This window comes from Gadus macrocephalus, chromosome 20 (genome assembly GCF_031168955.1).
Source record: "Gadus macrocephalus chromosome 20, ASM3116895v1".
Lineage (NCBI taxonomy): Eukaryota > Metazoa > Chordata > Actinopteri > Gadiformes > Gadidae > Gadus > Gadus macrocephalus.
The window spans coordinates 7,872,969-8,017,147 of NC_082401.1; the positions used below are offsets into that span (position 1 = coordinate 7,872,969).

The 144,179-nt window shown below is 42.2% G+C and overlaps 3 protein-coding genes across 9 annotated transcripts in view; 2 read left to right on the forward strand and 1 right to left on the reverse strand.

The window, feature by feature from the left end:
- Positions 1-4,372: 4,372 nt before the first annotated feature.
- LOC132448770 (PTB domain-containing engulfment adapter protein 1) lies at positions 4,373-70,310 on the forward strand. Of its 6 annotated transcripts, XM_060040288.1 has the most exons (13): positions 4,373-4,531; positions 28,478-28,552; positions 44,202-44,278; positions 53,335-53,396; positions 59,294-59,365; positions 61,624-61,722; positions 61,956-62,093; positions 62,366-62,482; positions 62,806-62,892; positions 64,302-64,532; positions 65,147-65,285; positions 66,919-67,013; positions 67,866-70,310. In XM_060040288.1, the coding sequence occupies exons 3-13, from the start codon at positions 44,251-44,253 to the stop codon at positions 67,935-67,937; spliced, it is 1,140 nt and encodes a 379-aa protein (XP_059896271.1). In that variant the 5' UTR covers positions 4,373-4,531; positions 28,478-28,552; positions 44,202-44,250; the 3' UTR covers positions 67,938-70,310. The 6 variants fall into 6 exon arrangements, with proteins under 6 accessions (XP_059896271.1, XP_059896276.1, XP_059896274.1 ...); XM_060040293.1 differs by lacking the exon at positions 64,302-64,532; XM_060040291.1 differs by lacking the exon at positions 28,478-28,552 and having other exon boundaries at positions 4,403-4,531.
- Positions 69,907-109,387, reverse strand: LOC132448769 (collagen alpha-2(V) chain-like). Its single transcript, XM_060040287.1, has 54 exons — positions 109,014-109,387; positions 90,054-90,296; positions 89,930-89,949; positions 89,804-89,836; positions 89,657-89,689; positions 89,289-89,342; positions 88,623-88,715; positions 87,991-88,059; positions 87,696-87,740; positions 87,422-87,475; positions 87,192-87,245; positions 86,825-86,878; positions 86,655-86,708; positions 86,421-86,474; positions 86,172-86,216; positions 85,791-85,844; positions 85,564-85,608; positions 85,161-85,214; positions 84,898-84,996; positions 84,515-84,559; positions 83,797-83,895; positions 83,488-83,541; positions 83,000-83,107; positions 82,699-82,752; positions 82,453-82,551; positions 82,307-82,360; positions 82,054-82,152; positions 81,733-81,786; positions 81,560-81,613; positions 81,375-81,428; positions 81,217-81,270; positions 80,819-80,863; positions 80,607-80,705; positions 80,119-80,226; positions 79,667-79,720; positions 79,144-79,197; positions 78,623-78,676; positions 78,428-78,481; positions 77,895-78,002; positions 77,398-77,451; positions 77,195-77,248; positions 76,763-76,924; positions 76,058-76,165; positions 75,623-75,730; positions 75,171-75,224; positions 74,975-75,082; positions 74,670-74,723; positions 74,444-74,551; positions 74,274-74,327; positions 74,053-74,160; positions 73,624-73,936; positions 72,409-72,590; positions 71,802-72,044; positions 69,907-70,742 (listed from the first exon to the last, which is right to left on the reverse strand). The coding sequence occupies exons 1-54, from the start codon at positions 109,087-109,089 to the stop codon at positions 70,596-70,598; spliced, it is 4,494 nt and encodes a 1,497-aa protein (XP_059896270.1). The 5' UTR covers positions 109,090-109,387; the 3' UTR covers positions 69,907-70,595.
- A 29,936-nt stretch (positions 109,388-139,323) lies between these two features.
- The window catches only part of slc4a3 (solute carrier family 4 member 3), a 46,023-nt gene continuing 41,167 nt past the window's right edge, over positions 139,324-144,179 (forward strand). Inside the window, exon 1 of one of the 2 annotated variants that reach the window (XM_060040733.1) lies at positions 139,324-139,710. The gene's annotated coding sequence lies outside the window, so the exon portion shown is untranslated. Of the gene's footprint in view, positions 139,711-141,387; positions 141,522-144,179 lie in introns of those variants that run through there. The other variant, XM_060040734.1, reaches the window with a different exon arrangement.

Genomic DNA, 144,179 nt, shown 5'->3' on the forward strand with positions numbered 1-144,179 from the left:
TGGGGGGGAAGCATTTCATACAGGCAGGTCAGGGGGTTTTGTTTTCCTTTAAAGAGAAGATTCCCTTATGAAATTGGTTGTAAAAAAGCCTCTGAGAGAAGGGCTGTATAGTCAAAAATGGTTTAGTTTGTTTAGCCTTTTTAATATATATATTTTGGATGGGTTCATTGAGCTTATCTTGTGCACTTCATCAAATCTATCCACCAAACATATTCAAAACGATTTTTAGGAATACATGTATTAATATGTTACGTCAGTAATATTCCCTATGTATGCAAAATTATTTGTCAATAAATCACATTGTTTCATTTGGATTATGAAAACAAAGTAATCTACATGAACAGGGGATAACTGGAGATAAATATATAAAAACTGAACCCGAGCAATCTATTGTTCCTCTCATTCAGACTCAGTCCAGATGAGCGGAAGGAAGAAGAGACGCAGCCTGAAGGACAAACACAGGCCCCTGGTCACAACGCCACGATCCGAGAAGCCATCAGTGACACCGCCGGTCAAGCCGAAAATCCCAGGGAAAACTTTAATTTGGAGGCAAGGATCGCTCCCTTTGATTTTTAAATTGAAGTCAGATAGGGTCACTCACCCTGTCAGCTTCTGGAAGCAAAACAGACACTGTTTGGTTTGGAGAAACATGTTTGGTCTTCAGCGATGACTAAACATCTCCCAGGATAGCAGGGGGGGCTCAAGCAGCACGGAGGAATCAATCTGATTTATTCTTTATTCTTAGAGTGATGCTGCTATTTGTTCTATTATTTTTGCCATCACTCTCTAATGCTAACCAATATTGTCATCTTCTTGGGGGTGAATGTAATTATTTTTTGGTTTACAGAGTTGAAAAGAAAAACCCCATTGAGGTTTGAATTGAAAATGGTAATAGTGCAGATAATGGTTTTTGTTTTTTATTTTACAGCATCTTACGTAAGCTTGTGCTGCTGGTGCCTTGGACTGGAAATGAAACAGCAAATATCCACGAGCAATTTCGTCCAAAGCTCGTAACAAAACAGTGAATGTTTTGTAATATGGCAGTGTTAATGTCATGCTCTACTGCAAATAACTTTTATAAACCGTAAAAAACGATAATCATATCAAATAACGGATGATATTTCAACAAAGGACACAATGCCATGTGTCTAATGGGACCTAAATAGAGCAAATGAGCATATCTGTTGAATTAGCATACGCATAAGTCAAATAAAAAAATCATAACATAGTTCGGAAAATTATTAGTGTTTTTAGGGGGACTTATTAAAATCTTTACTTTTACCCTACCTTACTTGATTTTTATTTTCCAAGTCCTGTGCATCAATATAATGTGCTGTTTAGACCTTGGGTGGGCAGCAATTGATTTCCCGATGACCAAGGGCTTACAATGTTAGAAACACTGCTCTCTTTACTATATTGGGACCAACAAAAACATTGCAGCAAAAGCATTTATACTTATTAATTGTCCGATCAGTAGGAATATTGATCAAACGACGGCTCTATGAGGAGTGCTGCTGCCAGACGGCTTCACCTGGGGGCACCGTACCCTCGGCAGGTACACACCCCTGGAGGGACGGGACTCAGACCGTTGATCACCTCTTTAGACCCCCGTGTCAGATCAACGTTTCAACTTTGACCCGCCACGGAGCATGAGGTCACTCACCAATCAATAGATTTGCAGTATACTCCAATAAACCAACAGATTTTGCTGTGTTTTAAACTTTAAGCTGCTTCCATGCACTTTTCTGTTCACCTTTTAACATAAAATATTACTCTTATAAAATAACTATTTTGATGGCCAAACTTTCCGTGGGCAACGGCATTCTTTTGTTAATTTGGCAGAACTCCTAGCTTGCCATGAACCGAGACTCCCTGAGTCAAGCGATGATTGGCCACAGCATCTCTTCATTTTTGGAAGAGGCTTTCAACGGGATCAAGACTGATCTGCAGATTGAAACAGAATGTGAACTCGCGAGAATGGGATCTTCTCCCAAGGCTAGCGAGGCATGCCGTTCTAACTAATAGACCTACGACCGGATGAGGCTGGATGCTTGGCGTGTGCATAGAGCACCACAAAGCAATCATAACACTTTTTGATTTACAATATTTTCCATCCCAAGCAACAAACAACTCTCACTTCTTGTTAAATGTTGGTGTTACTTCGCTTCATGGTTTTGATACCAATCCTTTCGTGGTCGAGGTAGACCCAATTTCGATATTCTTGTATGTACACATCTCAGTAATAACGGGTGCGTAGCTGTTTCAAGTTGACAAACAAAAAACCGAATGCACTTTGAAGCTGTGAGAAATAGCATCTGCACAGGGCTAGTAAGCTGTGGGATATATCCGGGATATATCACACTTTATGAACAACAGGGAGCCCATGCACAGACTCCGGATATAAACAAACACACACAGCCATTTGTAAGACAGACAGACTGATTGTTTGTCCATATGTCTGTCTCAGGACGGATATAGACAGAGAGAGAGACGGATCAGATATAGAACAATTTGATTTGGCTGGACAAAAAGAAAGAATCTTTGTTTGGACCCCAATGTCTGCAGTACCGGTTATATAAGAAGCCTCGCCCCTACTTGGAAATAATTAAATCACTGTTTGATGCATTTTTCTGTCCGTAGTAGACAGACAGAGCTAAAGATGATTGGTGTATTTTTAAATTGAAAGGAAACTGTTGACGAATGAGTACAGTGAGTAAGCAAACCGTATTCAGACATTGGTTATACAGCCTTTCACGGCTCCTATTCCTCCTCATCTGTTCCGTCTGAAATGTTTTGGGTTGGGCGAGAAATGCGATTTTAAAAAGCATGGAAGGCAATAACCTGGCAACGCACCTGTTACTATATGTGTGCTTGTGCTGTGTTGTGTTTTTCATTTCACCATAGATCTGCTGATCTGCAAGATTGTTGTGATTGTGATGGTGGTGATGATGATGATGAAAATGATGGTGAGGATGAGGATGACTATGATGATGATGATGATGAAGGAAAGGTTATGTCTACCTATGTCTTAGCTGAGTTCTGATGTGGGGGCCTCATTTTCACCAGATGAAAACAAATGGATGTTGGTCTCCTCTGAGATGGACATCTGACAGCAGAACAGGGATGTTATGGATAACAACATGGAGCATACTGACAGCCAACTGGAAAAGCTATGTAGAAAAAACTGAAACATAAAGTCATTTTAGAAAAATAATCATCGTGGTTTTGATGCAATTAAGTTGCTGCCAAATAACAATTTTTTTGTTTTTCTTCTTAATGGTGTAGAATACATCCTTGCCAATTTTAAAATCAAATTTTTGATAGATGGGGTTTTATAGGCCTTCCTTCCTACATCATATCCAGAAACACACACACACACACACACACACACACACACACACACACACACACACACACACACACACACACACACACACACACACACACACACACACACACACACACACACAACTTAACTCAAACACACACAGTGGAAGAAAATTTTGAAACACAATGTTGGCGACTGAAACTAGAGCATAATTTGCATATTTTGATACTTTAGCTTTGAGGAAACAAATAAACTAAACCTCTTAATTTATATGTAGCCAAGCTACCCACTGCTACGTTGCCCAGCTGCTCCTGAGTCCTGGCCCATCCACGATATAGGAGGAATGGAACAGTGTACATTGACGCCTATTGGGTTTCTTGACCAGCTTGATCAAACGGGGGAGGCCAGTTAGGGCCCAATGGAGGAAGTTGACAAATCCCATTTGATCCTTTAAGTCAAATGTTAGTCTACCATGAAATAGGGTGGGTTATACCATGCCCGTTTGATGGATTTCAAAACACTTCTTAATTCTCCTTCCTTTCCATTGTCGATACTAGTGCGTGTTCGATCTATATGTAGGCCTACCCCTTTTTCGCTCAGTTTTGTTCCCTTCTTCTTCTTTAGCTGCTTCTCACATGCACTGTGTGACCAATTCAATTCAATTCAATAAAGAAAAGACAAATTGGCATGAGAAGCAAAAATGCAGGGGAACAATAAGAAAGTCAAAATATAAAACGTTCAATACAACATATATATATCAGATATTACACTATTAAATACTCAATTTATATTAAAAGTAAGATGTGGGATATTATAAAAATTCCAGTATCTCTTATAAATAGATCTATATTAAAGATACACTACACACACACACACACACACACACACACACACACACACACACACACACACACACACACACACACACACACACACACACACACACACACAGTATATACAATGGAGGACGTGTGCATTTCGCTCGGCGACCCGGAGCACGCTGACGTCACCAAACTTATAGCAGCGGCCGCGGCGAGATGTGAGGAGGAGCGTGTGTATGTGTGTGTGTGTGTGTGTGCGCGCCCGAGGAGAGGAGTGTGTGGTTTCTTCTCCTTCTTGGTGGTGGTGGTGGTGGTGGAGCTTACTGGACTGGACCGATTTTTTTACTCCAGCGGGACAGTTTGGGCTTCATCTTGCTCCAAGGTAGGCGCAAACATTCACTTTTTTTGGCTTTTACGTTTGTGAATTGGATCTCCACTCTCAGGAGATATTTATTTGAGAGCGTCTAGTTGTAGTCGCTTCGCACACTCTGGTCCCACCACGGGCGACGTTTTCTCTCAGTCTCGACCGAGGTGCGGAGTGTAATTCCACTGAAATATGTTTTCCCTTTCCATTGGTGCAAGTGCACTTTTGTAGCATCGTGGTCATTATGCTAGGAGAAACTTTGTTTTGCAAATTAGTTTTTAAGAGTTCTTCGATAGTGCAAGGTGGATTTGGAAGATATTCGCCTAGCTTGTCCCCTCCACTTTGCCTGTTCTTATACTTTACATTATGAGAGAGGGAAATAGTCTCCACATTGAAGACCCTAATGCTCTTTTGGACCGATTGAAGACTGATTTGCAGACACCGCTGCTGTCGGACTAGTAACAGTATTCTACTGTATGGTTAACATGCCAGATCGAAAAAAAACACGTTTTTTCCACAAGATCCGCTCATTGGAACCGCAACCTCTGTGCAAACGCAGCGCATAATGTCTGCTAACTAACTGGAACTTGAAATTATTCCGATTTCTCAAATTCTACTCGCACTTAAGTAAAAAATCAGTAAAAGAAAAAGGAAAACGAATTGGGAGAAAGAAGAGGAAGGTGTCGCAGAGACGACAGACGTGAGGTCGTGCGGAGAACTGTGCAGAAGTTGTCGCTCCTCAGATAACGGCGCAGATTATAGACCCCCAACCTAGATCCTTTTGCTTTTCTTATACAGAGAGGTTCCCTCACGCCACTACACATTCGTCTGGATGAAAGTACCCCGTCGAAACGGGTCAAAAGTCCTGTGCAGTGTGAGCTTGTCATGAAAGGCTATACAAACATGCGGTGACGTGCGGAGGTCTTTGGGAGTTCTGTGATTGTCCAAATGCATTGTCAAGATGCAAGTCCAGAGTTCCTGTTTTTCTTTGGTCTATGTCTGCGTCTATTATTGGACGAGGAAGCAAGACTTTTGAGCATTTCCTGACATTGTGATGATACAGATCTCAAGCATTGTTAGAAATTATTGGACAGATTTCACAGTTCACTATATTACTAAAGTGACATAATTTTTCTGATTGGCTACTTTGCTTCATGGTGGGCCTGCATCTGTAGATGGATTATTTTCTTTGGAAACATGTGTCACCTGACCATAATCATTCTGTATTCTATGGATACACCACGCAAGCCTCTTGTTTTCTTCAGAATCAGCAAAAACAGGAGTTTGCCCTGAGCCTTCATCAGCATATTAATTGTATAGAATTTTCCTGAGATTCCTGGTTGAAACGGCCCCATGTGTTATGTGAATCAGTTATATGTCAGCAGAACTCCACCCCCTCGCCCCAAGATTATGGAGGTTTATCGTTGAGCGATATCCACTTACAGCCCAATGCAGTGTGCTGTTTCTGCAATCACATGACTTGTGGACATTCTCCAAACCACAAGCTAAAGAAAAATTTGTTTGACTACTGTTATGTTTTTTGAATGAGATAAGTTGGTGCTTGTCATGACCTTTACTGCTAATGGTAAACGTCGATGGATTTTTACAGTTAAAAAACAACAGTGTGTTTTGGTATCTCAAACTTGACCTATCGTAGGTTTTGTAGCCTTCCTCCCTGAATGCATAAATGCACTGCAAAGTTAACACTACACCTAAAAAAGACAACCATGTAGAACTTGGGCTTCATTATTTTCCAAATAATACTTTGATTATCATCTTAGCAACACTATATTCAAGGTATCAGCATCAGATTGATCTATGAGTTTACTCCTATCAATTCATGCATTCATATAATGGTAAATGACCTCATTCCTGTTGAAATGATTGCATTCATTTGTCATGCATCTATCTGATGAAGCATTAACTCTGAATTATTTGACCAACCAATGAATTTATTTAGGCCTCCGCTATTTGATTAAATCATGCATTCACTGACGAATCGTTGCACTTTGATGAATGTATGTATTCCCCTCTCGAACTCTCAAACAGTCTTCATGCATTCACTCTTTGTTGAATTCATGCACTCACTATCTGAATCATTCTTGCATTCACTCTTTGATGAATCCATGCATTCCCTGTGCCGATGACTCCATGCATTCATTCACTCTCTAATTAATGCATTCAATCTCTGAATTCATGCTTTCACTATCTGATTGTTTCATGCGTTCACTGGGCTGATGAATCAATGCATTTACACTCTGATCAACGCGTTTGCTCTCTGAATTCATGCATTCATTCCCTCTGTGGTGAACGCGTGCATTCTATGCTCGCCACACCTTTAACAGAATCAACCAGCGACTCACTACTCCCTCCACACGCACTTCATCTGTCGCCGCCAGATCCCAGCGTGACTGATAACATCATTACTCTAGTACCCATACGCATATTCCTCACTGTCAACCACAACTCTCTCCAACAAGTTCATCATTGGCCCTGCAGCAATGCGTCGTCAGTCAGTCACAAACGCTGATGCCACTTTGACCTAATTCTTAAATCCATCAATTAACTATGTTTAATCAGCAGTCATTGTATATTTGAAGGTGGTAGGACGGAGGTAGATAGGTTGGAGAGAAATACTTAATGCTATCTTATTCCTATCAAAATGGCAGAAGAATACGGTAATCACACCGAAAACTTAGCAGTTGGTCAAGTTCATTGTATTTATTTTTTTCCTGGGCTTTCGGGGGTGGGATGTTGACTCACTCAAACAAATGTCAAAGCTTCGGGGGGTTTCTTCATCTCTGATTGAATTGATCCTCTCTGCACTTAATCATTACAGATTTTAATGAATCACTGAGCTTTAACAAGCGACGGATAAAGGCATCTCAAGTCTGTGGTTGCATAACTGCCGGTACTGTGCATTTCTCAAACTGTTTCCTGTTCCTGTTCAGGTATTCCATAATATATTTGTAGACGTTTTTATGTTCCTTCAACTTGCCCATTCGGTTGTTCATATGATATGAGTCTCAACGCAAGTATTGAGGGACACACACACGCAGACTAAAAGCTAGTAATAGTCCAATAAAAAAACGATGTACAATGCACCGGCCCACTATTAAGATGTAGCCTTTGAATTCAGTGCTTTGAAGTTACAATTGAAAATGGCGCCTGTGTACAGCCCATTATGTGCATAAATCACTTTTATAGAGCCACCAGGCTTGCCAATGGCTTGCATAATACAAGGAGAAAAAAAACATAGTATAAAAACAATGGTTCACTGTCTATCCCAAGTCAATTTAAATTATTGGAAATAAAATGTTAATGCCGTCAAGTGCATGTGATCTCACATTAACTGTAGATTAGTGATAATAATAAGGATTGGATTATGATTGGTTGGTTAGGCTAGCATTGTAAATTGGCCTAGATTCCAGGAGGAACTTTAGCACTAACCAAAAACAAGCAGCAATAGTATACTTACCCACACACCATTTGATTACGAAGCGCTCAAACTCAAAACTTTTGCTATCCAAAGAAGAAGACATTTAGGAGAACCTTTTACAAGAAAAACTTAAATCTCCCAATACCTTTTGTGTAGTGGTTCTTGGGTGCATCAGCCCCAAAAACCAAATGGGAACAAGTGAATAAATCTGCCAAAGGGACGAGGAATGGGCCAGCAGATCTTTTTAATGAGAACTCCCATCATGATAAATAGTCCATCTTGGCCCGGTTCTCTGGATGGCAGGGCCCAGACCAGCGTGGGAACCTTCTCCCAGAACAAGGACACCAAGGGCTACCAGACACGCAGGACCTGACACTACCAATATTTGTTTCCATTCATTACAAACTGGCGCTGTTTGCTCCATCTCAACCAATGGCAATGCTTTATTAAGATTATAAGAGAGAGGGAGCGAGAGAGAATTCCAAGGTATTAATGAAAGATTGGCCAGATTTTGGCAGGACTCAAGGTCATCCAAACCTGACCCTCCTCTGTCCTGTTAGTGCTGGACCGTTCAGCCTTTTCTCTCAGGCTGCATGAGACTATCAACAGAATGACTTGCATCAGTAAAATTGACTTGCATCAGTACCCCTCCCCCGGGAAAACACACTGATTTAATCCAGAGTATATTTCAAGGTTACCTTGTGCAACAATTTCCAACTTTGATTTGTTATTCCACATTTTAAAGTGGTTATTTTACATGAGACTTTGTCTGTGTTTTGACGATTTTCCCTTTTTGTTTGTTAAATAGGTGCTAAACTTGAACTATGATTTAACTATTCAGTTACAATGAATTTGTTCCTTACCCCAGGAGAAACAAAATAATCAGGATTTTGATTAGAGACGCAAGAGCAGGTCCATTGGTTTTCTGAAAATGCCTTAAGCTATTTGGAGATTTCATAAACTGGCTATAAAATAACTAAGACCCAAGGTGAGAAACACCCTTTTAAATGAAATGACAAAATTGTCCCATGGGTTCCTTCTCTCATTTAGCAATATTGGATCATGAGCTCAATATGATCATTAGTTTGACAAATTGTCTGCCCTCTAGTGGTCACAATTAAATTAGTAGAGCCTTATGTAGCCCTCTATTTGTTTGTGACAAATACAAATACACACACACACACACACACACACACACACACACACACACACACACACACACACACACACACACACACACACACACACACACACACACACACACACACACACACACACACACCTGCTTTTGGCTCATGAATCTCCTAAGTAACCACTTTATCTGGAATACGAAAAGGTGCTTGTAACCTTTTAAGAACTATTATTGAGTGTAATTTGTTAGAAATTATAGCCAACTGTCATCCATTTGTGAGAGAAATGCTGTTGGAATATTTTTTGAGGACAGCAGCTTTAAATGTACCTCTAATCTTAAGTAAATGATAGTATAGTGCATCTACCACTGTAGCAACCATTGTATGTGTCTGTAATGTAGTAAATACATCTTAGAGTACAGTTATTCATAATTCATTCATCCAGGGTGGTCAAAAAATCAGCAGGTATCATGTTCATTGCCTTTTTGCCTTTGTCTTTTAAATGATGTCTATTTTTCGTCTTGTTCCATTTTGCAATGGTAAAAGAAATGAGCCTGATTGTTGGTTAAGAGCACTTTTATCACAGATGCAGTCTCAAGGGGCTTCAAAGGCCCTCAAAAGACAAGAAAACAAGACCTTCAATTAACCCACAATACTGAACTTACTGATTATTGTGCCAAAAAATCGGGCATGTTGCTTGCCGTTTTGTGCACCATTTTCTGTCTGTGTCTGTCTGTCTCTGTCTGTCTGTCTGTCTGTCTGTCTGTCTGTCTGTCTGTCTGTCTGTCTGTCTGTCTGTCTGTCTGTCTGTCTGTCTGTCTGTCTGTCTGTCATTATGTCTGTCTGTCTGTCATTATGTCCGTCCGTCATTATGTCTGTCTGTCTAACTGTCTGTCTGTCTAACTGTCTGTCTGTCTGTCTGTCTGTCATTATGTCTAACTGTCTGTCATTATGTCTAACTGTCTGTATTTTAATAAGATCGGACCGATGTTGACACTGATGTAGGCATACGTTTCGGTCATTCTCTATTGTCTGATAATCAACCTTTGACCTCAGGGTTCTTAGTAGTGTCATGGCCGTGCAGAACCTGGTCCAATATTAATAACATTATCCTCCTCACCCTACCGGCTTATTCACATTGATTAATGAGATTGTGTTTGCACAGTGTAATTCCTTGATAAATGCTCCTCTCACCTATTGTACAAGACGAGTGAAAACGGGACAAGAAACGTGGAATTTCAGAGTTAACTTGTCTTCGCTGTAGAGAGCTTGATAGTAATGGTTCCTATATTAAGTGCATTGCAGAGACATACATGGTCCAGATCTAGCAGGTCCGGATTCCAGGAAATCCATGCCCTCCCCTGTCTCACATTCTCTACCGAGACACTATGTTTGGGAAAGAGAATAGTTTCTTCTGCTTTGGGAAAAACATTGGAGACAAATCTTCCATGGCCTTGCACATTTTTGGTTATAACTGAGTTTGATCATTCAGTTTTGTTTTGGGTTTCACTAGGGCTGCAAATTTTCATAGTTGATTAATCCATCGATTATTTTTAGTATCATCTATTATATAATTAGATTTTTCGCAATCTCAGAATTCCGCCAACCCCTCTGTTGCCCCATCATGAGCTTGCTCCTCCAGGATCCAACAGAAGAAGTGATCCAGCATGTCATGAAAGTTTCAAATGACTTCCCCCCCCCAAGACAAAACTACTGAAAAAAACACTTTGGTCACTCAGACCAAAGGGGACGAGCAATTGTGTCACAATTTGACAGAATAACCCGTTAAATCCGGTTGCTCTGCAACACTAACTCTTCGCTGAGAGAACCGAGCAAATTATTGCTGTCAATTTGTCTCAGCCAAACCTCTGTTCATCTGAAAACGTAAAACTTTGTTGTTTTCTGCCCTTTCATGTCTTGCCTTCTTTTCGTCTGTATGTCTCCTGATTTACTGACACAGAAATGGATTAATCATCCCCGCCAACTGCAGGGGGGAAGGGTGCACATCTGTCTTGTCAAACTGTGAGGGAGTCTGCCTTGGGTCCATAGGAGTCTTCGCAAAACATCCTGCACTACTTCTGTGAGCTCTGCTTGACTGATCCGGCCCCCGTTGCCCTCCTTCACTTCATGAGGAGACGTTATGGAGCATGGCTAAATGGAAATAGCAACTTCCACACGTGTGTTCGAAGAAAACTAGCCGGTGAAAACTGGGCAGCTATAAGGGATCCTTTGTTTATGGATTCGTAAAATTGACTTTAATGGGAAGTCGCATTAAACATTATAATTTATCAACCTCTAATGACAACTTTGACGGCATTGTCCATCTTCTGGTAATGAAGTGGTGTGAGTTATCTGCTTTGTGGCTTTCATAGGCGCTTCAGGGAAATGCTGGATTCCCCCCCCCCCCCCCCCCACACTTCCTTAATGCCCGGTGTGACGGCATATCTCTGTGTAGCAGGCCTCAAACGTTTATGTGTTGTTGCTCTTTTTTGGCCAACACTGCATTCTGAAATGCATGCTCTGTGGAGTAGATAATTCATTAGTTGTTCTTTTGTGTTTTTCTTTGCCCCATCCGCCTGGAAGTCGTATTCTCTGAGTTGTTAATTACCATTTCTAGATAAATTAGAATTATTTTGGTGGACCATTATGGGCATGAATGTACCGGTAATTATTTTGGAACTAGTGGTGTTGTTGGTAAAATTTGGGAGTTAGGGTTAGTTAATGTTCGGAATAGAATAAATCAACAATCATTTACTGTTTCATGTCTACCAGGGACAGGAAAGTGAAGGCCAGTGGTAATGTTTTTTGCCCCACTAGCAGAAGGTTAAGTGTACCCCTAAGCATCCTTCCTCCAAAAGCCCTAACCCCTATCTGCTTCTTAATGACATGTATGAAAATAATATATGTTTGCTTTGGATAATGGCTTCTGATAAATAATAAAAACAATCTTTGAAATTGTTATTTATCCGAGCAATTCAAAGTTTTGACCTGTAAACATGTGAAGTTTTGAACGGTTCTAAATTGGCATGACAACTTCATCCTCCCAGTGCAAGGATTTGTCATGTGCTGATGAGCTCTGAGCTCCAGTGAGTCACTGCCCTCCCGTGGGCTTCGTTCCAGCACACATCTGACCTTGACTGGAGCTGCTCCATCTAATGCCATCTCTGCAAAATGCCGCATTTAATGATCAACAGCAAACTGCTTCATTAACACAAAAACAAAAATATATATATTTTAATTGGATGTTGATATTATCATCATTATCATCATCGTCATCATCATCATCATCATCATCATCATCATCATCATCATCATCATCATCATCATCATCATCATCATCATCATCATCATCATCATCATCATCCACATAATTTTGCATCATCACATTCTGCCCAAACAAACCCAAACATGTTTTCATGAAGGAGCAGAACAACTTAAGTGTATGGAGTGTGTATACATTAAAAGCATATCTAAAGAGAATATAAATAGTCTGGAAACAGGCAATTGGTTTTATCTTCGAATAGCCTACATAAAATCCAACCACCTATCTTCAATCTTTCCCTAGCTTTAGTTCTTCTCAGGGACCCATTGTGAACTGTGACTAATTACATTTAAAATCTAGCAGGCAGGTATTCGGTCGACTTTCTGGTTTGCCTTTCGATTCCGTCTCGATTGCTTTTGCCTGTCCTTGGCATGCCCCGCTACTTCTGTTTGAATTTCAATGGCTCGAATTTTCTGGACTGTATTTTGACCACTTGAATATGAAGTAATGAATATTGTATTTCCAATATCTGGAACTTACATTTTTGTATCTGAATTAGTGAACATTGAAAAAATTATATTTGAATTTAACAACTTGAAGTGCCATATACACATTCAGATGGCCTTGTTTTCAAAATAAAATATTTCAATGTTATTAATTCAATGGTGTTTACATCTCTTCAATACCATATGTAAGTTATTTGCCTCCATACAATAGGAGCATTGTTTTCAACACTAAAGTCCCAACCGTCTAAACTCTGTTCCCTGTGTCCCCTTGTGATTGTCTCCATTTTAAACTCTCTTAATTGGTCACTCTTTACGGCCTGTTCAGTTACTAACACAGCAGGGGGGGTCTCTGCGCAGAACAAGCAGTGTTTAATTAAGAGGCGTTGATGCGCCCTGCGGGGCATCTATAGTTACCATGGACAACATTAATGTGTTGTACCCATGCAACTAAATTGGTTATGATTTGCAAACCGAGCCTGTACTAAAGTATCGATGCAACTGTAGTTGCTCGATTTTATTACAGTTTTGTTAAGGCTTTTTAGCCACGATCATAAAAACACTTACAGTATATACCGGTAGCTAAATTGTGTATTAACTCTCATTATGTCAACACACAAAAAAATTGTAATGCTGTGTTTTACAACTTGAGAGAACATTCAGATATTCGTTCATTTGGTCAGCCTAGGTATTTTAATTTTCAATTCAGGACTCCAATGCTTCATATTTATATTTTTGGCAGATCGATGGACACATAATACCTCTTTTAGATTACATGTTTGGACAACAGAACAATGTCACACTTTGTTGAGCATTGAACATTAGATGTTGAATGCAGTCCCCCCTATTCCGGTCACAGCCCAACCCCTTCATAGTAGACTTGTTGTGCGTATATGAGCGATATGGGCATCAATCCTCCTAGTTATTTTGATGATAAAATGTATCAATGCACTTTAATAAGCTTTATGGGAGGGGCTGGGTAGATGGAAAGATTTGGCAGATGACGTCACTTACATCTGAAGCCTTCTGCACAGATTACAGTTAAAACGTAACTCGCATTAATGGGTAAACATTCCCGTATCCTTATGTTATTCCTAAAAAATAATGGATATCCGATATCCAAGGTTCAAATGGCCAACTGTTGTTTAGCCCAATACAGGATATTATAGCCAACGTGTATTCGATGGACGCATGTATCTATTATAGAGAATGTACCGGCATAAAATAACATTGTATAACGACTCCTTTCTGCCCTCTTAAAGACTTAGATCCAATACCATCTTGTTTTTAATAAAGATGGTGAACCCCTTGATATGTATAATGTTTCTATCCCTGCCTTTTGTGATTAGCAAGTTAACGGCACAACAAATGTTGTTGATTATTTGACGGTTGTCCATCAGTTGCTGATGCTTTCTGCACCCTGGTTGTGCGTGCCTATCTGCTGTGTTGTTGCCTAGAAACCGGTCTATATTATATATTTGAATGTTTACCACTATCATTACCATTAACACCATTTGACATTATTGAGTAGGTAGGAATTGAGGCATCTTACTCAATTATGTTTACAGGGAGACTGCTGACTTAAGGTTTCAAACCCTGAAGCGTTTTGCAAACACCGCTAGAACATGCAGCTCCATTTAATAATTGAATGTCATTGTTTTGTATAGCCAAGCTATTATACAATGGTGATTTGCCTATCGAGAAAAAATATTGCAGTGATTGATGTCTAGTCTAGTAAAGAAAATATTTGTTGCTATTGGAAGTCTATATTAATAAAATCGGTTTCCGTAATTTATTCATAATGTTTCACTTATTCATGCCAATATGTTCTAGAAAGATGACATGTGTCACTGTGCATATTATACAGGTCGGTCCAGCTAAGAGGAAGGTCTGAGCCGTCTCTGCTAGGGGCTGAGGTACAGCCTTCCTTGGCGCATGTCTCTGTGCTAGGCACTGAGGTACAGCCATGGAGCATGTCTCTGTGCTAGGCACTGAGGTACAGTGATGTAGCATGTCTCTCTGCTAGGGGCTGAGGTACAGCCATGTAGCATGTCTCTCTGCTAGGGGCTGAGGTACAGTGATGTAGCATGTCTCTCTGCTAGGCACTGAGGTACAGTGATGTAGCATGTCTCTCTGCTAGGGGCTGAGGTACAGTGATGTAGCATGTCTCTCTGCTAGGGGCTGAGGTACAGTGATGTAGCATGTCTCTCTGCTAGGGGCTGAGGTACAGCCATGTAGCATGTCTCTCTGCTAGGGGCTGAGGTAGAGCCATGGAGCATGTCTTTGTGCTAGTCGCTGAGGTACAGCAAGAGCATGTCTCTGTGCTAGGGGCTGAGGTACAGCCATGGAGCATGTCTCTGTGGTAAAGCTCTGAGGTAAAGCCAGAGCCATGGATTATGTCTCTGCTGGAGGCTAGGTATTCAGCCTTAGTCACAGAGGAGTTCTCCTGCTCCACTGTGTCTGGATGATGCCTGGCCCTGACACCCTCTCCGTGGCACAATGCCATGCCTGCCAGGATACCTATCCCCAAGAGAGGAATTATAGAAGAAAATAGCTACTGAATTATATCCCACTCAACCCCAGCTTTCCACAGATTAAGTAGGTCTACGCTTCAGTTCGGTCGCTTTCTATTCTCTCCATTTGTCTCTCGCTCTATCGCTGCCTCTCTCTCTCTCTACCTCTCTTGCACATTTCTATTATCTCTGCCTGTCATTTTTATAATATAACATAATTCAACACATTTGGTCTGTCGATGGCCATAAACAGAATGGAGGAAAAGAGGGGGAATAGCACTTTGTGGAAATCATTATTTAAATTGAGTGCCTTCCTTATTCACCCAAGCTCAACCGCGATGGGATCGTATGAATATCCTTGCAGTGACATGCCCTTGTTGAGGACGCCATTAAATGACTGTCAGACTATTTTTGAATGTTTACCTGTACAAATTCACATGTGCACTGGACCATAACAACAACCACCGGAGTGTTGCAGAGATTGGCATTAATAACAGGGCCTGTCCATAACGCATAGATACACAAAAACAAGAAGGTTATACACAGGTGGAAAATTGATCTCAAAGGGGAAAAAATGTAGTATGTGCCTGTAGGCATCCTAGTGCTAGATACACTTACCCCTATCTGCACCGTAATGACCTGTATCCAAATTCACTAAGTCACTTTGGAACGGTGTGTGTGCCCTTAATAGAAAGCCAAAATGACTGTTGCAGGTGGACATATGCAAGGTCCATTCAACAGGTGGCCTGCAAATCATTTTGATCTGGGCCCCAGGTTATATATTAGAATATGTCCAATCCGAGGCAATTTTCACCAAAAAAAAGGCGGTTTCTCTGTAAGATTGAGCGACAGTTTAATTATCTCAATAGGAAACTGACCTGCTTTGACCTGCGCTGACGACCTGCCCATTACCCTGCAGGCTTTCTGTGCGAGCGCCGAAATCTTTCTCTGCTATGGCAAAGAACTTTGATATCTAAAATATCGTTCGGCACATTGAAAAGGAAAAAGGTAGACACCAACGAGGTGTTTGGACTATGAAATGGCTATTTAGTAATGTGGGACCAAAGCCTATGTTTATGATCTGCAACTAGGCGGCTACCGCAGTAACCCAATCTGAGAAGACGGCATCACATATCACTCCAACCTTAATGGAACATACCTGATGTGTTCGGATGCTCGTCTCTCTGCATCACCAACAGAGGGTCGCTGTAATGGCCCGGTGCTATTCACAACATCAGAGTACCATACCGTGTACCAATGCATACCTCTCTGTGCGGCATGGATAGTTGGAACTCTTCAAAGATTCTGGAAAAGTGAAAGACTGCATGCCAGTTGCCTTGAGATGATGACGTTAAAAAATAAGCAGAGGTGATGTTGCTGGCTGGGGACGAGTCCACAGACCACAGTGATGTAGCAGAGTTGTACATGTACAACTCTGCTACGTTCTTGAGTAGCGCTGCTTTATTTGACATGATGCTATTTCATGTGTCTGCTGGAACTCCTCGTAGCAACAGCTGCATCCACCATGTTTCCCTAGATCTCTACCAACTCCATCTCTGCTAACTGGTTTCCTGACATGTGCCATTAGCTTCACCAAGGAACCCTCAGGACTCTCATTTGCCTTGGTAGACTCTCTCTGCCCTTCCCCATTTATCTTGGTTGTCTCTCTTTATTTTTCTCTTTTGCCCTCTCTTTCTTTCTTTCTCCTCCTTTTGGCCCCCGATGGATGCTAATCAATTTGATCTGCTCCTTACACCTTCTTCCAGCACCAAGTCCCCATCACCCACCCATCCATCCCCCACTAACATACACCGAGCGCAACCTGGCTTCCCCGTATTCTGCAGTACTGTTAATACCTTAACCGCTTCTCATTTTTCTTCCACCCTCCCCGCTAGCTGACACATCGTAGCACTTTATGATTGGAACGGTGATCATTAAAATACGTCCAGGTTCGGGGTTCAACATGCTGCACTCTTCAGCTGGTCTTATCGGTCTTCCTTCATTAAGAACGCCTTTTGAAACAAGTTGCACATCTTCAGTTTGGTCGGGATATAATAGGTGGATTTCGACTACCAGCTATAATCATACTTGAGCAAGATGCCCTTACCTCAAGTAGATGACTTTCAGCAAAACAAACCCCCCCCCCCACCCCCACACACTCACTGCCACTGAAACATCCCAAAAAAAGGCTACATCCAGTGCAAGCTCAGCGCGCTAAGCTTCTGAACCACCAATTGTGCCATGCCATATTCAGCACATCATTAGTATGCTTCCCTTAAATAATGCTAGGGAGATACTTTGGTTACAAAAGCTCTGCCAGAATGTCAACATTATTATTATTTCAAGACCTTGCGTTTTTACGATTGATGTGGACACCGCAGATGAGCTTCAGAGACGGAGGCTGCACAACATCTGTTCCGCAGAGGGGTTTCGCCTTGCTTGACATGGTGTTCCCTGGGGCTCGATCTCTGTTGCTTGCGAGTTGCGACCCTTTCAAATCGGCAGGGTCTAGCGACCCCCTTGTTCCCTCTGACCTACTTACACACACACACACGCACGCACAAGACACACACACACGCACACGCGCACACACACGCACGCACAAGACACACACACACACACACACACACACACACTTCTATGTTTCTTCATCTACAAAGCACAGGCACCTAGCACAAGAAAGTTAGCAGTATCACCCCCACATGGTGGGATGCAACACTATAAGACCCCGGGTGCGTTACTATGGTAATGCATTTTGAAAACTGTATCCATTAAGCAGAGACCGTATGGACTTCGGGGACATAGAACCTATTTCTGGTGGATTTAATGAGATAACATTTGTTTTTGCTATTATTTAAAAAATAGATTCTTTTTGGAGGCATCGTTTTTAAATCCTCTCACTACCCGGATTTCGAGAATCACTGCCCTAGGTTGTGATGTGCTTACTGTCAGGCTGAAAGAATCATTATTTCTGTCTGCATTGAAAACTGCTGCCTTATTCTAATGCAATGGGCACGTCAAGTCTATTGCATAGAATTCAGTTTCATTTCAAGGGTTTAAATTTTATGTTAAAATCCCAGGTTAATTTTTGACATTCTCTTTGTGCAGATTAGGGATGTCCGATATTGGCTTTTTTGCCGATATCCGATATGCGATATTGTCCAACTCTAAATTTTCGATTCCGATATCAGCCGATACCGATGTCGATATTTGGGTTATTTTTCCTCAAACCTAATTTAGGTAACATTACATATCTCCTGTTGTGGAATTAACACAACATGCTTAATGTTATTGTGATGCCCCACTGGATGCATTCTTGAATGCAACAAGGCTTTCCAAATGTTAACATTGTCTGTGCAAAATAAGAAAAATACTTCAACTTAATTTAAGGGAAAAGTGCCATGTTTATTTATTTATTTTTAATGGTATCAGACAACAGTTTGGATTACACTCTCCCTGAGATAATCTTGACAATGCCCACAACAAATAGGGCAAACTTGACTTCACAAATGATAAAACATTGTACCTGAACAACTATGTGCAACATAGCAGTATGTTTCTTTAACTAAAACTCAATAACCTTAATTGAATAAATGCACAAATATGAGTCAATTACAATGTGCACTGTACTGCACAATTTTGAAAACATGTATTTGAGCTAGAAATATAAAAAACAAAAAAAATAAATAATAATTGATCGGTTTTAAGGCAAAAAAAATCCGATACCGATATTGACCGATATTACATTTTTATGCTAATATCGGGCCGATAATATCGGTGGGCCGATAATATCGGACATCTCTAGTGCAGATGTATATCAGTCGTGAGATGTTTGTGCAGATGTATATCATTTTTGTTCAACTCGACTCCTCTCGCTGTGTAGAAACGTTCCAAAATTGGGTAGATGACCATCAGTTGATAACCATTATAATCCAAAAAAGTGTTTAGCAGCTCCCAGAGCTGTCTCTTTATTTTTTCCAACCCAGGTAAGCACACACAAATTGCCCTGGCTAAGTAGTTTTCTACAATATTGGCCACAAACAAATAAAGCATAAAGTTTGGATTCTGCATTTACACACCAATGCGCATGCTCACAGACCTAGAGACTGAGACAGCATGTGCTGTTCTGTGTAAACACAGAATGCTTATGCTCCTGCTAAGGCTGCGTTCAATTTAGTTAAAAAGACACAGCGTCCCGTCCTACACTTACCTAGCCACATAGCATTTCTGAGAATAGTAAAGTACTCACAATTTGGCAAGGAACCATAACTTATTCACTCTGAAGCTAGGGAACAAGGCAGTTGCTAATCAAACTGGCTGATTAAGACTGATTAAAGAAATATGCAATTAAGTCTAATCGCTTTGTAGCTCAAGGTTAACTAAAAAGGACACCTTATATTCACGAGAAATAATGTTTTTTGTTAGACTAAAAACCTAGGGCGCTTTGCGACTAAATAAACACGATGCACATTCAAACCAAATTAAAGTTATAGTTGAAGAATGAGCACATCAAGCTTCAACTTGGTTGAAGAGGGGTGTTTTTGACCTAGTCCTTGTCCATGGATGTGGAGATGAATGCCTTACGGCGACGTCTATTGCCCGGTGTCAGGGATGATAACCAATGAGTGATGTGCGGTGACCTGCATGGGCAGCCATTGGGCTGTTCTAGGGACACCCTGTACCGAAAGTTCCCTAACTTCTTATTTTGTAATTTATCCATTGCTTTCTCTGTGGCCAAATGAGGTGTATTAATCTCAACCCGACAGGGAGAATGAAACGTATAGTTTTTTTCAAGTGTTGCAGGAGGTTTAGTATAAAGTTGGCTTGAGAAAAGTCATTTTGGCCTTTTCTAGCACCTTTTTACTGTATAAATGGATGCCAACATCAGCAGTAAAGCTACTCCTTGTGCGACGAGGTGGAATAATTCATACCGTTTTGAAGGGTGTTGAAAACTGCTCAAGAAGGGTGGTTAATCGAATAGCTCGTGGCATTTTAATTCATAGAAACAACACATTCTGCATTTTTATGAATTGTATTATACATTTCTCAATAAAGGAACATTACATTGTTATTACAATTCTATGTGGTTGTAGGAATAAGCGTTCAAAAGTTGTTCAATCAATTGCAGTAATTTCTGCTGATCCTTGCCCAGCCACTATTAAATGTAGTGGTTCACATGGGAAAAAGCTAATCTAATGTGGCTTTGCGATTCAGTATTGATCCAGTCTGTGCCAATCACCCCTGAAGTTGGAGGCTGAACATGTACACACAAACATTGAAGAAAAATACACACTGATGTGATATAATTGAATCTTTCTACGTTATTACTATTATTTAAACTCATTTGTTCCGCTCATGGTAATGAACAATTCGAGAAAAAAAGAAAAAAAAGTGATTCACAACACATTCAATAATAGAAAAGGGGTTTGAATCCATCTTCGTGTTCAAACCACTGATCACTGGTAAAATAGCTTATAACAGTATAGAATATGTTTCGGATTGACAAGGGCAGATATATTTACCATATATTTTCTGTTGTGTTTTTGTCGCAATCTGACGTGTCGTTTAGAAGTGACCATGTCAAGGTTATCGGGAGTGTGATGAATGCACTTGTGTGCGATGAGGGACCCGACAGAATAATTCTGAGCGGTGTCACCTTGACCCCTTCTTGTGCTTGTGCTAGTCCACAAACTGCAATCTTTGAGCCAAAGATACACATATTTATTTATATTTCTTCATCGGAGTTGGGTTGATTTATACTCAGCTTTTCTGCAATGCCTTTATTATTTTATTCATAGTCTAGTCGGCTCTTCTTTTCAAGCTTTGTAGAACTAGTCGTGGATCCCGACCCCAGAGACAAACCACTAAATCAAGACCTTCCAGAGGTGCCCTAGTGGTGTGCGTGTGTGTGCGTGTAGCGTCTGCTTAGTAAGCCCCCAGGCTATCTCCTTTCCCTGGGTTCCCTCTGACTGAGGGCACTGGGGAGATACGCAGGGATGTTTGAGTTGTCCAGCCCACACGGTGAACTTTAGAAACTTAACACTGTCTGGGAGTGGAGTTCCATGTTAAGTTGAAGTTTGAAGAATAACCTTTTGAGCTAAGTCCCGACCTTTTGGCGCAATTAGCGAGGTGTGTGTGTGTGTGTGTGTTTGTCTGTGTGTTCTTGAACATCTTGTTCAGTTGATTGACGTGTTTTCCCCTGCGCTATCCATTCACTCTTGTATTTATCACTTGTTATAAGGGAGTGCTCTACATATTCCACTTGTAAGACCCAACTCAAACAATAACTCAAGGCAAACCATAACTGTACTTGTCCTTAAATATATGGATCATTTAGATAAGCATTTTTCGCTAATCCGGGATGTTGTAATCTTCAGTGTAATGCTTTTCTTTATATCATATGAGGAAAATAAAGAATTCTTTGCGTAAAATTAAAAATATGAACCAAACTAGACACCATTTTAAGACAGAGAGAGGGATCAGGGGGGCAGCATTTGTTTAATGCATTTTATGCTAACAATCCTTTTCTAAATGTTAAACTTCCACATTTCAAAATATTTAGAAGGTCACTTATCCCCAAATAGATTCAACCCATTGTAAACATAATGAACTTCTGGCTCTTTGCCCAGGAGATGCTATTTTAATACAAATGGCAGATTTCCATTTATCTTGATAACCTTATCCCAGTGGATAGCCCCTCTCCCCACCTTGGCAACGTGCTGACTCCAGTGACTTGAGTGAAAAAGTCAAACCTGTACTGATATTTTTGGTCATCTGGGCTTTTTCCGTGATCACTGAAAACACTTTGACTTGGTTAATAACCCACATGTAGGTATGCACACATTACTCAAGCCCCACGTTGTTCATGCAAATTTCAATTTAGCTAAAAGCTTTTCTTTTTTTTCTTTATTGCAGGCATAATCCTTTGACTCCTTTGCTTCAGTATGTAATACTTCATGTGTCGCTGTGCTACACATTTGAATAATTGTCATATTCATCAAACTGGTGTAGGCCTATATAAAAAAAGATGATATGGTTTCATATACCATGACTATCAAGTTCTAAAATAGATCATACAGTCTGTCCTTGCATGAAAACATTACTAATTGATATATTTTTCTCATGCTACAATAGATTTGTTGTGCAACCTTTATTCACACGCAATCATGCAGTCGCCAAGTGAATAAGAACACGCGATGATCATACACTTAGTAGAACCAGCTGTAGCGGAAGTGATGTGGGAGTAGTCGTCTTAAGTACATCTGTCACTCGCATCATATTGAAGGAATTCAGCCCACCTCCTCCCCCGCTTCACCTCTGTTTGAGCTTATTTCCTTACTGTGAAATAACCTACAACAGCTATGGGCGCTTCGGGAATCTAACCTACTACTACTTTTTGGCTTGGATGCCATAACCCTCAACACTATTGCCTTCTATCCTTCAATCTCCCCCCCCCCCCCCCCGCCCCGAAGAACTGCTTGTGTGTTTGGAGATTGTAGTCCTGTGTAGCAACTTTGTAGTATCCCATTTCAGTCCAAGCCCTAGCTGTGCCAACTCAGGCCAACGTTTACTTTAATGAATTAAAAAAATGAAGGAGTGTACAGGGTTTACTCCATGCTGTTTAGCCTCATGACCTTTGCCAGCTGTTGCAACAATAATTATTTCAGAGATTATTGCCTAATTATTATTTAACTACATAATTATGTTCATGGTGGCTGGGTTATTGAGGTCAGTGATCCCCCTGATGACAAATCAACCAAGTGTTCAACACGGTCAATGGTGTCTGGCGCAGATGACATTATGAATTCATGCAGTTTTTCATTCAGGGCAATGGGAGGGGGGGGGGGGTGGAGAATGCCACCTATATTAATCATACAGCTTGCTTCCATTGTTTATTTAATATAAAACCCAAAGTAGGAACACGCCAACATTTTCTCATGCATCCTTTCCATTATTCATTAAAAAAATGAATCCTTCCGCAGATCAATTCCTGTCTCACCTCCAGCATACAATAGGTACATGCAGTAGAAAAGCTGCAGCGCAGAATTACCGATGCGTCAACATTAGGTGACTTGTTCTGCTGAGGAGTCAGCCATGCGTTTTAACCCAGACGTGATCATAGATCCGATTCATATTGTTTGCTCTCAGAATCAACACACTAGAGAACTCACTCGAGCTCGGCTGGGGGGGGGGGGGGGGGGGGGATGCAGGAGTAGGCTTTCAATGTTTCCCGAGACTCGTGAGCAAATAATACTGTGTGTACCGAGGTGTGCTGTCGACCTCTGTGTGAGAACTTGTTATGCTAAGGCGTCTTGACCGAGTCCACACTGTGTTCTAGTGGCCAAGTTTTTACATCAATACGACAGTTTTGAACACATTGTCCATCTGCACTAAAAGGTTGTTTTAACCCATATCAGCCCCCTCTCTCGTGTGTGGTTTCCCCCAGCTACTTTTAAATGCAAGACTGACTAATTACAAATCCATTCAGTTGACTTCAAAGGAAAAAATAAGCCTTTTCCAATGTGTCCCCATTCATTGTTGGGGGCGATGCCGAGAACTGTCAATACTTGAACCAGAACCGTCTCTTCCAGACCCTTTAACAAATGTGAAATGAATGGAGGTAATGTTTTTTATCAATAATACAGGCGGGCCTGCTGTTTTGCTTGCTTGTGAGGCTACGGTCTCTCGGGGAACATGTTCAAGGAGTGGAAATTCAGAAATTCAGTTCTGACCAGCTTGACGCCTTTGTTAACATGGAAAATCAATTTTCGTTAAAAGTGGGATAAGTCACACACCGATAAAAGTATTTTTTTCACCTTGATGACTTTCTTTTCTTAATGTATTCATAGTCGCAGTTCTATAAATGTGTGTCTGTCTGTCTGTGTGTGTGTGTGTGTGTGAGTGTGCGTGTGCGGATTGTCTGGGATTTTGTGTAGTGTTGCAATAAAAATAAACATGGTCTACACTACAGTTATTGGAGGAGTTGTATGATGCGTGTTTGATTTCCACAAAAACTAATAATTGTGTCATACTGATTTATCAGAATCATTTACCTTATGGACTGCTTATCAGCTGAGGGGCTGGTGTTCTTTCTTTATATTCGGCTCAGTGCACTTTCACATCCAGAAATATCACCTCTGTCTTCTGGAGGAAGTGAGGTGGTTGGGGTACAATCTGTGTGTCACCTGCCTCCTCGTCCAAAAAATCGGACTCTCGATTAATATGACTGATGGCTGGCTCAAATGACTAGCTGAAAGCTGGGAGAACTAGTGTTTCAATTTCTTTCGCTTCTTTCGACCTATCTTGTTGCTGGAGGTGGGGAGCTTTAAGCACACAAACATGGCCAGCAGTTTAAAAGTGTCTGTAAAGGTATCCAATGGTCAGTGTTGAAATACACTTGCTAAAATCCCCTTCTGAGAGCCTCATCCACTTGCGCAAATGAGTTTTATTCTGTCAAATGTCTCTGTTATCAAACAGAAGACGAGGCGTAACTCTTGCAGGGTGCTGGTTTTCCGGCCCAGGCTCCGCGCCCTCCCCCCTATAGTTCTGCTATGACAATTGGCCCGCTCAATCCCACATCATAGCGGCCTCCTACCTAGCATAGGTTCCCAACATATAGGCCTTGATTATATCCCAACTGTACATTTCATACTTATACAATCAGACCTAGGTTAGATTTGATACATTCCTTATAGTTCAAATCTATATAGAAAATCATGGAAATACTCTCAGTTTCAAGATCCCTCAACTCACAATTGTTAAATTGTTATTGTCTAATGATAAAGCGTAAATTAATTATGCTGGATGGGTTTAACGAGAAATTAAAATTGCTATCTTATTTCCTTTTTTGTCATTTTACAGAATGATGACAGAAAATGCATATTATTCTCGTAAACAGTAAAAAAGGTTTTATGGTTTATTTGTTTTATAACACTTACATGCTGATTTATATATATCATTTTTTTTGGTTCCATCTGTTAGTAATGATTAGTTGTGTGGAAAATAACCATTGTGAGACCATCTATTAACCAATACGTCCAAATCTATTTATTCCAAATGTGTTTATGTAGTCAACCCTATACATAAGCTATATGTTCTAAAATCTATTTATCCCAGTATGCTTAACACTTGGACCCAAACATGTGGTAACAGTGTTTAACCAAACACATCATGACAAGCCACCCATACAATTTTCTCTGCTATGTTTTGACCCTATTTAAAAGATTTGCACAATACAGCAAAAGCAACAGGACTTTTTAAAACTACAATTTCTTTCTGAGAGTCAAGATTGAAAGGCATTTAACAACTTCCTTTGTCAAGCGTCTCTCCATGATGTTTCTGAGTCATTCCATCTAGGGTTTTGTTTCCTGTGCTGTTGACATTGGGCCACAGGAATTAATCAGCCTCCTCCGCTCTGTTAATTCAGCCCTCAATGGAACTGAAATCCCTGCTAGGTGCTTTCAGACTTTTGCTACTTCCTTTCTCATTCAAGATTAAGCCTTGATGTCGCCTGCCAACAGGGAACCGGGGGTAGAGCGACTGACTGTGCTTTGGGAATGTCACATTAACAGTGCTATCCCACTGGTTGGCCAGCTCATTGATCATCAGACATCATGACTTTGCCACCCCGGTTGACCTGTGAGAAGCGGGCAATTCTTCAGGTGTGCTGACCTTCGTTTTGCCTCATGGATTGCTTTAGTGAATCTCAGTTGGTGATTAGTTTGAGGCCCCTGCAACCCTATTTGGAGTGATTGGCTATATATTATGTAAGGAATGTACCATGGTGCCGTGTCCTGTGATTGGAAAATATTGTACGACGGGGTTGGTGATGCAGCCGAGGCTAAGCCAAGGTTTGCTTACCAACTTCCAAAACGTTGTTTTACTCCATACCACAATTCAGATTTCAACAATGATTAGATAGCCATTTTGTCACTTTCATCTGTAACATCTGCTGCTGTGCTTTGAGAATGTATATATTTCTGGATGCTTGTATACCATTGTTTTGAATGTTGGATTTGTACCGCATTTATTCAGAACAGTTAAAAGGCAGAGGTGTCCTGTCACTTAAAAATAATGTACAACCTTGGAAGTTTATTGAACAATCAGGATCAACTAACCAACGCTGTGGTATAAAGTGCAGGGTAGTCTAGTGGTTAGGATGGTCGTCTCAAATCTGAAATGTACTGGGTTCATACCCCAATGTCGGATATCTTCCTAAGGCATCCAAGCAAGATTATCAAACTCCTTTCCTGCTCATTCATGACGTCTTAAAAACATAAAATAACAATCTCTTATTCATATTCCTTATGCTGTGTTGACAGTTGGATTAAACATGTCTACTCAACGTAATGCAATTAAACCACTGAACATTTCCCCGAATAAAATAACTTAACAATCTATCATGGTTATGTTTTGTTATAGAGTCTGGCCAGTTTTCACATTAATTGAAACGAAACGGAAGGCCTGCTCAGAGAGGCCTTGGGTGGCTGCATGGATCCTCCAGACTTGCTTCTTTTCACTATCAATTAACAAACTATTCTACTGCTAATTTTTTATTCAAATGAACACATATAAACCAATACAATTCTACTTGGCCTTAAAGTTAAACGTTACTTTAAATATATAAATATGTTTTAATGGGGCCTCGTTAATAGTCAATCTTCCAGTCTCACCATTAAATGTGATTCATCGAATAAAAGGAATAGGATGAGCAGAAGTGATCAACGTATCAGATATGTACAGTGGCCGAGAAGACCCTCAGTACTGTGTATTGTGCAAAACAAAAGTGTTGATGGTATATCACCTTTAATTTTGGATTGATGTTAATTATTTTCAAACATTGATTGAGTGGGTCTGAAGGGATTTTCCGTTTGTTTCCTGAAAGGAAGCATTGGGGTTTTGACAAAGCATTTGGGAAACCATATCCCGATCCACGGTTAACTGGGGCAAATAATTATGTTACCTGCAATTCAAGTACAGACCACCAGGTGCTTTGTAAAAACCAAACTCCTTCATGACAGTTGCTCTTGTCTTTTCTAAATCACGCCTCTGTGTATCTTCCTCTTAGACATCTGCTCAATCAGATATATAGACAGCGACGAATATATCTGTTTCATGTTTAGTGTTGAGAGATTGAAAAGTGGTTGTGTTTTGCTTGGTTCTTCCTAGATTGAAACAAGGGTTTGAGTTATCGGGTTGGAACGTTTTGTTTTCTCTCGTTATACTATCCGCTTGTTTATATTTAGTTTTCTCTTCCAAGCTCAGGCCACAAACGGTCTCTAAGTTGTATTATACATTTTTTCTTAGATGTATTGAATTAAAATATTTATTTTAGCTGAGCCACATGACTCTGTTGCGCTATAACTTAATACCTCAAAGGGCACTAAACCTATGAGTTCCAGGAAACACTAAGCTGAACAGCCGAAAACAGACACAGATTATTGTTCTGCTCCTTTTTTCCTGGTCCAAACTCAGAAATGGTTCCAGCTTCCAGAAGGGAGATATAACCACATCTGGCATTGTTTAAACGCATCATCGCTAGGCTATGCAAGAGAGCCAAAGAGGGACAACAATGAAACATGTTTGGTCAACATATTCAGCCTTTGACTCATATGGGGGAAGGTAACATTGTAGTTGGTTTGACACACGGCCTAAAGTTATTGGGTTTGATTACCAAGGTCTGCATTCTCCCTTAAGTTATCATTGAGCACGATTTGCAACCCCTACCTTCTCCTAATTTACACAAATCTAGAACCCATTTTAATTGATCTTCTTGTTTCATTTGCACAGTTCTTTAGTCAATGTAACATATGAGATTGTGTGTATGCGTGTGCGTGTGCGTTTGCATGCTTTGCACAAACAACGTTTCAACGTTTGTGCACACACACTTTGCGCTGTATTGTTTGCTTTGAATTCTGTGAACTGCTTTGTGTTGCTAAGAAGATAACCATGGTCTACGTTCATTTACATTTGCATGGATGCTTTGCAGGCATTTGGTGTGTTCTATCACAAAGTGAACCACCATTCACGATAGTCTCTACAATCCCCAATGGGCTACAAGTCTCCAAGAAGACTTCCTACTCCCCTCAGCTTATCTCCTGTTCTTTCTCTACATTAGGACGCAGCACCCATGAGACTCCACCAGCCCTTACACCAGTGAGACGCAACACAAGAGCATCAGCAAGCGCCATCGGTAAGACCCGCCCTTATCTAACATCTCACTTCTTACACGCTCAGATATCGATCGTCTGCTGACTTCAAATGCAGTTTGATTCCATAGCACGCCTGTGTGTGTGTGTGTGTGTGTGTGTGTGTGTGTGTGTGTGTGTGTGTGTGTGTGTGTGTGTGTGTGTGTGTGTGTGTGTGTGTGTGTGTGTGTGTGTGTGTGTGTGTGTTCTTCCTCTCATCTCACAACTCACAACAAAGCTCTACATAATTACATTATAAGATCAGAAGATTATATTCACAACACAGACACACACACACACACACACACACACACACACACACACACACACACACACACACACACACACACACACACACACACACGCCTTGAGGCAACCCTAAGTGGGGTACCGACCCTGTAGTGGGAACCCTGTATCAAACAGTATGTATCAAGGTGCAAGCACTTCACTCTGGTTTATTGTGCCTAGCATTGAGTTCATGTATTCTTGGCCATCGTAGCTATTCTATATTCCTGTAGGCCTACTGGGTGTTGAGGTGTTATTTTAATATAGTTCGGTGTTACATATACAAACACTGTGCTCTGTTTTTCTTGTCATCGTCAGTGTTTTTCACCAATACTGGACCATATCTGTAACAGTGTAAATAAATGTGCTAGTGTTCATGGACACATTAGGATGCCTGGAAGCCACAGACAAAATGTTACACGCAATAATTTATGTACGTTTGTAACTCATTTATGTAAGTTTGTATCGGATTTCAATATATTTTGTTGAAAGTTATTATACATATGTGGGATAGTAAGTAATGTACCTTGCCTCTTCTGTGGATAATTCCACTGATGAACTACACCTACACTAGCACTTAGCAACTGTGAGGCCGAATATGGAAACTTATTTATCTGAAAAAATGAATTGCATTAAACAAAAGAGCTCTGATCAAGATCACGTCAATGCGTGTAGGTTGAGGGAATACATATGATTAAATATTGTCATGAAAATAAACGTGGGATACAAATGGACCAAAGGCCGTCGTTCAGAAAGGTTTAGTGATATCTATAAGTCATCGTCTTCCTCATCGTTCAACATTGGACACGACGTTCAGAGATGAATTCGATTCATTAGGTTTTAGATTTGGTTTTGTTGCAATAACTTTTTTTCCCAAACTTCAACAAGGTACTGACTACAAATCAATCCGGCACCAGAACGATCTTGTTTACCTTTGAACTTTGTTTTTCTACCTTGCGTTTACGGTCCAGTATTAAGTAGAACCCAAAGGACAGGCACAGTGAGATACGAGCGATTGATGTTGCTTTGGTCACACCCCATATTATATTTTTTTCTATAAAAAAGTTCTATATCTAAAGGTCTCTCATACATAACCAAATATTCAGCACCCAACCTTGCTTTGAAAGATCTATTCCAATATGCACGTCCCCCGGGCTGCTCGATGTGGCCAACATATATAAACCAGGCTGTGTCTGTAAAATATATAGGTTGGTGTAAATTACCTCAGACAGCTTTTATGCCTGGACTGGGGGAAGCGTCTTATCATGCGGAAACAGGGATGTAGATTAGAAACAAATTATTAGGGTAGTTTTGGACCATAAACGCTCCATAGAAATCCCTCTTGGAGATTTACGAGCGCTGTCGCACGAGCGTCGGGTTTAGCCCTCCGTGAAAACCCACCTGTAGTCAAGATGATACTGCAGAAGCAAACCGGTCCCAGCGCTGCTCTCCTCCCCGTAGACCGCCTTCACATTCAATGAACGTGAACACTTTTCAGTTTGTGTTGTCAAGATTCAAGACTAGGTTTATTGTCCCGCAAAGTGGTTGATTTGGTTTGGGCTCTCAGCCATGCTGCTGCCGCAAAACACAAGACATTCCACTTACAAAGATGTTTGTTAATAAATATATATATATATATATAGCAAGGTTCCTATCAGAGCCTGTAGGCAAACAGAAAAAAACAGCACCAAATCTGCATTAATCCCTGCAATAAAGACAAAGAACCTACATTGTCCCTCATGGCCTTGTTCTTTTTTTTATCTGGCGCCTTTAAACGTTTTGCAGAAGAGGAACCACTACCTCGAGGTCAGTAGCTGATACTGTGTGTGATATGGGACGGGTTCACAAATATCCTATTGGCTTTCCTCAGGGTAGCCTTCCTGAGAGGTCTCAAGACTCGCGCTATGCAAGAATTGTTACATATTCTGTTAAAACTGTGACTATCGACTGCTTTGAAGATGTATTGAGATTTGCACAGGCGTTGTTAATTATTTGTCATATTAGCAGACAAATTTAATTTCATACTGCCCAATGCTGATTTGGGGATTAAAATGATGACCATTATATTTATTTTCAGCCTAATCTTATTCACCAATTCCCACAACACAAGACATCTGTGTTTGTTTCAGCTGGCTTTCTTCTCATTAGAAGAGAGATGTCTTACAAATTCTTTCTGACAAGGTGTAAAGATTTAGAATTGATCTGGATGAATGATTCTTCCAGACAATAGATTAATCACATTATGCAGCAAAACAAGCCGAATTAAATATTAAACTGATGAAGAAACTGAATTAAACTGATAACATTGTGAATAAACAAACCCCCTACAAATAAGGTGACCATAGGGCATCTTTTATGATGTTAATACATTTTAACTTATAGACAGTTTCATGAGAATACCAGAGGACTCAATACCAATACCACCATTCACGTAGCCTCCACAGTCTTTGTCTCCTACTGTCCTCATCGCCGGAGCACTTTTACTATTCATTCTTTACAAATCACTTATTTAGCAGACAGTTTTATCCCATAGCGACTCTGCACTCTGTCACTTAACTTGCAGAAATGTGCTTGGGCAGCACTTGGGAATTGTGTGTGGTTATTCCAATATTGATTGTGTGCTTATATTGTTCTCACTCAGCCTCACTTGTATGTCGCTCTGGATAAAAGCGTCAGCCAAATAAATCAATGTGATTTAATCCAAAGCCAATTAAAGTGATTTCAGTGACGTCATGAGGGAGTCAAACAACCTAACCGCTACCATCTCATGCCTAAATCCCTCATTTAAGGAAAACCAAACAACCTTTTTAAAATGGTACCCGCCCACTATTTCCATTTATATTATATTAGGCACTTTCTATTTGGTTTGGGGGTTGGGCCGTTGGCTGATCAGGCTCTAACAATCTGACAGGGGAAGGGGACGGGGGACAAGGGGACGGGCAGTCTGACATTTGATTGAAGACTTAGTGCATCTAAGTCTAAAGTTGGACCAGGATCAATCCATATCAATACTATGTCACCCACTACATCTCTTCATCTAAGGGGTCTATATTTCACCCTAAGACACCCTTAGTTGTCTTCGGGTTTGGCTTTCCTCAACAGACTTGAGTCCTTAAAAGTTCTCAACCCCAGGATGGCTTGTGACCCTCAACTCCCACTTTATTCAGACAAGCAGCGAGCGATCCTGAGGGCCACTGAGGGTAGGCCTCCCACGCAGCACCCTATTGCAGGTGGCTCCCGGTTTTCTTCGCTGGCTTGAATCCAAGTGTAATGATTGAATTATGAGCAGTATGCCAATACTCTGATTCTGATGTACTGCGATGTTAAACCTGCACTTTGTAAGTTTCCAATTAGCGGCCAGCTTCTATTGGCTTGAGTTGTAGCTGCAGTTATTGCTATATAATTGTAGTTATTTACAGTTATAGCTATATACTGTCATCTGAGATTTACCCATGAGAGGGGGATAGTTAGAATTGAAACAATTTCTAAAGAAAAAATCCCTGGATGGATGGACTCGTGGACAGGCGTGTTCATACTTGAGACGCTTTCTATTTTTGGAGTTAATGGCTGCAGTAGAAACGTTAAATAGTACAGGTTTAACTTTAATGGTTTAGGTTAAATAAATTATTATTAAGTGCATTCATTAAGGATGGCTTTTTCATCGACGTGATGGAGATGTGTAGGATGGAACATATGTTTGCTTAAAACTGGAATCATAAAAGGGAACCTATTCAAGCGACCGGATAATTAAGTTGATAGGGTATTCAATTTTCTCTGTTAGAACCCAGATGTCACACTCTACCCATTTCATGTATCCTTGAGCAAGATCCCTAACCTGCTCTTAAATTACATGATTCTGAATTATTGCGGTCGCTCGTGATTAAAGTGACAGAATGTTAAACGGTTTGCACCCAAGTAGGATTGGTTGTTGTTACTAATCAGGATGTTGGTGACAAAGTTGATTTTGATGCAGCATGCAGCATCTTTTGCCCTGTACTTTGGCAAGGACTAAGCTAAGTGCAGCCTTAAATCACCACACGTAGGTTGTTAGAGTTTTTAGCGGCAGTGGCAAAAAGTCAAACTTCGCTAATTTTAGAGAACACAATTTATGTAGCGCCGACATTTGAAGGAATAATTGGCAAACCCTTGAATGTTTGCCGTTGACCTTGCTTGGAGGGTTAGGCCCTTCAAGCATTGGAAAGAAAATGCAGGTTGGAATTGGATGAGAAAATTAACATTCAAAGGTGATCTATTGATTATATGACGAGAGGAATCTGAACTTTATTTATCAGGCTTCCGCAAACCACACTTCATCTACTAATCCTATTTTAGAGAGGAAGGACCTTGTTTAAAACTTATTATGCTAGCGGGTAACTTTACACACACACACACACACACAAAGGTGTTTTCTGTTTATTTTTCACTTTTATTTTTCCAAGAACTAATTAATTATTATTTTCCTACCTCAATCAAACCAATTTTATATATAAAGCCCTTCAAAGACCCTCGTGTTAACTTTATCCACAAATACCATTATTTTAAATCCCAATTTAGACTTAAGGAATAATACGTTCCAAGAAAAAGTTTTCACAAAACCGTTAATTATTTTTAAAGTGCCCCCTTCTTTTTAGCATAACAAAGTGGTACTTCACCCCTGAGGCAATGCAATTAAAAGAGTCATGGTCTGGGTTTGAATCTTCTACCTCAGCGAAATCTTAGTGAGATAATCCTTGAAACATATTACAACCGACTCGCCAAAACGTATTTCTACACACACACGTAAGTACGTACACATTTGTGCTCAAAGTGCTTCAAAGACACAGAGATACGGAGACATAGAAAAAGGCTGTGATACGCTGGCATTTCATCTGAGGTGTGGGAGAGAAACTTATTTGTGCTAGAGTCTTGAGAGTCCTAATAAGAAGCAATTTGTCTCCGCTCCCAGATGGTAGTCTTTGACAGAGCGGTATCATCTCTATCCAAACAGGCCCACTTCCCGGCCGTTACCCCCTCCGTTCAGACGCTGCTTGGTCAGCTGTATGCGCTCTGCCAGAAATCAGTTGACCCAGACCCAAAATAACTAGCTCGCCTCATCGCAGCAGTTATTACAGTTATTACAGTTATTAAAGATACATTATTGAAGAAGAATCTCCCATTAGGTTATTATGCTCCTTTTTTTTTCAGGCTGAACAATTCAGAGTTATGGACAAGATAACAAACACAAGGATGATGCAAGAAACTTTATATTTTGACATTGTAGGTTAGCAGTATTGCACTATGCCATCAAAGTAATTCACATTGGTACAAGAAAACCTCCAAGGATGCTGTAGTTTATAGAAAGGTAGTTTTCTTTACGCCGATTGTCTGTAATACGAGAGGCAAAAAATAGTTTTTCTAGGTACAATACATCGGTACAGTACAATACATAACAGAGAGAGGGAAAGCTGTAAATGTGGCTAGAACTGTTCTTGTACATGTATTATTTGTACCCCTGTGTCCAAATAGACGAATGAACCAATACACATTAGGGAAGCTGGTGTCCTTGTTTGTGTACTCTGTTGCTCCCATTTCAGGGCTTTTACAAAAACAGCAAACATCTACCGGTACTTCTATGCGCCACCACCCGCTGATTCAATCCTTCATAAATAAAACAAATATTTGGTGCTCTGCTTGTGCCATGTTCTTATTGTGTTCTGGTTAAGGAATGTAACTTTTGATATTGAACCAGCGGCCTTATGATGTTGTTAATAAGCCTATAGAGACTATAACATGAGACTATAACATGGTTAAATTAATAAATTAATTTTAAGCATAGAAATGGCCCCATTTCAAGTTTTAACATCTCCTCACAGACTGAATCCTGGCACTGGCCGAATGTAAGCCCTCATCAAATACCAGCTACCTGGACGCAACAGCAAGGCTCTCCATGAGCTACTCATACTATGCATTGAATGTATATGCAGAACTGGCAGCATTCTGCATTAGCAGCAACACAGTCAGAACCACTCTTGGTCGAGATAATGACCAATTAGGTTTCCGTTCACATTCCTTCATTGATTTCCCCCCACCGTTTCTTGGGGAGCCTCCATCTGACCGCTCTACACGTTTTGCATCAGTAAATGGGCAAATGTACCAGTCCATTACAATTAACAATCCCATTACTACTAAAGCAAAACAGGTTTGAATACTTTTGGGGGGCTACATCCTGAGATAAATGTACAAAGTAAAAATATATTTGTTTGGCTGATGCTTTTGTTTAAAGAGACTTGCAGTGAATTCAGATGCATTCATTAAGGGAGAGATGGAGGCCGGGCATTATGCTCAAGGACAGCCTCTAAGTAGACTATTGGAATGGAGTTCAGAGACTTTCCACCTTCTAACACCAGCCTCATAAAAATACAGTAATTATGCACACAAAATGGTTATTTCATGGTTCATGTTTCACATTCAGTTCAAGTCTTTGAAAACCCAAAATATGCTCTTTATATCCCGGCAGATACATACCACAGGTTTCTCACTTTGTGATTAGGACCTGAAATCAATTCTAATGTTAACTTTAAAGAGATTCAAATGGATCATTAATGATCCATCATCTCATAACTTGATTGAGGAGAAATGCGTGTAGATGGAATCGACAGAAATTTCAAGTTTCCTGTGTCTTCTAGCTATGGTTCTGTAAATGGAAACTATCCTCCATCTGCACAAATCTAACTTTAATATAGAAGACTGGTCTGAGACTTTCACTATCAGCAAAATCACATGAAGATATTTACTGTTTGTACTCAAGGATATCTTCCTGTCTGGTTTGGCCTAGAATAGCAGTAATATACCAGTAATATACCTTTAATATTGAACAAGTGCATATCTTATATTATGTGTCAATATCTTAAGTAAGTATGAAGTACATGTAGTGACATATTATTTCATGCAAAGAAAGAAGATTCAATACAACTTTCTTTACCGTTATTTTGGACAGTCTCTGAACTAGGAGTTGTTATTTTTTCAAGACAGTTGTATCACGACCTGACCGCACATCTCCCCACCCTTACTTCCTACCCTTTAGTCGGCCATATGCCAACCGGAGGGGCCTTGAACCTTATTGTGGACTTTGCAGTTCCTGTGATCTTTGTTTTGCCTTAGGTAAACGGGGGAAAGGAACTGAAAATGGAGATTCAGCAGGCCCTTAATTCCCCTTCCTTGTGGTTACAATCGTGGTAGGAATCTAAATGGAATCTTCCTTTTTTTCTATTATCCCCCAAAATCATTTTTTTTTATTTCTTACAATGTACCCTCTCTTTGTGACAGTTGTGACAACACTTATTTTCTTTTGGACTAGAAATTCCTCTTGGATTTGATCAGGCTGAACATCCGTGTTCACACGGCTTCAGCTCGTTTGTAAAGTTGAGAAAAGGCTTTTTTATTATTATTTCCTTTGCATTTCCCTGATGTGTCCGTTGTAAGGCCAAGCACGAAGCCTGGCCTTTAGGGCAGACAGGAGCCAGTCAACCTGTGTCTATTTGTTTGGTAAACATACCCTGTAGGGATGCTCTGGGGTTCAACTTCTTGGCCCTCGGATGTCTCCGCCTCACTCTCTCAATTAGCCCAGCAGCGCCTGGTGGAATTGTGGATGACCTGTCAAGGTTTTCCTGTCATACTGTGTGTGTGTGTGTGTGTGTGTGTGTGTGTGTGTGTGTGTGTGTGTGTGTGTGTGTGTGTGTGTGTGTGTGTGTGTGTGTGTGTGTGTGTGTGTGTGTTTGGTTTAACAGCTCTATTGATGTGATGTGTAACATCCCAAATACCCCTGATGTTGTGTTTTTAAACAGAGACAGAAAGGAAGTGCTCTTACTTGAGATAGGCTGTGTATTTGATCTGTACATGGAAATGGCTTTCAACGATAAAATCCTTAAATACCAGCCCATTCTGGAAATTCTAAGGGACCTAGGCTACCAATGCAAGCTAATAGTGTTTATTTTTGGAAGCTTGGGGCATGCCCACAACCGTGTTTTCAGTGGGTTAAGGCTGGCTGGGCTCTCCAGCAGAAAATCTAAACAATTAGCAAAGTTCTGCTCCATATCAGCAGTGATAGGCAGCCTGGCAGTGTGGCGCAGGAGATGTTTTTTGTACCCTTGAACAATGACTTATCTTATCTCTGAACTATTTGAATCTTGTCTCTTGTAATGTGATTGGTGGATTCAAATAAAGAATTAAATGTATGTGTATGGTGGAATACATTTTAATTGAAACAGATGTTAATGTTTTATTGCGATCTTCAGGGGTCATACTATTTTCATCCAGAAGGGCTTTAGTGCTTATGAATAACGTGAACGTTTTTGTGGTAATCCATAAGCGGTAATCTAATAAGTGTGTGTTTGCTTTTGCTCTAACTAGAATTTTGGACTGGGCCCTGATCATCGTATTTTATAGCATAATTGCACAGAATTAGTAGTGCAACATAAGGGTCATTCTGAGACACACTTTGTATGCCATGTTTGTCCTCTGCAGTGTTATGGCTAGTGCGTGCGGGCTCCTAAAATATGTCAGTAGAAGGCTGCAAATGTGGACATATTTTTAGAGTAGAATTCGACGTATGGGTGTGGTAGGACTGGTGAAAATTTTGACATTCCTTCCTATGCATTTTTCGCCCTCAAATGGTCCCCCCCCCCCCCCCCCCCCCCCCCCCCCCACTAGCCAGGGCTGTTTAATGTCTGAGCCAGCTACAGCTGCCCATACACAAGCTGGGGAGTTTAAATTATGCTGGGCAAGGCATGGGGAGGGAAAAAACATAGAAAAATAAAGTAAAACAGAAGAACCTAGAATTTCAAACAGGCTGGTCCCCGCCCTGTTTTACATGGCCCCCAAACGGCAGAGGCAGGCAGATTCTACCTCCTATGCGCTCATTCCAGCTTAATCACCCAGCCGGAAACCCTTTGAGGAATCACATATACTCTTGATTTTCTGGAAGGTGGTTTGCATCATCTGTCTGTCCATTTAGCCATCTGTCTATCCCTCCACCCAGCCCGCTTTCTGTTCAGCTCTCTAGGTAGCTGTCAAGCGGGCCGGATTTTTCATGCTTTTTGAATGAGTTCCAACCGAAAGTGAATATGTCGAGGGCGCTAGAAACACATTGAATAGTCTCTCTCTCTCTCTCTCTCTCTCTCTCTCTCTCTCTCTCTCTCTCTCTCTACGTCTCAGTCTCTCTATGTATTTTATTCTATCAGCATACACAGCTTTTACATGGCCTTATTTCCCCTGCTCTCTATGGTTGAGCAAATCTCTGGCCAGGTCATCTGAAAGTGTCACATTTCAAGAAGGGAAGAATCCATGGTCTTATTGCGACAATAGTTCTGCAGGCTGTGATCACACACACACATTTCTTTTGGGGATCTGAGTATAATGTGGAGTCAATCGACCTGAACAGGATGTGTTGTCTTCTCGAGAACATAAGGACAGGACTTGTTGAAAAGTCCAGTGCATTTGTCTGAGAATGTGCAGGTCGGCTGAGTCAGGCTGGAACGAGACGGGGCGTTATGGCAGGCAGAGGGGTTATGTGGGCTTTCAGAAGTCATCTTTGGTATGCGCCCAGTGCTTCTGCAATAAACCCTTAACCTTGTTTTGAAAGAGATGTCTTTTCCACAAACAAGGGCCACTCCCTCGGGTTAAAATAAGGTCAGTATGTGAGCAGGGAAATGTGCTTGCATACAAAAAACAATGTATACTACACAAACATAAATGAGTTTAAAAAGAAAGTTACAATACAGACCACTTGAGAACAAACGTTGAACTAAAGAAAACTTGAATAAACAGTTAGGGTTTTCAAGGTTGTATTCTAAAACCCTGACAGATTGTTATGTCCTCAGTTCCTCTTGGCAGACGGTTCCAGAATGTCAGGTATGGAGCGTTTCCTTGAATACAACTTCTTGTTGAGTATGCAAAAACGCTAAACCCACCATCATTCTTCCTCCGCCTCCTCCCCCTTTTCTCCTCCTCTTCCTCCTACTTGCTGTGGTCCTGAGTGCATCACCATCTGGCCCACAGCTGAAAACTATTAGACCCTGCAGAAACATCCTCCGCTCACTTTTCAACAAGACCCGTTTCACAAGGCAAGCGAGTGAGCCTTTCTCCCAGCAGAGCTATTTTTTGAAGTTTTTCTACCGTTTCCCCGGGTCATGCAACTTTTATCGTAAGCAAGGATTTCTTCTAATCTGTGATATCAGAAGGTGCTTGGTGTTCTGTTTTTTTGTTTTCATCACGCGAGTGTGAGTGAGGGGGAGAGTGAGCGAGAGAACGGCTGTTTCAACTTTGGGGCACCGTTGTTGTTCCAGCGGAGAGAGGAGCTGAATGCATGCGGAGGGGTTGTTGCTCTGATGTCCGGTGGGCTGTGTGTGCCGAGTGTGCAGGATTCCAGAGGCTCCATTATGCCAGAGAAATGCAGGAAAACAAAAAGAATCATTGTTGCGTTCGCTGCACTGGGTTTTATGTTGCGGCCGGGTTGCACGTCTTTATCGCGTGTCAAAAATTGGCTACCTGTTTAGCACATATGGGTCGCATTAGACACGGCTTGACAGGCTGTTTCTTTTTTAACAGGAGACGTGTACTTTCCCCAAACGTATTTCAGTGCACAGTGATTATTTTCTTTGCACAGTGATTCTCTAATTCCATTCTTTTGCTGAGTTTTGGGATCAAGGGAAGACGTCCAAGTGTCAAAGTAGGTTCAACTTTGTTTGCAGAACGTTTGTTTCCAGAGTTAAATTCCAATTGATTGAGTCACTGAACTTTGCCAAATCTTGGGCACAGTTTTCTTTTTCTCTGTTTTTCCTGGACAGAGATACAAACTTTCCATAACTTGCTTGTGAAGGAAGATAATGCATTTCCTCAATGTTAACTATGGACACAAGGCAAAATGTTTGGGCTTGTGACTGTTGTTTTCGGAGATATCTTCGACCTATGGTGATAGATGCTGGGTGCTGTATACATTCGGGTATTGGTTTTCATGGTTTATTTGCCATTGGCAGGAGCTCAAACACAAATCCACCTGGTCATGTCATGTATCGGTACTTAGAGAGGAAACCTCAAATTTGCTGAAGTATTGGCATGTGTCCAATCTTAGTTGGATTCTTAAACCTGATAAAGTTTGTCCGGTGTGTTGTGGTGTCCCAGGGATAGATGGGCTGTGTGTCTACAGATGCTATCGCTAACATGAGGATACTGTAAACCACCTATGGTGCTTGGTTCATCCTTTCAGAGCTGTTTATACACACACAAACACACACACACACACACACACACACACACACACACACACACACACACACACACACACACACACACACACACACACACACTTACTAAACTACCCGTAGGAAGTCACTACCTGACTTGGTACTTTAGGCTATAGCTGGTAAACACAGACGGAGGGGGTTTGAGACCTAACAACCAAGTGTTAAAAGTACTGTGTGTGTGCATGTGCGTGTGCCTGTTTGTGCATTCGTGCACAATCGCAAATTGGGGGTGGGGGAGCTGTGCTGCTCCTGGATGAATGCGGATGACTCTGTTGGCGGAGAGTTCTTAAAAGGAGGCCAGAATGCCTGCAAAAATGTCAATCAAGATGAATGACATCACAGCCAGACATCACTGGCGTGCGACAGGCCCAGCTTTACATCGAGGCACAATGACTCCTTCACAATAAAAGCCTCCCCCACGATAAAGGCACTCTATCAGCGACTGCAGGCATCATCCCTGTGTGCTGATCGAAGAGAGGCCTATACAGATAGAGAGGCATTTCTGTGTGTGTGTGTGTGTGTGTGTGTGTGTGTGTGTGTGTGTGTGTGTGTGTGTGTGTGTGTGTGTGTGTGTGTGTGTGTGTGTGTGTGTGTGTGTGTGTGTGTGTGTGTGTGTGTGTGTGTGTGTGTGTGTTGAATATGTTTATGGTGTGTGTGTGTGTGTATGTGTTGAATATGTGTATGGTTTTCTGGGTGTCGGCACAAAGTGTTTCACTGTGTGTGAGTATATGTATGAATAATTTTCTAATTAATACTTTTTAGGTTTTTCATGGATTTAAATATGTTCAATTGAATAAATCACTGACAGTGCTGCATTGTTCAGTCACTATTTGTAATACATTAGCATTTTCTCTACTAGATGAGCTTCTAGCAGCAGACTGGCCCACTTTGGAAGACTTGTCTGTCTGGTAACCGCACTATGAAACATGGATAACCACATTCTTATAATTACAGTGGGTGATGACCTTGAAACTAACCAGAGCATATATTCTTTACGCTCAGTTCATTCATTCCCACTCCATTCATTCGGTTGAAACCTGAATCATTCAGTCTCATTTCTCCATTCATTGTATAGGTCAGACCCGGATAATGGCCTTTAAGCTAGCTTTACAGTGATCTTATGAATCAAGGGAAGTGGAATAAGACGCTGGATTTCATAGGAGTTATGCCAGCCGGCCAGCTAAACATTACCAGTGCCATGATGAACTCAACCACACTGACCGGACTTCAACTTGGATCGATTGCACAAAGTGCGCACTATAGCTTGGTTCATCTGATCATGGGGCACAAACTGTGTATTGTACATTAGCCAATCAGATGTCATTGCCTAAGCCCTGAAACTAGGGATGCACCGAATATTCGGCCACCGAAAATGTTCGGCCGAAAATGGCCCAAAACATAATGTTCGGTTTCGGCCGAAGGAGTAAAAAGGCCGAAAATAATACACCGAGCATTATTTATTTTTTGATAAAAAAATATATAATAATAATAATTTTACTCATTTATTTAAAGTTATATTGCTCTTAAATTCTTGCTCTAAGGTCTGCTGGAATGTTAGAAAACGTTCAGTATTAAATAAATATTTTGTATCAAATTTGTAATTGATTTTTTGTATTGAAAAGCAAGACAAAAAAGTATATAAAGGACATTTAATTGTTTGATTTACGCAATGGTGAAAAATTAAAGCAAAATGAATGAAAAACAGCAAAAGCCACATTCGGTATTCGCTTTCGGCTTTCGGCAAACTGTTTGAGGACTGGGCTGCATTCTTTTTTCTGTTCGCTGAATGAGAAACAGCAGAAGTATATATTTCTGTTTTCCCCTGTAGCTCAGTGATGCTGCCTGGCAGACTCTGCAATGTACCAATATTCACTCTGTAGCATTTAAGTCTTACACAACCCTGCGGAAGCACACTGTAGCTCAAACAGAATAATATATTGATCCCGGGCCTTTGACTTGGATGTACGGGGCAATCTGCTGTTCCTGTCTTTTCTCACATGGAGATGCATTTGTTGTTTCAAACGGTATATGTTGGCCCTTCTTTTATTCATTATTGTTATCGCTTGGGATGTGATTGCAATCGCACATTATGTAATAGGGGCCAACAGAATTAGGAGGAAAGAAAGGTGTTTAGTGTAAACATTTTCTCAAACCCTTTCTGTAAAGGTTAAGGCCGTAGCCAACTAATCTGTTTGCCTCATCATCCCATACAAATAGGCTGAGACCCTTTATAACCTTTAGTGCTACTTCAGCCACCACTGAGGCGACATCTCTTTATACACACACACACACTGCCTAACGTTGAGCCATTAGTCACCGCACAGTCTTTCACTGATAAACCTCTTTTGTGCGCAGAGTCGCTTACAAGGAGCTCATGATTGGTGGGCATGTAGAGCACCTCATCCATTGACTCCTCCTCCTCTTCCTTCTGCACCACTGCCTGGTCCACGTCAAGCAAACACGAACACATTAAGGTTTTAAAGCCCATGAGAGAGCATGGTGCCTCTTGGCACCCCACCCAACAGAGCTTTTAGACCTGGGGTTGTGCAGGCTTCGCTGGTTAGTGTTGTGGTTTGTGGTCCATTATGTTTGTAGCGTATGGAGGTTTCTTTGAATGGTTACAACGGAGAAGTGTCCGCAGGGAACGCAGTATAGAAATGCACTCGCTTCATCTATTTCCGTCTACAATGTATTTATATATTCATTCCTTTGAGCCATTTTATTATTTGTAGTTATTTTATTTTATACCTGAGATCCAATCCTTGTACATTTTGTGCTGTGGTGAGGAAATAAAAGTTCTGGAAAAGCTTTTCTAAGTCTTCACAAACTGAGCATTATATAGGTTATGATGCGGTTATATTCCGTTTTCAAGTTTACTCTCTGGAATTTGTCAAAGGGAATTGTATTCAATCCTGAATGAGGTAAAGGTGTCAGACTTGGTGCCACAGGTTAAAAACATTCTGGCATGTTTTTCTTTTCCGTTCCTGTTAACCTATTTTACTGCAGCCCACCCCCACTCTTTACAGAGTTTAAGGTTTGATTTTAGTTCTAGCTATCATAGGATAGCATATAGCATATAAATGGGTCGACATCTGGAAGTTTGTCGGTAAATTATGAAAAAAGGCTCTACCACTTTGTGCTTGATCAATATGAAGTGGTGGTGTCTTGTTTTCAAACGCTTAATTTAACTAAATAATTCATAAATCTTCTTTTACTGAAACAGGGCTTATTTGGGGACAGGTAATCAACAAATTGAAAAAATAAACTTTGAGGATGCACCGGCGCTACTGGTGCAATACATTTACAAATATGCATACATTACCGTATCTTGTGTTTATATTTATTTATTTTAAAGTTTTTATTGGATGTGTATTTTCTGAAAATGTTTTATATATTTGTAAAGTTTTCTCGTAATGACTACTCTACGAAGCCAAATAACACTTATTTTTTGTAGTTTATGAGACACAGCAAGTAAAACCTATTATTATGACCCCCCTCAAATCAGTAAGTAAACTGATGTGAATTAAGCATAAACGCATGTATGGCAGATGGCGTGTTTTTTAGTGGTGTGCTTGATTTGACTGCTAGACACTTCATAAACATTACCTCACACTGGAAGGGTTGGGTGGTTGGGTGGGTGTGGGGGGGTGTGGGTGTGTGTGTTTGAAGGGTGGAACGTACTTGTGTGTGTGGGGGGGGGGTAGCACTGTGTGTGTGTGTGTGTGTGTGTGTGTGTGTGTGTGTGTGTGTGTGTGTGTGTGTGTGTGTGTGTGTGTGTGTGTGTAGGGGGGGTAGTACAGTGTGTGTGTGTGTGGATGTTTGAAGGTTGGAACGTACTTGCGTGTGTGTGGGGGGGGTAGTACTGAGGGTGTGTGTTGGAAGGCTGGAACATAAGTGTGTGTGTGTGTGTGTGTGTGTGTGTGTGTGTGTGTGTGTGTGTGTGTGTGTGTGTGTGTGTGTGTGTGTGTGTGTGTGTGTGTGTGTGTGTGTGTGTGTGTGTGTGTTTGTGATGGAAGGGTGGGACGTTTTAAGTGTCAAAGGCTGAGGTGGATTCCATTGTTGAATTTCATTTTCCTGCATTCCTTCCCAGGTGAGCCATCAGCACATCAAGAAGGACCACACCAAGGAACAATTCCAATATGAACCGGGCATTCAACAGGAAAAAAGGTACATGCCGTTGCCTCCTCCTCCTCCTCCTCCTCCTCCTCCTCCTCCTCCTCCTCCTCCTCCTCCTCCTCCTCCTATTATGTAACCTGCTTATTTCCACCAGGGTAGCATACTTACGATGATGCTTCATCTACCATTCTTCTTTTCCCACCAAATTGACAATGCAGGAGGCGGGTCTTCTGCGCTGGATGATTGTACAATTGGTCTAGGATGAAGCATTGTCAGACACCAATGCCCCGTTTTCATTGGCGGGTCCATCCAAACTCATATCTGTTGTCGACACGCGTGCCCCTGACAGTAAGACAGTACTGCTTTGCCAGGATGGCCGAAAGGCAAACCTCATCTGACCTGGTAGTGAGGGAGCTGTGGTGAATCCTTTTAACAGGCTTAACCATAGCTTAAAGCAACGCCTTCTACTACACTGCCCACAGTAATAAAAATACACACACGCACACACACACACACACACACACACACACACACACACACACACACACACACACACACACACACACACACACACACACACACACACACACACACACACACACACACACACACACAGTGTACTGTGTACTGGCACTTTCATTTACACAGCTGCAAGTAAACTGTTCAGAGTGCGATATTGAAACTTCAGCCATGTTTGCCCTTGGCTGTCAAAGCGTGTGTGTGTGAATATGATAGGGTTTTTGTGTGTGGATGTCAAAGAATATTTGTGTGGTCACATACGATCTCCTACACGAACGTATGGAACAGCTTGTGCACGCAGGGCGCTTACCGCTGATTGGCTAATCTAGCTCAATATACTTTCTCAACTGGCGTCCAGCAAGGTATGAGTAAAAGTCCTACAGAGGACTACGGTTTGCAGTACAGCCCGATGGTGACTCTGCCAGCTGTCTCCCCCTACCAGCAGCATCAATCAGCCAGGGATATCACTCGGGGGAGGGGTAGTGCTGTCCATAACCCAGGTGGCGCTCAGCGATTTAATGATATTAGGCTGTCGTGATTCACTCCGGTGTCCTCGATGGCGCCTGTGTTTTTTGGGAGCTGCTGATCACCAGGAGGACACGACGGCGTGCATCTCTTCAGTTTAGAGGAAGGCAGGAGTGTGTAACGGCGGCGGCGACAGGACGTTCCACATGTGTGACTGCACGATGAAGCGTGAATCGTATCCCCCTTGTGTATTTGGTGGCGGGTGTGTGGGGGGAGAGGGGGAATATTCATCCGGCAGGGACCTGTGGATTTATTTCCCCACAGACGAGACCTTCTCTGTAATATAAAGACGAGCCCAGACACTATTTGCCATTCTCTTTACTGTGTCGTTTAGCGGACGCTTTTTATTCAGTGCGATTTAAAGGGAAGGTTGTCTTTGAGGAGCAGCTAGGTGTGAGTCATCTGTCTCAAGGAGCCCCTCGGACAATGGAGAGCAATGCTGTACCTTTTTGTATGTGTTACATTTTCACAAAAAAGAGAACTGCCGCTATCGTTATCGAACTCCATACTCACACTCATGGTTCATATATTTAAGTTTGCTATTTAAATTTTTTTTAGCATAGGACGAAGGAAATAACAATAAAGTCAGTAGGAATACAATATAAAAGAAACAAGATGGAAGCGATAACAGTGACATGAATGTCAAAAGAACCCTTCAGCTGGGAGTCATACATCTCGGCACTACTCACTACCCACACTCTCCATGTGCGTGCCTTTAACTGACTTGAAGCTACATTGGACTGGAGATTTTTGACAGAAATCAGCCCTCTCCACCTCTTAGAGGACAGACCTCAGTCCTCTTATTCTATGATGTACAGACCTAAGTCCTTTTTACGATTGGACAGACCTCCCTCCTCTCCTGCTCTGATTGGACAGACCTCAGTCCCCTCCTATAATTGGACAGACCTCAACCCCCTCCTCTGATTGGACAGACCTCAGTCCCCTCCTCTGATTGGACAGACCTCAGTCCCCTCCTCTGATTGGACAGACCTCATTCCCCTCCTCTGATTAGACAGACCTCAGTTCCCTCCTCCTCTGATTGGACAGACCTCAGTCCCCTCCTTTGATTGAACAGACCTCAGTCCCCTCCTCTGATTGGACGGACGTCAGTCCCCTCCTCTGATTGGACAGACATCACTTCTCGCCTTCTCTGATTGTACAAACTAACAGTGGGTGCTTCCTCGTTGCCAGCTGGCATAAGGGAACAGTCACGGAATATGGAGTGTTATGCCTCAGAGGGAATGGTCTTAAGTTATCGAGCTAAGATGGCTTCCTGTTGAGGGCTTTCTGTACAGAGGTGAAGGGAATCTTCGTCTCATTTCACAGAAGGCCAGTGTTCGCAGTTAACATTTACGTCATTCAATTCCAACGTCTGTCCCTCGTCAGCGGTGCCTCAAGGATCTCATTGGCTGTGATGTAGCGCTATTTTAAAGCAAGCAGTTGGTGATTTAATATCTTCTGATCCTCTGGCTTTTCTTCTTCTCTGAAGAAAAATTGAATGCACCCCTTTTCTTTGTTCAAAATTGCTAACCCTCATAAGGTGTTCGGGTCTGTGGGACCCGTTTTCAGTTTTTAGCTTTATAAAAGTGATACAAATAATTATTATTTTGAACTAAGATTCATTGGCTTTGGCTCATTTTCTGTGAGGAACATGAATCAGAAAACATTTTCAATGACCCCCCCCCTGTATACCCCCCCATCACATTTATATTACACACAGGGTGTTCGGGTCCAGTGGACCCGGAGCTAGTTTAAGTGTGGAAATCATAGGTTCTGTGCATTTCCCTTCTTCCTCTCTGTGTGTGTGTGTGTGTGTGTGTGTGTGTGTGTGTGTGTGTGTGTGTGTGTGTGTGTGTGTGTGTGTGTGTGTGTGTGTGTGTGTGTGTGTGTGTGTGAGAGAGAGAGAGAGAGAGAGAGGGGGAAAGAGTAAAGCAGGTGAATGGGCCCTTGGTGTGAGCACCCACAGTGTGCACCCACTGTTCCCACACAAGGTTGCAAAATTGGAGCACCCAACACAATCAAGCTTGGGGACCTGACACTATAAAAAAGCTCTGTCAGCGTGGTTCAATACCACAACTGATCAAGATGGCAAAGCAATTCTCTGTTCAGACTGCCTTACAGCTGATATTTGAAGAGACAGAGGGTTTTGATGGTGATGCAGAGGAAATAGTTTCGGAAAGCGAGGATAACATTTCAGAGTTTGAAGAGGAGGATGAGCATCAGCCAGCTCCGAAACGTAAAAGAGCCTCAGGACTAGCCCTTCAGCAGCCAGGACAAGCCTGCGAGCAGCAAGCCCCAGGACCATCCCGTGAGCCGGCAGGACCAGCCCGCAAGCAGCCAGCCCCAGGACCATCCCGTGGGCAGCCAGGACCAGCCCGCGAGCAGCCAACCCCAGGACCAACCCGCGAGCAGCCAACCCCAGGACCAACCCGCAAGCAGCCAGCCCCAGGAACAACCCGCAAGCAGCCAGCCCCAGGACCATCCCGTGAGCAGCCAGGACCAGCCCGCGAGCAGCCAACCCCAGGACCAACCCGCGAGCAGCCAACCCCAGGACCAACCCGCAAGCAGCCAGCCCCAGGACCAACCCGCAAGCAGCCAGCCCCAGGAACAACCCGCGAGCAGCCAGCCCCAGGAACAACCCGCGAGCAGCCAGCCCCAGGAACAAGCCGCGAGCAGCCAGGCCCAGGAACAACCCGCAAGCAGCCAGCCCCAGGAACAACCCGCAAGCAGCGGACCAGCCCGTCAGCCAAAAAGAAACGCTGTGAAATGTGTGGACCCATGATGGACAGAAAAACACAATATACATGCAACCAGTGCAAAAAATACATATGCAATACACACACAGTGAGACTCTGCCCCTCATGTGTGGTATAGTCTGATATACGTATAATGGCCGTGTTCAAAGGCTTTAATGTGTTGTTCAGACAGATGTTATTGAGTATGTTTCAATTTCTAATGATGTTGATTATTTCCCAGTTATGCCTGTTTTATGAGGCATTTCCTTATTTTGTTGCATTTTAATGCAAAAAGAAACAAAAACGAGTGGCACCTCTATTCATAAATGTGATTTAACAAAGGTAAAGTGAACAAATTTAAAATATGTGTTGTTTATATTACTTGCAATTGGGATGAAGTAACCATCTGGTGAGTATTTAAAAAAAAAAGCTTGAGTATGTTGAATTAAAAGGCAATGGGTCCACCAGACCCAGCAGAACCTCCTGTGTAACAAAAACACGAACACCCTATGAGGGTTAAAATTGGGATTCCTTTTATTAATGCTAAATAAGAATGCATAATAATTTTTACAATTGTATGATTTTCTATTTTATCTTGGCATATATACTTCCACTATCCCCGTGTCACAAAATTACATGAAGGCAGTGAAAAATGGATTATTGGGATTATTTTTATCAAAAAACCGGCAAAATCATATATTTGGCTCTAATAAGAAACAACAAATAAGACCGCAACCGGCCTGTTGGCTCCAATGGAAAACCCTATTCTCAACAGTTCCCATTAGGGGAGTTGATGTCGCTTATGTCTCTTCTTAAATTCATTTTGTACATAAAGAAAAAAAAAACATTTGGGTTAAAGTAGTGATATTGCTTTTGTGTTGCGAGTCCTTTGGGCACATGAGAAAAAGGCAGGCACTGGGCACATTTTCAAACAATTCTGGTCATTGTTCTCATATTTTGTTACATTGACTACAGTGTTTTTTTGTAGTTGTGGTTAGTGAGGTCCCCCCTTCACTGTAAAGCGTCTGAGTGTCTAGAAAAGCGCTATATAAATTCAATCCATTATTATTATTAGTTGATATATACAAGATATTGCATCAAAGTGGCTAGTGATTAAACTGCAAAACCCTTTGATGTTTTTCTTTTATTCTGAGCTGCAGAAACCTGATATCTTGCGGTCCAACTTCTAAAAATAGCTTCATGTCCCCAATTGCAAATTATAAACCTTTAATCAGCAGTGCCTCTGGCATAGGCCCTCTCGACGCGTATACGAATACAATAGAGACTCAAATGTATCTCTCTCACCACAGAGCAGCAAACCTTGTTTTTAATCTGGTTGCGAAAACACAGTTATGATGCGTCTGTATCGCTTTGACACAACGAGCACAGACTGAATACGCCGGCCTCCGGCTGTGTGATTGTGACTTTTCTTGTCCAAGCAAGTTATTTCCACACCAGAATGTATGCCAAGATTGGAACACCTCCCTGAGTTTAGTTTTTTTTCTTTTCATCTGGTTGGTTTCAGCCTCATTATTGAATAATAAATCAGCGTGGGTTGTCTGGCAATGTTCTCAGATAGCACATTTACTCGTTTTATCACCAGGGCGAGGGTTGTAGGTTCGGGTTGCCTGTGGCAACCATATTTGGAGCATTTTTCTCCATGGTTGGCATTCCACCTAATCCCATGAACACCAGGGTTTGTTGGTTGGCAAGGGTTACAGTGGAACCCCCCTCACTGTTAGAAAATAGCAGTAGGATCACTATCTTTCTAAAACACAGCAACATGTTGGCACAGGAACTGGCCCCTAGTACATCATAGTAGCTGGCTAGGACAGGGGTAGAGGTTTGGGACTGAGTGTTGTTCTTTATTCATTCTTAATTGTTTGGCTAGGAGGATAAAAAATTCCTGCAATAAAAAATGTATGCCTGATTTACCTCCCTGCTTGTCCTGGTGTCTGTCTTTCCACAACTTGAATTGATTATCTTTGGTGAGTCTTTGCTCTACACAGACACTACAAAGCATAGTTTTAATAATACATGCTGCCTTTGTTTATATTACTTATAATGAGAATCTAATTTATACCATGCCAGAGGCATTCAATGCCAAAACTTGAATTTAACAAAGCAAGTGGTTATCAGAACGAGAGACACAAAATAAAGCATGATACTATAACAGCAGCCTTGGCAAGGATAAAAAAGACTGCCGGATATGCTGAGTATTCAACATTGGTAATCAATCATTAACATTACATCAACAGAAGGCGTCCACATAGAAAATTTGTTGCAGAGGTTAATTTGGCTTTTTAATTTGCTCTGAGCTATCTTTGCTGACCATTTCAACTCACTGAACAAACCCCACACCAGGTTTGTTCAATGTTAAATTAACCCTGAAATATAACCATTAAATAACTATTTCTGAACAGTTTGATCGTTCCTCATTGGACATTGCCAGTGAATTAGGCATTTCTATGTGTATATATTTAAAACATTCACTGTAAAAGAAAACGCCAAGTCGAGTTGCTTGATAAACTCGGTCTTATACCTACCTCTTTCTAAAGCTTTCATGTCAAATTCACAACTTCTCAATGAATGTATCCTCCATAGAAACTATGAAGCTACTACAGCATGGAATTATACTGATACCCAAATCCATCAACCGCCATACAAAAATAATGCTCTGGTCATTCTCGGCATAGAGGAGATGCTCTTCATAAAAGCTTTTTTAGTTTCCTTTTTCTTTTAAATATAGTGATTAATTGTGCATAATTTGAATTGAATCTCTAAGGGGCCAATGCTAAACAACTTTGTCTCTGGAGAATGGGAATCTGTATAGCATTCAAGCCCAAGTGCTGGTGGCACAGTGCTAGCAGTGGTTCAGTATTCATAGTCTTCCCTCTCTTGAGCAGCCCCCCCGTTGGTTTCAATGTGTCTATCTGCGGTGCCAGCCAGACGCACATAAGTTAGGAGGTCTGCTTGAGACCCGGCCGAAATGCAAGATCGAGGAGCATGCGTGGCCAATGAATCCCCAACGCGAGCCACTGATTGAACATCGTAGGGAACCAGACCACCGCCTGCCCACGCCGTTCCATCCCTACAAGAAGAATAAATTAGAAGCAAACGATTTACTTCCTTTTCTTAGAAATATGGCAGCACTCATTTCTTTTCAATTTGAGGGCAAGGCAGAATTCATTCCTCTACTCGACGCCCATTATAGGCAGGCGTCTGTCATTTCAAACACAACTCTAATTATTTGACAAACTTCTGAGCATTCCATGTGGATTCCTTTTGCTTGGATCAGGGATTCATTCAATCATCGTTTTGCTGCTTCCTTGTCATCATTGTCATTGGTTTGCTTTTCAACCCGTTCAGAATGGGTAGAAATCCATCCTACAAATTATTGCGCGTTGATGACGATGAAGGCATACTTGCGCTCAGCGGCTCTGCAGCAACAAAGGATGTTGCCGGTTACTCCCTAGTGGGAACACAATGATTCCCAAAAGAAAGCATTTCTCTGCCGCAGGATGTGATTTTGGAATGATTTGTGTAATCAGAAGGTGGCCTCTGCGCCTTTGTCTGTGTATGTTTGCATTGCTGAGGTATTAGCCTCGATTAGCAGGTAATCCATTGTTTCTCGTTAGCCAACACTTAGCCATTAATATCCGTCTACTCTGCTTAATTAGCAAATATGGCGAGAGTGCCTTGACATACAAGCAGTCATTTATAGTCAGCAGATGTATCCTTGCCATGTAGAATCATTATTCTTTTATAATCTGTGTGAGGGACCGAACCAAGGACCACCTAGTCTCTTGTAGCTTCCATAAATAACAGGGTTTTAGTCATCCAAAGTCCATGGATCTAGCAGTCTCATTGAAAGATTAACTCAAATGATAGTCCGGGTAATTTAATGAAATGCTTTGGCACAAATGACCATTGGTTCACCTCAGGTCACCATGCACTTATCACAATCCGGCAGAGTTTGTTTGTGTTTTGGATTGTGTTAGGTACATAAAAAAGAGATCTCATAAATCCTCATTATTGTTCTTTTGTCTAGCTGGGCTTAATTAAGAGGGTGTTCATTTTAATAGACATCGACATGTGAATAAAAGTTCTCCAGAATCTTAATAGGGTAAGGTAGTCCAAGTTCAAGCTTAGAATGTAAGAATAATAATTTCACATCATTGAAACTGAAAACCGGAGAACGTCACAAACCCCCAACGGGACACCATGCTGCGGTGTGAGGTCAGTGTCTGCTTGGCAGCATGCTAAAACCAACATCACACCAACCTGCAGAGCCATGCAGCGGCCTTGTGTTCACCTTCTGGCCCTCTTCCTCTGCCTTCCTACCGCCCACTCAAGTGTGACCGCCACAGTGGTGAGACCTCAAGCGCTGTCATCCAAATCCACCATCACTCCTCATACAACCTCTCCAGCTGTCACCACCCAAGGAACCCCCCCACCACCCCCACCGCCCTCCATCACACACATTGGGGACAACCTTTGTATATGCACTCATTCTTACTTGCAGCCAAGAGTTTGATTTCCCTCGACGGATAACCCCAATGGCCCAATGTGCTGCCCCTTTTTTAGCTTTTTTTTCTACCCCATTTTATTGGCTATTTTATGTCATGAAGCTGGAAAACACTGTGTCCCTGCACTTTACAGTATGTCACACTATATCGGCATTGTTAGATACTGGGGCCCAACCTTTCCGCCTGCGAGCCCAAAATGTAGAAAATTAGAATTTACAGTTTCTCTGCACCCACTAAAAGTTGTGGGGGTCGGGACAGTGACAGGGACAGACACAGGGGGACGAAAACCATTCCTTATCAACCACGTTGGAGCAATTTGATTAGAGGTCGGATCTGTTCTCTGAGAGGATTTGGTTGTCGACTGGGTGGCTGACATTGCGTTGCTGCCAGTTGGACAACCCCAAGAACAAGATGGGCATTGGCAGGAGGTCAGGAGATCTGAGAGGAAGACTAAAAACATGGAACAGGAAGATGAGCTGGAGAATTGCAATTTGTCTGCTGCATCCGTACAAACGCACTCAAAGAAATCAATCGACCCCGGGTTCCTCTTCCCTTTCTCTATCTGAATTGAATTAGCTCTCCGATATGACAGAGAAGTCATTATGACCTCCCTGCCAAGTGAACAGCGTGCTAATTGATTCAGACAATAGATAAACAAACCCACAACACACTCAAGGATTCATATTTCTTCATCACTCCACTATTAGTTTGATTGTTAAAGGTTGTGTGTGATGGTTTTGTCGGGAAACGTCTCTTTTTTTTAACATGTTATTGTCCTTGTTGTTGTGTTTTGTTTCAGATAAATCATGGATGCACACTCCGGAGGCTCTGGCCAAGCATTACATCCCCTACAATGCCAAGGTGTGTACTGCAATCTCATTTACATCTCATTACAAAGGGTCTGAATCGGGGGGTTGCATGTGCCGCTGAAGGCCCCACTCCGGACATGCGTCCCTAAAAAGTGATTGACCACCTGAACTTCTACCCCTGATAAATTGGTCAGATTGATCAAATATGAAATTGTGCGAACTATTCATTGTCTGCAACTTTAAACAATGGGGTGGTTGTTGTGGTCTGATGCCCTCCCCACACCCTCCTCCCTCCCTCCATTGTTATTCCCCCCCCCCCCCCCCCCCCCCCACCCCCCCAAGTAATTTATTCTGTGCATGACATTGGTCTGAATGGTTCAACGGGTTCAGTGATTGAATAGTTCTCACCCACCACATGCTCCCTAAAGATCCAGACGACTGCTTGGGGTTGTTTTGGCATGAAAATATAATTAGAAAACAGCACTAAAATACGCAAGAGCTGTGTTTCTTGTTTTATAAGCCTCTCTTTTTGTTTGGCTTGGATTGCTCGTTGCCCTGAGCCCTGTTTCAGGTAGCTGGTTTTGAGGCAACCCCGAGTTTGTTCGCTCTGAGTTAGTGGAAACTCTGGGTTTTCCGTTTCAGGTAGCAGGTTCAGCGCAACCGAGAGTTGCTGCGGCAACATACGCCGTGGGTCTAACCTGAGGCCTGTTTCAGGTAGCTGGTTTTGAGGCAACCCCGAGTTTGTTCGCTCCGAGTTAGTGGAAACTCTGGGTTTTCCGTTTCAGGTAGCAGGTTCAGCGCAACCGAGAGTTAGTTGCTGCGGCAACATACGCCGTGGACCTAACCTGCTCGGGAGGTGGTTAGACCTACTCTGAGTTTGTTGTCTATAGGCTGAAGGCAGCTCTCCGACAGAAGGAAGTGTTAGAAATGGCATGTCCTTTTCTACGAGAGCCTGTGGACGTAGAGGCTGCGATCCTCAGAAGGAATCTCCGTGAGGAACGATTATTAAGACCCCGGTTGGATATAATTTATTTTCCTGATAATTTTCTTCTCTTCTGTCAAACGCACCGGGGGCATGCTTTAAGTTTAAGTTTTGTTTTTTTATCGCAATTAACGCATGTGCAGAATGATCCGCCCCGTGCATCCCACCCGCTCTGTACTACAGTCACTTCAACGTTGTGGTTTCCCATCATCAGAGTAGCTGACTAACCACGGACCTATAACTGCTGCATGTCAAGAAACTCATTTTAAGAATGCAAGGCAGAAAAGACCCTGGTACTGCTTTTACCCAGATGCTGTTCTTCTCTACATGCACATGCTCAGCATAATCGTCTGCATTGTTCACTGAAATAAAACCCTTTGAGTAAACTGTTCAACAAAATAACTTGTCCCACCACAGCCCGTGTTCTAATAAAGACAATCTACTTATTATGAGGATTCCTTTATTTCCTGAAAGCACAAAAAAAATTAAGTAATTTATATTGGGTATAAAGCAGGGAACAGTATCCCAGTTTGCACCTCCCCCACATTTAACTTATGTTCCAAAATTTGGATCTCCAAAGCATCCTTTTGCATCTTTTGAATTGTTACAATTGCATGGAAGTTGGTGAGGGCATCTGGTTCAAGTAGGGCGATGACGCCATCAGATGATTAGATTATTACTTGAGCCAGAATATTGCCCCATCTAATTTGCAACGCGCTGGGTTGCGTGTACATATTTAATTATTTTGAATAACCAACCTCTTATAAAGGCACTTCTATCCTGGGGGGTGGGGGGATCAGAGGAGCTCCCCCCAGGGATGCCCTCAGCCACAGGACGCATACTCTGTTGGCTGAGGGCCATCTCCTCAGCCTCTGAGGGCTGCAGAGGTGGACCCCCTCCAGTCTGCCGGGCCTCTGCTTTTTTTCGATTTGCTAACATGGAGGAAAATGTTACCCTAATATTCAGTAAGCGCTATTTTGAAGACATATATATATATATATATATAATGCATTTTGCCTAGGTGTAGCCTTCTAATATATCTAAATCCTATTAAATATTGGCAGTGTTGGGGTGGCTGGGAAATGTACTACTTACATTTACTGCTTAAATATAGGCCCATCACATGTTGAATATAGCTGTTAAATTAGGTAGAGCAGGCAAAACAGCACAATTGATTTGATTTCAATTAAACATTAGTTTACCTGTTTAAACTATATTTTTGTACTTCATCTTCATTTGCTGCCAAGTCCTCGTGGGGCAACTCGGGTTGCGTAAATTGACACACACACACACACACACACACACACACACACACACACACACACACACACACACACACACACACACACACACACACACACACACACACACACACACACACACACACACACACACAATTTACATATTGAATAAGTGGAAGATATTAAACTTTCCTCTTATTTTATTTTATTTTATTAATTGATTTTACTCACGCATTGACTTGTTCAGCTATTTACTGCCAAGCTCTCTCTCGCGCTCTCGCTGCGGAATTGCTTTTTTTTGTTAAAACTGTTCGGCATACGCGTTCATTAGAATTTCCAATTCCGTGGGGGAAAAGTAAGTGGATCTACGCTTTTGTTCCATGTTTGATCATGTTATCAGAGATCCATTGATGATGGCTCTTTATAGTCAACAGGCACGCCCTCAACCCAGAGTGAACATACTCAGAGTTGATTAACCCAACGCTGATCACCTGTTCTGAAACCGAAAAAACCCAGAGTTGCTTTTCAACCCTGAACTCTGAGTCAACCAACTCAGAGCGCAGGATTAAACTCAGAGTATGTTAAACCAGCTACCTGAAACAGGCCTCTGGTCCTGCGCTCTGTGACCCTCCATTATGGCAGTAGATAGGTAGAGGGCCAGCGCCGCTGAGATGGAGATGGCATCTGTGACAGCCAGCCTCTCACTTGGAGCCCTGGTGAGGGGTGGGCTCAGGGAACCTAAACTCTAGAACAGGTGCACAGCCTTACGGCAAACCGGCTATCAGCGCAATTGCCTTAATCTCCTATCGCATGCAGTCTGCTGTCTATGTTTGAGTTGCTTTGTTTTTGTTTTGTTTCTCATGCTCCAACGAAGCTTAGATTCGGGTTATCGAACTCGATGTTGGCAGTGAGGATTTGCATTTTTGTTGCTACACACTTCAGAGGCGCATCTGTGATGTCTGGGCCTCTCAATTGTAACAACCCCCGCCAAGACCGCCTTCGCCCCAGTGTGAGCACCTCTGTGAATATCATCTCCAATACTGGATGTTTTCGTTTCGACAGGCATGGGGGGGAAAAAGTACCTTCTGGAAAAGGGAAGCTAAACTCAGCTGTAAGTGCGATCGACTCGTCTTGGTACAAAACAACCGATACAGTTAGTGTTCTTCTACAGCGAACAGAGACTTATTTGTAAAAAGAGTTGAATCTCGTCTGGAAGATCTTTTGTGTCGGACTTGATTTCCCGCTGACTATTCCCACCGGCTGCTCCTCTGTGCGGAGAGAGGAGGAGATGCTGTCAGCTCACATCCATCACCTCGTACCTCATGTTATTGTCGAGCAGAAGCAGAACTCCGGGAAACCGCCCTAGCTCCGGTGCTGCATTGCCAAACGGCAACGAGCTGGCGAATTGACAATTTCAGTTTTTTCCTCCCTTTTTTGATTTCTTTCTAAATCAAAGCATTTGTACTTCCTTAGCTCCCCAACTGTTCTGATGAGTTCCTCCTTCCTGAATTGGTGCCGATCTGACCCATCTTTTACGGAAGCAGAGAGTTTTGGAGAGGCTCTGAGAGTTTCTTAACTGTGTTCCTGTTACTTTACTTCAGTGGTTTAAAGCGTGTGCTACTGGTCCTCACCTCATTACCCTAACCCTTGGCTCCACCCGAACTTAGCGGCGCCGCATCTAAAGAGCACTCTGTCAACTTTTCCCAGTTGTCTGGAAAGCACTGGCTTAATAATCAATAAAAGTTGTGTCCGATGGCGCGACTTTAAAAAGCATACATAAAACACAGAGCTTCAGTTGTCAGCGGCGAGCGCTTGCGTCACTTATACTCCATGCCATCCGTCTTTGTACATTGATTGTTTTCTATGTACAAAGAATCGGTTTGTGACGCTCCCTGTGGCGCACATACGACTGATGGCGTGGCGCCTCCATCAGGCGCCACGCAGTATTTTGAGTTGATGCCTGGGGTTTAGTCTTTCTAACTCCAGAGATCCATCCTGTTTTTTTCTGTGCTGATAGAGAGAGAGCGGGCAATGTCTTTTTTTAAGGTGGAATGGGTGAAACCATCACCATATGGACGTCGACATAGAGGAGGGGAGTGGGGAGGGAGCTGACCCCTTGTTTCGGGTCACTGGAGCTGATGATGGATGAGGCTCCTGGGCATGGCTAACCTGCTGAGACCTGACGCCCCCCCTCTTTGGGATAGAAGACTGTAGTTGTCAGGGACAAGTTGTTGCTCTGCTGGGTCTCAGCCATCCATCACTGTCAGGGAGTTATTCTTAGAGGTGTCCTTAAGTCCTAATGGAGATCGTTTGTTGCCGGGCGTGTACTTGTTTTGACAGCTCGGTTAATGTTCGAAAAAATAAGGTATTGTACACTATCGCACAATAGTGTACCATATCAGGGTGTTGACGATACGATTCGTAAAGGAAAATCACACAACTAAAGATGTTTCTGTTCTATATTAAATACTTGCAGCAAACTGAGGATGTCGCCCGTGGTTGCTTGTCACTGAATATCATTTGAAGTGAGCCTTTAAAGATATTCTTGGTTCGACCATTTGTAATATAAACTAAGTCCAGTTTGAGGGTTCACTGACCTGCATATAGTGCTGTTTCAAGTTAAAGTACAGAGAATCAGTTAAGGTTGTGAGAGGAAATGCAGTCGTCATCCATGAAAGCTATTTGTTATTATTCTTGTTGATTTAATATTGTTATGGCAAAAAAAATGTCCTTGTTTTTACAATAGGCTTTGTGGGAAACAACCATGGAGAACACAGTTTGCCGTGGGCTCATCTTTCTGGTGGAGAAGGGGAAAGAATGCCCTTTGTCCACCGTGAGGGTGCCCAGTGTCGGTTTATTTGCCAGGTGGGCCATCTTGGAAGTGGCCCAAGCAACCCCCTCAAAAACGGCCAATCAACAGCAGTCTCCAAACCTTACAGAGCCAATGTCTGAGTGGAACTATTATGATAGGGTTCAGCCAGCTGAGGAGCCATTTGCCCATCTCTCGCCCCCATGCTCAGGCCTTAGGGTTAATAGCACCATCTGTTGGTGGACTGCTGTAGTGACGCTTGAGCAATGCGATTTAGATTAGATTACTCTTTTTTTTTTGTCATTGACGCAGTACAAGTACAATACTGAACAAAATGCCATGTGCATCGAACCAGGACGTGCAAGGCAGCATAAACCACACTCCCTTCATTGCAGAAAGGGGAGTGCTATGATCAAATGAGGGATTAAGTCAGGGTAAAAGGTAAGTCAATGAATATAACCTATTGCTTGTGACTGGGTCAGTTTGGTTAATGTTTCTGTCCCAAAAAGCATGTGGTGTTTCCCAAAAAGCCATGTGCATCTTTGCACATGGTGTGTGGTGATTGTTATTTACTCTGTGACAATGTGATTTTTCACTCAGATGTTGGTTGCTCTAAAGTGCAGACATAAAACAATGGATGGTTGCGTTGTCACCTTGGCTGGTATAAAAAAAAGAAGATCAGTGGATGAGACAGGTCTGTCAATCGCTATCTGCCTTTGGGGCTCGTCAAGATACGGTGGCAGGATACGATTGAGATTGTCCCTCATCTCAAGTGCTATTCTTGAGCAAAGCACAAACGGCGATATCACATTCAGCTGCCTTTTCCAAGTCGAAGAACCATCAGGCCCGTTTTGGGGTATTATTCCTTATTCCACGTGCGCTTAAATAACGCCATTCATCTTCTTTTCTTTTGACAGTTTCTGGGAAACACCGAGGTTGAGGCGCCCAAAGGCACTGAAGTTGTGAAGGATGCGGTGAGAAAGCTGAAGGTAAGATATGCCAAACCCCTGTCGGCTGTCTGTCCAGCCCGGGTTTGAGTCGCAAAGCGGTTCCACAGCAGCAGGAACACAAACTGCTCCTTAATACCTGGCTTGGCACGCATGAAACACCTGCTCGGATACGTACGCCTCCTCAATGCCAAACAGCGTTGGCTAAGTCACTGGTTGTGTGGATCATGCGACATCATCTGCCCACTGACATACATGTTTAACCGACCAAAGTGTTCCTTACTAATAGACCAATATACTCACTTTGGATAAAGGTGTCTAATGAGCCGATTATGGAAGGTTTTTAGGTATACAGAGAGCAGGCTAACCTTCAAAAGGGAACAAAACTATAAAGGTGCCTTTTTTCAGACCTACTGCAAAGGACATTTGAGTCGTTCAAAGAAAGGTACAAAAATGTGTGAGGGTCCAGAGGGATTACGGCAGTGCATTACCAAACATAAGTTATTATGTACTGTGCGTGTACACTATTTCCCTACATGACTATATATATATATATATATATATATATATATATATGTGCATACTGTGAGAATATATTCGTAAGGCAGCAGTGTTTTTGTTGGAAGTTTGCCAGGGCAGGAGTAGTCACATCACATCAAGTATAAAGCTGACTGTATTCTGGAAAGCTGCCTTTGAAGACCTTTTTCTCACTGGGCTTTGAGTTTACTTTTTCCATTTTCACATATCACTTTTGTGTAGGATCTCAGTATATCTAAAATGTAGCATCAATTAAGAAACCCTTTCATTAACCGTGACCAGGTAATGGAGCAGTAAAAGTTGAGTTTTTGCTGTCTGATAATAACATTAATAATTATCTGGTTCAGGCATCTCAAAACCTCAGTGCTGTACTTTAGAGGGGTCTTCTTTTTACATTAGGGTGATAAGGACCCGGTTCAATTATTTTAATAGCATTTCCAAAATTGGCAATTCCAAGGCAACACTTTAAAGAAGCCCAGAGTATTAGTGTCAATTTTGACCATGACACCAACCTCAGCGTTTAATTAACCAAATTAGATCAGCGATCCTCTTGCAAAATATATGGAAAAACTTCTGCTTCTTCAAACTGTACGGATGGAAACACAGTGGTATTCAGAATCAGTAACCCAAGATCATTTGAATTATTATTAGAATGAGACTATGAGAGATTTGTGACAACTTTGACTTTAGACACTCGTTTCTCAATTACTATTGAGTCATTTAGTAAATGGATTTATTCAAAGCATCTTACATTGATTTCAGATGATTTGATTGAGTAGCAAGAAGGGAAGTCTTGATCTTAGATGCCTACAGGTAGACTGCAGACAATTAGGGTTTAACCTAGTACCTTTTGGCTAAGAGTCAAACGCTCAAGCTCAACATCAATGTCTTCTATCAACTCCCGTGGTTCTGACCTTGGTAAGATTGTATTTATTGTATTATTTATATTATGTTTGAGTAAAGGTTGGATGCCTGTGTGTTTATTTTATTTTTTGATAATCACGATTTCCATTCTAGAGGTTTTCCATTGGCGAGAAATGCAATCCTGATGTCCTTCAAGTGTGCGTTCCTGCCGACATCTGTGATCGATTGTTGCTTGATAGATTACTGGCGAACGGAGGCCATTAATAACTCAAACCCAGTTTCTCTATGTTAATTTTTCTCTTGATTTGATTGCTCCTGGTGATATTACTTGTTAATATTACGTTTTGTCCCTAAAATATTTGATGGTGAAGTGATGGACTCGGGCACAAACTAAAACACCCAATTTTTGTTTTTCGCCTAAGGAAGTTTTTAGTTATGACTGGGTACGATGAAAGTGTCATCAACCGTGTAGTCTTAAAATCCATCCTATCGAATAAGTAATCTCGCTGCAAGCTCTTTCCTTATTGGATGTCAAATCTGATGCATGTTCTATCCAGGCACAGCCCATGCCCATAAACATAATGTATTCCCATATAAATTTAGTGGTTTTGAGTCCATTTCACATTGAGTGTTTACGAGTTTACCTTTCCTTTTGAGCCTTGGCCACAAACGCAGTCATTTGTCAATCAAATGTGTTTTCTAATGTCAATCAAATGCATGGCCGAAAACTCGACGTCAACACTTTTCCCTCTTTCACGCGGCTCTATACTCGGTTTTCTGTACACAATGTGCCCTGTGGCTTTGTCAATGTCAATGGGTATCATTGCTTATGTTACGTAGTAACTGTAAAAGCCTAAACTGAATGTCAATATTAAATGTCAACCACCTTCCTTTAACAGTTTCAAAGGCACATCAAGAAGTCAGAGGGACAGAAGATTCCCAAAGTGGAATTACAGATCTCCATTTATGGAGTGAAGATACTCGACCCAAAGACAAAAGTGAAATATATCTCTCTTTCTTTCTGTCTGCCTGTGTCTCTCCTTCTGTCTCTGTGTCTTTCCGTCTGTCTTCATATTTCTCTTTCCCTGTCTGTCTTACCCAGTCTCTCACTCTCTCTCTCCCACTTACTCATGAACTCACTACCTCTCTCACACATTTTACAAGACTTCCTTCATTTACATTTTAAATATGTCATAGCCATGTCTTAACGTTACTTATTTTCTGGTGTCAGGACGTGCAGTATAACTGCCAGTTGCACAGGATATCCTTCTGTGCGGACGACAAGACGGACAAAAGGATATTCACGTTCATCTGCAAGGACTCTGAGTCCAACAAGCACTTGTGCTATGTGTTTGACAGCGAGAAATGTGTAGGTATCTCGTCTTTTCAACTGTTTTTTTTTTGTTAGAGTAAAAATAAATAATTCTCAAAAGCACCAATGTTAATTGAATATATACATTTGTTTATAACCTATGGTTATCAAGTGGATTAATTAAACATTCATTATACTTTTTGAAATTCAGCTTTTTTCTTCTTTTAATACATACTGGGAAGTTTATCTGCCTAAGGAAAAACAAATATTGTTTTAGATATCCGCTCCTCCACTAGGGCATTTTGTTCAGTATATGTATTCTTTGCCAGGCAGAAGAGATAACTCTCACCATCGGCCAGGCCTTCGACCTGGCCTACAAGAAGTTCCTGGAGTCTGGCGGAAAAGACGTGGAAACACGGAAACAGATCGGAACCCTGCAGAAGAGGGTATGTTGCAAAGCTTCCAGTAAAACTGACCCTTTTTCATCCACATTACACAGGTTAACTATCTCTGCATCACGTGGAGGGACACCCTCCACGCTGTCTGATGTTGTTAACCTTGTTAGCTGTCGATTTTTAACGGTTATTTGAAAAATTCAGCAAGGTAAATTCTTCTTTCCAAAACTCAGCAGCCATAAATGAATAATTTCTACCGTTTCTCACCATGGCTGTGTTCAGAGAGTACAAGGTTGCAGTACCAGTGAGAGGCTAAAACCTTTAAAGTATTTTTTAGTGAATGCGTTAAGGAGCGTTTTGATTGTGTTCTGCAGATTCAAGAGCTGGAATCTGAGAACTCTGAGCTGAAGAAACAACTGCTAGACCTTGAGGACCAGCTGATGATCGCTCACGTACCTCCAGTAAGCCTTCAGCACTTTTGATCTCCCCACCGCCTACACATAGAGATTAAACTCTAACAAAAAGAAGTCACAGAAGCCTGAAAACAGGTGCAGCTCATTAAAGGAGACATATTATGGTGTTTTCCTAACAAGTAAACATAGTATTTGAGTTCTAGAAAACATGTTTTTGAAGCTGTTTGCTGGAAATAGCTTTTAGGAAAAACAATCGCCTGCCACTATTCCCCTCTCTTTCATTCAAGCTATATGCGCCTCGGATGCTATTATGAATCATAAGGACTGCGTCTGACGTCTCTGGCACTTCCACAACAAGTAAAGATGCATAGTGGGGGAAAGGAACTTTGGCCTTGACTCTCTGAAGTCCATGAGCCGCGACATGGAGGCGAAAGGGATTGTGCTCCGGGAGCTGAGCTGCTGGACTTGCCGCCGAGACCTACCCCCGCTTCGGCCGCAGTTACACCCGCCGGAGCAGTTCAGCTCCCGGAGTACACCACTGGACTGCCGGTGGCCTGACTGCCGGCAGTCCGGCTGGGGTAGCTCGTTGGGAGTCCGGCAGCTCAGCTCCGGGAGTACAATCCCTTTCTCCTCCATGCCTCCTCCTCTGGACTGCCGCCGAATCTTCGGCGGCAGTCCGGCAGAGAAACGGATTGTACTCCCGGAGCTTAGCTGTGCAGGGCTGCCGCCGAGTTCCGTCTGCCGGAGCTGCTCGTCTGCTGGTTGACAAAATCTTAGCTATGCTCTGATTGGAGGGGAGTAGGGAAGTGGGAGGTAATATTCAACTGTGCCCCCTTCCCACGTAGGAGGGGGCGCCGAAACTGACTCGCTCGTTTGGTAACTGTAGGCGGTGTACTTTCAGAAATGCATATCTCACTCAAAAAATCATGTACAGACTTTTTTCAAAGTTTGTATGCGTGTGGGAGCACCAGAGACCCAAAACAAAACAACCCAAATCTAGGAAAAGTGTTGTTTTCATAATATGTCCCCTTTAAGTTAACCAGGGCTCTGTTGTTGTGTGCAAATGAAATGTCCTGAGATACACCTGTGTTCACCCCTACTAATTCACCAATGGATTAAGGGTACAGCTCCGTGATAAAGGCCTATTCATTGTATGTTTTATTTTTTACCTTTCACTGACTCATCCCCAAAGTGACAGTGATTTTCTCCATTGGCGAATAAAAATAAAACATTAACCTTATAAGGTTAAATTTCCAGACGTTTCAGTGCCGAGATATTTCTTAACAGGTTGGGTATGATATGTTGCACATGAAATATTCATATATCTCTCCATCTGTTTTACAAACGTGTTGCTACTAAAATTATTGGTGTGTGACGGTTGACCCACTAACTCTGTGGTTGTCTCTCTCTCTCTCTCTCTCTCTCCTCACACCTGTCTGTCTGTGATCTTTTCTCAGCTGCTGCACATTAACTCCTCTAACGAGGCCTATATGCTCCAGAGGCCCTCCTCTCTCTTCTGGTGTCAAAACTTCCAGTCGCTTTCCTGCCTGGAGATCTCCTCCATCACGCTCACCCCCATGAGCTCGCCCGAGTCCAACTTCTCCACGGGTCTACTAACTCCTCCCCCCTCCAAACCCGCCCTGCCGCCTGCTAAGAGCAGCGAGGGCTTCAGCATCCCGCGACCTCGCGTAAAGCTCTCCTCTTTCCTACTTTACTGCGTTCCTTCTCCTCCTCTCCCCTTTTACTCTATTCTCATCGCCTCCTTTCCAATGATCTCTGTTACACATGCTTAATACCTCCTCCTTTCTATTTTTCCTCCGCCACACTCTTTGATTTTCCTCTTTTTCCTCCTTTTGTCATCTACTGTTTCCTTCCTACTTCTCCTCTCCTCTCACCTCCTCCTGCCATATCATCTTTCATCTTCCACTTCTCTTCTCTGCCTCCCCCTTTATTCTTCCTCATTCCGCCTCACCTCTGTCCTCATTTATTTCCTCTGGTCTTGTTCCACCTCTCCTCCCCTCTTTGGTCCCTCCTCCTCTCATCATTCCTCCAAGCTGGGGGGGAGAGAGAGCTTCAGGGACCCCCTGCTGTGCCCTCGTCTCCAGCCTTTCCTCTTATTTATTATTCTATTCATCCCTCTTTGAGATCCGCACGGATCGACTAGCATTACATTCTCCGCCACACCACGAACCCAGACGTACACGTCCTGCGCTCATAAATAACGTACCACATTCAGCACGTAAATCCTCCCCCCGCTGGCTCTCACCACCTGACCTGACCCGTTTCTCCACACGTTACGCAGGCAGGAAGTGGCTCCATGAAGCCCCTGTCGACGGATGTCTTCGACATGGTTCCCTTCTCCCCCGTGACGCCTCTGGTCCCCCTGCCGCCCAGCAACGGATGCCCGCCCCCACCCCCTGCAACACTACCACCGGATTATAGTAAGGATATCCTAGCACCTAGATCTGATTCAGGGTCTAGTAGCACCACCTAGATATGAGTCAGGGTCTAGTAGCACCACCTAGATATGAGTCAGGGTCTAGTGACACCATCTAGATATGAGTCAGGGTCTAGCGACACCATCTGGATATGAGTCAGGGTCTAGCAACACCACCTAGATATGAGTCAGGGTCTGGTAACACCACCTAGATATGAGTCAGTGTCTAGGGACACCATCTAGATATGAGTCAGGATCTAGTGACACCATCTAGATATGAGTCAGGGTCTAGTGACACCATCTAGATATGAGTCAGGATCTAGTGACACCATCTAGATATGAGTCAGGGTCTAGTGACACCATCTGGATATGAGTCAGGGTCTAGCAACACCACCTAGATATGAGTCAGGGTCTAGCAACACCACCTAGATATGAGTCAGGGTCTAGCAGCACCACCTAGATATGAGTCAGGGTCTAGTAGCACCACCTAGATATGAGTCAGGGTCTAGTAGCACCACCTAGATATGAGTCAGGGTCTAGTGACACCATCTAGATATGAGTCAGGGTCTAGCGACACCATCTGGATATGAGTCAGGGTCTAGCAACACCACCTAGATATGAGTCAGGGTCTACCAGCACCACCTAGATATGAGTCAGGGTCTAGTGACACCATCTAGATATGAGTCAGGGTCTAGCGACACCACCTAGATATGAGTCAGGGTCTAGCGACACCACCTAGATATGAGTCAGGGTCTAGCAACACCACCTAGATATGAGTCAGGATCTAGTGACACCATCTAGATATGAGTCAGGGTCTAGCAACACCACCTAGATATGAGTCAGGGTCTAGCAACACCACCTAGATATGAGTCAGGGTCTAGTGACACCATCTAGATATCAGTCAGGGTCTAGCAACTGGTAGCCGAGTATGGATCTAGTAACACAACCTTGATATTAGTAAGGATATAGGAATACCCCTCTAGATATATGTGACTAAATATATTTTAAACTCTGATCAGATATAAGTATGATACTGACAATACCATCTGATAAAAGTATGATTCTAGTAATACCTTGATTTAAGTATTTGTTTTTATGATACACTCAGGTATAAGTACATATCGGATGAAACCACCATAGGTACGATTCCAATACGACCAGCAGCCTCGACGACCCTAGTCTTAGTGCCATTGATGAACAAAATGGTTCCTATTCCAACATGCTGGGTATTGTACTGTTGCCGGATAATATACAAAATGTGTTTTGGTATCATAGCAATCTTATTGCGCTTCCCTCAGTACTACAGACTACATTTACTCTATCAAACATTTTAATAAATGGCAAAGGGTTGTGGTTGTGTACACTTTAAATACAGTTTAGATAATTTATGAAATTTTGTGAAACCATATATCCTGGATGTATTCTATTTAACCGTAACCAGTAGTCCCCCAGTTAAAATGTGATGCATCTTATACAACTCACAAACATTACATTCATGTTGGCCTGACATATATTGATATAATGTCCTCTGTATATTTTATGTTCCATAAATATTTTTGTTATGCTATCTCTGTACCTCAAGAGAGCCTGCAAAACGTGTGTGTGTGTGTGTGTTTGTGTGTGTGATTTCTCTCCAGGGAAGGACCTGTTTGGCGCGGAGCCTTTCGATCCCTTTACCTGCGGCTCTGCTGATTTCCCCCCGGATATTCAGTCCAAGCTGGACGAGATGCAGGTGAGCAGAATGAATGTGTTCTCGAGGCTCCTGCCCATATCATGTCAGAGTGAAACTGTCTGGGGAAATGGACATCTGTTTTAGCAGACAGTTTTTTGGTTGACCTTTTTTCTCCTCAAGTTGTCATATCCATCAAACTGTGTATGCCCTGACAAAATGGGGTTTAAAAGTGATTTTTCATTGAGAATGTCGATGAAAATGTATAAAACAGTTACATGCAATGTATACATAGGCAATTCTGAGCCATTGAAATCTATTGAGTTGTCTTGAGTTGAACAGCATATTATTGCCAGTAGGTGGCATGATTTCACAAGTACTTTAATAATAATTTTTATATTATCACTATCTAATTCCCACTGGTCAATTTTATCCTCTATTTTTTTCACATTTTTCGCTACAGCGACAGAGATGGTTGGTATTCTTTTACTGTCTTCTTAAACGCCACCCAACCTATATATATATTCATATATATGTGTGTATCTGTTTGTGTGTGTGTGTGTTTTTGTTCAATACTAGTTTTGGTACTGCATGTTTTCTGTGGTCCTGCTGGTATGTGTACCGTCTGTATTCATTATTTTATTTATTTAATTTTGCTCTATTTTTGTGGTGATTCTATGATTCTATTTTTTTCTTCTGAAGGCATTCAATACTTTTCTTGTTTGCTTTTTGAAAGCTTATTGAAAGCCTATTGACTCTTTCTGTTCCAATTAAAGTTAAAAAGGGCTCTCCAAACATACTGGGTAATCAAAGTCACTGGGTATTGATGTGTTTTTTTCCTTTCTTTTGGAGTATGGTTGGGCTGTGGATTCCAGGAGTGTTTACTCAGCTCTGCTATCCCTGCCTATCTTTCAGGAGGGGTTCAAAATGGGACTAACACTAGAGGGCGCTGTGTTTTCTCTGGACCCACTGGATAGCCGTTGCTGATGAAGCCACGAAGGAAGATACTTGTCGTTATTCCCATCATTTTAAACTCATTTGTACGAAGAAGAAGAAGAAGACGAAGAAGTGCCAAATCCTTTCAACACCGTCCAGTCAAGATGTCACACTTTTTCCGTCTTGGAGTTTCTATGTATTTGCATTACTAGATTTGGGTTTTTCCGATATTTCAAGGAAGTTTCCGATATGTTATAGAAATATTTTTGTAAAGAAACGCTTGTGGGATGAGAAGGTTTGAGGACCCCTTGCGTACCCACAGACGATGCAGGTTGTAAATAAAAAGAGTATATCTCATTTTAATATGGTACAAGTTCTGTGTAGACTCTCCCATTGGATATAAATGTGCAGCAGCGTTTTTGGTTTTGCATTGACACGTTCCTGTTTGTATGCCCGAGACATTCATTTAAGACAAGTAAATGTAGTCGTCTCTGTGACATGTATAATGCCAAATGTTCCGCTTGTCATTGTTTATACACGACTTGCACCTTTTGTTTTTGTACTTTTTACACCAGTTGTACTTCAATGTAACACGCTTAATTCTTGTCAATTTATCATTTGTATAATTTCACTTAGTTTCAATCAGTAGTAAAAAATAATGTTTTTAATGTTTTTTATGTTTTGATGTCCTTTTAACCCACTACATTGCCATTCCAGTATTTTATTTCATGGTTTATCATTAACTCACTAACTTTGTTGTTAGCATCATCTCTTGCACCGGAAAGCACTTTTAAATACCTTTGTCCATATAGTAGCATACTATTGACATTATTTTACATTTTATGCAGAATGACTTTGTCGTTACGATTATTAAAGAAAGTCTTACCAGATTAGATCGCTTGATTCATACTTCTAATATTGGTATTTCTTTATTATCCGTAAGGATGTTGTGAGGTAAAGGGTCCAACTTGAACTGAGTTCAATATTTAATTTGATAGCCTGCTTATTAATTCGGAGATTAATTCGGCGGTGCAACAGGTGTGATATTTGTGATCATCTGTGATCATCGTGGTCCCAAACTGAGAATACGTTCTTGTACTTTGAATCAGACAACTCAGCCCGTGACCAAATATTATTTTCAATAAGGAGCATGCAGAGATTTTCAAATATTTGAAGAATTTATTTCTGAGGAAGGTCCCCCTCCTTCTCCCCCTCACCCACCCCCCCCCCCACCTCTTTTGCTGGTGGGTTAGAAGGCTCATGAAGGAAATATGATCATGTTCAAAGTTCATGTTCATGATCATATTCATGTTCTTTTTAAGATTCAGAAATAAATAGCATTGAACCCAGTCGTACTGCCTCAAACAAAAAGAGGTGCTCCACACAATAGCAGAATACATAATACATGCAGGGAGGGGACAAAAAGCTTAGTCACCCTGACTTTAAATACAAAACTAGTTCAGATGCAGAAACGCAACTAATTTCCCTATGCCATCAATACGTCCACAGAAAATATCACCGCAATCGGGAAGAAAGAGAAGCTTGTGGATTTACCTATTAAACTTAGATTAATATGACAAAGCGTTGTGGGGATAAACAAGCATTGTTTTTAATTTGTTGCATAGCAAGCAGTACATGAAGCAAACAAGCACTCCACCTTTTATAAAAGGACTTCAAGGGCATATAAAAAGATACTAAAAAGGGGGGAAATTGACATGCATAAAGGAGAAATCTGTGCAAAGTAATTGAAATAGTAAAGAGGGGTGGGGGGGTATATATATATATATATGTTTATATAAATCATCACCATTCAGACAACTCCAATTACACCTCTCCATCATCGACAGAAAGGACTTTTATTTGGCAACCCCAATCCCTTCCCGTCTGCCTGTGCTGGAATAAAAGTGCACAAGGCTCACTACTACTTACAAAACAGCACCTGTGGGGGGAAAAGTATGATTTACAAGCCATCTCATCGCATCCCGGTTTCTGGAGACGAGGTAGCTACGACTGAGGAATGAACAGTCTCAATGGATCTTTAATGTTCTATGGTCAGCACAGAGACACAATAAACTGGATACAAAAATGAGGCTTTCTTTATCAAAAACCGTCTCAAGGAGAAATACAGACGTGCTATATTTATTGTCCTTGATTAGCACCAACATTTTCATTTTGTATTCAAAATGTGCTATTAAAATAAAATAAAATAATACATAAATCTATCAAACCTATAAGCAGTTCATAGTGGTTGGCAAGAAAATCAATCACTGGCATGGGACGATGTCGTCAAGCCACCAACAGCAGTACAAACTAACAAGGAAGAAAGCAGTTGGTTTTCAGCTAAACAGTATTTAGCTCAGTAAACACATGCCATTAGTGGATAACATCTTTTAAACCAAGTAGGATTACAAGGGTGCGTCCTAACTTGGGGGGGAAAAAAATCAAGTCAAACTTTAAAAAGAAGACAAAGGAATTATTCTGAAAGGTATTAAATTTGTTTTTATGTAAATTTCTCTCAAACATTCATCTGACTTACAAATCATGTTGGATGTAAGGAGGTCTTGGTATTGTTTGAAAGGCACAATAAATATCTTGCCACAGGGCCAGAATAGTCCGCAGTACTGGTATGTACAATGTGGCTGAGCTTCTCAGCTGTCAGTTCAATAGTTTTGGGGGTCCTCCTGGACAACTCCCCCCCCTGTTGTTACTCTACAAGAAGCACACGGGCCCGATGTCAATACCGAACTCTTGGTTAGGGCCACCAATGTCCACAGGAGCCACATCCACAATGGGAAGTCTGGCGGTTTTCTGTGTCCTGTATTCAAACACTGTCTTGCCCCAGTTTCCGTTGGCTTGCTGTGAAAAAAGAGAGGAAAAAAGTGTATGAAGATATTTACTCAAGTAATTTTAGTAGATACTTAGAGTGAAATCAGGATGTTATTAATAAGCGGAGATTTGCTATCTGCTCAAAGATGCCTATGAAATCCAGTAACTTCCAGTAACCAGCAACCTAACCCCTATGGTATCCTGCACTTGTATGAAAGGATATAATACCACAATCACACTTATAAAGAGTCACTTTGAGCAGCCCCATATGATGAAGAGAGTAGAGTGGCAGTTTTGTTCAGTGTTTTAGAGTTAAGTGTATCCTTGATGAATTACAATTCAGGGCAGGGCCCCTTGTGGCCTGGCTCCGCCCGCCTAAGTACTTCCGCTCAATTTTAAAAGAAAGAAAGAAAGAAAGAAAGAAAGAAAGAAAGAAAGAAAGAAAGAAAGAAAGAAAGAAAGAAAGAAAGAAAGAAAGAAAGAAAGAAAGAAAGAAAGAGAGAGAGAGAGAGAGAGAGAGAGAGAGAGAGAGAGAGAGAGAGAGAGAGAGAGAGAGAGAGAGAGAGAGAGAGTCTAGTAGGACCAGGCTAGGCCCCTTAGGTCTTTATACCTTAAAAGCATCTTAGTTTATATTTACCTCCTGCCTTGAATATTCTTAATCATTAGAAACCAATTCTACCTTGAAACAAAGCGGGGGAGAGTCTAGTAGGACCAGGCTCCTTAGGTCTTTATACCTTAAAAGCATCTTAGTTTATATTTACCTCCTGCCTTGAATATTCTGAATCATTAGAAACCAATTCTACCTTGAAACAAAGCGGGGAATCTCAGTTCTGGATAATAAATTAAAATCTAGACCACTCAATGACTCGACTCGTTACTACACTAACCAATTAGGCATATGCCTTGTCGCGACCCAGGGTTGATTTGGATGGGTCTTTTCTTCATATTCCCTTTCCTTATCAACTTACTTGTTATAAATGGTTCTATCCTCATAGGAGATAAATGAAATGAAGAAGTGTCAAAGCTTTTTTTTTTCATGTAACTCAGTGATGTGACTAAGAATGCGCTCTTAAATGTGTGAATGCCTACCGTGCATTTGTCTTCCACCACGGTGTATCTAAAGCGGTTGTTGCCCTCTGCCTTCAGCTCCAGGTCGTTGGATCCCTTGAGGATCAGAGCCTTCTTCAGGTTGTCGGTCTTGGCATCCTTGTAGGCCACAGAGTTCTTGCAGTGGTAGGTAATGGTCTGGGACGCCTCCTTAGACAGCAGACGGATGAAGGTCATCTGGACCGTGACAGAGTTGGCCGACTGGTCTTTGTTGCCGTAGGTGAACTAGATGGAAAAGAGGGCGTGTTCAGAACATTGTCTTCAGAAATCAGGTTACAATTTCCATAGAGAAGCTGTGGACGTTTATTTCAAACAGCGATGGAACGTTAAACATTGCTCAACGACATTGAAAATAAGTAACCGTTGAATAATATTGAAACAGATCTCTATGATGAAATGATCAGAACGATACATTTTAAATTGTTGTCGCAAAAATATATATTTTAACCAGCGATAAAAGTCAGCGATGGCCTCTTGCTCAAGGATGCCGAAAGCTACACTGTAGACATTAAGGTCAAAACCTCAGTACCTCTCTGGCCGGAAGTTGTACACCCTAACCATTGTGAAACAACTTCATAGAGGTACTTACTTGTGATCCTCGGTTCATGTCGGCTCCGAACCACACAGGCTTGTTCCTGGCAGTGTTCCACCATGACTTCCGGGGGATGTTGGCGGGGTTGGCTGCGATGCAGGTCTCTCCGGTCTCCATGTTGCAGTGCACCATGATGGCGTCCTCAGCGCTGCCCTGGTTAGGATCCACCCAGAATTCTCCTAAACAAGTAATGAGAAAGAAATGTGGGTTTATGAACACACAGCGTATAGGATTTCAAACAAGATGGATCTGAAAGCGTTATAATGCCAGAAATGTTTGTTCCCTATCGCAGGAACTGAAATCTATAACTTGTGGAACTTGATTGATATCTGAAAGTTGAAAGCTGCGCTATATAGTCATTTAACAGATGCTTTAATCCAAAGCAAGTGCATACATGGGTTAGGGTTGAAAAACGCCCATTGCCCCTGCAACAGTAACCTATAAATGTCACCTTTACCTCACTCCAGAAGTATTAGATGCAGTGAATATGCCGTCAGCTTGATATAACAGCAAAGAACGCTGTTGCAACTTTGCAGAAGTTTTCCCAACAGCTAGTTTGTTCATCAAGTTCCCAATACACTGTGTGATGCTACACATCATTCTCTCAGTGCAACCGTCCATATAGCAGGCAAAGATGCCACTCAGATAGTATTATTCACAAAATAAAACAAATGACAAAAGTATCTTACTTTTGTAAGGTACTAAGGTTAGGTATTCCATGAGATCACCCACCAATGACAATGATAATAATAATAATAATAATTCATTGAATTTATATAGCGCTTCTATTTTCTAGAAACTATTTTCTAGAAACAGAAAAAGGGGGGGAACATCACTAACCACCAACAGTGTGTCACCCACTTGGGTGATGCACGGCAGGCAATCAGTGCCAGAACGCTCACCACACACCAGCTTGAGGTGGAAAGTGAGGGAATTAATGAATAAGCCAATTATACAGGGGGATGATTAGGGGGCCAGATTCAATGAGCCCGGTTGGGCAGTTTTAGCCAGGTCACCGGGGAATCCCCTGCTCTTTGCAATAAATGCCCTGGGATCTTTCATGACCTCAGTGAGTCAGGACCTCGGTTTTACGTCTCTTCCAAAGGACGGCACCTTCCACAGCACAGTGTCCCCGTCACTGCACTGGGGCATTGGGGATTGATGCTTTTGGCCTCCCTTATGTGAGCGGATTACAGATCCACCAGGACTCACCGCTCTTCTTGGCAGGGTAACACTGTTTCAGATCTTCACAGGTCCTGGCCGGGTGCTTCTTGCTGCCATCGGGGCTCTTCATGCTCTTGATCTGGCTGCTGAGAGCCTTCAGGGTAGCCTGTACCCCGGGGTCGACCGGCACGATGGTGGAGCCGTTGCTGACGGGCATGGCCTCGTCCTCGCTGAACTCAGGAGGAGGAGGGGGGCCGGAGTCGGAGTCGTAGTCGTGACCTCCGAACATGTCTTCCATGGCGGCGGTGGGGGGTCCAGGTGGGCCAGGGAGTCCCGGTGGGCCGTCTTCTCCTGGTGGTCCCTGTTATTCAAGAGAGGCAGTTGAGAAAGGATTTTCCATTTTTGACTTTTGTTTGACTTTTTGACAGGGAAAATGGAGGGAACATATTCATTTATCTTGGTTCACTTTGGCCTCACCTCAGGTCCGATCTCTCCACTGATTCCACGTGTTCCTGGAGGTCCCATTGGTCCTGGCTGTCCAAGGTATCCTTCCTTTCCTGGTGGCCCAATGGGTCCGGGAGGTCCCTGTAAACACGCAACAAAAAGGTTTCTATACAGGTATGGTTCTGTGTCTTCTGAACGTCTGTATTTGGTATCAAATCTTTGAAACCGTTTTAAATATACAAAGTTGAATTTACCCTTTGGCCACTTGGTCCGATGATACCAGTGGTTCCCTGTTCACCAGTTGTACCCTATACTCCGGTGGGGGGAAGATTGCAATTAAAGACTAGAACAACACAGATATATTTCTGTGAGATTATTATGGCTGTAGGGTAGGGTTGGATAATGAAGTGTACAGTCAACTTACGGGAGGTCCGGGCAGACCCTGCAAACCAGTGAATCCACGGTGTCCCTTCTGACCTCTCTCTCCATGATCTCCAAGGTCACCCTTATCTCCTCTTGGTCCTTGTGGTCCCTGAGTCATAAGATATTACAAAGCAACAGATTTCATAGAATGTCATATGTAATAATACAACATCTCTGGGGTTAGTAGATCCAGAAGCTTGGAATTGGACAGTTGATCAGAGACTCACCGTCAATCCCCTCTTTCCAGCAGAGCCAGGGGGTCCCACGGGTCCTCTAGAGCCCTGCAAGAGATTCCAGATATAAGAAATAGTGTCGCTTTATTCTGTTTTCCTGTCTGGCTTTTTCCACACAATGATTTGACCTATGATGAACTGGTAGAATCCGTGTTTTCAGTATACATCAGTTCTCAAAATGTTTCAGTTTGTGGGAAACAATGTAGAAGATTCTAAAATAGTTCTCAAGTAGCATTAAATGGCTGTGTGGTACTAAGGCAGGCTATGTCTTGGACCGATGAGACCACTGCAGTTCTTACAGCGTCTCCTCTCCTTCCTGCCCCACCGGTTGCCCCCACAGGACCTGGGGTACCAGGAAGCCCCGAAGATCCCAGAAGCCCCTCAGGACCGGGGTCGCCTCTGGCGCCCTGGAGAGAGAGGAACAAATGACCACAGTGAAACAGACCACAGACCACGACTAAAGGATTTGGAGTGGCTAATGGGATGTTCTCCTACCCTTTGTCCCAAAACACCGTCCTTGCCCGGTGGGCCGTCAGATCCAGCAGGCCCCTGAAGAAAATAGAAAAAGACAGAGTTGGTTTACACTTGACCCAACACTGTGTTATTTTTTTGTATAGACCATAATGTTAGAATACAATACCCAAAGTATTCATACCACGTCCTGCTAAAACTGAATAAAAAGTCAAAATACTGCTGAGGTATTTAGCAAACACTTTTTATCCAAAGCAACTTAAAGTTCATTCAGATACAAGCCATTAAGGAGCAGGTTTGGGCCACTCACTTTGGAATCAAACTCACTGTCTTACATTTCTAATGTCTAGAAATAGGATATAATTGTAGCACTTTGCATGACTAACCAATATGATCCTTAAGGGTCTAAGCTGGGAGTTAAACTCCCTAGCCAATACACCATCCTCCCCATCCCACCACATATCATGGCTACGTACATCAGGACCTGGATCGCCACGGGGTCCATTGAGACCGGGAACACCCAAAGGTCCAGAGGGTCCTTTGTCTCCAGTTGTACCCGCTGCTCCCTGCTTTCCTGGTGGACCCTGCAGAGAAATATCACACCTTAGATCGGAGTACATGGGAGTCCAATATTAAAATGATATATATAAATTCAAGTAATTTTATCTTCATATTTTGGGTAATGGACAGATACACTAAAATAATAAAGCTCATTCAAACCCTCCTGATCACACTAGCAGTCAAATATACAATAAAGTCAGTCAGCGTTTTCCAGCCAATTCGATTTCAGGGTTCATCAACACTGTACAATCTGCCAAGACAACCTAACAGAGGTTTGCAGGAGCTTTGGGAAACACAAAATGGATGTAGATGACCTGGAATATAGAGAAGGAACAAGTCCTGATACATACAGCAGCTCCTGGAAGTCCAGGCATGCCACGTTCTCCTCTCTGCCCGGGAAGTCCCACGATGCCTCTCTGTCCTGTAGTTCCAGCTGGACCAGGAGGGCCATCGGGGCCCTAGGAAGGAGCGCAAGCCACATGTTGAGAACCATATTCCATTGCTGGAGTTTATATGTCTTGAGAAATGTGTTATATCATTATTTATAGCTATTTTTTTAATCCAAAGTACCCATGAATCTACCTATCATCAATAAAGTATATATATATATATATATATATATATATATATATATATATATATATATATATATATATGTAGCTATGTGTCTATGTATCTATCTATGTATCTATCTATCTATCTATCTATCTATCTATCTATCTATCTATCTATCTATCTATCTATCTATGTAGCTATGTGTCTATGTATCTATCCATCTATCTATCTATCTATCTATCTATCTATCTATCTATCTATCTATCTATCTATCTATCTATCTATCTATCTATCTATCTATCTATCTATCTATCTATCTATCTATCTATCTATCTATCTATCTATCTATCTATCTAATGTATCTATCTATCTATCATTTATATCGATACCCATGCCACTTGCTGAGTGCCTGCATCTCTTAGCCTAGGGTGGACCCAGGCTGAGAATGGAACCCCCAGCCCCTTTGTGTTCTAAAACCAGGAGAACCCTGTTCTGCTGACCGTGGGTCCATCCTCTCCAGAGTCTCCCTTGTCTCCTGAGCTGCCGCCGGGTCCTGCGGGGCCCCTCTCGCCCTGTCTTCCTGGGGCTCCGTTGTCTCCACGCAGACCGGCTGGACCCTCTTTACCTGGGGCACCCAGTGGGCCAGCCTCACCGATGGGACCCTGGAAACAAAACATGGATGATAAAATTCCGATTCCGATTCAGAGAGGAGGGATTTATCTTGGTGCGATGGAAATCCAATGGAAAACAAATACAAATATATCAATAATAATAAAGAAGCTAAAATAATGCATGTATGAATAAATTGGACTGATGGTTTTGGCAGTAGTTACATTGTACATGAATATGATGAGATGGTGCTTGATTACAAAAGTTCAGATGAAGCTAGTTTATTGTAATTTCAGATTGTGGTGTAAAATGTATTTACTTACGTTGGGACCTGGTGGGCCAACTTTTCCTGCTGATCCAGGGAATCCAGTTGGACCCTATGACAGAAAAGGCAGATTAACAGATTTTGTAACCTTCTTAATTCAATTCTGATAAAAATAGCAAATAATAGGTCAAGACTTCAATTTTGTTTTCCTTACATATATACGTGTTACATATAAACAATATTTTGTAAACGTTGCCTTACTGGTGCACCCTGAGTTCCTCTTCCTCCTTTAAGTCCAGCAACACCAGAGGGCCCCTACAAAATAAACAGCTCAGTCAATCAGTCAATCAAATCAATACAGGACTTCATCACAAAGCACCAACGAAAAAGGGGTGAAAAAACGGTACGTCATTCTTTTTTTACGGCGTTTCAGGTATGTGCATAATGCAGCGAAATATTTTCAAAAGCCAAAAAGGCTTCCGTTCCTTATCAAGTTTCCCATCTGCTTTGTAAATACTCTCCATCCCGCTAATATAATATTCCTATGGTCCATCTCTTGATGGATGGCTCCTTCAACATTTTTGTTATTCAAATTTATTCAATCATCAATTCAGACACTTGGGAGGGCATCTTTCAAACTCTCAGTTCTTGGTAGACCCAAAGTGGGCCACACAAAAAAAAAAAATTGTGTTGCAGGTCCAATAGTATAAATGTTATGTGATAATAATCCTAATGTCCTGAGGGCAGGTCGGACTCACTGGAGGTCCGTGAGCTCCAGACAATCCCTGGGGTCCTGGGGATCCAGCATCTCCCTTCTGACCTGGCTCTCCAGGCTCTCCTTTCACTCCAGGCTGGCCGTCAGGGCCCTGCAATGGATTTGGTGAGCATTAGCATTGTTATTATATTAGCAATAACCGAACAATGTTGTCTATTTCTGTCTCAAGAGAAAGGATATCTCGGGTCATACTGATTCCGATGCCTCAGGGACATAGTTTTTGTTATTTGCTCCTCACAAGATAAAAGTAGATAATAATAATACATTATAATAATGAAAAAGATATAAAGGTAATGTGTCTATTGAGAAGGGTCACATTCTCTACAAATTCAATTCATCTTTAACTTTTACACAAGATGAAAAAGACATAAACTGATACAAGTTAGCAATTTTACGACCTTTTTCGTAACATTTGACTTTTACAACTCTTCATGGACAAATTATAATAACGATATGATGGACAACGTTATCAAAATTCAGACATCGGATGAAAAATTAAAGATCAAAACAACTTACGGGTGGTCCGGCGAATCCCACCGCTCCGGTCGGTCCAGGGTCACCTCTGGCTCCCTGGAATTAAAGAGATAAGCTCATCAGCAATGTGTTTATCAATCTGCTGCCACTTACTCACTGCAACAGAATCACATTAGGGAAATAAGGTTAATAACGCGTATAAAATGGTGACACTATCCAAAATGACTTATTACTCACGTGGACTCCTCGGGAACCGTAGGGCCCTGCTGGGCCTTTGGGTCCGGGCTCCCCCTGCGAGCAACATCAAGGAAAAATGAATTACAAAATCGAATCTTTACTGCCAATCATCACCTCAGTGTCCAGACTGCACCCCAAAGATGTCTGGTCTTTTTGTAATGCCTTTAACAAACATGTACAAATTCAACGCGGTCAACCAACAAGCCGGGTAATGGAATCTATAAGAATGCTAACAATAATAATGCTACAACTTTATTGCAAAAGCACCGTTTATTATTTTCCCTAGCCACACTTAATTTTAACAACCAGACACAGAGGAAACAGTATTATACAAGTCTGGCAGGTTTATAACTTCAGGGAACTGTTAAGTGCTGTTGTCAAGCAGTATTGTGTGCATCTCGGGCAATGATGATTTAAAGAGCATAACGTGTTGTGAGCCTGGTTAAATATAACAGTGCGATAAGAATGACATGTAAAATAACACCAAAAGGTCAGCACTCAGAAGGAAAAATAAGGTTTACCTTTTCACCGCTAGGGCCTGAGGGTCCCAGTGGGCCAACAGCTCCGGGAGCACCCTGTTCAAAGTGAATAAATGCATTAATGAATGGATGATTGAATAAATACACAAACCAACCACATTAGGAACAGCTCTGCTTTGTTGTGACCAGCCACACATGGACTCAATGGAAAATGAAAAACACGATTCTCATAAAGAGAAACAAATATGCCCATGGATGAAACAAAATATTTAGGAAATCATTGGACCATTGTAACCAGCATCATGTGCATTTAATGAAACTCCAATAAAAAAATGTGATTCTCATGGACCTGCTGTGAAATTGCATTATACATTAATAACGCATCCATTGTGTGGTTTCTTTTTGCCCTCATTTGAATCCTGAATTTCATTTCCTGATTCGTGGCTTGAACGGTACACCCCGGGGCTTTCCTTAGACACCCAATGAAAAGAAACGAAAACCAATATAATACAGAACCAAATAATCATACGAAAAATATATATGTTTATCAAAAAAAGGGGCTTACCCTAGCACCATCATTTCCAGGTGTACCTTCAGATCCTTTTTCCCCGATATTACCCTGTGATAGAAGGAAAGGTAGACTATATAATTTTCTCTATACCAGGAGAGAAGGAAAGGCAGACTATGTCATGTTCTCTATAACAGGAGAGAAGGGGAGGTAGGCTATGTAATGTTCTCTATACCAGGAGAGAAGGAAAGGTAGACCTAATGATCATAGTTCATTTGTTTCACTTCCAACTTAACATATGTGTCATGATGATAAAGTTTATGTTAAATTATGTACCAAACATGATATTAGGCTGGATTTAATTTGTTTCGATTAGATTAGATAATAGATTAGATTAGAAGTATTGCAGACACAGATTATAGATTGTGAATGAATATGATGTACGTTAAACATGGATTGATATTTTAAGAATAACAGGAGACGGATGGCAGGACGATGTCTAAACCCACTCTGTCGCCTTTGGGCCCCGGTGATCCAGAGATACCCCTCTCTCCAGACTGTCCCTGCAGACCAGGGGGTCCTGCGTCTCCCAGGGTCCCGGTGGGTCCAGGACTACCCTGTGGAAATCAAGCAGAGCGTTGTTAAAGGGTATCTTCATTGCACTTTGTGGTGGAAACTCCCAGCTTTTGTAAAGGATCCTCCAAACACAATGACTGTAAAAGCAAGTATTTGGCCTGTACATTCATGTCTACATGTATCCTACTGCTCAGAAAGAAGCAGCTTATCTTAATCCTTTGTGTCATTAACACAGATCGCACATGTTAACTCTTAGTTCGGTCTGTAATATAAATTGCCAATATACAGGACAAATCAGGTTTGACATAACTGTTGAACACTGGTTTGTTCCTGTGTGTAGTATGGTTTATGGGTATGTGACCTGGACTGAGGTATATCTTGTGCTATGCATCCTGACACCCGTTTACTCTCCTGTCCGTACCTTGGGTCCATCTGGACCAATGGATCCGGGGATTCCTTTGGGTCCTTGAAGACCGGTTGAACCGAGTTCTCCTCTTTCACCAGGAACTCCGCGCTCTCCCTATGGTGTATGGTGGAGACAATGTCAGTACCTAGATTTGACCGTTCAAGTCTCAATGTAATGCAGTCTCATTGTTTGACAGACGCTATTGAGATGTGTTGGATGGGACGTACCCTTGGTCCAATCTGTCCCACTGCTCCCAACTCTCCGGGAATACCCTTGAAAAGACACAACACAGACATTGAAACCACAGTTGTATATCAAGCGTCAGTATATATCAAGCAGCATCAATCTGATTTCGGTTGATAATGATATCAACTGATGGGTAGTCAACTATGATTGACCAGTGAGGTTCAAAAACAAAGAAAATCCAGCGGGGTAAAATATTGAGGTGAACTCCTCAATATCTGAACCCGCTTGATTTTCTAATAAGCTAGCATTACAACTGGGTGGAAAATCAAACCTCAATTGGTCCACTTATGGAAAACCACCCCTTGAATTGCGTTGGCATTTTTTGTGTACAATTAAAAAGAATGTTATAAATAAATGATCATTTTTAGCATTTGCTTACCAGGTCACCTGGTTTCCCAGATTCTCCCGGTGGTCCTTGGTTTCCAGGCAAGCCCTAATAACACAAAGGCATCCACATAAACATTTCAGTTCTATCTTCACATTTATAATATTAATCAATTAATCTAACAATAACAAAAGCACTAATAAATAACCCACCTGGAATCCATTGACACCTGGTGGTCCTTGCTCTCCTCTGTCTCCTGCAACACCCTATGGAGGAAGAGAAAACATTAGAAATCAAATTCTTATTACCAAATATTAAAATATTTGGTATATTAATTAAACATTGACTTAATATAAGTCAATGTTTTTTGTTTGTGGATTAAAATTAATCTCCTTACAGACGGGCCTGGGGGGCCAGCTGGTCCGACCTCTCCGTCTTTCCCTGGAGGACCCTGCAAGGTTAAAGAGTTAGTCAAAGGTCAACTCAACTTTTTAACAGGTGACAGGAACTGAGAGTATTTTGAGTATTTTGTTTTACAGTACTACAATAAAGTTTCCAAACAGCACTCACCCTCTGACCTGCTACTCCTGCAGAGCCTTGTTCCCCTGTCTTTCCTGGGTCACCCTTGGAGGTTTAACACAGGGTTATTAAGATATATATATATAAGGTAGAAACAATATAAACAACAGATATATGTGGTCATTCCATCCTCTTGGTTACTATGGGCTATATAGTCATTTAGCGATATCCAACGCATGTAAATCATTAAGTAACTCAATAAGAAAACAGGTAGACTACAGACATTGGGGGCTTAGAACCAAGAACCTTCCAGCTGTATGTCAAACACCCTAACCACTAAATCCCTCATCTAGGTCGAATCCAGAGCCTTACATTGAAGCCTTTGGGTCCTGGCAGTCCCATAGTTCCAGCTGGACCTCTGTTCCCGATGGATCCTGCAGGTCCAGGGCGTCCATCCTCACCGGCGGCGCCCTAAAAGATTGAAATGCCTCATGAATGCTAATGGTTAGGTGCAAATGCAGGGTATGATTGATTTATTTTAGCTCAAAACACTGCATTATCGGTCAGTGCAGAGTGTTGGCTTATATGGTTCATGTTCCGATTTGCTTGGCATCATTGAACTTACCAGAGGTCCTGGCTTTCCCTCAGCTCCTTGGACTCCAGGAGTGCCAGTCAGACCCTGCAGAGGAATGCCCGCGGTCATTGTGAGATAATGCTTGGTTATTAATATTCCCAAAGAGCAGTGGACTGGAGCAGTGGGGTTCCTCATACCCTGGCACCTGGCAGACCAGGTTCTCCACCACGACCAAGGTCACCAAACGCTCCTTTGGGGCCAGATACACCAGATGTTCCACGATCTCCAAGGGCACCCTAAGGAGAAGATAACAGTATTTTAACACTATAAAGATACAATTGAACAGACACTGTCCAATTTGTCTGTAATATGAAGTTAAGATTTATAGATTATGCGATTGGTTTGTTGAGTTAATCGTAAAAACGATGAAACCAATGGTGTACCTTAGGTCCCGGTAATCCATCAGCACCAGGGAATCCTCTGTTTCCAGGAGATCCCTAAGAAAAGCACAATACATGTAGTACTTATGTTTAGGTACAATGCATGTCAAAGCTGAATGGCCTCTGTCTTAAAATTGTGTAAACTTCTCTTGCATTGCAAGATGAATTGCATATTGCATTGTATACAACAGCAATACAGTGTCACTTGGTATGAACCTTTCACTAACATATCTCTCTTGATTGAGAACTTGTGAGGTTCATAATGAAACAAATGGAATATTTGAGGTTAAGGTTTGGAACTCACCCTCTCACCAACGGGACCAATAGGTCCAAGAGAACCGGAATCTCCCCTGGGTCCGCGTTTACCCTCCTCACCCTGGGGTCCGATCACCCCCTGAGATCCAGAAGGACCCTAGAGCCAGAACAGAACCCATAATATCATTGATTTCTGATTGATATTTGTTAAATTCAAGTATGTGCTCTTGCACGCTTGCAAACCATCCATTGGTATATGTTTTGCTATGGAATCTATGGACTCCTCATCATTCCTATGAAACTGTGTTTTTCTAGTTTAAATAACATAGAGTAAGAATTTTTTGGGACAAAACATAGAAAAATATGAACTATCCAAAAGTACTGTATATGTTTAGCCAATGCATAGGAATGGAAATGCACGCCATCAATGTGTATGTATTTAGATATAGAATCAATGTTCTCCTCATGTATATTCCGTATGTATGCCTAACATAGTCCACATGTATAACATAGGTATCTCTGGCAATGGAAACTTACAGATTCACCCTTAGGCCCGGCTTCTCCTTTAAATCCTCCTACACCCAGATCACCCTAGCAAACAAGACATAAACATCAATGAGTTACACAATTCATACACAGGACCACTGAAAAAGTGTGTGTGCTGCGTACTATTTTATCATTTTGTAGGCCTAGACACCTTTATCCAAGGCCATTTACATCCTTTAACATGTCATGCATGTTATTAGGGTGCAGTTACACTCTGGTCATTGGGGTTTGAACCAAGAAACCTTTGTCTCGAAGTCAAGCACCCTAGCCACTAGCCAATAGGTATGGAGCCTATCTCACCAGCTGGCCCTTGATTCCTGGCTGACCAGTGCTTCCCTGGGGCCCAGGGGGTCCGGAGGGTCCAAGATGGCCACCGGGACCCCCGGTACCAACATTGCCCTGTGAAAGAAAACAGTTGGTTTAAAATATGACATTTTGAAGAAATGTTTATATTTAGTCTTGAAGCGACTGTTTGTGGTTGTTGATTGATGACATTAATAAGCAGGTAGGGGTTAGGGCATCCTTGAGGTAGGCTGTGACTATTGGGGTTGGAACCCAGATCCCTTTGGGCTGGGAATAAACCATCCAAACCACTACAATATCTTGTTGCTTTCGGGGTTATACTGTGTGTATGATATTTTCTTTGGTAGTGACATATACTTTGTGTGTTTGCTTACATACACAAAAAGGTGTATATATCTTCACATGCACATCTTCCTGATTAGTAACCTTTTAAACGGATGGGTCTTGGCTGCATAGCTAATGAAACAGCCTTCAGCTGAATATGCTCATTTGATAGAATATAAGTTTGTCATTACCTAGCTGTCAACGATAATCCTCTATTCTAAACACTTCTGCTGGTACAGTTCTATGGTATTGAGGATTCTTCTGTGCACAGTTTCTGTGTGCAGTTTGTCCAACATGAAAGGCTATTCTGACTGTACTACATCATGGGGTTGAGTTTCTCATCGTCTGATAAACGGCAGGGATAATGAGATTAAAGTTCTTGTGTACACACCACTGGGCCTTTAGCTCCCGGGCCTCCGTCAGTTCCCATGGGTCCCTTTGAAATTAAGAACACAAATGGTGAGGTTTCATATAAGTTATGTCAAAGTTTCAGGCTATATCAACGAGGTGCAGCAGTGCTTAGTAGGTGTAGATGTTCAATTAGGTTTTGCTGTGTTGCAGTCATGAAGTCATGGTTAAAAAATATATTTTTTTAGTACATGTGCAGTCGAACAAAATACAATTGTAACAAACAAAACATGCCCACAGGCAAGACAAGCAGTTATTCCCAGTATGCATCTTTTGGCGCTTTAGTCAAAGTGCTGTACATTACAGTTAACCGTATCTATGTTGTGAACTCATGGAGCATCAGTCCAATTAGCATTTAGGACCTACTCTGAGACCAATTGGTCCTGCTCTTCCCAGGTGACCGGTCTCTCCTCTTTGTCCCTGGGGGCCTTCAGGACCACGCACACCTGTGGGGCCAGCTTGACCCTGTGGAGAAAGGTTAATGCACAATTAAAAGACTGTGTGTGAAACCCCTGGGGAATAGTATACATTTAAAGGGACAACATCTTCTATTAAAAACATCCATCATGCACAGAATTTTTGTGCGCTAGTATCAGGGGAATAGGAATACTAATATAAACTGTACTTGCCTTCATTCCTGGGGTTCCTGGATAACCAGGAGGTCCATTAATGCCCAATGGACCCTGCAGAGGTACAGTACAGTCTTTGGTTCATTGTAATAGCACATTGACAATAGCATGCTTTGTCTTAACCAGGTAGCGTAATGTTTTTTGTTTGCATGAAATTGTTGTTTTGAACTCATTTGACTTCATGTTGTGTTTTTTGCCTTGCACTTTGTGTTGCGGTGCAGTGTAAAGAAATTGTGAGTGACTGGTATGAGATACGTTGAATCAGTTTCCAGCTAGCTTGTGTTGTAGCTTGGTAGATGTCATGTTCTTCTTGTTTTAAGGAGCATGTTTTACCACTCAGCTAAATCTATTAAAGCAATACTATGATAGGTAATAAGCAATTTAGATTCATATGTTCTCTCACCAGGGGGCCCGGTTTCCCAAGCATACCGGATGGACCTTTCGTCCCCTAAAGGACCAGAAAAATTAATAAAACTGAATTAGGAATATCATTTTTTCATTTTTTGATCAGAAAATACTTTTGTATTACCGTCCTGTGGTTAAAGGCCATTCCCACAGAGTTCAAATAGAATTCTAAAAATATGAATGAATACATAAAATTAACGGAGGAAAAGGGATGCAAATGCTCACCGCGGCACCTCCAGGTCCGGGTCTTCCTCTCTCGCCCGGCATTCCTGCTGGACCCTGAGAATCAAAGTAGAAGAAAGATGCAGATTATGAAAGGATGAAAAAATGGGTGACTGGAAGAATGGATGTTGAATGCGTCGATGGATGGATGGATGACGGGTAATTATGGAATCTAATGCATAAATCAGCAGTTGTTTTAAAATTAATACAATGATCTAGTAATAAATAAGGCAATGAATAATTGTACGGGCGAATGAATCAATGATTGCATGAATCTGTAAATAATGCATCGGTGAGTTCATGTAGGATTATCAGAAAGATTTAGTAAATGATGGAGGGCCAGGTGTAGGGCCCTGGGGGGTCTGGGCTGTGAGGTTGACTCACCATGGGGCCCGGAGCTCCCAACTGACCAGTGGGGCCAGTAGCTCCCTAGGAACAGAAAGTGGTCAAAATCATTTGCTTTCTCTTCTGTGTTTTAATGTCACATTAACAACAACAACAACAACCACAACAACAACAACAACAACAACAACAACAACAACAACAACAACATTTTAGGATGAACCAAGAAATTATAGTCCAGAGATCATATTGCAGTATTGTAGATTAATGGCATTTCAGTGTTATTGTTACCTTTGATCCAACTGTTCCTGTTTCACCCTTCTGGCCAATGATACCACCATGGCCCTGATGAAGTTGAAGAAGAAGATATTAGATTAACATAATGTCATGATTGTATATAATATAATATATAATATAATTAGTTGGTAAACACAGACAAACAAGCACCTCATCACAAATACATTATTTCTGTTCAATTTATAGATATTTAGTAAGGTCAACTGTCAAAAAAATTTAGATACGCACTCTATGTCCTTTCAATCCCGGAGGTCCAGGTGTCCCTGGAAATCCTCTTGGTCCCTGTTAAACATGATATTAATACAGTTAAAAAACCATAACACATGTCCCACACCAATGCAGTACAGTCATCTGTATGACTTTTAGATTGGTGTCTTTTGAAAGGTTGAGAAGCTTACAGCTGAGCCAGGGAATCCCATCTCTCCAGAGTTTCCAGACTTCCCTGCTTCACCCTGTGAGAGGATGACATGATTTTATAACAATCAGTGACATGTTGTTCATGCAATTATGGATGGTAAATATTTTGCCATGCATAACCTTCCCATTCATAGGAGCCACTACTTTAAAACAAAGTTGTTCTGAAATAACTTTAACAACAAGCAATGTATGAATTGAATGCATCTTTAAATAAATGTCTTTAGATGTGTAATAAAATAGCATCATCCCAGTATGTATATGGGGGTGTATATACATACTAGGATGTGTTGAGATTAAGTGTACATCCAAACACATTGATTCAGCAGAAGGGGACCAGAAGAGACTTACGTCTTCACCTGGTTTCCCTGGTGGACCTTCGGGGCCCCTCTGGCCTGGTGGCCCCTAAAATACAGTTAATCATCGTTATTAAGACACGCAAAGTGTGACAGACGGGTACACATATAGTATATTATTATTAATGTTTTAATATTATTAATATTGTTAATAATAATAATATTATTATTATCATGATCTATTCAAATGCAATCGAATGAAAGTGGTCTGAACTGTGGTCGTACCATGTGTCCTGGGTCACCAACATCTCCAGAAGATCCCTGGGGTCCAGATGCACCCTGAAAGCCAGAACAACAACAAAGGCATTAGTGACAGAAACAGAGAGCACCCAACAGAGTGATGATCAAGATGAGGCTCATCGTCCAGATAATATCAAAGTTCCCTTATGATTAACATACGGTTAACATAACAGACCAGAATGGAGCAGAAGACAACATAACTGCTGATTAAAACATACTACCACGTAACATAACATTACACATATAGGGATTGACTAACCGGAGAACCAGCTGGTCCTGGGGGTCCTCTTGTTCCCGCCTCTCCCTAGAACGCATACAACACACCATGATCGTTATTAGAGACACACACACCTCATACCAATTCTCTCTGTGATATAGGATATCCCAGTCGTGTGTGACTGTGAATGTAGATGCACTTGATGAGGGAGCACAAACATAAAAACCATGGATTCCTTGTGTCCATACGGACGCATGATGCTGTGTCACTTGGCATTATGAGAGGGTAACTATTATGAGGGTGAGGTACTTGGGAGTGAGGCGAGTGTTTGTCTCACCCTGGAGCCAGGTATCATGGCGTGCTGACCAGCGGACTTTGAGTCTCCGGCCATATGAGCCCCGAGCCCCTGTAAAGAAAAACATCATGACGCTCTTAATCCTCCATTAGCTGTTATTTAATGCAGACTGATGTGATTGCTGATCATTACCCGGTTTTAATAAGCTGTTAATTAAAAGGGGAAAGATGATCCTGTGGCACAAATATAATCAGTCAGAAAACACTTAGTCAGTAGGTATGTTTTGAGACTTTGATGATAATATCATGATGTGGCAACATTTTCACCTGGCTTTGCTTTGTTTCTGTACCAGATGATTGAAATGTGTTTGGTGTGTGTCATCATGTGCATTTGATAGTATGCATGCAATTATGTGTGTGTGTGTGTGTGTGTGTGTGTGTGTGTGTGTGTGTGTGTGTGTGTGTGTGTGTGTGTGTGTGTGTGTGTGTGTGTGTGTCTCTGTGTGTACGTTTGATAGTGTGTATGTGTGTGTATGGATTTATGTGTGTGGGTGTGTGTGTGCGTCTATGCATACATGTGTGTGGCCGTGCGTTTGCTCATGGCCACACATAAGAGTCTGGCGTGCGGTGTCTTACTGTTCATCACGTCCCACTGTTTGCATGGCAACCACCTACCCCAGGGTGCTGTTGGGGTCCTGGTGGTCCCGGCTCTCCAGGCTGTCCCGGGATTCCTGGCTCTCCATCAAAACCTGACGGTCCTCTCAAGCCCTACACAATCAAAAGTATAACACAGAGACACACACACATACACACACAAACACATACACACACACACACACACACACACACACACACACACACACACAGTGTCACACCTCCGAACGCTGGCAGGCCCGCATCGTTTTTCTTGGCTCAGAAACATGTTTGATTGCTTCATCCGCGATTCCATAAGAGCAGGTAGTGTCTTGCTTGTTTCCTTTGATTGGCCTTTAAGTCAGTTGTTTAGAATAGGCCACTTTTGGTGGCATATGAGGATGTTAAACATAAACCAAATCCAAAATGATGCGGTGCATAACCACAACAAACACTTCATATTTTAGTAGGTTTTGTTATAGTCCCAATTACATTTCTTTATTTCTCTACTAAGCATCAAATGTAACTAATAAACTGCAACATTATGGGGATACAACTATTTTTCAGATGCCTCTATGTGGAATTTTAGAATAATAATTTGTTGAATTTGTTTTAATCTGATCCTAATCTAATCCTACTGCATTGACAGAGGAACGAATAACAGACAAATGTGAAAAAATAAAAATATCATTTTTAAGTGTTACGTACAGGCCTTCCTTTGTGGCCCCGGTCTCCTCTGAATCCTGAGGCTCCTGGGGGACCCTGTAGCACAACAAAAAAACAAATGCAGTTGTGTTAAGGGCTTATAAACATCAGCCTGCATCGCAGCGAGACATGCACAGGTGTGGAGGGGTTTTACATTTAACTCAAAAATCGGTTTAAATATAGAGGATGTTTGAGTTTTCTTTGCTAGGTGAAGTAGTGAAGTGAAGGTGGCTGGGCTCTTATGCCATCTAGTGTCATAATGTTGAACAGTCACACTGTAGAAACGTAACCGCATCATCTTCTGTAGGCCTACAATTCAAAGCAAATTGAAAGTAGGAAAACTAAGTTGGAAGGGCAGAAGGGGAGCTCACCATTGGTCCAGGGCGTCCTCTGATTCCTGTCACCTGCAATGGAAAACATTAAATGAGCATTTAGATAGGTAAAACGTTGAATTGCTTGTGTTGATTTCCTATTATCTTGCGTTGCTAGTGTACTTCTTTCTTTTCTCATTAACTTACGATTGGCACATCTCCAGGCTCTCCTTTCGGACCCTGTGAAATAGCAAAAAACACAAAATTAAGAGTAAAAACTTTTTAAAATGTGTGGTTTAATTCTCAGGTTCCGATTTCAATGTCAATACGTACCCTGGTCACCGTGCCGTAATCTAAAAGCAAAAGAAAGACAAAAGACACAGATGATCAGCACATGACGTTCCATCATCCTTTCATTCATGGTCTTAACTACTAAGGAGCGTCTTTGTATGCTCACCAACGCTACCCTGCCCGGTGGAGCCACCGCCGGTGTTGGTGCCGCTGGAGCCACCGGTCTCACAGATGGGGCAGCACTCCCCGTCGGGGATGCTGAAGCGCTGGCACTCCCCGAGGTCTTCACACTGGATCTCGTCGCAGAGCACCTGTCCATTGTCGCACACGCAGATCCGACATGGCTCCGGCTTCCAGATGTCCCTGTTGGTGTACGTCTGGCCGTCCGCCGTGCAGCTCTGGTCGTCACCTGACAGACAGACAGACAAACTGTTAGAGTACTGCTCTTATCCCCTGGACAGACAGACTATTCTTGCGCTGTTCTCATGCCCTGCTTGACCCGTTGGGAGACAGACAGATACAGATAGAGAGATAGTCAGAAAGACAGACGCACAGACAGGAAGACAGACATACAGACAGACACAAAGATAAACTGTCCTCAGGACATCTCTCATCCCTTGCAACCGACAGAAAGAAACACACACGCACAAAAAAAGTTTGACAAACTTTAGCAGAGCCAAGTTTGAAGGGGACATTTTGGATGCAATATCTTTATCCAATTGATTTATAGTTCATAGCATTTTATTTTGCGAAAAGTATGGTTGGAATAGGAGGTGAATAATTTGTGTTCTTCCCTTCCCTAAGATTTCACAAGACAAAAAAACAGTCTTTGCTTATAAAGAGGCCACACCAACTGACTTGGATTTACTGATTCTTTACCTTCAAACAAATGAATGTCATCTGCAAATAATGACGTGCTCTGGGCCCTAATGAGCTGAATGATGTTGGTATTTTTTGTTTCACATCAAGATGTCTGACAAACCCTTGGCAGGCAGCAGAGAGATAATTTTTTTTGGAGTTGGAGGCAAAATCAAAAAAAATAGTTTTGGAACAAATGACCCTGGGTAGTATAGTCTCAAGCTGTCAGACATGAGCTCATTTCCTGTGGAGGCAGCAGCACCTCGACCTGACTCAGGTTCAAATGGGAAGAGCCAAAAGGTTCCTATGAAAGCTTTCAGCTAAAAGGACATCATGTATCCCAGCTTCAATGTTATGCCAAAAAAACCTTCCCTCAAACTCCACCTTTTTTCTACCTGTTCTGCCTTTTTCCTAAAATACTTCCTCAACGTGCAGCAATTAGGAAATAACCTTTCTAGAATAATGAGGAAAAACTGTTTGTACAGGACAAGCCTGAAAATGGTAATTCAGTTGCATGTAACCAACAATGCAGCCATGAAATAATGCCGTATTTTTCCACACCTTAATTCATCCTCACTCACTGAAAAAGCATGACATTGCAAATGTTGATTTGTCTGTCCTTAAAGGTAATGTTTCAGTTTCTACTATCACAACATTTCAATGTAGTCAGACATGGAGGGAGATGCATATACCAGGCCGCATGCCTGGATTATTTACTTTCCAACTGTAATCTGATTAATAGTCTCTCTCACAAAGTTGTCTGGTATTATCAAGATAATGAGATAACAAACATTCTACCTGTTCCTGCTGTCAACAGCAGGGGGCAGCTCTGAGCTTGCGTCTACAGGTATAACACAGGTTGGAGAGGATACGCAGAAAGCAGCCCAAAACCCACTGACGAGAATTCCCTTGTATTTTACTGGTGTCTTGCCAGACAAGCCGAGAATGAAGTGTTACAAGCTCTGGTCTGCGGATTCCATTTGTTTATGTATTCTCTCCCTCTCCTTGTGCATTCACAACTGTGCTAAAGCCATTTGGGATGACGACGAAGGGCAAACGAATCATGCTGATGGAAAAAATAGTTCAGTGTAAGTCGTAAATTAAAAAAACCCAGTCAGATGTTTTTTCCTCCTTGTTTTCTTACCCTCCTTGTTCCTCCGTTTCCTGTTTTCAAACAGGTCCTCAAGCATTAACTTTGTGAATGTTCTGTAATCAGTCCTCAGTGCCACGCCCTGGCCTACAGATTCTACTGCTATTTCCTACAATATCTTTGCCAAAGTACCCTCACCAGTGCTGCACCGGCATTAGGTGTGGAAAGGCCTGCAGGGCAAACAACGCTATGCGGGCAGTTTACACCGCCAACTGCAATCCCCTCAAGAACCGTGTTTCACCATCTGTGAAAACGAACTAGGGTCAAACACACAGCTGTGATAACGTCTCAACACTGTAGCTGCAACTCTTTTCAGAGCACAAGGTGAGGAATAAATAGCTGTGGATCAGAAAGGGTAAAGGCAGGGGTGACGGTAGACGTGTATTGGTTTTCTTGTGGAATATGAGGCAATACCATTCGGACCTCCCCATTTGGCCCATTTGCCACTGCGATAAGTTCTGTTTTCCATTCTCGTCTCGATCATCTGCTAATAAAAAGCAGTTTCATTGAGCTTTCATGAAGCGCAATGTATTTCAAGTAGAATGAGATGAAAGGGAGCAAGATGCATGTGTTTCTCCCAGAGTAGATCAAACATACCGGGGCATGGAACATAGATTAGCCTAGGCACATGCGTGTGAGTATAAGGGAAATACATAGCTTAAGGGGAGAATTTAAGAAAACATTACTGTACCTGAACTTGCCTTTACGAGGCACTGTGGGGGCTATAGATAGCTTTAATTATGTTAAATTGCATTTAATTAAAGGAACAGGAGAGATTACACATGTTGCTACATAACCAGCGGTCGATTCAAGTCACCCGCAAGGGTATCAGGTAGTTCACAATAATTTGCTTCATATAATGCACACACATATGCACACAGAAACCAACCTTTTGTGTATTAAACAACAGAATACTTTGTGTCCACATGTATCTTTTTAACTTAGGCTCGAAGCCATCGTGACTAGAAAGCCTAACCTTTTGGTCGGCCTCATGGAGATAATAGAAAGTTACCTATTATCTAACAACAGCCGTCAGCCACTGTTGGACATTCCTGAAGGCCACTTGTTTCCTGAACAGCTGTGTCACCTGGGGCCTTCTTTATCTGTTCACTGGTTAGTGAACAGATAAAGAAGATAAAGATGCACTGGTGTACATGGGGACTGATATATCTGAGGACAAGAAGCCATATAGGGATTGACGGAATAGCATGTATGGGAAAAAGCAGCTTATGAATGGGAACTGGTAAATATGAGGGACTAGTATCCTCTATATGGGGACTGACCTATTGGGACTAGTTGCCTATATATAGGGATTTATATATGGGGAGAAGCAGCCTATATATGGGGACTGGTTTACATGCGGACTGATCTTGATCTCGCTGATAGCATAAATAGGAACGCAACCCAATAGGAATGTACACTTCCACACCCTTAAATGTTTAACCAACCTGAAGGTAATTAATAAGGTAAAAAAACAAGATGTTCTGCATGAAGATGTTCCTGGCATAGAGTTCAGTAATATCCCCTATCTTAAGCCAGCTCCAGCCATCTAAAATCATCTCCAGCCATATCTAAATTAGAACCACAATGAGAACTGAAGGACACATTGTATCAATACCTCTTGTGGAAAGAAAGGAAATTGCACGTTTTAAGGCTTGGCCAGTGCCAATTGATTTAGTCCCTTAATATGCAAGCCCCTCTTGAATGGAATGGAATGTTCTCACTTTGTTTCTGTATCAAATACAAATGCATTTATATCAAAAGCAGTAGGTTGAATGCTGGTAGGTTAAATCTTATCCAAGCATCTAAACATCCTCCCTGCCTGAGGCAAACTTATACTTGCAGCATATATTTGCACTGTTAGACCCGCCAATGCCGGAAAAAAAACATTGAAGCAGGAATATGTAAAACTATCCCTTCACTGGGGGCCCAGAAAGAGGTTTTCTTATTGCTGATGTTTGAGAAAATGTACAGTTATAGCAGACCCTGAGTAAAAAAATTCACATTTAATAGAGCAGAGATGTGGTTTACATAGCAGGAAGGCGGTGGGGAGGGGGCTATCGTATTTAAGAGGGGCCGGGGAAGAGATGTTCACTTTTTCCCCTCCTCTAAGCTTAATTTGTAGCAGGGTATCGGTTCTTTTTCCGCAGACACTGTAAAAAAAGGGGGAAGGGGTGGCTTATCCTGACATCGATCAAAAGGCATGTGCCCCTTCTGGTGGCATGGATGGTGGGGGGGATGGTGGTGCTGACGGCTAGCTCTGGAGTTTTCCACGAGTCAGCGCAGCGGGCAGACGGTCTAGAATTATGGAGTCTGAGATGCTCGTGGGAGACCCTCTCCCGTTTCAGACCTATTCCCAAACGTCCCGCGTCATGGATGAGACAGCAGCGAAGCCCCTGGACGGAGCCCCGTGTCTAAATCGTCCCAGCTCAGGTCTATGCGTCCTCAAACCTTGTGGTCAATCTCTGGAAAAACCGAACCCCGTATGGTATTGTGTCTCAGATGTAATATATTGCACAGATGTGGAAAGAAAAAATAAAAGTTTATGGATTTTCCCCCGGCTCAAATGGAAATACACACAGCACAGTGTGTTTGGGGAATAACTCTGGCAGTTAGAAGTCGAGAGGTTAGAAAATGACCCGATGGAAACAATGACTCATTTGAACTGAATCCCTCTCCCATTTCCTACAACAAGCACACAAAGATTGCTTTTCTCAAATGCAAATCCTCAAATTGCTTTTGAGACCAAACATAACACTGTACATTCAGCGGTGCCCACATGAGGTTTATGCCACATCGCCAACTTCTTTTGTTTCCAAGCTCATTGGCAGCAATTCTTTGTTTTTTTTCAATCCAGTGAGAGCAACATAGCCAACCTGTATAGCACCATAGGGGATATGCTGCGGTTTTCTGGTGGGCAGATGGCCTACAGTTGCTAAAAGGAGCTAAAAAATAAAAACCTTTGTTTCAAAGTCAGACATAAATCTTTCTGCTCGGCCACTGACCTCTGAGCCAACATGTATTTGGCCCGCTGATAAACATCATGATGCAAGGAAGAGATTGCTTTTGAATCATCGACTAATAGTCAAGGCCTTTGCCATTTCAAACTGGCATGGTTGGAGTTTCCAGAATATTACCGAAACAAACAGCATAAACATCCCTGTACAGCTACCTGAAAGCATTGCGTAGCTCTTCAAAGTGAATCAACAACCTGTGATTAACTGTAAATGCTGTTTTTTAATTATTGCCCCTCTCCAGAATAACCTCTCTCTCTCTCTCTCTCTCTCTCTCTCTCTCTCTCTCTCTCTCTCTCTCTCTCTCTCTCTCTCTCTCTCTCTCACCAACTGCTGTCTCTTCAACATCTTTGAGTCGTCAAGAAAAGAGTCACGGCTCAGTAGAAGAGAGAGAAGAAAAACAACCTAAAGTAAAGAAAGAAGACAGAGTGAAAAAACACAGGAGGAGAGAGCCAGGGAATGGTTCCGGTTGGGACATGCTCAGCACCTCGGCTTCTCCAAACACAAAGCGCTGTATCTCCAGAGGAAGGGTATAAGGAAGCCCCGGACAGGAAAGTTTGAGGGAATGAATAAGTGGGATCGCTGATTGTATGTCTGGGCTTTTGGTTCCAGCGGAGCCTGTCTCCAGTGGAGCTTCTTCCACAGGAACCACCACAGTCATGCACTGCGCACTCTTGCTGCCTTGTGGGGGTACTGTGGTTGTCTTGGATCGCCCGAGGCCCACTCCCCCCACCCGCATCCCCTCCACCTCCTCCATTCCTTCATGCTGACTCCAGTTTGAAGTAGAATTCATTTTATAATGGAAAATACTAATGTCTATTTCTACCATAGGGGAGGAGCCCAATATGACGTCATTGGCTACAGAGAAATGGCTATTCCTAAAGCTTTGGTTGGCATATGAGTTAATAAAATTGCATCGTCTGCATCAGAGTCTACATGTGTGGTTTCAGGCTATGTCAAGCTAATCAATCAAATGAAACCTTTTTTTTATGGTAATGTTTTTTTTCTTTAGGGATTCACAAAACTGGTTTGAGGCAGATTCGGGTTGATTTAAGGATTGCAGCTTCAAATGGTCTCTGCACGCCCCCATTGGGGCAGACCTGAGACCTGACCTTGGTTGGCCTCGAGATGGGTTCATACTTCAAAGCACAGCCACCGGAACTGATCCCTGACATAGCTGCTGCTCCACATATGTAACTTGTTGAAGGAGAGCGAGCGGTAGGGGGAGAGATAGAGAGACGGAGGGTAAGATTCAGCAACAGAAATCTGAAGAGTTAAAGATAGCAATTATTCTTCATGTTTAGACATTTATCAGATCCCAGATTACAGCCTTCCACGAGTAAAACAATGGTGTCTCTGGTGTGTAACACATCATTTACGGTATCACAACAAGCTATCACTAAGAACACATAAGATAAAAGATACAACTTTTCTACCTTGAAAATGATGATACTGCTTTGAGCTTTGCCTATAATATAATGTCCTAAAGTCTTTTTTCTCTTCATAAAATCAAGATAAACAGAGAAAGAAGGGTCAATCCATGTAGTGTTTACTTTTAATACTGTAATTGATACTCTCATGGGAAAAACAATTGAAGTGTAGTGCAAAACTGCAAAGTCAACTTAAAGTAAAAAAGAAAAAGAGAAAATAATGAATGAAATGGAGATCTTGTCAAGGTGCAGCTGTTTCATCTTCTGTCGTCTCAGAAACAGGTCGAGTGTGACTGCCAGACATGTGGTGTCCATCTCCTCACCGGTTAGATCCAGCAACACAACGATCAAACCCAGCGCACCCCATCCACACCACAGGATAAATTAGGCCAATAGACAGAACGGCAAGTTCTGGAACTTTCTTCACCCATATTTGCACACACAATGACCTCAAAAAGTGTACACGGTACACTGCAATAAAAAGTACAGTAAACTGCAATAAAAGTGCAATAGAATCTCAGCCTGGCCGAGCGTCAGCGAGAGAGACACACAAACAAACTTAAAATTAATAACCCTATGCATCACAATTTTAGACTATTGTACTTCGTTTCAGTTTGTCAAAATCCTTGTGGTTATTTGGGAGGAAAATATTCAACATCAAGTAATCTGGTAGATCACCAACACAATACAACATTTCTGTTCCATTTTTTTAAATCCAAACAGACGTTTATAGCGTGCACAAGAGGAGACACTTGCGCATGTGGAGCTAGGTAGGAGGTGACGTAAGACATTCCTGTTGAGCAGCGCTGAGCGTTAACATATACAAGGGGTCATGGTGCCCCGCTGGCTCACATCAACAGATCGCACAACCAGATGGAGACACACACACACGCACACACACACACGCACACACACATACATGGCGACCGAGACGAGAATCTTTGCTGAGGCTAGCTTTGAGCTAGGCTATCGAGAAGGAACATTGAGAGAGAAAGGAAAAAACAAAGGAAGAAAAAAAGGATGGATTGAAGAAAGGAAGGAAGCAAGATTTTTTTCCCCTTCTTCCGTCCTCGAACTGCTAGGAATATATATAAGCTAGGAAATTTAGCTTATGCCAATACCTAATTATTTAAATATGTAGATTCTTAGACTGGAAATTTCCCCACTGGGTCCCATGGGTCCCATGCTGATACACTAAAGGTATTGTCATAGTATATTTTTAATTAGAACTGTAAAACTTATTATTTAACCATCCATGTGCTTATTCCCCTATAATACAAGCCCCGGTGTGCCTTGCTGTGCTTTGTGTGAATAGAATAGGACATGGTAGCTTAGCAGTATTTAATCATGGTGACATGGGCAGTGTGTATTGGCCTGGGACAGGACATGTAGAGGAGAGAGGTGGTGGTCGGATCAATGTGTTCCTGCTTGTTCCATCACCTCTCTTACATTCCTGGCCTGGCGCCAACACATGCAATAGGAAACATTTGGGCCATCAACTATGAACAACAATGATGTTCAGTTGTATCCATGAAGAGGTAACAATTTTGGTTTAATTCACGTTCTTAAAAATGTACTCTTCCAATTGAAGCTTTTCCGTAGAAGGAGATTCCCCAAAAAAACTTAAAAGTGGGTTTGATCTAAAAATGGAAAAACACAGACTAGGCAAGAACTCGATCATGTAGGGACAGGCCTCCTACCTGCCAACATTTCAAAGAGAGAGCTTTGCTGATAACGTCTTAACCTAATGCATCAACGACTCTCTTTACCTCTGTTACCCAAACGCTTTAGAGTTAGCAGCATCAGTCCACACACACACATCCAGATGGACTTCATGTGTTCCCCCACACTCCTCAGTATAACGCACACAATGACAGGGGAGAGTTATTGTCTGCAGTTAAACTTGACCAAATAAACACAAGAAAAAACTTTACAATTTAATGAAACACAATCATAATGAAGACAGAGAATCAAAAACCAAACCACTGCTGGGATTTGATGGATTACAATGCTGGAAAACATGTACTAGCATTCTGCTTTTACATAGAACCCATAGTAAACTACACAATCAAAATAGATTGTTTATAAATAAAATCATTTCCCAGAAACAAAACTCCGAAAGCCACCGGGAAGAGTATGCATGTTAGAATCAAATGAGTCACTGGTCGGTAGCTGAAGGTAACAGGCGGGAGGATATGTGAGGGAGGGGATATGTTAGAACACATTTCACTTGACCTCTCTCAAAAGGCTTCACAGGCTTTCTCATGTAACCAATGGTAGGGTAAGCTGAGCAAAAATAGAAAAAAAACGTTTATCTTAATTCACATTTTTCTCCAGTGCATTCCTTTGCTTCTTTCGTCTCTCTGTATATCCTTATCGCTGTACTTCTATTCACTTCCTATCGCCCTTCCTCATCCCTAAAGTACTTGAGTAAATCTATTTCTCTCTCTATCTCTCTCTCTCTCTCCTTTTCGCACCCTCTCTGTGTCTCTCTCTGATTCTCTCACATCCTCAGTCTCCTGGACATGCTGTCTAAGTTTCTCTCTCTCCCATCGAGTCCTTTGCTGATTATTGCTCCTTATCTCTCTATCTCTCCCTCCCTCAGTCCCTTTATGTTTCTCTCTCCCACTTTCTCTCTTTCTCACTCCCTCAGTTGTTTACTTCTTTCTCCCTCTCTCTGTTTCATGCTGTTTATCTATAAGTCTCTCTTTCTCTCTCACTCTACCCTTCCCCTCTGTTTGATTACATTTAAGGCCTTGAAGCAGCTGCGAGGTGGGCCACCACCTAACTCTGACTCCAAGAGCCCCGAGTTCAGTTTCTCAGGCCAAAACAAAGGAACGGCATCATAAATATTTACATCTGCAGATTAATGTACATCATGGTGCCGCAAGGAACGGGAAATTATTAAACATTTACATTTGATTCAGGACATTCGTCCAACACACTTTAGCGTGGGTCTGCACTGCAATAATAAAAAAAAATGTTATACAAGGTGTTTGGATTGATTGACTGCACAAATTGAAAGTATTGATGAAAAAGTAGAGTCGTTTTCATTACGTAGGAAAATAGTGTAAGGCTGCCAATCTTTTGTGTTTATGTGTGGAAGAGGTAGTCCGCGGAGGCCTACCCTTGTTCAAACTTCCTGGGGCAAGGTTTGACTTACAGCGCTGCTGTTGTACAAGCGGGTTGAGGTCCAACAATATCAGAAACAAAGCCAGTGAATTCTCTGTCTGAATCGCTTGTTATGAAGATAATATATCCTGCAGAGGAGGAGACCTGCCTCATATTAAAGACCTTCAGGAGAACTGCTCAATAACATGGCAAGTTCTTCTTAAGACGATGTGAAGAAACTGAGCTCAACTCATATGTCCTTATCTATTATTAAAGCAATGTGCGTTCAAGGAGAAAACTTCTCCAGTTAATGAAGTTTGCTGAATACATCTTTCCGTAAATTTCAGCTCATGCAAGCTGAACAAGTAGTTGAGGAGACAGAAGTGACCACAGCGCAGCCAGTCAGACTAGTCGACAGGGCCCCTAACCTACGCTTACATCACTGTGAAGCCCGTGCCCAGAGGAACTGGGGAAGATTAATGGCTTTGCTCTTTATTGCTCCGCAGAGCCCTTGAAGTTTACTGGGTCCTACATCTCCGTCATAGCCGGGGACGAATGTACAGACCAGGGGAGAGAGGTGAAGGGGTCGAAAGGGGCTGATTCCTTATTGGTCCGTTTGCTAGTCAGGGACACGGTTAGGCAAGGGTAGGCAAATTTCCACTCATTGAAATGTCATTATGATCACTCATAGCCTAAAGTAACCATTGGTTTCTTTAAAATCAGCAAATCAGCATTTAATTGCATATGTTTAAAAGGGAAAGAATGTTGCAAGATTTTTCCAGCAGGACTGGTCTAAAGCAAGTATGTCTGTGTGGCTGTCCTGATATAATATTGATGGATTTGAATATTCTGAGCATACCCAGCCACTAACTGTTGGATTTTCACATTTATAAAATAATTGTTATCTTTGTAAAACATTGTGGTACAAATGTGTATTCATTGTAAGGCTATGTGTCTGTTTAATATTCCTTCTCAAATCCACAAATCAAAACCAAGAGTGGGATTTAGGGAGCAGAGATAATGAGATAATGAAATTGCATATTTTCAGCTCCAGGCAAAGTTATAATTCAGTTATATACATTAAATTAGGCTGGCATGTGCTCATGCATGGTTACAAAAAACACCATACAGCCTCTCTGAGGTGAAAGAGACACAGGACTAGACCGTACAACCTCTCACCCTTGACTGACGAATACATTAAGATGAATACACATAGGAATAAGTGAATTCATAATCTGGGGAAAATGCAAATGATTATGAATGAACAACTGCAGTTCATGGTAGTAGATGAGGTCCAATGTTGGGGACCTGTTCCCTAACAGAGGTGAGTCATCCCACCTCCAGGCTAGGGGTGTGTTTACTCTGCCCTAATGAGGGTGAACGGGACCCCCGGTTTGGTTCTCTTTTTGTAAGTGAACCTGGACCTGCTCCTAGTTTATACTGGGGTTTATTATCTCAAGTTACCAAAGAAAGTAATCTTTCTCAACCTTCCTCCAGCATAATGAGTTTACATTGTGGGGGGATCTATGTCTTTATGTTTGTGGAACCCCCATCCCCCCCGCCCCCCCCCCCCCCCCCCCCCCCCCCCCCCCCATTCAACCAAAGTGATGGTTAGGCCACACAGCTGGTGGAGAGGCTGACAAGATGTCCACAACGCAACTAGGATCCACAACGCAACAGCTTCATTAGAAACATCTATTATGTTCAGTCTCAGACTTTAAACTAAGCCGGTTCATATCAACACTGGCCTGATTTCCTAAAGACCAAGACACACACACACACACACACACACACACACACACACACACACACACACACACACTCGTTTGTTACCACTGTCTTCATTTGGTCAAAGCTATATTACAGGTGCTGTAAGAATCACAGTTAGGGATGTCTGTCTGCTAATCACATACAAATCCAAGCAAAATAATGCCTTTAAAAAATGTAATATCATTCCATGGCATTGCAGGACATAAAAGCATAACAGAAAGAATCTGTCCCTGCTTTAGGATCTCCCCTTCTATCCATCCTCCCTTCATTCCATCGCTCCATCTCTGCTTCTGGTTCTAATCTACTGTTCTCCTCATGCGTGAATCAAAACCAAAGACTCAGCACTTTGAATGTCGTGTCATGTTTTCTCTTAGTGAGTGAGTCTTGCACACCTTGCCGAGTTGAAGACATCGCTGAGAGGGCTTGTAAATAATCAAGAGAAACATTTTCACTATGTCTGGCCGAAGTTTCCAAAGAAAGCAGGTGAGAAAAGCAAGCAGAGTGGATCTGTTATGGAGGAAATTCCTACTTGACACAACTTCCTGTCCTGAAGATAGGCCAGTATATCTGGGGAAGGATAAGGGGAGGGGGGAAATGGTGTCCTCGATGACACACGCCCAATGGGTTGATCTGGGGCTGGGAGGAAGGGGGGTGGGGCAGACGCCACAGGATTTTGGGTGGGGGGGGGGGGGTCAATTCTTTCTTTACTGATTTCTCCACCCTCACAGTTGTTACCTCGTCTCCTCCCCCAGCTTGGCTCCTCTCCCTACTCCTCCTCTCTATCCTCGTGCTCCTCCCCATCTTTACTTTAATGTACACACACGCACCACAGACGTATACAGGCATACTCAGACGCTCCACACACAAACACATTCTGTAAACCGCAAGCCAAAGAAATCATTGAATGATTAAGCAACTTAGGAACGGAGGAGGGAGGGATTTTGACAGAACAATCTTTATTTATTTTTATGTTGCGCATTTTCTTTTCCCACAGTGCATGCAAACAGAGGACGTAACAATGGCGTAGTAATTGGACATTTGGAATAATGACGCCTTGCGCGCTCTCCAATCAAGCAACAGCTGTGTTCATGTGGGGAGCTTTTGTCTCTATTTATTTTCTTTCCAAACATTCAACCATCACTTGGTTTATAGACGTCTAAATAGTCCATCCAGAGACGAAGAACTCGTTAGTGTTTCTCCATTTTGTTAAGTTCATGAGAGGGGTGTGTGTGTGTGGGGGGGGGGGGGGGGGGGGGGATATTCAAGTCTCTTTGCTGTGATCCCATTGTAGTGTATACAAGAATAACTAAGTTGTAGTTTATTTTCAAGCCACATTGACATCAGCATCATAAACATTTGTGTGGTAGATAAACACTTTAAATACATTCTTATGTTTTGCTCTTTAGTTGATAACGATCTATCACTATAAACATTATGGGATATATATTAAGCCTTTTTCATGAGATCAACTGCAGGAAAAAGATATAGTCTATGAAACTGAAACTTCATTTCAATTGTTCCTCATCTCTCTCTCTTTCTCTCTCTGTCTCTCTCTCTCTCTCTTTCTCTCTCACTCACTCTCTCTCTCGCTCTCTGTCTCTTTCCTTTCTCTCTGGCTGTGCTGAAGCACCTCCCTCCTCTAGGGAAATGATGTGTGTTAAATGGTAGCCATGAGTCACTGAATACATGCAGACATTTCCACATCATCTCGGTCTGGACTGGTGTGAGCAGCGTTTGTTCCAAACCCTAGAATTGACCACTGAGGGCAGATGGGTAAGAGAAGGCACAGACTTGCATTGTGTTCAAGGAATGCTTCCTGTTCTCTCAGCTTAACTGCTTATAGACCCATCCAGATCGCTGACAAATAAAACTACAATTTTGAGAAAGAACAGTGGACTGCATTGAAAGTGTGTGGAAAATCCCTTTCTTTGCATCCACTTGAGGAAAAAAAAAATCGTATTAAGTTCACCTGAACCAATGCTAATCTTTGGGGTTTTGTTTCAGCCGTGTATTTAATCCATAGACCCTGATTAACCCTCCTCTTTCAGCACATTGGACTTTCTGCTGAACTTCAAAGGGATCATGGCTGAAGGCGAGTCCCAGCTTGAAATGCATTTACTCTTCCAGACAATAGGAGTTATTTGAGCAGCATTTCAGAGAATATTATATCAAATCCTCCCTCCGCTTCTAAACAAGTCCATGGCAGGTGGAGCAAAACCCCGGCCATGCTGTTTGCTATGGAAGGAACTTCTGAAGAACGTAGCCCATTTCCATCTGAAAGTTAGATTCTGCAGGAATCTCCAAATGTGTAATGAAAACATGAGCCTACGAATAAATGTGTTTCTAGAGCCTCGCTGCGTGCTCTGATATTGAGATGTGATTCTTCAGGATGACACCGTGTATGTATCAGAGTGTAGAGAGGAGAGGAATGTAGGGACATGTAGTCCAGCTCAGTCATGGTGCCCATCCAGCACACTGAACACACGGTTCTGGGACACAATAAAGGGTCCGGTTCACCTCTGTTCCTCATTTAGGGCCATAAGCGCCACAGCTATAATCCAGTAATGTGTGTGTTTCCTTTCAGTTCTTTTTCCTTTAATTTCCTAATGTATTATTAGTAATATTGCAGAAGGGTCACTCAGAGCCTTCACAAAAGAAAGCGTTAACCTTTCGGTCAGTCACGGGCAGTTCCACCATGTTTTTCTTTACGGGCCTAAACCATAATTTCATGGCTACATTGCTGTCGTAGTTAGCCACTGGCGGCCATGCAGGCCATGTTCGGCGGGCGAAACGTACACAGCCCAGACACCACTTAGACTTTATGTCTGACCGTAGGCTGCAATTATGGTGTACAGTTTTCGCTTAGCGGTGCGTAAGGACCGGTTGGTAAAGAAACCATATATCCTCGACAAAGTGCTTGGTAGTACGATGGAGCTTTTATGATGTGCTGAATGCCGGCTCGATGTATTTGAATTCACACATAAATAAGCAATTAGCAAATGTATTCAGCTGTATTCAGCTGTACATTGAAACCATAATTAAATCGGCACCAATGTGACTCAAAAACCATCAGGAGAAGCGGCTAGAGAACAGCACTGATTGTAGAACCACACCTTAGGACCTAAGAGGGACACACACAGAAACCGCGAGAGTCTGAGGACGGGAAAGAGTGAAAGTAAAGTGCTCCCCATGACACGTGATGACATTGGATGATTTGAAGGAGTTACGCCAGCCATTTACAGCAGTCAGCGGGCGAGGAAGGGGAACAGGCTCAGAGAGAGAGAGTGCTACATTAGCCTAAGTCCTGCCAACCTGCCGTGGCTAAGCCCCAAAGGGCAACAGTCCTCTCCTCGATCCCCTGGAAGAAACCACAAGTAGCTGTGTAAACACGTGCCACGTGGTTCGGACACCGCATCGAGGCCACAGCACGGCCTGTGGTTCCCCAGAGCGTCTTCATTTAAATACTGTCTGATCTGAGCCAGGGGTATCTTGCAATGTTGATGTGGGTTTCTCTATTGCTGCAGAGCTGGTATTTTTTTTTGTTTTTTTTGTTAATGCATGTACAAATAATCACTTACAAATAGAGATTAAATAGGTCTCTAGAAATGACAGTTTGTCATATTGATTTAGCAACCATGTGATCTACTCCATTAAGTGCTGCATAGATGGTGTTAAAATAGTGAATTATCTAATATAAACACCATGTCATCAGAGTACAAGTGATATCTTCAACAATGCTAATAAGATTTTAAAAAAGGTACATGAGCCAGAATGATTGATATGCATTTCGGCTTGTGTAAATAATCCAGTCAGAGCCACAGCGCTAATGCTCATGCACATCTGATCATGCACATCTGCTAGTGCTCGTGCGTGTGGATCACAGGGTCCACATGAGAGGGAGGAAGTGCCATCACTACAGGAAGCCTGTCAGAAGGAGCACCCTAATTGCACGGTTAAGCACTTCCTAAATCATTGGTTTGCACTCAAACCACAGAGGTGCGTTTTGCGAGGACCGTGCACACAAGATTTTCCCACAAGCCACTGCAATCGGAAGGTACCGAATTTGACGCTCTGTGATTGGTTCACAACCCGCCGCTATTATTACCCATGAGCCATTGCACTTCCTGCCCCTATAATTTCCTTAGGGGCAACAAGCTTTGTTTTAATATTCGCTGCACAAGCTGCCAAAAAGCAATCCTTTTCAACATCTGGAAGTCATCCCCACGACCCACCTTCTCCCCACCCAGACCCAGGCCTCCATTTGCTGACTGGAATCATTTGGTTTTTAAGTGGTTCCCATGGTGCAGAGTTTGTAGGCACCAGGCCTCAATAGAGAGCCTATCAGCTCAGGCGCCTCTGTGTGTGTTTGTGTGTGTGTGTGTTTGTGTATGTGTATTTCGGTCCCCCACCTACACCCTCCAGGACTAACTATCTACCACAAGTATGTAACCAAAAAAACAACTGATAACACTTTCCGATTCAAACGCAGAGGTTTAAGGAGGATTCTTCCCCTTCCTGAAGACTTCTTGTTCCCCAACAATGTTAGAAGAACAGAGGCGTGTAATCAAGTCATAGCTGAGAAATGCAGCATGTGTTCCTCATCAAACATTTCGTCTGTGGACCCGCTTGAATTCACATGTTTGGACGTTTAGGCTTTGGTAGAAAACAGTCTGTTTGGTGGTTGCAATGTGCAGCGGAGATGTGGCACCAACAACTGGAACAACTGGAACTAATTTAGGATTTAAGTTGATTTGAATAGAAAACAGAAAAAAAAGTCTTTGTGTCATATGTTCCAGTGAGAAGGTAAAATGGAGAACAGTGTTGCAGTTTTGGCTGTGATAATGTATGGGCAGCGTTATGATTTAGTCTGTAATGAACTGAGTGTATTTGTTTGACAAACACTGAGATGCTAAACACCAGTTTCTTTGATGTGCAACCCTAAGTGGCGTCCATCTTTGAAGATGTTTTACAGCCATTGTCAACCAATAGGAGAGGTCTTTTTCAAACACACACAGACACACACAGTTGACTCAGACTAACCCTGTATATTGCTCCAGCCAGTCATCTATTTACGCTATTTTTCGTCCTTTTCATGAATAACCTTAAACTGTACTTGCTGACTAAAGAGATCTCAAACCACTTCTAAAAGTCTGCCCTACTTATACTGTGAATCCAATTTTACTGTGAATCTCAAAGTTAACTCAACTTGAATCTCCTCTTGGGCCAAATGTTCATCATATGAACCTCTATTCACAATTGATAACTGCAATGATCACCAGAACTTTCAACATTTGCTCAAATATGTTTCTAGCCTTCAATGTGCCAGATTGTAACAATGTGTATCTACTCAGATTTGGCCTGTGTTTTATTTTATTTTTTATTTCTTTAAGAAAAGAACTTCACTGCCTAAACCACATTTTGGACACTTTTATTTTACTGAGCAGATAAATATTTAATTTGTCTTCCAAGAGTTCTCTGAGACAGTCTGTCTGTTTGTAATTGCACATTTTCATCAACATTTAACAGCCAGTTTGAAGTCAAAGTTTTCCATATAAAGATTTAAATAAAATGGGTAAGCGTTGGTAATTGTCACAGCCAGTCAGCCACAATTCTCCCTATTCCTATCTTAAATCCAATACCTCTATTGTGTATAGCATACGTTTGGATGTTTAGCATATCATAGTAATAATGTAATATTTTACAAAATGGAAGCACAATAATTTAGCTGGCCTACTTAGCTCCTACACCTAGATATCTGAATTATTCACTTTATGTTCTTAGCAAGAAACCACTATTTATTGTCCCAGACCCCCTTAAATACACACTAGAAGGTTATTGTTTTATCTGCCACAAATAATATTTTCCACTGTCATTAGAGGTGGCTGAGGTGCAGTACCGTCTCCGACCACACAAGGGGACTGTGTGGTTTCACATGTGCAAATATGGACAGACAATTCCTTATAATGGTGATGGAACAAATGGCAAAATATCTCACTGGGAGTTTTATACATGCATGTTCAAACATTTGATGGAATGGCATTAAACAACCAGTAAACTATTTGTATTGTTTTATTTCCAAGGCTGAAAAGATTTGAAAGATGAAAAAAATGTATACTCCTTTTAAAGTGAGAAAAGATTTTGGCTATCTTAGTCCAACTGCTGTTACCTTTTACCACCAGGTGGCGCACTATCTGATGGCACATCCATTAGAGTTCTGAGTCAGGTATAGTTCAAATTAAAAAGTTGCATTAAACCATAAATACATTACAAATTGTGTTTGCATAAGAAAGATTAATTGCTCAATCTATTCATCATTGTTACAAACAGACATAAAAAGCACGTCCCCCCCTGTGCCCCTGCTCTTAACTTTCCGGCGTTGAAACGTTGCCATTAGCTCTTGGCTCATGACATCATCGGCAGAAACAACACTGTCCCTATGACATCACCTCAAAGTCAAACGGTCCAAATTGGAAAAAGTAAATTGGTGTCGTATTTCTGTCTGGGCGAGAGTGTGTGTTGGTTGGGGGGTGGGTGGGTGAGGGGGTGGCTAAAGGAAAGGGGGGGATGGGGAGGGTAGGGTGTCACACAGTTTGACCAAAAAAAAAAAGAAGAAAAAGACAACAGCTCTCAGGTGATGCTAGTCCTAGACACGGCCAGGTTTTAGGAGGAACAAGAACGAGCCACGGTGTCTGCCATGTCTGGTGTGACTCAGTGACTCCAACAGCATCCCTCTCTCTCTCTCTCTCTCTCTCTCTCTCTCTCTCTCTCTCTCTCTCTCTCTCTCTCCCCCCCTCTTTCTCCTGTGTCTTCTCACATCTGCCCTGCATTACCGCGCAGGCTGCTTCCCACAAAGAGAGCTTGGCGTCTAAATACTTTCCGCAGATGTACAACGTGTGATTGGGGAATTGGACGGGGGGGTGGGGGTGGGGGTGGTGGGGGTGGAGGTCGGGTGCTGCGGGGGCAGCTGGAGGTGTTTCTGTTGGTACCACTTCATATGAAGGTAAACGTTTGGCCGCCGGTGTGTAACACAAGCCCTTGCTCTTTTTTTCTGGGTGCTTGAGGGTGACATCACCCATGAACGCTGAAAGATGTAACCTGACGAGCAGGGGGCTGCTTTTTCCAACTGCCTTTATTCCGCGCTCTTGAGTGTAATTGATCTGTTCTCAAAGAAGTACCAAAGTCCCCTTAAAACAGTACAGAACAGATGTAACCCCCCCTCCCCGCCCTGAAGATAGACAGCAACATCTCCATAATTTCCAGCAACAATTCATAGTTTCTTGCCATGATATCATTCACAGCTGGTTCAGATTAGCAATCATGGCGTGTGTGTGTGTGTGTGTGTGTGTGTGTGTGTGTGTGTGTGTGTGTGTGTGTGTGTGTGTGTGTGTGTGTGTGTGTGTGTGTGTGTGTGTGTGTGTGTGTGTGTGTGTGTGTGTGTCTGTTCGGGAGGGGGGGGGGTATGAATCAACATCGATTTAACTGAAACTCGTAAAAAAAAAAGATCCCTCAACTCCATAAACTACATTAACAACAACACAAAACCCAACTGAAAAAGTACAGCCATATTGAATTGATTTAGTTTTCCACCCCCCACCCCTCCAGATAACGGTTAACAATGTCTTCTGTGCATCCAGACCAGTGGAACAGAAAAGGTGAAGCTAGGAGACAACAACCAAGTCATGTTCTCGCTCCACACAACAGAGCCTTATCACAGACAGCCATAACATGATACGGGGATGCCAACATCCACAATAGGAAGACACAATAAAAAAGCGGCACAGGAATGTACTCACCACTGTTTTGGCAGAGGACCTGCGCCACAGGCACCACCAGCAATAAGAAAGTCCTTAAATGCACAAATCCCATCATGTCTATGATAGAGACATGAGCCTCCTCCGTACACAAAAATAAGGGCAAAAAGGGGGGATGAAAAAACAGGGAGGGGAAAAAGAAAGAAGAATAAAAAAGATAGCTCTGGTTATCAGCACCCCACCATGAAGACAAGCGCGTGTGTCCTTGTAAGCTGCAAGCAGACCCAACCCCAGCCCACTCTGCACTGGAGCCTCCTTTTTTTCTTCCTCTGTGGGTAGTTACAGCTTCAAACCAGAAGAATGCTGGCGGGCCTAATTCTGCCTCCTCCTTTTGTCAGCCCTCTCTCTCTCTCTCTCCCTCCACGAGCTGTCCTCCTCTCGTAGGGCCGTGTAGCTCGAAGGGAGGAACTACACCCATGTTCTCAACAACGACCTCTCCTTCTTTCCAGTGCCTCGGGTTCCTCCATTTTGTCAGTTGATTTACTAAATGGATTAAGAAAGTTCTGACCCAAAAAACTTAATTTGGAGAATGAGATGAAAGGCAACAGATGTGCTGAGTCGTGTTTGTCGTTTTTGTTCTTCTGTTCTGTGTGTCTTGCGAGGGTTAGTGCTAAGCAAGGTCATAAAAGTGCAGTTTTATTGAGGAGCCTTGTGTTCCAAAGCCGAGCAGGGCGCTGGAAAGCCCTATTCAAATGTCCTATTAAACAATACAAATAGATTTAATCACACTCATTGTCTCTCACACGGAATCCGGCGACAAGGAGAACAGACCTGGGCAAAGGACATCTCATGTTACGATTGAAGAATGGCATTATTGGTCTTGACTTGCTAGTTTGAGCTAACAGTCATAACTTTCCAAAGAAATGGGTCAAACAAAGCAAGAATGCCGAAAGACAAATGGAAAGCGTGAAACTGGGAGCACTGTGGGTGGCCGTTTCTCTAGGTGGCCGTGGCAGCGAAGCTGGGTTTAAATTTAGAGGGAGAACTCCTAGGGGTCAACAGCTCTTGCACCCTGCTATGAACAGAGAACCTGCTTGGAATTCCAGCTCTGAAGACAGTGTTCAAAAACATGCATGTTAGGCCTTCTTCATCTGCTGTCACAGAAGCTTCTGATGTCCCCCCCAGGGATGAATAAAACACACATCCAGACGGTTCAGATCTTGATCCAAACTAGGTTGCATCTCCCCTGTCTCCTCGTTTTTACTTCTGATTTGTTCTCAACCCCCCCAACATCAAGAACAACATCATGTTTGGACATTTATTCAATACAAATTCGAACAACCTAAGAAAAGAATGACAACTGAATCGAGACTCCTTAGGTCTCATTCCTGAAGGAGGCTGTTCCGTTCAGAAGTAAGTCCAGTGAGGCTGGACATAAGAAGTCCATTGAATAATCTGCGGGAGGGAGGGAGAGAGGTATCGCCAAGGAGAAATGGTTGAAAGACATATCCAGCTCGGGCGGTTGTGATCTAAGAACTACAGGTCCAGCAGTCACGTGTTATGACCTTGCTAGCAGACACTTCTGCTGTGAATACTGTAAATAAAATATGACCAAATGGACTACCAGTGAGTAAAACCAACCACTGTGGCTGCTGCACATGTGAAGTGCATGGTAGGAAACCTACAGGATTGGGACCAGGGATCAAGCCCAGGTGAAAAATTATATGTAATTGGGTACCAATCCAGTGCTGGGTCGGATGATCCTCATTTGGCCTTGCTTCAGATTTTGATTTTATCTTTCAATGTTCTTTGGTTGAATTCCAGCATCAAGTAGAACTGAATGCTAATAAATGTCCCTTTGCTTGTAAAAAGAGCAACGCCTTTTCAGCAGTTCCATAGCTAAAAGTGTTAGGTATGTATGCCAGGGTGCTTGGAGCATTAAGTGATAAACTTTAAGGCAGACCATGGAGTAGAGTTAAGTGTGTGGGAGGGAGCTAGCAAGAATTGGGTTGATTGCAAAGACAGCTGTTTTCTTTCAGCCCTGCCCACAAACAAAAAGTGGCCCCAAGCAAAAAGCAAAAAAATAGTAAAAATAAACTCCTCCTCTCTTTTCCAAAGCTCTTGTCCTGCAGGGGTCGATCTGTATTTTCAGTGGCTAGGTCAGATGACACAAGACACTGTTAAAGCAACAGTTTTTTCAGCATGTGGAAGAGTACATAGACTCCAAGAAGAATCAATTGTAAAGAATGAGGGTTTTGTTTCCTGCCTGCTTGATTAGGACACCGACCTACAACGCCTTTGTTTGAGAGTGAAGTTAAAAGTCCTTAGTGAGGAGTGCCCCGGTTTATTGTGTAAACAACAAGTACAATCTTCTACGTGCGTCGATGTGTGTTCTAGTGGTGGTAGAGGGGGTGAACCATTGGTTGCAAATATTGAACCAAACGGTACTGCTCAGGAACACAAATGTGGTGATTTATGACTTGGTTTACTTTTCCCGGACTGTGGCCATTTACGTCAAGTTCTGACAAGCCCTGAATCCCCCACCCCAAACTGTTTATCACACACTTAACATAACCATAGAACAGGACATGGTTGATCAATTTCATGGAGGTGTAGCTTCATAGAATCTAACTTGAGGCTGGGTTAGGAAATTCTAGGAGTTAGGGTTAGGAGGGTTAGAAGTTATTTTGCCAATGACAGTAAGGTGTAAACATGTACCCATACTGCGAAAATACTAAAAGTTTCACATTGCACTCCAGTAGTATTGGAATTTCTATGAACAGTAAAATGTTTGTATAATAAATGTGCTATCAAATCATTGTAAACAGACGTAAGATATTTAAGATATCGATCTTGAGCAAATGTTTAAAGGAGGTTGGGTAGAAATAAGTGGGATCTAGTGGTCAGGTTTTAGATTGCAACCAACTGAGTGCTCATCTTACCCCTCCCGTTCCAAATGACAGGCTTGCAGCGTGTAAGGCGCCATTAGGTATTCTACTTTCAAAATCATGTCTACCTCTATTACGGCATCAAGTAGCCAACTGATGAGGTTCCTTGATTAAATTATGTTTACATATGTAGTCATAGCTTAGAAGGGAGATAGCAGGTATGACTGTAAAGGGGCAATAAACCCCCAAACCCTCTTCTCTACACTTGGGGCACAACATAAACAAATGAAAAGTGTAGATGCAGAAACGTACTCGGGTATGGAACAACATTACTAGTGGCGATGGGGGGATGTCGTACTCGGGCACGGCACGAATCAATCGTTCATCACATCCATTATAGTCTAATGCATGTATATGTGTGTGTGTAGGTGTGTGTGTGTGTGTGTGTGTTTGCATGTGTATGTGTGTGTGTTGGTGTGTGTGTGTCTGTGTGTGTGTGGAGCTCCAGGGTTAGGGTTGGATATCTGCATTCATGAGAGGGATAAGCAGAAAGACATACAAAAATAGTAAAAGGCAGAGGTGTGCGGCGCATAAAGTATAAAACATTGGTCATTATAACATTATTTTTTGATCCCTAGTGTTCAAATTTGAGCTGAAACACAGTGTTCATTTACGCTTCAATTGGCAGTTGATTGAAATAAAAATGAATACTCCCTAGAGCTCTTTGTCTGTCTTGGGCTACTGTAGAACCCCGCTCCCTATGTCGATGTAAGAGCTCATTCTAAGGTAAAATAAACACCTAAATACTTATTTTAATTTTCATTAGTGAATATTAAAACATACTTATGTCAAGTTTATCCTGCTGGATGCTAATTTAACATTAATGTACCTTTAACAATGAGTAAATGTTGAACTTTTCTTTCATGCATACTTCACATAAAATGTAAAGTATTTGTACTTCTTGTCATTATCTTTTCACTTCCAGGCTCTCGATGTCTGGCTTATTCCTTATTGCCTGATAATCTTCTCAGCTCATATAACAGCGCAAAATGAATCTACAAACCTTGGTTTCCTGTTACCCAAAAGCAAGAGCAGACATGAAAGTATGCTGTCATCACGCTAATTCAGGAATAAAAAAAGTTATGGATATTTCAAATCAGAAACTCAGCCTTTGGGATAATCACCCACTGTTGCTTTCTGATTGATATCATCTTGCAAAAATGCGTATGAACTTTCCTTGACTGGACCACTGGGGAGAAAGGAACCTTTTGAGGAACCTTTCTGAAGTCATACCATTGACTTAAATGGTGTGTCGAATAGCAATGGGGCTGGCGGTTAAAGTGGCTAGCACGTCAGAGCTAGCCTAGCCATTCAGGGCTTAGGGTTAACGTGACACCATCCTGGATGAGATCAAATATTCTGCTGGCCTGTTAATGAGGTTATGTAAAAGGACGATGACTAACAGGAATTTTATTTAGATTCACCCTCCAGTCAAAAGTCTCCCAACAATGTATCTCCCCCGACAATGTCTTATTTTGGTCTGTTGAAAAACTGTGTACAATGCTGTGTAAGAACCATTGATTAATTTAGTGATTTATTAATTGTAACCACCATATTTCACATGATAGAAAAAACCCAGCTTTCATAGGAACTGGCCTTTTTAGCTATCCTTGAATCTGATTTAATATTGATGCTGCTCATCCATGGGTTTAACCACAACTGCATTAAGACTAGCTTCTGCGATTCTTGTCATTAAAAGTCAGTATCGTGAATTTTGGTTTAACCCCAGTCTGGCTGAACGGAAGTGGACAGCGTCTATTGCTTAGCGGCCGATTTGGCCGCGACTCCTCCCCTTCCGGTTGCTGGCGTTCCCGTATTGTGCTCCCCCTCAAACTCGGAAACTAGGCAGTATGGCGAGTTTTGAAGAGGACTTTGACGGCGCTGTAAAGTTGGCATGTTTGGCTCTTTCCGTCGAAAATTGCAAAGAACTGCAAAAGATTTGCTTACAGCATTTGCTGAGGAAGAAAGATGTTCTATTTTGCATGGACACCGCTGCTGCTTCCCGGGCTTAGCCCCGCCCTAGACGATTGTGATTGGTTTAAAGAAATAAAAAAAGGCCCGCCCAGTTTCCACACGGATAGACGGCTCGAGGTAGCGTGGCTCCAGACCATTCTACTTGCTGTAGTTTGGTCTGGCTTTGCGAGACTAGTTTAACCCTAACCCTAACCCTAACCCTGTCTTCAATTTGCCTTTTAAAGCTACATACTTAATTAAAGGTCCCATGACATGCTATTTCATGTATTCTTTAATATAGGTATTAGTGGGCAACTAACACAGTATTCAAAGACGTTCCCGAAATTCAGCCGTGGTGCAGAGTTACAGCCACTCCGAGCCAGTCGCACATTGAGCTTCCCCCAAATGCTCTGTTTTGGTGTCTGTAGCTATAATGCAAATGAGGAGGAGCAAGGCGGGTCAAGGAGGAGGGTGGGGGTGTGGCCCTGAGCAGCTTGCAGCCACGGTACCATGCGCTCTGTTTACAGTGGATGTATTGCAATGGCGAGGCGCACACAGCCTTTAGCCGTGTTCTGTAAATATTCTAGAACACACGGGAGTCCTGGAGCTCTATACCTAAATATTATCATATAGCCTAGATAGATATCTATATCATATAATCTATATTATCACGGCCAAAAGCTGTATGAGCCGATATTATGAATCTCAAACGACCGCGTTAGGTTCTCAGACGTTCCTGGTTCTTCCACGTCCACATCAATGTGCAGTAGACTGAACCGCGACAAGGAGGAGAAAGGGATAGGCACCTCCGCCTCCGGCGGTGGTCCCTCAGCGGGGCTCAAGCGGGAGACATTCGCCGCCAACAATCCCTTTCTCCTCCATGTCGTGGTTCATGTTCTTGAGGGAGTCAAAGCCAAAGTTCCTTCACCCCAATTCATTCTCAACCTTGGCTGAGATAACCCCCACTACGAGTCTTGTTGTAGAAATACCAGGGACGAGAGTCCGACGTGTTATGCGCCATAACACCAAAAGCAGAACAGTTATCCAAATAACAAGGAAGTGTACAACACTTGCGTTACAGTCCTGGAGCTCTATATCTAAATAATATCATATCATACATATTATAACGGCCAAAAGCTGTGTGCGCCTCCAGACGGTATGATGAATCACAAACGACTTTGTCGGGTTCTGCAACGTCTCTGGTTCTTCCACTTTCTGCCTGCTGCCGGCTGCCGGCTGCCCGCTGCCGGGCGATGGTGCCTCGCGGAAACCGGCGGCATGTTGCAGTTCATGTACTTCAGCGAGTCAAAGCCAAAGTTCCTTTCCCCCAATTCCTTCTCAACCATGGCTCAGATAACCCCCACTGTCTCGTTGTGGAAATACAAGGGACGTCAAAGAACCGACAAGAAACACTTGGGTTACAGTGCGTGTATTCACACACACACACACACACACACACACACATGTGGCGCTCGCATGGTCGTGTCACATTGGCGGGCCAACGTCTCTGGGCGGGCCAGGCAGAGTAAGGGGAGGAGCTTAGATGCTTTATGACGACATAAATAAAGACATTCCAAATCAGCGCGCTTGAGCATTCGTTTTTTTCAAAGGCAAGCAGAACAGCTAGTGCTCGTTTTACACCAAACGTAAGTTTTAGCCACTGGGGGACCATAGGCAGGCTAGGGGAACTCATATTTATGTTAGAAAACCTCACAAAGTGAGATTTTCATGTCATGGGACCTTTAACAAAGAAATAAAGAAGGAATAACATCCATAAAATATCGACTAATCTTCTTGAAAAGCTCTTGATTGTGTAGTATCGTCTGGACATACTGGCCTCATGTGGATCAGATGCAGGGAGGAATCTATGAGCAGGGCTGGGGATAGGGGAGGAGGGGAGGGGGCTCACTGTGGTCAAAGGGGGTAGAATAACCCCAGCCTGGGACGCCAACAGAGAATGGAAATAATTAGAACTGTGAGTGAGTTTCCAAGACTATGTCTGCCAAAATATGGCAATAAACTGTGTATTTTGCCTAAGCCCCCCACACACACACACACACACACACACAAATACAGACATACAGACACATACACACACACACACACACACACACACACACACACACACACACACACACACACACACACACACACACACACACACACACACACACACACACACACAAATACAGACATACAGACACATACACACACACACACACACACACACACACACACACACACACACACACACACACACACACACACACACCCCATCAGACAGCCGACGGTTACTCAGTCACAGTAGTCATCTATGACCAAGGACAAGCATTTTTCCACTGCCTCTTTAATGCAGTGGGGAGACCCGTTCCGCTTCCCTTGTAGACCCTGCAGGAAAGAGCAGGAAAGTATTCAAGCAGATGAGAAGCACATGTGTGCAAAGTCCAAACCCATCATGTTGTGTGTTTACTCAAAGACAATTGAGTACAATTCTCAATGTCTCAGGGATTCTCACTTTTGTTGCATCACAAGTGTTCTAGTTATTTCCTTCTTCACGTTGCGCAAGATCAACTTTTCTGTATGAAAAATGAGAATTCCCATGAAGGACTCAGTTGCCTTGGCAGCCACATCCCCCCCAAACCCCCGTCCTCCCCCAGCCCCCGCCCCTCTGGAGTCTCTGCGGAAATGTAAGCCACCAACAAATTTCCTTCACAGGGAGAACAACCTTCTCTGGACTACCTTCTTATTCTTCTCCTTCTACTGGTGTACCTTCCACTGTACTGAACCACTCCAGGAGCAGTCCCTCTGCCCCTGCCAAGAGCTGGGATGTTTTTCGGTCTCTCTCTCTCTCTCTCTCTCTCTCTCTCTCTCTCTCTCTCTCTCTCTCTCTCTCTCTCTCTCTCTCTCTCTCTCTCTCTCTCTCTCTCTCTCTCTCCCTCTCTCCCTCTCTGTCTTCTCCTCTCTCCCTCTCTTTCTCCTCCTCATACCTCCTTTCTCTTTCTTTCTCTCTCCTTTCTATCTCTTTCTCACTCTCTCTTTCTTCCAACATTTCTTCATGGCTGCGCTTTGGAACATCTGCTCAAGTTTTCTGTTCTTCTCTTTCACCAAGAAGACATGAGAGGGCAAGAGAATGAAGACAAAAACAGGGGATAAGCTTAATATTATATATCTATATACATAAATAGATATGTATACGAAAAAAATTCCACCATAGTTTAAGCTGCCAGCTGCAAACCTTGCAGAAAAAACTATATTTCATTTGATTTTGAATGCAATGATCAGCAGAAAGAAGTCTAGTAATATGATATTGTGTTACAAACATCAATTAAAAATTTTGCATGACATGTTCTTCTACAACATGTAGAAGAACACGTATAATTGCTTCGACTGCTAACCTAACGCTGTAACAGTGGCAATACCAACTAATAAATAAATCATCGTCTCGTCTGCACCTTTTCATCCTTGCATCTAAAGAAACAGCCCTATTTTATTATCACTATTGGTGGACTGTGCAACATATCTGTCAACCACGGTACAGGGAACACCTTAGCTTGCCCAAGATATGAACATTGTACACTGCCTTCCCAACAGAGTTATAGACCACTTCCTGGCAAATACTGACTCCAGGGAAAAGCCCTATGCTGCAGAATGTGATATGGGGGTAACAAATGTATGGCTGGCTATGAGTGCATACAAACAATCTGAAATCTACTATATAATAACTGTTTAGAAGTTTTTACAAAAGCAACTTAAAGTAAAACAATTACAATTTTAGAAAGGGGTTTAGAAAGAGTAGAAAGGGGTGGGGCGTCTAGCTTAAGTATGCTAATATAGGCCTTCTGCGGATATTGAGGATCGAACCCATTACCTTTCAACACTGAGTAGATCGCCCTAGTCATTACACAATCCTGCTCCTACTCATAGCTGTTGGATTTGACTTGCTCATTGTAAACACATGTCTTTATCGCATTCTTGTTAACAGCTTTTGTTCTTATGTCATAACAGGCTCTTTAATTTAAATCGTGTCAATAACGTAACCAGATGGATCACACAGTTACTTGGCAGTAACCAATGTCGTCATCATTCACTAATTTCATTAGTAACTTAAATTACACATGCGCTCACTTTGCTACTGACCTGTGTCCGACCAAAGAAAAACCTTGCCCAAGGGGTAAATGGGCAACAATACCGCAGTCTTTGATGGCTAAAATGCAAGCCGACGGGGATGCCTGCCCAGCCTGCATGAGAAGGCCCGCCTGCTGTACCTGCTGCAACCAACACACTCAGGTCTGAGACCGTTTGACCTTTACACTTTGACCCCCCCAGCCTGAGTCCGCACACAACAGGAGAGATAACTGATGACGGAATCTGTCTGTGATAGCTCTTCTCTAGGATTGGGGAACAAGTTCTGACACACTCTCTTGAGGGTGTGTGTGTGTGTGTGTGTGTGTGTGTGTGTGTGTGTGTGTGTGTGTGTGTGTGTGTGTGTGTGTGTGTGTGTGTGTGTGGGTGGGTGTGGGGGGAGGGGAAACAATGTGGAAATTTGGCGATCATCACTCTTACTTTCACACAAGCTCACAGGGGAATGTGTGCATATGTGTCTGTGTGTGTGTTTGTGTGTGCTGGGGGGCGTTCATGTGTGTTTGTTTGTTTTCATGGATGGTTTTGTCTTTCTGACTTGCCTGGGTCCAATCCCGCTCACAGGGGGATGTTTGTGTCTATGTATGTGTGTGTGTGTGTGTGTGTGTGTGTGTGTGTGTGTGTGTGTGTGTGTGTGTGTGTGTGCCTGTTTGTGTGTGTGTGTGTGTGTGTGTGTGTGTGTGTGTGTGTGTGTGTGTGTGTGTGTGTGTGTGTGTGTACAGTATGTGTGGTTTTGTGCGTAGGTGTGGGAAGGGGGTGTTTATGGTGTACTGAATGTACGACGAAAAAAATTTGGTTTTATTTCTTTACTGGAAAATATTCCTATTTATTTCTCATTCTGTGTAAATAATGTGTCTCCATGGCTGTATGTCATTTTATTTATATTGTGTAGTTTATCTTGTCAACCCAAACCTATTTGGTCATAAAACTTCATTTGGAGAATGATGAAGATACCGGGCCAGCAGATGTTAATGTGCTTTCCAGCGAGGGACAAAACCATAATTTAACTACAAAGTAGTCTGTTTAGCTAGCACTGGTGCGCTCTGCAGCAAGGGGTAAAATTTGTGTGTGTTTCTTGGAAAATGCAAATGTTTTCTCTTCTTTTATGTGGAAAACAAAGAGGTACATCACCTCAATACCTTGTAGTGAGAGGAGCTTACTCCTAGATCTATAGCTACCGGTGTGTCAATGCATGTTTAAACATATTTTTCAGATTGAATGCCAATTCTCGGCTATGGGCTTTAAGTTTGATTTGATTTTTTTTAGAGCGTAAAATAGTATGAGACTCCTTTTGAAAGGTAATTTCATGGCAAGACAGAAATGTTTGGGGAAAGATTTAGCAAGTACTATTACTAACCACAGAGAAAGAGAAAGATCGATTTTTCTTTCTCTTTTTGCGTGAAACATAAACCTCCAGCATCCCCCCCCCTTCCCCCTGCATGGGCAGCACATGAATGGGTAGTAAAAAACCTAAGTCAACAAACAAAAGCACCATGTCCATGGTGCTGCAACACATGTCAGATGGCTCTACGCGGCGGCTGTGTTGATGTGATTTGCACCTTGTGGAAAAACTGAGACGTTCTTGAATCCAGTGTGCGTGACTCACTGGCTAGCTATCTCCGAGGGGGGCTGGGTGGGGGGAGATGGAGTTCTTGTCTGAGGTTTGTCTTCCACGCTGGATTGAAGCATTTGTTTACTTTCCAGACAGAGGAGTCGGGAGGCACAGGGAGGGGGGAAAGCGTTGTGGAGCATATCGCTTAACGTACTTTACGTCTACATCCGTACAGGCACCAGGGGCTAGCGCACAAACAGTGTCTGGACGTGGTGTGGCGCATGTTTTCATAGGTACTAGGGAGGTTTCTGTTCATTATTACCGAAAAATATAGTATAGTTAGGTTTTGTAGACACTTTTATGTGTGCAGAATTTTCTTCCATCCAAAGCAAGAAAATATATGTGAATAGAAGGAACAGTGAACGATGATATGAATTGCTTTCAGAGATAAAATAATGAGACATTCAACTATATGCATGAAATAGCAAAGGTAAAGAATATGGGTCATTTGTATAACCTAGGGTGTGCTTTATAATGTTTTGAGTTTGTTAAAATGTATCTATTGAGGCTTCCGTTAATGGCATCGAGCTGAACGGCAGCACTTCTCCCCGCTCCGTCGCTGAACTTAAGATAAATGCTGCAAAACCGCCCAACTGCTATCCTATAACTACTTAAGGTCAACCTAATGTCACTGTAAGTCAGTGGTTCTCAAACTTTTTCGGTCATCCCCCACTTTGAACAAGGGGGAATTTTCAAGCCCCACCTGACCCATCGCCCCAACACAATGCTAATGAAATATGCAAAGCTTAACATTTTCAAATGTATTGAAGTAACATCAAGTAACATCATGTTGTATCTAAATTCTAACTCCACATCAAATAACAGCAAGTTCAATTTAGAGATGTACATGGACACTTCTGATCCGATTAGAAGTGGAAGAACAGCTCAATTGGAAAAAAAGAATTATCATATATACGCCTCAATCGGAATACAATTCTCTGATCGGAATAGAATTCCATGCGGAATAGAAGAGGTGGTGTAGTCCGCTATAATCTACATGTATACACTTATTCCGATTTGTTTGGGGTGGGTGCGGCTACTTTTTAACTTGGAGAGATGGCAACAGCAGCTGCAGTAGTTCGCAATTGGTCCGTCTGTACTTTTATGTACACCAAACCGCTGTCAAGGAAAGTGGATTTTTTGTCTGATTCACGCCTTTGTTATTACTCTGCAAGTAGTCCGGTCACTTATCAACCCCAGCGTCTCCGGTTGCTAAGCAACGTCAACGTCTTTGGCGGAATATTTCTCTGCGGATCAACACTACGAATGGTAATTTTGATAGACACACCGTGTGAAGATATTGTTTCATTTTGGCAAGGAGCCGTGTAATAAGTGGGATAATATATAGAACGTCACCCTTCAGGGCGAAGCAAGACACCTCCGCTTCACGTCGGAGTCCGGTTCACCCTGCCGGGGCTTATTTTCCCGATAAGGACCAGCGTTCTGTACAGCATTATCCCTTACATTTATTATATAAGCCCAGATCAACAAAGCTACTTTCACACCGCCGCGCGGCAACTCGCCGCCTCCATTCATTTCAATGAGGGAAGGGCGGCAGAGGGGAGGCGGTTACAAAAGCGGCTGATAGCCGGGAAGCGGTGAACGCACACAGATTTTGCCTTACCGCTCAGCTTCCCTGTGTTGAAACTTTCGGCGGCAGCAGCGGCAGCAAAAGCAGCAGCAGTCTCTTTTGAAAACGCCTGGCCCTTCACACCGCCGCGCTGAACCCTCCGGCAGCGAGGTGTTAAAGGGTGGTTGCCGCATGGCGGTGTGCAAGCACCGTGCGCGAGAGACATACGAACGCATGCTTACCACTTTTTTAAATGCCATACATACAGTACATTTGGATTGCAAGACAAAAACGCAGGACGTTTGTGATGGTTGGTGAGGAGGACACAAATCGAATGCGAGACTGCAATAACGAACTTGCAGTCAAGGCCCAGACTCCTTTATGGCGGTTCTAGATAATCCTTGACTTCCTTGCAAAGAATATTTTTTCATGGTCAACTCAAGTATATTTTATTGTTCTGTTAACATTACTACAAGGAAGACCCATATGGTTATGGGTGAACAAATTGGAAGTCTGGATGCAGAATGTTATGTTTTTTTTTCATGTTCATAGTTACAGTGTTTGTGTTAATGTTTTGTTTTATAACATGGGATATGTATAACAATGAGCCTCAAGGTCACATAGAACAGCAATGTGTAATCCCTTTGTGGATAAAAAATTGTTAAACAGTTTGCATACGTAAGCCTTAATGGATGGTGTAAGAGTAATTAGCTATAACGTTAAGGGCTTACATAGCCCCATAAGGGGGAACATTTTCTAAATTAGCTTAAACATCTTAAATGTACAATAGCCTTTATACAAGAATGCCACCTATCAGATTCTGAACATAAGAAACTTAAGAGGTCATGGGCCAGCCAAGTGTATTTTTTCTCTCATGGTTCAGGGAGAAGGCGTGGGGTGGTAATACTGTTGCACAGCTCACTGCAGTTTTGTTTACATTCAGAAGTTAAGGATAAAGATGGGAGATTTGTTTTGGTGAGCGGGTCAATTTGTGGTAGGAATGTCTCAATGATTAATATCTACACTCCAAATGAAAGCGATCCTAAAAAATTTAAGAAAATCTGTGAAATTATCATAGAAAAAGCTACGGGAGTCCTTTTGATTGGAGGCGATTTTAACTGCATTTTGTCAAATAGGATGGATAAAAATCCACCATCATTTGCCAGGCCTTCAGGGACCAGCAGGATTCTTTAGCAAATGACTGAAGACCTGGGACTCATTGACGCATGGAGACATATACACCCAAGAGATCGGGATTACACATTCTATTCAAACCCACAATCCTCATATTCCAGGATTGATTATTTCTTTGTTGCTAAAAATGACTCTTACAGAGTCCTGGGGCCGTATTCACAAAGGATCTTGGGGCTAAAAGTAGGTCCTAACTGGCGAATTTAGGAGTAACTCCTAAAAATAATGGGCGTGTCACTCTTAAATTTAGGACTGCTAACTTTTTTCACTAAGAGCAATTCACAAAGTATTTTAGGCCTAAAAGTAGCACCTAAGTCTAGGAGAGCTTAAAAGTCCTCAAGAGGACTCCTAAATCAGTAAGACCTATTCACAAAGAATCGTAAAATGCCTGAGAGACGAAATGTTAGGGCATTAAACTTGTTGTGGAGTTAGTGCGCGATGCAATAACATCCCTGACTAACAGGAATAATCAGATTAGTCCCGAAATAAAATGTTCGGCCACACTACGTTATTTAGCAACAGGGGAAATGCAACTTTGCAATGCCGACGATTTAAAAATATCGCAACCATCAGTCAGCCGTGCCATAAACTTTCCTTTGGACATTCAACAATTACACAGGATCAAAGCCAACTTCATGGCAATTGCAGGTATGCCCGGTGTGGTCGGTGCTATTGACGGGACGCACATAAAAATAATTGCGCCATCAAAAGACGAGGACGTGTTCGTCAATAGGAAGAAAGTGCATTCCATCGACACGCAGGTTGTTTTTGATGCAAATTTGAACATAGCCTACTGGATGTTGTTGCAAAGTGGCCTCGAGCTACAGCTACCCATGATTCGCGCATTTTAATGGTGAGCGGTCTGAGGCAGCTTTTTGAGATGTACCAGTTGGGTGTCACTTGCTGGGTGACAGTGACTATCAATGCAAGACGTGGCTCTAGACACCCTACCTCAATCCACAACCGGGAGCACAGTTGAAGTATAACATGTAAGTGATTACGCAGATTACGCTTAGTCCTATGTGTAAAACACACCGTATTGGCTCTTTGACGCATTTTATTTGTTGAATCCATATTTATTATTGTTTACTGATTTCCTCCATATATGCTAGAGCACACAAACATACACGAAATGTTGTGGAGAGAGGAATTGGGAAGATGAAACGTCAGTTTCAAGTCCTCCACGGCGAAATACGCCTCTAGCGCGAGTTAGGAGCACTCCTAGCGTTAAGATAAAATGCTTTGTGAATACGGCCCCAGGACTGTAACTTTTTTCCATACTGAGCCATCTTGTACTTGTGCCATCTGGGGCCGTATTCACAAAGCATTTTATCTTACATGCTAGAGTGCTCCTAACCCGTGCTAAAACATTTTACTTAGGAGTTTTTTCTTAAAAGTTATTCCCTAAGCCGCTGAGACCTACTCTTACTAAGGATGAATCACAAAGAGTGAACTAATGCCGCTTTTCCACTGCATGGTACCAGCTCGACACGACTCGACTCGACTCAGCTCGCCTTTTTTGCGTTTCCACCGCGAAAACATGGTATCTGGTACCTGAAGTGGCTGCTTTTTCTAGTACCGCCTCGCTCTAGGTTCCAAGCGGCTGAGCCGATGCTAAAAGGTGACGTCGGCAGACGGCCGGCCACTGATTGGCCAGAGTGTGACGAAGTCACGAGAGCGACATGGCAACCATGCTGGTAACAGCCATAGCAGCGCCGCAGCCAACATATTCCACTTCTTCAACATGCCAGCTAATAATACGAACACGAATACCATCGCATCGATGTTCTCCATTGTTGTTATGTGGGTTCTGTCCATGTGTGGATTACGTAGGTGTTGCGTCGCGTACAAAAATACGTCACGGCCCTTTCGCGCAGCCGACCCCGCCCACGTCCCGGAGGTACTATTTGCGGTGGAAAAGGACCCGCGCTGCTACCGTGTCGAGTCGTGTCGAGTCGTGTCGTGTCGAGTCGAGCTACATGTGCGGTGGAAAAGCGGCATAAGAGTGACGCGCCGTTGCTATGGATTACGTCAAGTTTAGAAGCGGTCAGTGCGGTGATTGGTTGTTCAGACGAGCCCACTAAATCACTGAAAAACAAGGAAATAGCCTAGGCTAGAAATCAATTCCTATTAAGTAGCTATAGTGCAGTTAGCAGAATACACGCATAATGACAAGTTTGTGCAGGCCACGATAATGACGTTGTAGCCTGCACGTTCAAGAGAGAGAGAGAGTAAAAATACGTAAAATTGAAAGAAAATAAATGTTAAGAACTACACAAATGTGTGTTGACTGATTTGTGCCAATGGGTTTACCTAAAATGTGTATTCACAAAGTGATCCCTAAATGCCAGTCCACTCGGTTCCACACGGCCAAATTCATTGTCATGTTGATCGCCATCATCATCATCATCGTGGTCATCGTCCTCTTCATCGTCGTCATCATCATCGTCTGGCTGTGGAATGTTCCTCCGCTTGCAGAGGTTGTGTAGAATGGCACATACAGTGATGACTGTACTTGCCCTCTCTGGGGTGAGGCGTATTTCGCCTTGGAGGACATGAAACCGACATTTCATCTGCCCAATTCCTCTCTCCACAACATTTCGTGTATGTTTGTGTGCTCTAACATATATGGAGGAAAACAGTAAACAATAATAAATATGGATTCAACAAATAAAAGGCGTCAAAGAGCCAATACGATGTGTTTTACGCATAGGATAGGACTAAGCGTAATCTGCGTAATCACCTACATGTTATACTTTATCTGTGCTCCCGGTTGTGGATTGAGGTAGGGTGTCAAGAGCCACATCTTGTAGGGATAGCCACTGTCACCCAGCAAGTGTCACCCAACTGGTACATGGAGTCTCTCAAAAAGCTGCCTCAGACCGCTCTACATTAAAATGTGCGAATCATGGGTAGCTCCAGGCCACTTTGCAACAACATTCAGTAGGCTATGTTTAAATTTGCATCAAAAACAATCTGCGTGTTGATGGAATGCACTTTCTTCTTTTTGACGAACCCGTCCTCATCTTTTGATGGCACAATTATTTTTATGTGCGTCCCGTCAATAGCACCGACCACAACGGCATACCTGCAATTACCATGAAGTTGGCTTTGATCCTGTGTAATTGTTGAATGTCCAAAGGAAACCAGATAAACTGTTGGATGATATGTGGTATAGAGAGCGCGTTGATAGTTTGGTTCATGGCACGGCTGACTGATGGTTGCGATATTCCTAAATCGTCGGCATTGCATAGTTGCATTTTCCCTGTTGCTAAATAACGTAGTGTTGCCAAACATTTTATTCCGGGACTAATCCGATTATTCCTGTTAGTCAGGGGGATGTTATTGCATCCCGCACTAACTAACAAGTTTAATACCCTCACGATTTAGCCTATATCTCTTCATTAACTCACAGTCTTCCATTGTCTCCAAAACATTTAGTCTCGCAGCCATTTTACGATTCATTGTGAATAGGTCTTACTGAGATAGGAGTCCTCTTGAGGACTTTTAAGCTCTCCTAGACTTAGGTGCTACTCTTAGGCCTAAAATACTTTGTGAATTGCTCTTAGTGAAAAAAGTCCTAAATTTAGAGTGACACGCCCATTATTTGTAGGAGTTACTCCTAAATTCGCCAGTTAGGACCTACTTTTAGCCCTAAAATCCTTTGTGAACACAGCCCCTGATATGCCTTTGTCAGTGATCCCCTTTAATAGGGTTAAACCCACCAGAGATCCTTTGGGAGAATGGTCGAACACAACATGTGTTGCTTGGAAGGAAATACATCAAATGTTTAAGATGACAGGCGATCTCTCTGTTTTGAGTTCAATTATTTACATTCGATATTTTCTTCCCTTAAGACTTGACACAGGATTCAAAAATTGGAAACTTCTGAATCTTCATTATGTACACCAATTAATATTTAGTAATAACAACTCCAAATCATTTGAACAATTAAGAACAGATTTTAAATTACCAAGAACAGATTTTTTCAGATATCTACAATTAAGGAGCTTTTTAATCAAACACCCAAACTGGAACAGATTAATAGAGCCCTCCCTTTTAGAACAGTATTTATTAAAAATTCAAGGTGGAGAACATATGAGGAAACCAATAACCAATGCGTATAGAATCATTGCTTCAATGACAAAAGATAATTCTTGTTATGTGAAGGACAAGTGGATTAGAGAGCTACAGTTCGAAATAAGTGAAGAAGATTGGTTGGAGAGTTATACTCAGGCTCACAAAGTCACGAACGCCAAGTTGTGGAAGGAATTTCAATGGAAGATAAATAACAGATTTTTTAGAACACCACAAGTTTTGGCTAAAATGAATCTGAATCAACCCAGTCAATGTTGGAGGGAGTGTGGAGAGACGATGGCTACTCATTCACATATTTTTTGGCAATGCCCATTGTTAGAAAACTTTTGGCAATCCGTATTTCCCTATATCAATAAAGTATTGAATGTTGAATTGATAAGAGACCCTCTGGTAGCAATTCTACGAATTAAAGTAGTGGTGATACACAGTAGGAAACATATGTATTTATTACAGATATTACTGGTTGCAGCAAAGAAAACAATTACAATAAAATGGCTTAAAAAGGGGTCACCAAACCAAGCTGAATGGCTAACAATTTTTAGAAATATCTACGCTATGGAAAAAATGACATTCTTTAAGATTACAGAGGGATCTTTTCATTGAAAGATGGGCACCATTAATGGCTGTGATGGAGGAACGTTAGAACTCCCAATTATATATTCCAGGTGAACTTGTATACAACCCATGTTTTGTTTTAAGTTGAGTTGTTTGTTCTGTTTACATTGTTTACTTTCAATGTTAACTATTTCTTCTTTCTTGTATTTCTGGACATATTCTCCTGTTGACTTGATTAGATAGAAGATACTATTAGATACTATTAGAATGTTATGACGCCTTGTAACGAATATTGTTTCTAAGTGAAAGTAATTGCTGTAAAAGGAGATCTGAAGAATATTCAAAATAAAAAATGTATCTACTGTAAAATCACTGTCTATAGAATAACTGCGACTTTTCGGGTTAATGAAGCAGTATTAAATAATTAGTTAATTCCTCATTATTCATAGATGAATACTCATTAGTAGGCTATTGATAATCATTTGTAAATGATTATTAAGATAACTTGAATTTGGTTTAAAATCATCTGCAAAGCACATGTGAACGATTGTTGTCACTATCTTATTAATAGTTAAACAATTAATAAATTGCTTACTAATGAGTATCATGTAGTGGAAATGCTTTTTAAGCCTGAATTCAGTATGAATTCACTTTCTAGCCCTACTGCGTTAATGCTCCAAAGTCCTAGGCCTGCGTACCCTTTCACCTGAATGTTTCCTCTGTTGTTTCAGGCCTGGGGTAATGGACTGAGAAATGGTTCCTTGTCTTTTGCATGACCCTTGCAACTCTTTTCACTAACTGCCAAGTCAACTGTGCATTGAAAGAATATTAATTGTCATTCTGTTTGGGAGGTTGGCCATTCAGACAATATGAGAGGATTCATTATTGGCTGCTATTAATAACCCTAATAGAATAAAGAATGTATGGAGTGCCATAGGAGCACCATTTTAAAAAGTCTGTGTGTCTTCTCAAAGTGGTTAGATTCTTTGACAAGCGCCTCACAAAGGACAGGACTGGACTTGTGTGTTTGTGAGCAGTGGGAATGTTTTATATGGGCCTCCTCCTCAGGGCTCCAAATGGGCTTGTCAATCAGGTTAATAACACAAGGTCTTCTCTTTGTGTGGCTCACACATCCCACACATGATGGGAAGATGGAGAAATGATTGCAATGGTGTTCTTTGAGCAGGTCTGACATGAGTCTTCCACCAGGGGATAGTCCAGGCCACTAACCTATCATGGAGGACTTTGTTGGTGGATGGTGAACGATGGATTGGCATTAGGTCAGTGAAGAATGTTAAAGGCTGTTCCCTCTCAAACACCTCAACACTTTTTGATCAGCTGGATCAGGGGAATTATTTGTGAAAGTGTCTATACTTGCTGTCTCATGCTTCCACAAATAAACCCCCTCGGGGTTTATTTACCCCACTGTGATGTAATTGGGGTAATATTGGAGGTATAGAAAACTGTAGCTACTGCTTTAAGCACCTCAACCACAGAACCTCACACATCCGCCTACTTACATACTATATAAGGTTGGTTACCATTAGGCCAACATACTTATAATGGAAAATGGGTTTGCAATGCAACCCACCTCAATAGTTGTACATTATTCTGCTGCAATTCATTAAGGTTGGCAGGCTTGGTTTCTCTACCCGCTATTCTGCAATACAAAGTCTGACTTGATTGTTTCTGATTGAGATTTTAAACCCATTCATGTCATTCTTCAATAAACATTAGTTAAATAATATAAAGAACATCCTTCTTTACAGTATTTTAGTGTCACTGAAATCCTTGTTCATTTGAATTTTGAAATCCATCCAAGGCCTGGATACCACAAGCTATGCAGCACATGTGCAGATGGATGCACAAAAACCCAGGCTCCAGGGGCACTGTAGGAATGGAGCCATCACTAACATCATGACGATGCGTTCAAATTAATCTCATAGTCTCTCACTTTAACTTGACGTTGCCCAGGACGTCCCGTGAATCACTGTGAGTTTACACTTGTCTTGCTTGTGGATGTATATAATAAGAAGAGTTAGCTTACAAATAGCATCAGACAAAAATGCTAGTGAGCATTGCTTATCTGATCTGCTCTGCTGTGTGCTGAATAACACAAAGTTTAGGCCTTTGTCTTCAAGTACCAGTTCGCCTTTTGGACAGACTGCCAGACAAATTGAGTGCATCATATAATCTCAGTCAATATTTTTTCAAACATATTTTATACCTGCACTTAGGGCTGGGCGATATTGCAAAAAATATTATCACGATTATTTTTTTGATATTGATCGATATCGATATTAATCACGATATATGATTTGATACTGCTGCAGCCTGAAGAAACTAGAGTGTTCATTAGTTAAACCAACCTTTTTACCATTTTTTTTTTCCTTTTTTTTTTTTTTTTTAATATCGAGCATTTATGTCTAATGCTTATCGTCTTAATCGACGTGAGTTTTATCGTGATTAATAATCGTAATCGAATTATTGCCCAGCCCTACCTGCACTATGTAACGTTTCCTCTGTAGCTATTTACACTATGAAAAAAAAATATGAATTCTTTCTCAAGGAGAAAATACATTCCAATCCATCATAGTCAATCCATCCAGGGACTATTAATAAGCTCTACAAATGGTTCTATAGTGTTCCATTTTGGTATTTTAGGTCATGCCAAAAATGTTTGGGTGCTACCTGTTAGAAATGACAGACAACATGTATAGCTAAATCTCAAACCGCTAGAGACTGCTAAAGGCTTTAAAACTTTTTTGTGCCATCTGTTTTATTTTATCTACCTCTCAAATGTATTGCTGTTATTTATTAGTATTTTTAAAACAAGAACCAGAAATGTTATTCATTTGCTATGATTGCAGTTTTGTACGGAAAACCCAATATAAATAAAGTTAGATTGCTCAATACAAAACAAAAAGTGATGAATTAGTGGATTTAGAGGGCTGAAAACAGTCACACGAGGCTCTGGATTTGCAGCTAAAAAGGAGACAGCCGAAGTCCACTTCCCTACAAGACATTTACGCTACACAGCACCACGGAAATCCCTATAACAAGTATGCTGATGATGTCATGCTTTTATTAGTGGCTGACTTCCCCCTTTCCAAAGCCCAGGGGGTTAGCTTTTTTTAAGTAGGCTTTTTATCCGATGTTTCTACAGATGAGTAAGACACCCACGTATGTCTAGGAATTAGGGAGTCTCCTTTTATCCCTGGTGGAAAATATTGGTTAGGATTATCATTTAGAAGTTTGATTATGAGTGATGTGTGATTTTTTTTGAAAAAGAATTTTTTTCTCCATTAGAAGAGCTTGGTTTATGTTAATACATTTGCCAAAAGAAAGCAAAATAATAATAATTTGACAAAATAAGAAGAAGAAAATAAGGCCTTTACTTTGTCTTATACCTGTTCTTCAATCAGTTCAGTTATGTTTATGGAAACATGATCATGCTGCAGTTTTTAAGCTTTCAAAATAGTGATAGTATACTTTAATTGCTCTCCACCTCACCATTACGTTCTCTGGATGAAAGCTTCTGCTAAAAGACCAAATGTCAGCGTCATGTCACGTTACGATAGGAAAACTTTTAAGCTTGAATTCCAAAGCTCTTTAAAGTCACAGGTTCACACTGTGCCCCGAGCAACACATCACAGAATCTGGTCCCTGGATCTATCAGCTGTCCTCACCTCCACCTCCCTTGATTCCTAACAGCACAGCATTCTATCATTGTTCCCAATGCCTCTGAAATAGGTATTCAGTGCAACGTGCCACTACAAGGAGCCACTAATGTATTCAAACATCTTTAGCCCAGAGAAGGCGGTCGACTGAGGGTGAGATGCAGCGTTTGCGCAATAGGTGGGGTATTCTTTTTTCTTTTTTGGGGGAAAATAATTTATCGATGAATCACGACAGGGTCTTCAGAGAGAGATATTTATACAGCTGCTTGAGATTGTGGTTGATACAGGTATAGAGACTTTGGCGGCTCTGTCTTCCCCTCCTCCTGTCTAAAGTGATCTGTGTGTGTGTGTCTAGTCCACATGCCTTTGTGTTCTCTGCAGTGCCTTTAATATGGATTGTGTATGTGTGTGTGATTGTGTGTGTGTGTGTGTGTGTGTGTGTGTGTGTGTGTGTGTGTGTGTGTGTGTGTGTGTGTGTGTGTGTGTGTGTGTGTGGTTGTGTGTGTGTATTTATATGTGTGTCTGCAGAGCCTGCACTGTCTTTAGATCCCAAATTGTGCCTACCTTATCTTGTACATACTTGTAGAACTTCAAGTAAGAGAGCCAGAGAGGAGATCCGTTCAACTTGCAGCTACACGTGTGTGGGAGGAAATGAATGTAAATTCAAGTTAACAGCATTTATTTAAGATAGGGCAATTGAGTTAATACATCCCAGGGATACCTGCAGGATATATCTAGTGTTATATTTGTGGTTGATTTTAGCAAGCTAGAAGGTACATATTGATTGTATTATTTTGTTGTTTTCAGTTCCTAACTCTCACATTTGACTTTGAGATAAAAGCATGACAAACTGAAATGCAATGAGCTAAATTATAACATGTGAATAAGCCCTGCGGCAAAAAGTCAGCATTTTTTAATGAACTGTAAAAAAGGCATCTCTCCACAAATCTCTGTTTATCTTTCTAGCACCAAACGAAAAGTTTGTGTGCTGAAATACAATCAGCCCTTTAATAGTAACTATTAATTAAAATAGTTTAAATCATGGACGGGTTGTTTTAAATGAAGCCAATCAGAACTGTTTTGTGTTGTACCGTTATTTTGCTTGCCAGCCAAACCAAACGTCAACAATAAGTTCAGTGTTGAAGCTCAGCCGGTGCATTGTTCCCTTTGATTACTGTTGTTTTGTCTGGCGCGGTGCAGCGAGGACTCGATGGTCCTGGCGCCGATGTAGCATAACAGCCAGGGCTGACGACTAGCGAACCACATTAGCTCTGATACCGAATGCATACAGGGTGCAAATGTGAAGAGGATTTAAAATAAGTGTTTATATTTCCTATTTACATTTTAGTTCATATGTAACAGACACATTTATTTTTCCTTTTCTTTCTAGGCTCAGTCCCACCGTCAAATATGGAGGCAGGTTGGTGGAGGTGCTGATGGAGTTCTGGGTGAAATTGGGGGAGATATCGAGGAGATGATAGTGGTGGAGGCGGTAATGGTGTGCCCTGGTGATGGGTGGTTTGCGCTGGGGATGGAGGTCGCCGTGCTGGTCCCTGGATGTGGTGGCAGGTCGGGGCTAAGAGCATGCTAGAGAGATGACACAGAGTCTGGGGGAGGCCGGGGTGGTGGTGGTGGTGGTGGTGGTGGAGGAGGAGGAGGTGATGGTGGGGAGGGAAGTGGTCTGCGGTCTGTCTGTAACAATATCTCTGGTCTGATGGAGTCCATGTGTTTATTTTTCTTTACTCACATTCAAACCAAGCAAACCAAACAAAAACAGTTAAATTAGTCTAATGATGATGATGTGGTTGAAGATGAAGATTATCATCATCATCACAGGATCCTACATCTTTTTCATCTACTGCATTAAGACATAGAAATGACCGGATAAACTATCATCGGTTCGACAAACTCCACAAACAAAGTCGCATAGCACACTGCCAACGGTCTGTACTTAGTGTTGTTTTTGTCTCCTCCTGCGAGAGAGAGAGAGAGAGAGAGAGAGAGAGAGAGAGAGAGAGAGAGAGAGAGAGAGAGAGAGAGTTTAGGAAACTAATCCCAAATCAGGATGAATGGCCGTCGATGACAACATCAGGCTGGAAACGATGATTTAATCCCCCCCCTCTCCCCCCTCCCTGCTTCCTGAAGTTCCAGGGGCCCATCGTGGACTGCACCAATGTGGTGGAGGGAGGAATTATTGTACTGCCATGGGGGGTGGCTGCACACTGCTGACTCACGGCCTCCGCAGTGGGGGGTGATGGGAAAGAATGAGGGGATGAATCCACACCAGGGGATAGTGTTTGTGTGTGTTTCCAACATGAGTTGGTGTAAATGGTTTGCAGGACAAGATGGGAAAGAAACTTCACGACTCAAAAAGGACCTCATGGACCTCGTTGGTGTGTGTAAGTCAGTAAGTAAGTACTAAGTAAGTAAGTTAATGGGTAAGTAAGGCACGTTTTAAGTTCCAAAGGGCTTCAAATGCACACACAAAATTGTAACAGATTATATATACAATGTAAAAACAGCATAGTCTGAAACAGAACCAATAAAAACTAATATAAAATCTCCCCCACTCAGGTAAATGTGTTTGTGTGTGCGTGTGTATGCATTTTTTTAAGGTGGTTACCAGGCTACAACTCATTCATGGAGATACTATAGAAATTTAATATATTATGTAAAATTGAATAAAGGTAATTTTATCCTATTTTTTATCCTATTATTTTAGTAAATGACTGCAGGAACTGCAGAACAGGATGAATAATGTGTCATCTTATCTTAGGAACACGGAAGAGTAGGTAAATCAGAGCGTTTCTTGGTGTGCATCCAGCCTAGATACGTTACGAGCTTCCCTATTCTTTCTCTCCGCAGACAGCTCCTCTCTCCTGAGGAACAGAGGAGCAGCGGTGTTTACACAAGGGTTCCCTGGCTCCTGGTGCTGTTTCGCCTCTCTGCAGACACGTGTCTGGCTGGCTGTTTATGCAGGAGTTAGGGCCTTATATTGCCTTCCTAATGAAAGCTGTCGATGCAGTGGGTCACCTTCATCTATGGATCACATGTGGGCAAAGGTTAGTGGTAACATTGTTTGAAAAAAGGTAACATATGGCGGTTTTGCTAGCAACCCTGGCACTATGAGCCAGACTTGTTAAAAGGTAGGCTTGGTTTGAGAAACAAAATGAGTGGAACAAATGTTTCCCTGTTGCCGGGATGCTCCCAACACGTGATGATGAGAGGATGGAATTAGCTGGAGGAATAGTGCTGTCATGGAACCCTAACATCATCCCCAAATTCCCATTCTTGATAAATAAATAACATATTTTCTCATAGACCATTTCTATATATATCATATTGCATGATACACAAATATGACAGTGGTATACTGTGAAGATGAACGGATGGATGTTAAATAATGTCAAATGGATTTACATTATTTCTCATTATTTCTCTTATTACTCACTTTGTTTCTATGCATGCTGTTCTGAATGATTGCATCAATATCCCCGTCAGCCAATAACATGATCTAAAAGTCAGGATGAGCCTAACATGAATAGGCTTATGATTTCTGCTGCAGATGTAACCATTCACCTGGAAACCTTCTCTGGCTAGTGTGTCGGACATGGCTGGAGAGAAATGCGATAGACAGAGCTGTCATTTGTTCTTTCTTCAGAGTTTGGACATCTTGTTTGGTCCTCTCGTTCAGAGATTGAACCTTTGGAGGCCACTGTGTAGGAGTAACAACGCAGATGTTGTTTGCTAGGTCGTAAGTCAAGTTACAGTGATTCTACTGTTTTGCACCCTGCAGTAAATAACTCTTTACAATAAGTAAAGAGTTTAGCATTAATTAACAGTGGGGATTGGATGGGATGGGAAGGGGAGCAGCAGTGTCAGCCTCAATAACCATACAGATGGATAATATATAGTTTACAATATACAGTATACTATACGGAAAAGGGGGTTACACATTGGAGAGAGACACACAGCAGAAGGAGGAAGAGAACAGGAGGGTGGAGATGGAATGATTGAGACTCAGAGAGATTGAGAGCAAGAGAGAGGGGAACAAGGGGTGAGAGAGAAAGAGAGAAAGAGAGAGAGAGGGAGGGACAGAGTACAAGAGAGAGGAGCGAGAGAGAATAAATTGCAGAAAGTTTGAGAGAGAGAAAAGAGACAGCAACAGCCTATTTTATATAGGTGTATTCCTCTTCTAACTAAGCTCAAACCAATATGATAAAGCTCAATTCATCTTCCACTATTCCTTTCTATAGTCCTACCCGCTGAACTGCGTTCCTAAAGGGCATGTTTTTCATCATTTGCAGAAATCACTTCCTGCCAACTTCCCTTCAAAATGTCTGCCTTGGCTTCTCTGTATTCCATTTTCCTGCTCAGGCATGTGCTAGCAATACTCAGGGAACAGAACACATCTTACAACCTGGGCTGCGCTACATTTATGCAACTCTGCTGCACAGAATTAAACATGCGTACTTCATCAACAAAATAAAGCAATGCGTGAAAATACTGTATTAGGAAAGGCAATAGGAGCAGCAGTTGTAAAGTTAAAGTAATTTGGCAGTAGCAGTAGTAGTATAGCAATAGTGGTTTAGTATTGGCAGCACAGGAGTATTAGCAGTAGGCCTCCCTGTAGTAACAGCAGAAGTATAGATCACTATTCTATAACTAATACTACATCTTCTGCACTAGTACGTTAGTGGTGATCCCCTGGAGCGTTGGGGAGGGAAAATGTTGTGGTTAAAAGCCCTCCCTGCAGATAGGAAACACATAATCGTTTAGCAATGACGCGTTTCCCCTGGGTCCACAATCTCTCGCGACTGTGAGGTTCCCCCCACCCACCCACCCACACACACACACACACACACACACACACACACACACACACACACACACACACACACACACACACACACACATACACACATGCTGTCATAGCCTACGGTCTGGGTTATTCTTTCTAGGAAGTATTCAGCAGTAGCGTTTCTATTCGTCATTAATCAGTTTAAGCTCTCCAAGAACATTAAACCACAGGTCTGATTCTTTGATCAAAACCTTGAACTTTAGCTGATACCAACAGGAATAGTGCTGTACTCGGACACAAACCACACCCATTATCTTTTGGGAGGCTGATAATAATGGATTTGCATTCCCCTTGATAAATTAGGTCAAGTTGGGGCTTTGGGCTAAGAATCATCTCAAACTGAATGTATTAAGGAGAGAAGGGAAATTTAAAAAAGGAGGACTTACATACACTGATCTTAAATATTAAGTAGAGGAGCCGAAACTGTGATAAGAGGGATGAAAGGTTAATGAACAGATACATATCTGTTCACTACCGAGTATCTAATAACTAGTTACAAATGAGACTGCTATGTGGGTTATTATTGTCGGTACAATTGTGCGTCTTATGGTCTGTTGCTCTCTGACACACACCTCACCAGAAAAAAACAGTCAATGTTTCAGATTATACTCTCTAAACATGGTCATGGTGCGGCAAAAAAAAAAACGTTCAAAGAAACTTCAAAGATGTATTTGTTCTTTCAACAATTCATATGAAATAAAGACTGTAGTAACACAATGGTAGAACGCCAAATTTGTCTTTTACATTATGGATGTCCTTGGCTGAACCTACATCGTTTCTCCATATAATTAAAGACATAAGGACTTTTCTTTACCAAAATTGCACTGCATTGCAAGTCATGGGTACAAAAACCTGATGCAAACGCTCATTAGCTTCATTTTCTGCGTTACTGCGCCCTCTAGTGGAATTAACGTGTAATGCGCTGTGGATGGTTGTGGAGTAAATGTCAAGCTTTAAATCGATAAACAGTGTGTGTCAATGCATCACAGAACACAAGGTTCAAATGCATTCATGTATGTTAACATGTATATTTGCACATACGCATGCATGAAAGCATGCATATATGTATGCACACACACACACATTCATGCATGTATATATGCACACACACAAATGTATGCATACATGTATGCATGCTATCATCATTTTTAATTTGTTCAAACTTTCTCTCAACATTCCATTGACAGGGATGACCTTGTGTTAGACGGTTCAATTGACTAATGAAAGCCGTCACTTTTACAAAGGCACCCATGTCCTGTGAATACAACGCCGGTTGAAGGAGACACCCATCCGGTGTATACACTTTGACGCCTTTAAGACGCCTTTAAGTCACCCAGAGTTCCAGAGCAGAGTAGAGTCCTGTCCCATTGACCTCCCCTACCTCCTCCCACTGCGTCTGGAAGCCCTCCTTGATGAGCTGCTCCCTGAGAACAGGGTGGCTTGCATTATTAAAAAGTTTAAGAAATGCTCCAGAGTACACCTTTTTACTTGTCAAATGTAAAATAACCGGAGCCAGAACGGTTAACTGAATGAACTAATGCTCTAGCAATCATTTACTCATGGTGTATGAGTAAACTAAGGTATTTGTTAATACATTATTTAATAAGGATAAGGTTATCCTAACCCTTTTCAATAAAGTACAAATTAGGGTTAATCCTAATCCTAAATGATGTAAAAAATGCAATCATAATTTGAACACTATTACCTTAGTTAACATGAACACCATTACCTTAGTTAACATGAACACCATTACCATAGCTAACATGAACACTATTTGTAAACATGACCACCATTAGTAAATGATCACTCACAAATTAGTAAATTATCTCTTACTTAATTGTTACTTAACGATAATAGCTGCAGTAACTAATGTTTGTCATTGTTTATTATTGTACCCTTATTGTGAAGTGTTAGCCAATCAGCTGACTGGGTTATGTTCTGGGTAACCTTATTCCCAGACGTTCTCATCCCACGACTGAAAGCCTTGAACACGGCCCTTGGAATCGGCCTTTGATGGCGAGAGCGGGGCTGGAACTTCTGAGCATGCTTCGGAGGGAGCGGTATCCATTTAAGTTACATTTGTTTAGTGGCGATAGGCAGGAAGAAGGGAGGGACTTCCGATTATGGGATTTCTGATATCTGCGTATCTGATTTAAGTTAATTTGAGAGATATTGCCTCGTCAAGTTCCTATGCAAATAATACAGTATATTCTCTCTGTCTTTGTTGTTGTTCTTCTTATGTTCTCCTTCTTCTGGCTCCGGGGACTGTTCACTGACGTAGGCTAACACAGCTCATAGGAAGTAAAAGAACGGATTATCTGTACAAACCATCAAACGTTAAGATTCTTGACCTTCCTGGTTATAATGTGAAGAACACCTTGTCGTGTTTGGTTGAAACATACTGGATCCACTTCCGTATATCTTGATTCTGTGACTCAAAATGTGTCGATAACCTAAAGTACAGAGCACGGTGTCGGCTGGAGTCTTTTTTCTATAGAAATTGCCAATTGTGTGTCTAGAGATCCAGACAGAAGGGAGGGAGAGGAGAAACAGTCGGAGGCAGGCCACAGCGGAGGACGTGAAGAGGCGGGATGGGGGGGGGCGGCGGAGGGACAGAACTTGGTGACAGGTTTCTTATGAAGGGCTGTGAAGAGAGACTTGTGACACGCTGGTGACAGCAGCAGCAGTCAGACACTGGTGGAAACTTCCAGAGAGGGAGAGTTGAGAGAGTGAAGTGGAGGGGGGTTGAGGGTGTGTAAGCGAAGTGTAAGGGAGAGAGGGAAGTGCGGAGGAGAGAGGGTGGTGAAGGGAGGGAGGTGTGGAGAGAGAGGTGTTTAGGAGAGAGAGAGAGAGAGGGAGGTGTGGGCGAGAGAGAGAGAGAGAGAGAGAGAGAGAGAGAGAGAGAGAGAGAGAGAGAGAGAGAGAGAGAGAGAGAGAGAGAGAGAGAGGGAGGTGTGGGCGAGAGCGAGAGAGAGAGAGAGAGAGAGAGAGAGCGAAATGACTGTACGAGATGAGAGGGAGGTGTGGTGGAGAGAGGGCAGTGTGTGAGGGAGAGTAGGAGGACAGGGGGTGTTGGGGGAGAAGTGGGAGGTGTAAGAGAGGCTGTGAGGTAGAGGAGCAGTTGCTCTGTAAATCAAAGAAGCGGAGAAGCTATCCAGAGTATTAGAGGGGAGCACTTTATGAGAGGAGGTTTGAGTGGGAGGGTATGCTGGTCCGGCTACCCATTGCCGCCAAGGGGAGTTTTTACAAGAGTTTGGACTCCGCCCCCCGACTGCTCACAGAGGAGTTTGACAGGGAACTCACACGGTAGAAAACCATGTGATAACAGAGGAGGACGAAACCAAGCACATGGAGATGTGCTGCAGAAAGTGCTTGTGAGAGGAACCATTATAGCATCAGAGAGAGAGAGAGAGAGAGAGAGAGAGAGAGAGAGAGAGAGAGAGAGAGAGAGAGAGAGAGAGAGAGAGAGAGAGAGAGAGAGAGAGAGAGATGCTTATCATAAAATGTTTATATTATGGGTAGCCTTTGAAGAATATTAAGACACATTATGTTATATTAAATGAAAATATAGGATTTATGAAATGCATTTGTTCATACAAAAATAATTGTATTAATAATACAACTCATTGTAAATAATACATAATTGTAGGCCAATCACATATAATTATTTGGAAATTATATATGTTAGATATAAATAAGTAAAAATATTTAAATAAATAATATTTTGCATGTCTATAAACATGCATGCACCAAATCATGTTTGCAAGTACATATTCTGTGTCACGGCTACATATAATGTATAATATTTGTCAAATCTACACCCACATACTTGCAGGGCCACATGATTGACACAGAAAATGTACACACAGAACTGTGTGCACCATCATCATCATGATCCTAAAGACTGTCTGCTGACTCTTGTTGTCTCGAGCGTCTGTTCCTAGCAGGCAGGTTGTCCTTCAGAGTCACGTGGTCCAGCCCAGCAGCATCCTCCGTGTAGACCGAGTACAGCTCGGCTCCTGGCGTGTCTTCACTGGGAAATATGCACATGGACGTACCGAGCCACTGCGTTATTTAACCACACCATTCCGAGTCGACTCGTTGTCGCTGAACTGCTCTTCCAAATCGCAGGTAAATCGGTCATAAAAATCCCAATAAGATGGGGAAAACAAGATCAATAGTGGGCTGATTGCTGCACGCTGTAACAACTGTATCGAATGAAGTGCGTATTGGGCAAGCAATCATGCATGGTGTCGCGATTTCCTCCCAGTGCTGGAGAGTGCATTTATTACGAAAAACAAAGGCATATCCAGCAGGGGAAAGCATCCAACGCATTTGGAAAAACCGTTGCACAGGTTTGTGTAACTCCGAGGCAACTGTGCAATAGCTGCTGACTGACTTCAGGCGCAGGATTGCGCTGTGCCGCGCATCCGTGTAGCGCAGGTAAAACGCACGCAGCGGTTCCCAATAAGATCCGATCGTCTCGTTATGATCGATTCTATGATAACAAACTTGTCGATATTGGATGTGCTTACGTAATTTGTTCCATGCGGTTGAACCAAAAACACGACATGTTTGGTTTATCATGGAAAAACCCTTGGTGCTTGTCTTTATACAGTGCATTGTTGCGTGATGTGTGCATTCACTAGACATGCTGGTGGTGGAAGGGTCACCGCACAGCAATGACACAGCAACCAGGGCTGAGTCAGTGGGGAATGACATCTGATTCGATTTGTAGAACTACACAATGGGAAGAGGAAGTGGGCCTGTTGTGTCTACTGTCATGTCAATGTTGTTGTTGTTGTTGTTGTTGTTGTTGTTGTGTTAGGACACATGTTAGTCATTCTATTGTAGGCGTACCAGTGATATCATTGCCGATATAGGCAATAGTTATACACACACCCACATATATTTAGGTCACTTTCGTTCGAGAAACAACGTTTGTTGATCCATGCATAAAGTTGTGGCTGTTTGTTCCTGGTTATAAGGCATGCAGGATTTTATTTATTACTTAATCTTTCATCCCCTCTTAAAGGCGGCATGCTTTCAAAGTGACCTTCAACAAGTTAGTGGGGTTTTATTCCCTCACTATTTATCTTTGTGTAGTGTATGACCATGTGCTTGCTCTATATATGAATTCATACATCAGAAAATAGCTCTGTTCTGCATAGGGGAAGTGTCTGTCCCTGCCCTGGAGTGGGGGGAGGGTCTGGTGCCTTTACATGACATCTTACAGGGCGCTCGCTATGGGACTGGGGCACTGTGCTTTTCACATCCAAAACACTAAGTAGTAGAATTAATGTTGTACTTCTCAAATTAAATTAAATTCCTGAGTGTATCACCATAGTGTAAATTAACATTTAGTCATTGAGCTGATCCTTTCATGCCTAGGTACTTACAAGTGCTGTATTCCCAGGTGTTGTACATTTGTAGAGGTAATACATGTAAACAAACTGCATTCTGAATGTGTTGTTTGTTTTTTCTTCACTAGCATCTGTTGACGTTGTAAGCATATCAATCACACCATTCATGTGGGAGCGGACCAGACCTCTGTTCGCTATAAGTTAATATGCTAATGGGGGGTCACACACCACACACTCACTCACACACACACACACACACACACACACACACACACACACACACACACACACACACACACACACACACACACACAGAGACATAGACACACACAAATACACAAACACACACATGGTATGTGTGTGTGTGTGTGTGTGTGTGTGTGTGTGTGTGGATACCATGGTGCATGGTATCCTCTTACCCAGCTGACATTGCTCGGTGGTGTATGGAGGGATGGGTGTTACATGGAGAAGGGGCCGATGCCCCTCCCAGGGGAAGTGGGGGGGCAGCTCACTAACTCAGGTGGCAACAAAATTAGCTCAACCGCCAAGGAAGCCAGGCCTATCATAACACACAGGAAGGTTAGTGTGGCTTTAGCTGGTTACCGCTGTTATCCTGATAGCCCTCACCCTAACCCACTAAGTGTACGGTGTGTTTGTGTCAATAGAGTTGAGGAGGACAGGCGGAGTGCTGCACTTAAGGGGCTCACGGCTAAATAAATGCTAACTATGCTAGCTGTTTTTTGAAGATGATTCATAAGACAATTATTCATACAGTTTTACATGAGTGAATTATGTTGAATGTATAACAATACTTGAACCTGGGCCTGAGCTCCATATTCTTTTGAGCTCTGCTTTCTGAGGGTCATTTTCAAGGGCATGCATGAAATACCTCCTTTGAGTGTTTACAGTGTGGAATGAAAAGATGAAAGGACGATAATGTCAACAGAGATGCAAGAAGATTTATTGTATAAGTGACCTTGACATTGAAGTGGACAACATTCTTCTTACGTGACATGTTCCTGTTTGAGAACCGCTCGATAAGACAGCTGTTACACTTTAGTTCTCGGCTCTGTAATTAATGTGGTTTCACTCTGGATTAAGCTAAGTGGATGCTACGTGAAGTTTTCTATTTCAAGGGCAGGGAAACATTTGACATAGCCCTAAGTGTCAATGAGATTGATTCATTTTATAAGTTATAGTTCAACAGGTGTTTTTCCTGTGGATTTGGCACAGAATAATGACTGTTTATGTGATTGTATCGTAAAGTCTCTTTGATTGTCTTATCACTCTTTGAATTCATTATGATACATTATATTACATTATAGTACAATTTGCCACTTTGTAAAACACACTTTGTAAAATTCATACAGATGCCTGAATAGGCTATATAGTTTTTTTCATTAGATGCATCCCAATTACGTTGTACCCAAGGTGCCTTTGTGTCTGCTAGCATGGGATGAAGATGGCTCATCAGCATGTAGCATCATCAACAATTAGGCCTACATTCGCAGGTGTTCACCATGATGAGTATTTGAGTAATGAGCAAGAGAGTTCACTTTCCCTCGAAGATGTTGTCATGGTAGTGCATACACATAAAAATATTATCCTCGGTATGCAAGAACTGCACTTGTGAGTTACACATCCTATAAAAAAAAAAACACTCCAGCTACTAAATGTTAGTAGCTGCAATAAGAGTTTTAACCTGTTGGCTATAGTTAGCCAGTAGAGTGGCCTACATGGGGATTGTTGTGGATTGTCCTGTCCTCTTTACATTTCTTGTATGCTAACTATTATTGGCTTGTCTGCATGGATGAGTTGCACCTGTTACCCTGAAGCTGAAATCATTAGCGAGGTCTATTTTGGCACCGTCAGCTCACAACACGATCCCAGGCTGCCTTTGTTGAGCTTCTATGTACTGTATGTGCACAACGCTAACGTAACCCTTCCAAACAAGGCTAGTTGATGAAGGGTAAACATTATCTATTAAATATGCCAACTCAACAATGAGTATGTGTAGAACTAGCAGGACTTAATTAACCATTTATAAAAACTGCCTTAAAGGTTGGGTATGGGATTTGCGAAACGCCAGCAGATTTTGAAAACACACAACTCAAATGGTCCTACCCCCTCTCCTTCAACGCTGACTCTGACTCCACCCATTCCAAGTACCTGGACGCGCAATCATGCACGAGCGTGAACACAGATGCGCGAGAGCGAGCCAGGCTAGCGTAGGTTTTCGTTAAAAAACATGGCAACATTAAAAAAAACAACATGGGGATGGTGGCGTCTTGTCTGCCATGGAAATTGTCTTCTACTGCTAGGTCCAAATGTGGATGAACTAGTTCCAGTAGCTACCGCAGGATAACAACAAACAGGAGCTTGCTCTGGGTCACAAGCTCTGGGTCACGAGTACTGCACGAAGGGGTCGCGCGCGGGGCGCAGGGGAGGGGGAGTGCAGTACGACCGTTTGATTGACGTACTTACTGTCCAATGCAACTCGGTGGCTGTGGAAATCATTGGCTGGAGTTTTTCAAGCCCTGCCCGTTCCACAGATGATTGACTTGTTTAATTTTCATGTCAGTACTTCTAACTCAGTGGCTGTAAGTGGGTTATGATAAGGATTTCAAGTAATTCTGCAAAAATGGCCAAAAAAGCGAATTCCATACCCAACCTTTAACATGTCCCTGAATGTCACAATGCTGTTAGACGATATGTTTTGGTTTTGATACCAACTGCTTTTTCAGGCAGTGTTCATTTATTTTAACCACTGATCTCAGAACAGCCTTGGCAGCTGGATGACCCCAGCAAACTGATAAGACAGAGTGACCTTGGACTATTTGTGATATGCTGATGTTCTGTGGCCTTGAGTTTATCAGTAAATCAAGTGATGATAGCCGGCCCATGCGGACCACCTACTGCTGCTCTTTAGCGGACGTGAAACCTGAGCGAAGTCATTACTATGTTGGCAGCATGACAGAATATAGAGGTTAAACATGGTATAGGGTCAGGTTTGTGAACCTATATGCTAGCATATGGGTTCACCAATGGAAGGATGGTTCTTCTTAAGTCATGACATTCAAAACAACCCTCAAAGTTGATTCCGAAGTTTCTCCACAAATGTGGTATTTAATTACATTTGTTCATTGTTTGTTGTGATTTATTAAGTGTTTATTGAGTGTGTAAATCGGTGGGTAAAACACATTGACAGACTCCCTCTTGCAGAAATTGGTTTCAGAA

Excerpts from the sequence above, each read along its gene's own strand:
- LOC132448769 (XM_060040287.1), bottom strand. The coding sequence starts at position 109,089 with ATGATGGGATTTGTGCATTTAAGGACTTTCTTATTGCTGGTGGTGCCT. Across the intron at positions 79,721-80,118 it reads CGGGGCCCAAAGGCGACAGA|GGTAATATCGGGGAAAAAGG; the intron begins GTGGGTTTAGAC and ends CTTCTATCACAG. Across the intron at positions 75,225-75,622 it reads GTGGCGATCCAGGTCCTGAT|GGGCCTGCTGGATCTGACGG; the intron begins GTACGTAGCCAT and ends TATTTTCTTCAG.
- LOC132448770 (XM_060040288.1), top strand. The coding sequence starts at position 44,251 with ATGAACCGGGCATTCAACAGGAAAAAAG. Across the intron at positions 61,723-61,955 it reads TACTCGACCCAAAGACAAAA|GACGTGCAGTATAACTGCCA; the intron begins GTGAAATATATC and ends TTCTGGTGTCAG. Across the intron at positions 64,533-65,146 it reads TCAGCATCCCGCGACCTCGC|GCAGGAAGTGGCTCCATGAA; the intron begins GTAAAGCTCTCC and ends CACGTTACGCAG.